At 38.8% G+C, this 144,179-nt stretch overlaps 1 protein-coding gene across 1 annotated transcript; it reads right to left on the minus strand.

Moving 5' to 3' along the window:
- Positions 1–2,918: 2,918 nt before the first annotated feature.
- L3MBTL3 (L3MBTL histone methyl-lysine binding protein 3) lies at positions 2,919–72,066 on the minus strand. The gene is given in 27 exon segments (XM_030448553.1): positions 2,919–3,031; positions 3,034–3,067; positions 3,069–3,139; positions 5,392–5,434; positions 6,365–6,382; positions 6,384–6,407; positions 6,409–6,474; positions 6,476–6,531; positions 10,942–11,033; positions 13,661–13,825; positions 15,230–15,376; positions 23,164–23,266; positions 24,945–25,059; positions 26,598–26,708; positions 29,265–29,350; positions 31,519–31,595; positions 36,136–36,287; positions 36,849–36,940; positions 38,738–38,873; positions 39,911–40,015; positions 43,921–44,012; positions 46,309–46,393; positions 47,664–47,802; positions 48,805–48,964; positions 51,284–51,395; positions 65,243–65,354; positions 71,978–72,066. Coding segments are annotated over 27 exon segments (2,451 nt in total). The 5' UTR covers positions 71,998–72,066; the 3' UTR covers positions 2,919–2,993.
- Between the last annotated feature and the right edge of the window lie 72,113 nt (positions 72,067–144,179).

The raw sequence follows: 144,179 nt of genomic DNA on the forward strand, positions 1-144,179 counted from the left end.
TATTTTCTTCATGCAGAAACATTTTTTTTAACAGTAATCCTGAGTTTGCTAAACAGGAATTTTGAGATGAGCAAAATAGCAAGTATCCCGAGTAGCAAGAATGACTTATTGGGATACTGCCATGAGTGTCTGTAGCCCACAGCTTTGGCACCAGGGTGAGAATGCTTCATTTTCTTTCTGAATTTGTTATGCAGAACAAATTGGCCATACCCACATGGTGACTCTTTTCTGTGCCCACACAAAGCAGAGGCACTCTCCTCAATTTTTCCCACAGCCTCCTCTGCTGCCTAACATGCTCCTCTTCACTCCTGCATGTCTGGAAATCCCAGCAGTTACTGCCTGAGAGTGCATGGCTTTGAAACAAGTGCTTAGTAATGGACAGTAAACAGCAGCCAGCAAACATGGAACCCATTGCATTAATGAAAAATTTTTTAATATTGCATTTAATATCAAGATTAATCTCCCATCAGTTCTAAAACTGTGTAGGCAAAGAGCTATTTGCAGCCACAGCAGTTCTTTAAACACTCAAACACACCAGCTTAGAAAACCACAGAAGTTTTGTTAAAGTGTGGCTGTGCAGGGGTGACTCCTGTTGCAGAGATTACAATGGGGACCCTTACAGTATCAGGGGAGACTGCTTCATTTAATGGCCAGACCTTTCTTGCTAAAGTCTTAGGATTTTTCGTTACTAGGGTTTTTCTATGATATCGGGTTCCATAGGAATCAGGGAACAATGATTACCTGTGTGACAGCTGGGCTTCCTCCAATACAACATACAAACCAATTTCAACTGCTGTTACAAGTTGACTCAGTAGGTCTGAGTGTTTTTATTTTTGACTGCACTTCTTGGATGTAGCTTTTTGTAACACAGGTGGCTACACCCTGATACCTCTTCACATGGGTCTTCATTGGTTCCCACTGCCAGCTACAGAGCTTGCACCGAGGGAGAGACAGAGGGTAAAGGAAAATAAACTACATGAAAGGGCAGAAGGAAAGAAAAGAGAAGAATCTGGGATTTTACTTATCTGCATTGGCAACTCCCACTGCTGCCAGTGACAAAATCCAGGTCCATAAGGGGATTCTGAGTGTGACAGCAAGTGGCCCAGGAGCCTTAGAATTAAGTGTTTAGGGAGTGGACAGAGCAGTAGCCAAGTTGCTCTTTTAAACTCATGGCCACATTATGCTGTAGTGAGGAATTACTGCACACTACTCTCAGAAACAGGGAGGTTCATCCCAGAATCCTGGACACACACAAATTATAACAGACTGCTCCAGTTCAGGTTTTATTTGTATTGTAGTACAGTACAAGTGCAATTTAATGTACAAATATTGAACAAAATGTAAAAATATTATTTATGCAATACTGTGGAAAGAAATTAGCAGAGCAATGCAACTTACTTGATACTGACCCTGTTTCACCTTGTATTATGGCAGGTACCAATAACCTTCATGATCTCCAAAGGGCAGAGTGCTTGAAATCTTAAGGAAATCCAGCCAAAGAACAGTCCAACAAAATCTGTGGGAAGATGTAAAATTTTCCTAGCTCTGTGCAACAGAAATGCTCTGCTTGTTCTCAGCTCTAAAGGCTGAGAAACTGCCCACTGCCAGCACTAAGAGGGCTGCCAAAAATCTCATCCAACTCTCCTTTCTCTTCTTGAAAAGATAACATTATGTTAACAATCCTCATTATACAGGTAGCTAGGCTTTCTCCCATTTAAAGTGCATCTGGTTTACATCTTATGTATATATACCAAGTGCAACGACCTTCCCTGACAAATCATTATAGTAATCCTCAAAATAGTTGCCTTATCTAAGTACCTGCTGGTGGTATCTGCTTTTTACACCTAAGATATGCCAATGCACCACATGTGTTTAAGCATCCTTTCCCTCTGTGCTTGGACTTTCCCCCTCTACTTTACTCATTTATTAATCAGACCTTTCAGCTAGGAAGTGCAGGGTGAAATATTTCTCCCACCACTGGAAAACAAATCTAAGTTGGATATGAAGCCAGAGTAGCAATCCTAGCTTTAGCACACTGTTGTTCTGCACTGATATGGTAACTATACTGGAGACTAGCATGGGCAGACATGAATGAATATGTTTTCTTTTTTTCCCAACATTCTTTCCTGAAAAATACACATATTTTCCTTCATGTGCTGGACAACTGTAGCAGGATGCCACGTAAAAGCCTGGGACTCCATTGTGCAGCATAAATAAAAAGTCTTCTATGAAGTCAAACTTTATTTTTCAGTTGCAGCCTTCTCTATACTGATCTTTTGGTAAAATACATTAAAGATGCTGGTGGGAAAAACTCACATAACATTTTTGAAATCGTGCAAAGTAAAAACATTCAGTTATCAAAAAAGCATAATAATTTCAACCCCGGCAAGGTTTTGTTTTCTTTTTTTACAAGCAAACAGACATTTTAATAATCTGTAAATTTATATGCTGTAGCATAAAGTGTCACATATGTAACATTAAGTGTTTCATTTTTAAACTATGGCACAAATATGTTTTAGCCATAACAGTCTCATGTGGCTACCTGTAGCCAAATTTTTGGCTAATCAGTTGTTATTTTGATAATATGAAGTAAAAGCTTCCAAAAAGTAAAATGGGTACATTAAGTAGAATTCAAGAATTCTTAGAAAACGTTCCCTTCTATAATACAGCATAAATAATAAATGAAGGGGGTTTTTTGATATCCAGAGAAAGTTAGAGATCCCAACTATCCATGGAGAATTAGCACTGTTAGTTTGGTACACAAGACTAGCTGACTCGGTTGTTACACAGTGCTCTCTCAAAACTTGAACATTTCCCAGAAGGATTCAGATGTGTACTGGCTCTAGGAGAATATAAATAGTCCACCAGTGCTGAACGTACGTTTTTTCCTTTCTGAGAGTCCTTACTCAACAGTTCTAGCAAGTCTTTGTGCTTTAAATAAAACATGAGCTCCAGTGGAGAAAGCTGGCTTTGTTACACATTCCCCATTATCTTCAAAGTTCATTGTGTGAGTTTTTCTCTGCAGCTTTGACATCAGGATGGAATTAAAGATTTTTAGGGCTGGTCCCCAGTTTAATGCTCATTATTTTGACGATGTCTGATTGGGTCATTAGCAGAAATGCTTCTCCATCAATTTGCTTTAAAAGAAAAAAAACCACAAAGCTATTAATACATCTGACAGTGCAGCAGTATAGATGATTCAGAAAACATGAAAAGAAAATTCCCAGCAATTTCAGGCAGCATAAAGGAATGGCTGAATACAAAGACTTTCTAAAGCTTCAGAACAACTTGGATTTCAACCTTCTAGACAGATCACCTGGTCCAAAAGTACAGGATAATGATCACCTTTCCTGCTTGAAAACAACTGTCTGGCTAATTTTTAGCTAGCCAGTTCTTATTGTGATAATTGACGCTATAAAGTAAAGCTACTGAAAGGAGAATGAGTAAATGAAGTAAAATTCAACTCTAAATGCAGCACAGAACACTTTTTAACATCTTAGCTACTCCTTTTATGCCAGCCTCCGTAAGAAAACTTCTGGATTTCGCTCCCAGCTACAGAACTGCAACCTCTTTTGGGCCACACTTTGCTGTTCATTAAGTAACAAATTAAAACAATTTTGGTCCCAGATGTAAACAGGGGCCATGCTACATAAAACTGCCTTTTTGACACAAAAACAACTTCTCAAAACAACTGAATTTTTTTTTCTGCCAGTTTTGTGGCATTGCTATTTTAATAAAATGTTACAATTGAATACTGCCCTGTAAGAAAATCACTGTCAGCAGGGTGCTAAATCCAAACACCAAGAGCCACAAGGCAAGGCCCTCATCCCCAAGGGCTTCAATGGGGCAAAGTCTTATGTAGACTTCAGGTCACTTAAGTATCTATATCAAGTTTCCAGTGCAACATAAGCAGGACAGCTACGCCTAAAAGCCAACTGCAGTTAAATCGAGAACATTGCTCAGGCTTAAGGATGCTAATTTGAGATTAAAAGTATGTATTTAGGTTTCTGTAGGACTAGACCAGCTTTCTGCTGCAAATGAAGACTGTAAGGTACACCCCAGCACTGTAAGTGGAGGAACACTGCAGTGAAAACAGCGTCATACAATTACCATAAATACTTTCTACTCATTTCCTGCACTAAGATTGGGTGGGCTCAGAAGCAAAAGTGTGCAAATGTGGGAGTGCCCAGCTTTTTGAAGCATCATCATATAAGCAGTAATAAAGGTTCATTTCAAGAACAGAAATTCAAACCAGCACCTTACACCTACTGGAAGACCTACTGAGGCAACCAGTACATGCCAGTTGGCTTCAATGGGAAAGGTTTAATATACTACCCAGCCTAAGAGGCTGAATCCTAAAAGAGGAGAAGCATTTTCTTACCACCGCTGAGATGGAAAGTGCTTAGGACTCATCCATCTCTGTGGCACTTCCCATAACAAAACACCAGCTTTTATTATCTTAAATTAATCAGCAAGCCGCCCTATGTGACATAGGGGTGATCTAGGCCTGCATACCTGTTGAACTGAAAAATGTCTAACATTTAAGAAGTACAAAATGTCCAGAGATGTAGCCTGTCAGTCTACAGATTTGCAGATATAAGTCATTACAATCACAAAACCAGCAGATTGAAAACTTGTTGCAGGAGATTAGCAGGGCCATCAGTACGTATTTTCCTCAGGAGGTGCCTTCTCAAGTCTAAATACCATAATTACTCTTCACTTGAAAGGCTGATTTGGAATATTACAGTATCAGACTCTGCCTACTCAGGTGGTCTGGCTGGGATAAGAACCTGAACTATTCACTTGAAGCAACAGTGAAACAGCCTTCTTGAAATAAAGCATTAACAGGGGTATCAAATATCTAAGTGGAAAAGAATAAACCCATATATCTTATAAAAGCCTATTGTACATAAAAGCACTATCACTTCCCAATGTCAACTTTGGCACAACAACCTTCACAGATACCAGAGATGCATGCCCAATATGCTCATGAAGCAAGCACACACTCCTTTGAACCTGATCAGAAGCCTTCAGATGATATTACTAATATGTTGCAGAACTAAAATAACAAATTTACTGAAATCAGATTAAGAGCGAACAGCAGAGAGAGAATCACAAAGTTCCTTCTCTTCTACCATTAGTTCTCAGGAATTTCAGTTGCAGTAACAAAATTAGAGAAGCATGAGAAGCCCAGCTGACACTTAGCTTGTTTTACCTGCTTTGCTTCCTTTCCACTCCATGACCTGCAAACCAACCTAATCTTCCATATTCATGTACCTGACTTTAAACATATAATCCATTCTACTACTTTATATTGTATTTTTATGATGACATTAATCTTTCTACCGAAGTTTTGTACTTGGGTCTTTGAAATAAATATTCACCCACCCTCATCTTTAAACACCTTGCCATGTTCTTCACATCCTGGGTTAAACTTCCGTTATTAACTTCAGAGACCTGCCACCAAAGCTATACAGGCAAAGATTTAGCAAGACCAGTGTTTGTCCCATAAATAGTCTTCAAGGTTGACAATCATAAAGTTAAACTTTATTTAGCCATTGTTTTTACCAGGCCCATATTAGAATGTTTCCAGCTTCTTTCTATAAGTTTGTGGAGTCATACAGTTAGGTATTTAAACTGCATTTATTTAACAAGGGATTCACAAATTGCAGACTAAAAAGAAACGATGTGCCTACTCTTGTCCACAGGACACCTAAGAAGGGGATATGACTACCCCTCAAAATTACTGAGGTTATTTTATCCAGAACCATTAATATTCTCTTGGTGAATCACATCTCACAAAACAAACTGCTGCTGCCTTCCTCTTTTTCTTTACAGCAGAAAACTGCCTTAGCCATAGGTAATTCTGAAGTAAAGCAGGGACCCTGTCTGTCCAAAACAGTGACGGGGTTCTAATCTGAAAATCAGATGTCATGGCCTGGCCATATGCATACCGTGCCTCCCTGCACTGTATGTCCTCCTAAACAAGTGTGCTACATCCAAACTATGCACCAACATCTGCAGTTCTTTGTCTATGCTGACCCTTAAATCTTTCCTTCAAAATGTTTGTGGGTAGCACTTGAGCATCTGATCTCCCGGGCCATACATTTAGTGCTTTCTTTCCTTTTTTAACCCCAATGAATATACAAAATACATATATATTTATATGTATACAAATATGAGTTAATACTGCAGCTAAATGGGCATTTTTGGGATCAGTAACATTAAGTCTGGTTGATTCCAAATACTATTGGTTTGAGTACTTATGCATTATTGTTAATTTTTGGGGGTTATTTTAAAGCTCTGAAATGAACCAAGACTTCAAGAGCAGTGGCAGTGGACAGAAGATACAGGGGAAACCTACCTCGTCTGTACTCCACTTTTGAAACTTTACTGGCTGGGATCCCAGGCTACATTTGGCAGGAGCTTGCTCTGCTGTTCCCAGCGCAAGGGTAGGCCAGGGATTTGCAACTTGGGAAGACACGATAAGTGGTTGAGAAAGAAGCCTCTGAGTGTTGGGTTCTTCAGTATCTGTAACAACAACAAAAGCAACAACAACAAGAAAAGCATTAAAACTCCCAGTCAGTGATTAGATCAGTCAGAGTAAAAGAATGTTAATTTCTATTGAACATATTTTGGGTCTCTCTAAACCAGCTGTAGTTTTTCTTACACTACAATTGGAGGAGTATCATGACTGTTTCTTCCATAAGTATGACTGTGATTATACTGTCTCTATAAATGTAACTACTCCTACAGGGAAAAAGCCTTTTCCAACACAACAAAATTCTATGCCAACAAAGCAGCAGGCACACCACACCACAGGTCAAATAATTTAAAATATTTTGATACAATAAATCACACCCACATTTAACAGTGGTACAATAGTACAAAGACTAACTTAATACCAGGGTTGAGCTGTTGTAACATAATCAAAAGCAGCACTGCTCTGCTACAGATTTCTTAGTGATTCAGTCCCAGCCCACACAACATTTATGCCTCATCCACAACAAACTATTTTTCAGTTCTTCTGAGGAAAAACCACGAATGTCTGCAAATTCCCTGCTCCCATTTTAACAGGATGTTTCATTTGGGAAAAACAACATTTAACTCCTCTGTGCTGCTATGGGTTTTTTCTGCAAGGTCATTCCATTTTGTATCCAACTTATCCAAAATGGAAGGAGTGAGCCCCCATGCCATCTACCCCCAAGGTAATATCCTAGTGAGAGGGTGGCTTCAAACACATGTAGCTGCTGCTGCTGTTATCTGGAGAGCAGCAGCAATTGCAGATGTGTGTAGGGGGAAAGACTGAAGAGCTACACCTCAAATGATGTCAAACCCATATGACATGTATGTTCATTTAGATCTAGATCCACTGCAAATGCAAAAAGCAACATCCCTGCTATGAATTTAGCCCTGGATGCTTCCCCATTGCCAAGTAAAATTGCGGAAAACCTCTGGAAACTCATTTCTGACTGAAACAGCCAACAAACAACCTATGACTAATATTGTTTACTAACATGGCTTCTTGCAGCTACTCACAAATCCCTGTGTTTATTTGGATATCTCACTTGTATTACAGATCCATTCTATTTCCAATTGTGGGAAGTTGCTACTATTCACAATTCTCCCTGTCCTTACTGTTGTAGTTTCCATATACTTGTGCCCACAGTTTGGGCACAAATTCCTGTTACAGGTTTTTGCCAGCACAGGGGGACTAGTCTAGAATATATAATGTGGCCAATATAGGATGGGATTACATTTGCTTGTGTTCTGCTCCTCCAGCTTAAATTTTGTTACTTTCAAGACTTACCCTTGTTTTATATCAATGCCCATTATTCAGAAATTGACTCTTAGGCCATTTAACCAGTATTGTTATCCTACTGACTGTATTTTTAAGTAGACTCCTTAATTTTTTCCTAACATCATACTCTTATTCTTGAAAGACATTTCCCTAAATGTCTGTTTATACTTCACTACTGCTTCAAATGTTCCTTATCACTTCTGCTGCTACTATAAGTCTCAGTGAGAAAGGAAGGTCTTGTTAAGCAGCAAGCATGCTGAATGTAGTCTATTTTACCAAACAGTACCAGTACCTTTATCACTGTTCCTTTGAATTCCCTCCCATCCTTACACCTGAATTTTTTCTTTCTAAAAAGGTCCTTAAGAGATGAAAATCTAAGTATTTTGCTTTTTTTTTTTGCTTTCCATTTGCAAAACAAATACAGATACAATAAAATAATTAGCAGGGCCTGAAAAAAATATATGATGTACTCCAATTTAAGTCTCAATTTGGAGGAAAACAGTAACTTGAGGTTAGTCAGTTTCATCACAGAGCCACAAAGATCTACTTGAACCATATAAGCAAAGAAATAAAATCTTGCCAGCTCCATGTGAGAGAGCAGAGCCAGAAGCAGCAAGTTCACTCTTTTAAGCCTGACCACTCTTCTCTGCTGACAGTTTCCTTCTACATTCTTCTTCACACTTAATGTTGCCTTGCTATCCTTCTCCCTGCACTGTATCTTCCTTAATTCATCTCTTATCTTCTTAGTTTGTTACTTTCCAACAAGATATAACCTAATGTTTCCAAGAAGCTCAATGGCAAACTCTTCCTGGCATTAACAAACAACCATTAACACTATTCATCCTTTTCTCCATATTCTAGCTTCAAAAGTGTATCAGGGTTTTAAGCACAGGATTTGTGTCTGTAAAAAAAAACCTTGTATGAAGGGGTTGTGATTTCTTCAGCTCCAAATAATCCTTTTCAAAAAAAGGCAAGATAGCAGTACATGTTTTATAAAGTATCAGTAGAGAACTGTCAAGTCAGTATGGCAAGAGAGGCTGAAGTACAATAATGTAAGTGACATGCAGGAAAAACAGGACAGCAAGCACAAGTACCAGTAGTCACGGTTCACAAAAGTCTGCACAAATGCAATTATTTTAGCTTGAGCTTTCCATGACTACGACAGGAAGAACTGAGTGATCCATTTCCATCTTGAAAAATAAGTATATGGCACATTTAAACAAATAATGGTACAAAATAATGTGTATAAAATGCATACTTTGTTAAACACAGTAAGAAAATGTTCTAATTTTACAAACGTAATTATGGATGACTCTACACAGAAATTCATCCTAAGTAGTAGAGCACAGCTTGTTGGTGAAACTTTATCCGAACAGCCTATTCTGCCAAACTCAAAAAGCTTCACAAAATCAAGCCAGTCTTCTTAGAATAAAAGAACTGCAGACAATCTAAAATGTTCTGAACTATTTGATATCTTTGGTATTGTGTTAGGTGATTCAAAGTCAACTTGAAAATGGTATGCTTCTATCCTGCTTAAACAAAATACTTCAGATGACCAAAACCTCTCTTTCATCTGCTTTAGAGAAATTCTTCTTGTAATGCTTCATTTTCTCCAGAATTCTGAACTACGTCATACTTCAAATCAATGTAGCAACTTGGAATTTTTTACATCTTTTGCACAGCTCTTGTAATAGACAGAATCTTTCATACTTCACACACTCTTCACACTGCCTTTAGATCTATCTGAAAAGTGCTGGCAGACAAATGATGTTTTAAGATTCAAAGAAATGTATTAGATATTATTAAAATTAAAACATCATCTTAATTTTGTCTCTATGTAATGCCCTATTAGTCTAGAATAATTTCCAGGGGTTTATGATGACCTCACTTAAAAGGTAAGAAATACATCCCTTGAAGAACTGCAGTTACTCAAGTCTAATGAAAACCTTGCAAATTTTGTGCTGTACAGCAAATTGCTGAAGAGAAAAAAATAAAATCTTGAATTATGATTATAAAGCAAAAGCTGCACTGAAATTATGCACTGACTCAGTCCAGTAATTAAAGAGACTGACATACTAAGTTTCACACATGCAAAATAATTATCAAATGTAAGACTGATGTTCTGTATTTGTGCTGTATTCTTTCTAAACAATGAAGATAAAAATGAATGCTGAACAGCTACCTCAATCTGTCTAACTGTATCAGTGAACATGCCAGAGTTTTGACACTGCATTACACATAATCTCGCAGTATGGAAGGGACTTTTGGAGACCACCTGATGCAATCTTCTGTTGAGAGTAGGCATTAGACAAAGTTATCCAGGACCCCCTCAAGCCATGCCCTAAATATTTCCAGTGAGAGAGGTTCCACCTCTTTTCTGAGCAGCCTATTCCAGTTGTTCTCATGGTGAGAAATTTCTTCCTTATGTTGAGACAGAATTTCCCCTGAAGCAAATTGTGTCCATTCCCTTTTTTGCCACCACCGTGCACCGAGAAGGAGAGGGTTACTTCCACCTTCTTTATAACTAACTTCTAGTTACTGGAGGACAGTGACCAGACTCCTCCAAGCCTTCCCTTCCCATATTCCTTTAATCCTTCTTGATATGTAAAATCCTTCAACCACATAATAAGCTTGGTTGACTCCAGTTTCTAGGCAAAGTAACAATTTTTGGCATCCCTCTGTAACACCCAAGAAGAAAGGACCCATTCTGCATAGCTGGAAAGCATCAGATTGCACAAGAGACTGAGGTTGGGCTGAATAAGTCACCATAACCTGTAATGTGTAAAAACTTTACTTTTCTTTCAATACACATTTGAAGTAGTAAGTGAATTTGTACCTTTACGATTCAGGCTGGTGTATCTATTTTTAAAAAATAGAAAATATTGGAAAAATATTGAAATGAATACCAGTATTCATTTTTCACTCATCTTAACAATTACAATAAAGTTCTTGGCAAAGTCTTTGATAATTACAAGGTAAAGAAAAACAAAGTGTTAAAGTGTTGCTTTAATGAAATTTTTGGACACAAATGGTGAATGTGGAATATATGTTGAGATGCAGTATCATGAATTTTGAGAAATGTCATGCTCCTTTAGTTCTGTGGCTTTTCATATGAAACAAATGAAGTACTGCCAATTTACCTTTAATTTCATTTGAAATGAGCAGCTTATTTTCTGTTTCCTCTTCTTTACACTCTTTGGCCTTTATGGAATCCTTTGTTTGTAGCACTCCACTATGGAAAATAAGATGTTAATATTTTATTAATACATTGTAAAAATCACTAAGCATGATGACATCTCTCGCTAACAATGCTATTAACAGACACCAGGATTCCCACACAAAGGATGTCATATCTTCATAAAATAGAAGGAGAGGATCTAATTTCTGACTTACACAGATGGCATGACTACTGAACATGAATTTTGCAACGAAGGCTCAAGAGTAAACTAAGATTACACAAATTGTATCGACACACTTGACTTCACAACTGAAACTGAAAAACATACAAATGAAGACAGTGGAAGTGGCCACAGCAGAGTAGGGGAAGAGTGAAGAACACACCTGCATCTCATACAAAGCCTTATTGGTTATACAGGTCATTTTCAGGGGCTCTCTAAAACATCTACTCCTTTTTCTTTCCCCCAACTTTCATCCACCCCAACTCCTGTACTACACTGACACACTGTTGTGCAGTTTTTAATCATCCCACTAAAAATATCTGTGTTCTTTTGTTAGTGTTTTTGCATTACTTTACAAAGGAGCCACTCTTTCCCTGCTGCCTGTGGCTGCTCCCTCAGCTCTGCCAGCCCAAAAATCTGCAAAGAGAGAACACCTTATCTCTATTCAGAAAAAATGGGCAAGAGAGGCAGAAATAAGAGAACTTCTAAAAGGGGGTTGTATTTGCATATTAAAGTCAGCCTGTGGAAGTTTCTTTTCAAACTTTGCCTTCAGGAAGTATTTCCAGTCTGTGTCTTACAGAAATGAAGCTTATATGAACTAGCTGACATTATCTGCGTATTTATTTCCTTCTGCTTTTAAGATCTTGAGAACACTTTGGCCAAATCCAAACCATCACAGATGCAGAGGTCTCAGAGATAAGGACATAAATAACATTTTCTAAAAATAGGCATCAGACAGAATGATCTAATGCCAGGACTACAAGAAAGCACACTGCATGAACTCATGTCTTACTCTCTACCAGAGAAGCAGCCAACAAGAACCCACATAAATGTACCACAGATAAAAAGCCAAACTAGAGCTAACACCTTGTTAGACATCAAGAGTGCCTAACTTCAGAACATAAATCCACAGAAGAAACAGACTTGTTAATTCAATTGTTAACATTTATAATATTAAATAAAATTTATATATTAAGTACTGTTTATACTATTAAAACCAAGTAAGCATTTGGGAATAAATCAGCTAGGAGCTGAAAGATCTGACATCAACAGAAATATTAACTAATTTGCAATTAATTCCAAAGCCACCACAAATGATTACTGTAAATTAAGAGAAGGAAGAGAGATCACCAAAACCTATAAGGAAACATGTATCTTAGTATTTTCTTGAGGACAATTTTTAGGGCAACTTATATCCAGAGATTTTACCTCATTAGTTAAATACAAGATAGTATCATGTATTGAAGGTTTTGGGGAAGGAGTTGGAAGATAAACCAGATTTTCTTTTAAGAGGTAGTACCATTTAATTCCCAAGCCTGTATTCACTCTCCTTAATCATAAATATTTCCAGAGTGTAATTCCTATTACAGTTAAAGTCTTTAGCTACTCTGAAGATAGTAAAAAGGTACTTTCAAATTAAAATTGAATACGCTGTAGGCATGCAATTTTCAGCTTGAATTTAATCTCGGGAACGTTCCAGAGGGACAGACTGAAGTTTTTACAGACATATTTTGCAAATCAAAATTTTTCAGTATAACTGTATGCACAGGTATCTCTGCTGGTTAAAAAAATTAGAAGAAAAAGCATAAGTAGGACTAGAAATTAGCTGGGTACCATTTAAGATTTAACACAACAAAATAAATCTCATGGTTGGCTTCATATATGGCTGGTTCCTCAAAGACTTCTATGAGATGTATTACCTGTAATATGAACATACATACAACTGTTCTGAGGTCAAACATAATTAAGTCCATGCTACAAGCTCAGCAGCTAAAAAGCACATAAGTGTATGTATCTGTATCTTCAATTATGCATGTGTACTTTGAATACACACCTAAAAAAGATCCACTGGGTAGAGCAATAAACCAAACGTTCAGTATTCTATAACTCTAGCAGTTTATATATATCTAATGCTGGGAGTACTATTTTTCATTCCTTTTTTTCAAATGATTCAACTAAAGTCCTCTCTCTAAGCCCACTGAATGTGAAAAGCTAGATGAATGTAGATAGTCATCAGCATATGCAAACTGTTCAAACACAAATTGCAAAACCTCTGAGTATTTCAAACTTGCCACAAGGCTGTTACTCTGAATGAAAATGACCCAATACAGTGAGCAGATAGCATATGAATTAGTTATTTTAGGTCTTCATAAAGGCAGTGTTTGTATGTACAAAATAACATTCATACACAGAAGTAGGGAAAGAGCATCTCAACTTCCAACAATTTCTCTGTCTTGTAGTATTTTCTCTCTCCTCTGATAAGCATTTCTTACTTCTAAAACACATTGTGACACTTCTTTCCCACTATTTCCAATATAAAGACAGATTAAGAACTTTGATCTCTTTCCTCATTGCTTCCAAGAGTTCCATTGACAAACCACTGGACTGCATTGCCTGGTAAACTGCATTTTAACCTGACTTTCTCCAAACAGCTCAGACTTTGAAAGGAAATTATAGTTACCCAGGTGACTTCTTTTCTTTCACATCGCATAACAAGGTCTTCTTGCAAGGAGATTTACTTTCTGCATCTTCCTGCTTAGCTGTTTCTGGTACAGTTTTCCCAGATGATCGATGGTGAGCTGAAGACTTCATACCTACGTGAGCAGGGCTGGGGCATTTTCTCTCACTGTTTAGAACAAATTAACAAAATGTTTAAAACTGAAAGCAGAAGAGTTGTTGTTCTACTTACTTTCTCTATAGGTAAACAGTCATTAGTGTAACAGAAGAAATAAAAGGTTTCTGTTTGTTTTAATGAATACACACAAGTTTCTTACTTGCCACCAACAAAACTGTATACCTGGAATTTTCAGAAATCACAACACAGAACTGTCTTCCCCACGGAATCAAAGGCAAAATGTTCAGCCAAACCAACAGGAGCAGAATTTGCCTAATGTTTTCATAATAAGCTATCCAATTCCAGTATCTCTAACCAGAAAACTCTGAAGTATCATCTTCCTCCTAGCCTTTCTTTCCCTTCCACAATATACTGTTAAGCATTTATGACCCTTTAAAAATATTATGCAGTCTCTCAATTGGGACAATGAAAAAAAATAGCACTTGACACAGTCCCTACCACAAAGAACACTGCACAAGTTCTGATTGGCTTTGCTGGGACAGTAACCAGGCTACCTGCCAGAGAGTATTTAGATTTCTCCAACTCTACACTTATAAAGAACAATCAAATCAGACAGCAATCTTTGACAGCTGAGTATTTTTGTTTTTAAAGTATGGAGCTGAAACTGTTTGAGTCTGTAATTTAAAGTACTATCTATTGAAAATACATGGTCATTATGAGGGGAACTAGAAAACATTACAAACATCCACATTTTCACATTTACACTACTGTATCCCTTGAAAAGAACAGAAATACTCTCTCCTTTTCCTTTCCTTCTTAAACCCTGTGTATGCCCACAGCCCAAAAAAGCCCAAGAGTCAGTGTCCACATTTCTGACAGAAAATCATCACGTGAGAATCCATCATCTTGATGTCACATCCCTTTGCTTTTTTCCAGTGCTCCTGCTAGAAGTTTCAGCTACAGACTTCAGCATTGTTCTCACAAAACTCACTCCCAGTCATTTGATTCCCCACTCCCACAAGAATGACAGAATTCAGAGTTTCTATTCTTCAAAAAACAACACTGATTTGCAATCAGGTGAATAAGGCCACCCCAGCAAAAAAAAACAACCAATCAAAACCAACAACACAAATCAATCATTTTCTTAAGTGAAACCAACTGGCAAACAATCCACTTAAAATTCCAATTAACCACTCAGTAGTCTACATAGTTACATAGAAAATGAAACCAAACTTTTGTTAAATCACACACAGTAAAATCAGCATCAGTCTTTGACAGCTCAGTGACCTTTTCAATATGCACTGATGAAATGACTTTTTCCCTGTTAATAAAAATGCAGATAAATAGGCAGGCCTTTATGTAATCATTCAGCTGTTATACAACTACAAAATACATTGCAGAGCACTGAAATAAAGTACTGTGGTAAGTCATGGACATTGCTTGAATTGTAATTACTTGATTATGGGAGAGGTGGATCTTTCACTTGCTTCCACTTTCCTGTTTCTGGGGACAGGACTGGCTGCAGGCATCTCCCCACTCAACCGGTCAGGTAAGAGGCTTTCCTTGTTCAGGTTCATCTCTGAATATGGGCAGGTGACTGCACTGTAAGTTGAAGAAGAGAAACATCTCCTTATTCTCATACACTTCACTGACTTCACTCAGTTTGAATGAAATTACATTGGAGACCTGTATTCCAGAAGCAGAAGCAATCAATTAACATGAAGATTAGAAAAAAATGCAATAAGTAGTCATATTAATCCACTGATTAATAACTGCAGCCTGTTTTTCATGTTTCATTTTGACAGTAACTTATGTAGCACAAATTGTATTAACTTATTTTACAGCACACGTTCTAGAAAGTGGCTTGATTGATGTTTAGCTTGCTCTCTCATTCTTTTAATGGTATTTTCTATATAATACACAGGGTGCTTTCACCTGTAACCACCTCTCTCAAGATAAAATTATATTCCCATAGTTATTTTTTCTGAAAAGGAAAGTGTTTTTATTATGCAATGTTGTCAGAAGCTGCATTGCAATGACACAGTAAGAGGAATAGCACACATACTCTTACTGTTGCAAATGCCCCACCTTTGCATATGTCATTTTATGATATTCCATTAAAAGACTGTGCTATTTTCAGTCTTTCCTATAGAAAGTCACATCACTATACTACAAATAGAGAGAGATTTTGACACTGTGCTTTGACAATAACTTGTAAATATTACTCTAACAAATGTGAAAGTCATGAGCAGTAGGAAAGGGAAAAAGAGCAACACAAACCACACAGAACTAGGATTTTATCTTTAGAAAATTCAGTGCAATATTCAGCTGATAAGTCAGGCTACATACTCACGCCTCAAAGACAATATCTCAAATTCTGAAAGGTATATATGCCATGAGAGTGAATAACAACATGAGCAGGTTTTAAAATCTCTAAGATACAGGAGATGCTGAACTACACATATTGCTCTATTTGTGGTTCATGAGCCATGACACTAACTATAATATAAAATTATACTTTCATTGTCATCAGTTTCATTACAAGGACCTCTACAATGATAAAATGTATCCTAGGATTTTATTTATTGACATGACTACCTGTCTTTCCATAAGCTACTGTAACGTTGTATTCATTTCCCTGATAGTTACCTGCATGATTCCCAAACAGAAATGTCTAATATAAACAAGTCTACCTTGACTTGTGCCCTGGTACCTCCAAATTACAAAAACCAAATAGAAAACCAACATATTTCATTATCATGTTCTTTTTACAAAGTACAAAATACAAGAAAGCCTTTTGTTCAAAATGTGACATATATTCTCCTCTTCCTATACCAATAAAGTTTTGACTCCCACTGTGTCTGAATCACCTCCTATCACCAGACTGGACCACTATTAGTAATCTCATCAAAAAGTTGGTGGAAACCTACATTTCTCTCAGCACTGGTATAAAAGGGGAAAATTCTTTATGGCTACACAGGCCAAGTCAGTCAGTCCTTCCTGGAGTTACCCACTCAGGTGTCCAGCAAAGTCTGATTTTGTCAATTGGTTAATCTGAAGACAAGACAGTATCAACCCTTTCTGGTTCCATAGCTGTGCTGAATATGAATTATGGAGGAAAACATGTCAGCTGATTATGATATCTGCATTTCTAATCAAGATGAAATCCCTGTTTGAGGTTATTCCAAGAAGATGGTATTCACAACAGCCTGTACAGTGTTTCCAAGGGACATAAAGCCCTTGATCCATTCCTAGATCTACACAGAATGGTTACCTTTGCCTTCTACTATGGACCTGAGTGGCAGTTCGAGCACCTCCACTGAGACACAGGCACTGAATTTTTTTGCAATGAGAACCTTCATACCAGAATTTTACAGAGCAGAATAAGATATAGGCAAATGAGTGACTGGACTTCAAAGCACTACATTTGTAATAGGGTATTTTCTGTTAATGAAAATGTTTTTAAAAGACAGGGAACAGAATACAGGACAAAAAAATTAAATTTGAGCATTTAACTTTTATTTCTAATTTCTCTTAGGAAGATTTTGGCATTTAAATTAATTTAGATTTATACACCTCTACTTATATTTTTCTGTCTACTGGGTTTTTCTCTGTCTTAGGACTAGTCTTTGCCAGATGTCTTAAAAGAATGAAAAAACCCCATGAACTAAAAGACAGGGAAGAAAAAAAGAACACTAGGAAAGAGGGGAAGTTGTTTTATATTTCCAATTCTTTATATTGCTGCATCTATCACAATGATGTCTTTTTTTCCTTTCAAGTGAACAAGATGTCAAGATGAAAGGCATGGGCTTCTATGCAGGAAAAGGTTTTAAGGAGCAAATGCTAGTGGGATTGAAGTTTTTTGTGTGACAAACTCATACTACTGTGATGAAACAGAGTTATCAGAAAGCCAGTAATGTGTTGGTTAATCTCACTTCTGCCATTGCTGTAAGGCAAAATGTCATCCTCTTTGGGCTTTCTATCTTCACAGGGGTGTTCTGAGGCTGAGTGTTTTTAAACAGTTAAAGCCTTGTCTCAGGGTAACACAAAACTCTCCCCATGTGGTATTTAACCTGAGTTGTGTATTATTAAGCAAACCTTACACAATGAAATAGATACAATACAACACAATATAATCTCAGCAGGTCTTCTGTTTACCAACACCATTAATATATTTTAAATTTAAAAAAAAAAAAAAGAAAACAAGAAAAACCCTCAAAGTACAGTATTTCATTAGAACTTGCCTGTTTATATACTGCTTCTTTCTTTAGTATCTTCTGGAAAAACAGAAGCTGAATGACAATTTCAGCTAACAAAAGTTGTAATTTCAATAGTGCTTTAGAACACTAGAATTAGATGAGGTGGTTTGTTTTTTTTTTTTTTTTAATTAATCATTCCATTTACTGTACCATTTTTTAGAAACTCCTTGCTAGTTGTTTGATGTTACTGTTACTTGAGGCAACAAAGGGTACCCTTGTGGTTTCCACTGTTGGCTTTGCTTCAACAAAACATGACATGAATGAACCTGTGTATGAGTTACAAAGCTTCAGATTAATCAGTAAGTCCTCCTGAATCTCAATGCCTCCAGGCTTCCATTCAGTTTAACTTCTCTACTACAAAGAATACAAAAATTAATCTTTTTATTCCCACGTAATAGAAATATTTAATTTACATAGGACTGCAAGTTTTAGGGACAACACATCTCAAAGGCTTAGAAGTCTTGGTGTTTAAGTTATTTAATATTAAATTAGGATTCTTAACTCTTCTGTCAACTTGAGCCTGGATTTCTGCTCCAGCTTGCAATTAGTCTTAGCACACTATTTTGAAAACACCAGAAGCTAACACAGCTTCTGAAACTATCAGATGTCCTTGACTTGGGGGTAACAAAGTCTGCCAGAGGTGCAAAAGGAGCATGGCAAAAAGTGGAAGCACCAATCTGAAAACCTCTGCTGTAGATCAGACAGGGTTGTACACTCTGCAGAGCTGCTTCCCAGCTTTGAAACCAGTTTAGCACAAAGATATTTCATTATCACCTGAGCTGCTTCAGTAGGCTCAACCAGTGTTTCAGTAAACAAATATTCACACTAACAATACCCAGCCCCTCTGCACATGAGAAAAATCAGCCATCTCTAAATGCTGAAGGATCAACATAGAGCAATTAGTTGCCTGCTGTACACTTTGCATCCTACTAAAATGACAGCAGCTTGGCTGGCAATACATGTGCCCATAACACAGTTTTTGAGGAAGTGAGCTGCTGTTCTCAGAGTCCTGCATGGGCTGAGTGAAAATTGAGCTTTTTATTCCTGATTTTATCACATCAGGAAAGATCAAAATAGGGAATACAAAGCATCAGTTTCTGCTTCTTACACAGCACTCTGAAGATTTCCTGTAATCACAGGTCTGGGATTTAAGTTAACAGAGGTTAACTTAATACAATCAGCCCTTTCCAGAACTGTCTGATGGAACAAAGATATCCAGATACCATATCCCATTTGTGGTTATTTTTCAACTGCTTTTCTGTCACTTTTAAGATCTCTCTCTAGGCAGGCTTACACAAATATCTTTTCCTTCTCTACAGTTCAAGGGTAGTTAAGATAAACCGGGCTACTGATGGGCAGTCATAGACCTCAGTCTTCTCCAAACATCTGGATGTGACGATCTAGCAGCATGCAAAGTTTCTGAAGTAGAGTCCAGCTGGATTACTCATCCTCAGCTACACCTGATATCAGAAGAGAACATAAGCCAGGATTGTCTCTTAGCCTGAAGATGAATAATTATGAAAGAAATTTACTACTAAAATATTTTTAATAGTCTATTAGTCTTTACAACTGCTGTGAATGTTTTCCAAACCTGTGTGAAGCCACAGACAAGTTTCTTGGATTAGCTATACTGGCTGGAAATGCTACCAACCCCAGCTCCTCATTGCCCTTCATGTGCAAGCACTGCCAAGGGATGAGGTTGCATGGCAGCTCCAGGAAAATTCACCCACATCTGCTCAAACTATCTGCCTTGATGGGCTAAACAAACAGATTGGACTAATTGATAGATTAGACTTAATCTAGAGCAACCTATGTCCAGATGACCACATTTACGGGTAGTGGTAGGTGATTAGGAAAAGCCTTCCAGCAAAATGGTCCTGGAAACATCTGGGGGAAGAATTATTTTTCCTGCTGGATTTTTGTCAAGCCATGTCTTTACTTCAGTTGACTTTATGAAAACATTTTTAACTAGTCTGGAAACAAGTGATACAAATGTTCTCTTTCACAATTTAGAATGCACATTTATCAAAGCTTTTTTTTTTTTTTTTTTGAGAAAGATGCTTTAACAGTCTAAGACTGACTTAAGAGCAACTTAGAACACCTGGCTAGGGCCTATAACCTTCTGTAAAAGATGAGAAACTTGAGACTGGCACTGAAATCAGATGACAATTACTTCAGCAGATCCTATAGGAATGGATGTGACATCCTGCTGAGCTGTTGCCCACATTTCTGCAGTGCAGAATCTGCAGTTCAACACAGCCTCTACCACACTATATTCAGTTCACTTCAACTTACACATAACACATGTAAAGTTTCTCACAAAAATCTTTACTCCTGGGGAGTTGACTGAAAACACTAATGACCTGTTGACAACTTGTCAATTTGCATTACTGCTTAAACTTGAAAATTACTGCATGCATTAAACATCAGAGAGCATACAATTCACCATCATAAATATACAGGTGATCTGCATAATGCTACCAACCAGCACATCAGATGCAGTTTCAACTGTGCAGCACAAAGCCCTACATTAACTGGTGAAAGATACCAAGTCCTTATTAACATCAACTTTTCCAAAAAGTAAACGCTTTCACCCCTCTACATAATTAATCACTGAGGCTTTCATCTAGTTCCTAAGGAACAAGCTCTCAAAATTACTGCAGAACTACTTAGCATTTTAAATTATCATCTTTCCTGCACACAGGCATTTTATGCTGTAGACAGACATTGTACCTCATCATGAAAAAAAAAAATAAGCATAGTTAAATAGATTTCAAGGTTGGTGAGATAAAAGAGCCAAGGTGCTACCTGATGTGGATAATTATATGAATTTCAAAATGTCTTCGTTAATTCAAGAGAAAAGTGATGATGCAATGCTAGAATTTTTGGTGTGACCTGTGTCTTCAATTCTGTAGACTCCAAATAAAAAATAAAATTATACACCTCAAAATGCTCGGAAAAAGCACATCACTACCAGCACAGAATAGCAGACTTAAAAATGTTATTTGCTATGGAACAGCAAATACCTGTCTTATGACAACAGAACCTCTTTGGTTTTATTTTTATCTCCTAGAACTATCACTTAATGTGCAAATGATAGGATTGCTAAGACTGCAGTATCAAGAAAACACAATAGACTGCCATGAGCTTATTTCATTTCTTAGTATTCAGGATGAGTAAGTATAACAACTTTAAATACCACGGAAAATCTAGTTACAAAAACAAAAAGCTACATGAACTAACTAGACAAACAGCTCTTACTCATCCCTTTCCTGTGAAATACTGTAAATTTTAGTGCCCAAGTTTACTTACAGAGAAAATGATAATTGAAAAACTTCCCTGACACATTCACTTGAGGGGCTTTTTTTTTTTGCTTTTTTTAACGTTTTAGCCTTGGGCTAAGGATGGGTATGTTCGCCCAATTCTAAGGAATTGAGATAGCACAGGTAAGGAAGACAATACTCTGAACTGGAAGTCATTGCTCTACAGATCAGATGCATTAATAAATCATACAAGACTCAAGTCTGCTGGAACATGAAATAAAATGGGTTTCAGCTGAGCAACCAGGGAGCTTTTTAGGCAAGGCTGACTTCATATTTGCAGCAGACTAAGTACAGGAATGAAGGAGGTTATCACATGCTAACTGAAGGATGGTAACATCTTAAGTACTAACTTGACTGTAAGGAGTTATCGTAGTGCCCGAGTTGAACAAAGCTTCTCAAAAGGGAAGGTAGAAAAACTGAAAACCCCAAAACCAACACAGAAGAACATGGATTGAAACAGGCAGAAGGAAAACGGTGAGAAGAATCTGAAAGCCAGCAATGTGGCATACTGTGTCATGCTAGACCACCACCACAGCTCATACCAAAACAGATTTTGTGACTGAAGGTATTGTAGCCACATGCTTTCCTGTACAAACATCATGAATTCTTCTGCTGCCTATCAACACAAACACAATGCCTCTGCTGCAGATAAGAAGTTCTTGCAGTGACAGATGCCTTTTGGACATTAAATACGTAACAACACAGTGAATTTTGCTGGTAGTTATCTTTTCTAGGGATGAGTCAAAGCTTCAACCAGTGCTAATATGCCATCAACATTTTGTGGCATAATTGTGGATGAAGGGACATAATTCTGCCACCAAAAATACAAAGAGATTGCAAAGCTAACTTTTGAATAATGGTAGTTCAATAATATGCTTAAAAAACACAAGTAGACAAGTAACAAAAGAGCAACCTTCTAGCCATACAAGAGCAGAAAGCACAAAGTGCTCTGAAGATCATATGATTCTATAAAAGAAAAACACCAGAAAACTTCTGGAAACCCTAGCGGGCAAAAAGGTTAGAGGATGATATTTATGATACTTAATGCTCAACATGTTACATTACTTGTAATTTGTTACTTAAGTAGTTATGATTCACATAATATTGTAAGTATATTTTTAAAAATACATTTTTTTCTTAATAAATGTTTCCCTTTTTTTCTGTCGTTTCACCACCCCGCATTTGATTCTCCCATGACTATGTCAACAGTCTTCCAGAAGAACCTGGGATATCCACATTTCTGTATTATATTTCAGAAGGTGTTACACAAAAGGATTTTTAGAAACACTAGGTACAAACAGCAAGCTGTTCTGGTTGTCACTTGGGAACATATGAACTGGAATTAACTTTTTAGCATTTTTCCAAAGCAACAACCAAATCCTCACCTCTACAAATCAAGCAGAACAAAAACATCCAAGCCATAATAAAATTAGTGCCCTCCTATTTCAAGAGGTTCCAAAGTTATTGCTGTATACCTATCGGTACATAGCATTTTGCAATCTGAACAGCAAGCTGGGGAATCCTCATAGGAACAAAATACAGAGTAGCTGCATCTATCAACTGTGACAAAAAAATATTTGACAAATCTTATCTCAGCATACCCTGGTGAAAATAAGTTACAGATTGCTAATGTTTATTTCAGCATGCTCACCATGGCAACTGAAACCATAGCATATTTAGGTTTACAAAATTTTGTATTTTTTTCCAGCTTGGATCTGTTTTCTTGTGAACAGCAGCAACTCAAAAAACCCACATGTGCATACATCTCTCAATTGGGAGAATAAAATTATAGTTTCATAGCACATACCTATGATGACCAATATGTCTTGCTCTTTTAATGTGCCCAACTCCTTTACATCCAGCTGTGGGACACCCTCCATGCTCTAAAGCTTCCACCAATTCCAAGGGACCTGCATGTCAGGAGAAATTGCATACGAGATTTTAAAAAATACCTGATCTTTACAAGTTATATAAATATGCAGGAATACTAGAGTCTCATAGTAAATATGAAGAAATACGTAAACAAAATCTAATTTTGAAGTACTTTAACTATGCATTATGCAAAAACATGCATTCAGAGTAATCCACTGGAGAAATAATTTTGTTCTGTGTGAGTACATCTTTAGAGGAGGGCTACCTCTAGATAGAGAATGCAAATTTTCAAGAACTGTATGACTTGAAGTTTCTCTTCTATTAACTACCTGCAGTTGGAAACTGGTTGTTTTGCAAGAGACAAACTAAGTTATCCTGCTGTTCCTGAAGACTAGGATCTCACCATAATGGATACTGACCTCCTCCACTTTTAGTTCAAGTTTTCCAATAAGCAAGATGCGAAAACAAAGGCTGAAAACACTACTAAAAAGAACAAGTCATCATGAGATATTACATATTTCCTAGTCTGAATTTATGTGTCTATCTGAATTTTATCAACCTGTAATGATGCCTATGGAGACATTAACATATGGAGCTGTCAAAATTAGCTTTGTCTCAAACAAATTTGTTCATCACCCATAGTTCCACAGCAAGTGAGAGAGACCTACTCCTGTAAATGAAACTGGAAACACCTGCTGCACACCTGGGAGCATGTACTGTCTCTCTAGTACTGGTTTTAGCTGGAAAGTACATGATTTTGTATCTCCCCCTACAGATAACAACACTGACATAAAAAGCTCTATTTAAATAAACATTCTGAATTGAAAGATGGAGAATTACTACCCATAATTAGGACAGTCAAAAAGCATTTTTAAACAAATGTTCCACCTACGCTAATGTTACAACACTATGACAAAACTGAAATTAAGAGACTTCTGTAGTCTTTAAAATGGTGCAATGGATAACAGATCTTCTCTTTTGTAACTTTATGCAAAATTGGTATCTGTAACACCAAAAGTTAGTGGACTCAGAGGAAGAGTAAACTTGATAGGGATGCTCTTGCAAAGGAAAGTCCTGCCTCACTGATGCTCTTGTTTTGCAAAAGCTATAACTCTCTACAAATATTCTCACTTAAAATATTCAAACTCTAAAAATATAATTTAAAAGAGCAGCAACTGACTGTCAATACTCTTGCAATAAGGAGCTGCTTGAATCACTATGATATATTAAAAATCACACCAAGATATGGCTCTTATCTCCCTAACTGCTATCAAGAAGGTCATAATCCATCATCATGACTTCACTAATTCTTAAAGAGAAACACCATGACTACATAAGTATTGGGATCATAAGACCATCACAATGACTGTTCTAGATTAATATTACTAACATCAGATAGCATTCACACAAAACTTCTGGTTTTAAAGGCAGTGATCTGGACCACATCATTAAAAGAACTATTTTAGTGACTGAAGAAAAAATATTGTAAATACAATAATAAAAAATATATATTTCAAGACGCATTATAGTCACTGTCAATAAAACTGTCTACTAAAGAGCAAATCAATACAGACTGTTGATTTTGCACTGTATGTCACATTTATAATATTTTGCATATCCTAGCTGCCACTCTTCCATGGACAGTGCTAGAAAGGAGTAAGATTGGCATGGTATGTGTGCCTTATAATGTCATTACATTATAATATGGGGGCTTACTAAGTGGGGGCTGAAGAGGGTGTCCAGTTTTTGTACACCAGCCTGCAGGATGAATATCAGGGCTATCTACATCAGTCCAATAATCATAAATACTATCCCAGCCATCAAAATGGACCTAAAATAAAAAAAAAGGAGAACATTACATTTTAGATCAGAGGAATTATCTGTAAAATCAGTTTCCCTAAATAATAACATTACATGTCCCTGGGAGAAGTCACTTTAAGAGAACTATCATTGTTACACAAAAAGCACATGTACATTAGATTCTGGACCCACACATAATCTCACTGAAGTAGAGAGAGCTGTAATTTGGTTGCTTACTATGTCTTGCATCACTAGGTTCAGATCCCAAGAATAAAGCATGACAACTTTAGTTCTCACATTAATATCGAAATTAAGCATGAATTACTGCCTTTCTTCTCCAGAATAAAAAAATTTTGGATTTCCTCCAAAGCATTAACAAAGGAATAAAAAATTGCATTTATCCATAAAAAAACAAGTAAAAAGCCCCCTGCAATTTTACTGAAGCACATTGTTAAAAGTAATAATTTTACTACAATCAGGCTATGCAGGATAAGGAGTTGAAACTGAAGAGAAAATAAAGTATGTGACTTCCCAGAAAACCACTGATATGGGCCATGCATGCATTTTTTTCAGATAAAAGCTAAATATCTTCAAATCTTACTTGACCCCTGTACTAGTAAATAGCTCAGATCTCTCATGTGCACATGTGTATGCACATTACATACATCCATACAAAGAGAGCTCTTTCAACACTAGCTACAGAATCAAATTCCCACCCTAGAAGTTAACATATCCTGTCCTTTTAATAAATGAAATCGGGGAGTGTGTTTTGATTTTGGTTTTTGCATGATTAACCTAAAGTTTGGATGGAAAATGTGTAGGTGTGAAGATACTAGTTCTGATAGCTTTCTACCACCAGTTAATTCTAATTCAAAATGAAATGTCAGCTGCATTTCCTGCTTGAAATACCAGGTATGCCTAATAAATCCGTACAAATAGCAAACACAAATTTCCTCCATATGTCAATCTAATTGGATAACTTGTACATGGTAGCCCTTCTAACAGTTCAGGGCTTCAGCAAGTAAACATTTTTGCACAATAAAATAAAAATAATTCAAGTATAAAACTTCTGGAAAATTGTTACTTCCTAAAATACAGTATGTGAGATCTAAAGCCTGTAATTAATATGAACTTCAAAAGCACAGCAGATCAAGGTTATTTTTTGGTATCTCACATCTCCCTCCTTGAAAGTTTATACAGACAGATCCAGTTAACACAGGTCAAATATTTTATGGGCCCTAGTATAAATACTATAACAGCATTTCTACATTTTATATGAAACCACTGCATTTCTTGATTAAAAACATATCAAATCTTCTCAAAGCAATTTTCCAATGTATTCAACTCTGCTCTCTAATTACCTACGTCAGCAAATTTCACCAAGAGTATAATAAAAAAAAACCCCTTCCAAAGGAATTATATGTCTATTATCAGTGAAAAGGATGAGCAAAAGCTTAGCATGAAACTCCAATGCGACTCATTTCTTCCTGTGCTTAATTTTACAACTAAAGGATTTTGGTTTTACAAAGTCACTCAAGCAGGAGAGTACAGTAAGGCAGAGAAACTTACTTTTACTCTATAGTCATCAGTATCTACAATAGTTGCTACTCTGATAAATACTGGATTTCTCTTGTCAACCACTTCAAGCTTCATGTTTTTCTGAAAACCATGAGAAGGTTTCTAGAAAAGAAGAATGGTATGTGAAACACAAGAAAATCTCAAAAATCTCACACAACAATTAAGTTTATTAAAACAATAGAAAACTTTTTGCTTCCCTTTTCTCAAATCTGAACATCCCCCCAGAAAATCAAAGTATAAAAAGACCATTTAAATCTGTATTATTAAACTAGAGAAATAAAGTAACTACTTTGGGATTCCAGGTTTTCCATTTAAGCCTTCAAAGTAAGTAGAGATCCTTAGTTTAAATCAGTTAGGTTTTTTCCTAAATTCTCTAGAAAAGTTATTCCAGAGATTTTAGCCAACAGTTTCAAGGCAGCATTGAATAAAATACTACATACCAGAAGTCTGAAATGTCTATAAAATTATCTACAGGGAAACATACTTATGTTTTTCAGTATGTATTTTCACTTTGTGGATCAAACATTCTTTTTCAGTCTCCTACTGAAAAGATAATTAATCCAGGATATAACAGTAAATATTCAGAATAAACAGGACCAAATATCTGTTTTGCAATATTATATTTGGAGTATCAGATTTAATCTTTGACATCTACAGTTGTGAAGTCTAAAGCAAAAATTATTTCCATTTTAAAGGAACATACGCAGATGATGTTATGTGATGTTGGGTTTTAATTTTAGATTTGTACGAAAATAACACACCTGTCCATTTAAGACTTTCCGTAATACTGGTGCTTTTTTCCTTAGCTGCAGCATAACAAATCTATTTTCTCCCAAAATACAATATAAAATACTGTGACTGTCTCAGGAAGACTTCACCCAAACTCAAACACTATCACCATTTTATACCCATTAAGTCTGCTTTCTTAGTCTTTATCACAATGGTTACCATTATTTTGTATATGTTTACCATTATATTAGTACAGGAATCATAAAATCACAGAATGGCTATGCTTGGAAAGGATCTTAAAGATCATCTATTTCCAACTCCCTTGCATGGAAAGGGACACCTTCCACTAGACCAGCGTAGTCAAAGCCCCATCCAACCTGGCCTGGGACATTTCCAGGGAGGGAGCAGCCACAACTTCTTTGGATGACCTGTTCCAATGTCTCACTACTCTCAAATTAAAGAACTTTTTCCTAATGTCTAACCCTAATGTCCTCTCTTCAAGTTTGAAACCATTTCCCCTTGTCCTCTCACTACACACCCATGTAAAAAGCCCTACCCCAGCTTTCTTGTAGATATTGGAAGGTTGCTATCAGATCACTTCAGAGCCTCCTTTCCTCCAGGATGAACAACCTCAAATTCAAATTCATAGGAATCAGGGAGGGGACTTCGTCCAAATATGAAACCAAAAGGTAGAACACAACTGGCCCTCAGTCATGCTCTCCCTTCTCTCCCCCTCCTCTCCTCCACGCTTAAAGCCAGATGGCCTTGTCTAAACTACCTTTTTGGACCTACACCATCCCCATGGTCTCTGGAACAGTATTGAGCTATGCCAGCTAGCACTCTCCCAGTTTAATGCTGTCAATGCCTGCACATTTGTGGCACATCCTGTTCAGTTTCCCAGTGCAGACAGAGTCAGATGGATTCTGCAGGCCATGAGTGGGACATTACCACTGCTACGCCCCACTGCTGTGGGGTGGTGTTCCCTGAACACCAGAGTGAGATATTTAAGCATGGATGCTCTGAGACAAAAAGAAAATGTTTGCTTTTAGCTGGATGTAGTCAAGGTCACCGACTTCCATTTTTTTCCCAGGGACTACAGCTCTCAGATATAACCAAATACCTTCCTAACCCCTGCACTGAGTATTCTTGCTCATAAGATTGAGACACAATTTAAACAATTTGGGCTGATAAGCTGCAGGCCAGTGATAAAAATCTAGTGATCTAACAACTCCAGCAACTGCTAGTAGCACCACAGTTCTGTGGTGCTAATCTGGGAAGTTGAGACAAACCAGCCCACTTTCTTCACTGAAATTTTAAGAGTTCAAGCAAGATGGGCATTCAAGCAAGATGGGTGTCACTGAAGAAAGCAGCAAGTAAAAAGGTGTCTGAAATGCCTGTTGTCAAGTAACACCATAGTTAAGCAGAGAAGTTGCCTGTGCCCTAGTGACAAGCTCACAGAAGAAAGTCTACTGAAAGATATGAAATACAAACTCTCTCCTGGCTACTACCAGAGACAATGGCAACAATCCTGACCTCCTACAATAATTTTCACATGCTCACTGTATTTTACTGCACCATTTAAAATATATTGATAGAAATACATATGGCCAAAATGTTATGATGAATCAATAGCTTCCTCATTATTTCTAATAACTAAGCAGTAATTTCCCATAGCAAATTACATTCATTAGTAATATTTTGCAACATTTAATCTCATCTATAATGATTAAAAATAAAGTAATAGTGACTTATAACAAGTCTGATTTTTTCAACAGTGAACTTCAAATTTGCATGAAAACAAACCACCTATCATGCAACTAATTAACTAGATACTCTTAATGACACAGGAACACCATCTATGTATTGTCTTCTTAAACTCATTGATTAGATGCACTTTAAAGCATGAAAAAAATCTAGGCATTTTCTCACCACTTTAAAAGCCCTCGCAGGTGCAGGTAATGAACTGGTCTCTTCCAAATACTTCTCCCAGGAAAAATGCTTAGCATGTGGATAATCTGGCACAGAAGAAATATAAGCAAAATTAAACATTCCAGTGCAAACACTCAAACTGATGTCTAATTTATAGAATGCCTAACACTTTTATAAAACTGTTACGATTTATGTTTTGGATTCATAACATAATTACAAGAAATGCTGTTCTAGATTGTTTCTGACACATTCACCATGTAGGTTAAAAAGCCCAATGATCTTCTTATACACAACAGTGAGTACTCAGCAGAAAAAAATCACAATCAAAATCACAATGATTCAAATATGAGAATGCAAGTAAGGTGGTCTGGAAAAATCTGTCCACCTAATTAAAGAAATTCATTCGAGTATTATAAGCCTAATCCTCTTGATCCTGTATTTTATAAACAGTAATGTACTGGCAAACAATTTAATTAGTGACAGCTTTGTACCACAGAGAGCACACCTGACTGCTTGCTATTCTTTTAATTATTTGTTTTAACCAAATTTCTGAAAAAAATACCCTGGACATTTACTAGAATAATAATTTACAGACATCATCAAAGATGATGTTGCTTCTCTCAGGAAGTGCCCCGTTTCCAAACACCTTATGCAAGAAACACAGCTTTGTTCTTAAAAGGCTGTCCTTCACCTTTAACCTGCTGTAGATGTTTAACTGAAGTTTAAACAGTATGGTTAACAACCTAGACAAGAACAAAACCAATTCTGATTGGATTTAAACAGGACTTCACTGAATAATAGGTTGTAATTAACCTCCCGACAGATTGCTTTCAACTTTTCAAGATTGCTGGCTATTAGAACTTCTGTCAAAGTTGGTTTTAAGTAATTAAATTTTCCCATATTCTCAGACCACATGAGATGATTCCAATTTCTGCAACAGGGCATTTAGATAATCCATCTATACACAACAGTCCTGAAAAACAGTGGCCTTATGTTTTGTATTAATTAACACAATTTCATTCTCCTGTATCATCTCTCTCATTGTATGTTTCTCCTTCCAAAGAGCTCTTACAAGAAGTTTGATCTCATGATAACCTAAGTGTGAGGAACCTATCCTCAGGATGTGTATTCTGGGAAGCAGTGTGAAACACCATTTACACCCCCCAACAAAACAAAAGGACTGCCAGGCACCAGGACTGCTGGTCCCTAAGGAAATGGCCTGCATATGGCCTAGGGGCTGCATATGGGAACAATGACAGAGATCAGGACTGAGGAGTGAAGTGGGGGAAAGTCTGCTCCAATTGTTCAATATGAAATATCTCAAACTCGAGGAGGACTTAGGGATTTTCATTGACACCAACCCTTCCCTGGCTGGCTGGATCCAGGACTGGTGATTTTCTGTTATCTCTCAAATTTCTTCGTCTGCTCTCTTGCTTTCTCTTTCCTAAAATCATTAAGTAACACAATGCTTACCACAGTTTTTTCCCAGGTTTCACAGCTTGGATGAATACGTATTGTGACTTTTGTGATCTAAACAATCAGCCTTTCAATGACTGTGCAACCTGAGCATCTATAATAATCAGCCTTTATGAGCTACTCCTTCCATAGTACTAATTAAATCTTACATTTAAATACAGATCTTGAGTGTTGTTTCACCTTAATCCAATCAAGGGGTATCAGAGAGTTGAACATTTCCTCTGACCATAACATTTAAGTCACTCTTCTTGGGAGGGACAGGTCTGACACAGTAAGGTTGGATCCCAGCCACACCTAGGCTCCTCTCTGAGGAGTTTAGAAAGCAAGGGGATCCAATTGGTGCCTCCCTGGGTACCCTTATCCAGGTCTTAACAGTAAGGCAATCTTCTTATCAACTTGCATATTAAGTTCACAGGTGTTTTTCTTATGCAACGTTCTCAGACACCTGGAATTTGTTTTATCACCATTTTTACAATGCGAGTCTTGGAATAAGTGAATACATTCAGCCCAAAATAGAAACTTGTTCAGATTCCAAGGGGTACCCTCATGGGCTGATGTCTCTTTAGTAAAGAAGCATATGTGAGCATACTTAATGCCCAACATCTATTGTACTTCTACTTTTACTATATTATGTCCTGTAGAAAAGTCTGTAACTGCCCTAATACTGATTCTTAATTACAGAAATAAACATTCAGAGGAGGTAATAATAAGCTTTTTGCAGTTCTCATGCTGCTAATGTACCTCCTTAAATCCTTCAGATATCTAATAAGATACAAACCTGGTGGGGTGATGAGAGTTCTTTTATGTTCTTTACACCATCCAACAGGATGAATGTGTGGGCTAGCAGCCTCACACCTGGAGGGGGAAAAACAGGAGGATTGGTAATGCAGGTCTTTAAATATCCAATTATGCTCAGAAAGCAAGACATACAAGAAGGATCTAACAAATTCCAAGCAACCTGACATCTTCAACTTAAACTGCAAATATAACCTGAAGACACAAATGCATTTAAAACAAACCTGTTATCACCTAAAGCAGCATAAGGATTTATTTAAAATTTAATTGGAATACTAAAAAAAAAAATCAAGCAAATGAAGTTAGTAGTAGATCTCCATTTAGAAGCTGTAATGCTGGGTCTGAAAAAAATCCCATACAGTCTCTTCATGTTGGCTGGTTTCAGAAGTAATGAACTCTGTTCATTACAAGAACACAGTAATCCCATTCAAGACAAATGGGATTTTGCATTGCCAAGACCTAAGACCGAAACTTTAAACCAAAAGCTTAAAGACACTGATTAATGATTGAAGTTGCACCTGGAGACAGATTAGAAAATCAAGCGTAACTGCAATGCACTGCAAATGACAAGTAAAAATTCAAAACCAGATTGAGTGGTCTGAATAGAGCTATCACCATGTTATGATAAACTCAGCAGCATATAAGCAAAGTACACCTGAGAAACAGTGCAAAGAATAAAATAGCATTTTAGACCCCAAACTGTCTGAAAGAATCCAGAACTAGGGATCCAAGACTGCTTTAAAAAAGATGAAGAAACTGTCTTCATCAGGACAGTAACACCTTCCCATATTTTCTGTCACATACATCTGATCTTGCACTAGTGCTACCGCCTGTGGCATGCCACAAAAACCACAGAAGACTAACAGAGGCTGTGTCCTTCTTCTTTACAGTTAATGAACAAGAGGGGAAGCACTTCTTTCTTCTATCCTAATAGTAGTTTCCCACACAAGAACTTTACGTGGATGAGGTATCCTTCTGCACTGGAAGGACAGAGCCTCTCACTTGTTGAGATGTTTTGAAACAAAGTCCACAAATTATTTCCAAAAGTTTGAGTCAAATTTGGGAATAAGACCCACATTCCTGAGTCACTATCATATTATCAGTATTAATATTTAAAATAATGAGATAGGTCAGTAAAACCAGTTATCAGGTCAAACCTAAATGCATTTGTTCTGTTTTAATTTTTGAAGCAGAGTCCAAACACACAAAAAGTAAATGCCACTGCATACAGTTCTTGCTTTGAAGATTCAAGAAGAAGCAAGTGACCATGGTTTGTTACAATATAAGATGCACTCCTGGAAGATGCTCTGACATTACAGCAATGAGAGTAAGCAGTCATGTAGCTGTGAGCACTACACAAAACAGCACGGCAAAACAGCACTATAAAACATCTACAGGGTTTTGATTTGCTTTAAAAGAAAAAAACCAAGACAGTACAGATGAGCCTATAAGAAATTTATGTAACCGTGGTGGCCTCAGGAAAAAAAACCACACAAAAATATCCATGTTCCAGCAAAACCATGTCACACAATCCATCTATACCTACTGATTTCACACAGGCTCTTAGCCTCTAACAGTCCATTTAACAATAAAATGTTGAGATCAGTAAAAGCCACACACAATTTCACATAAAACTATTACACTTTAATGTGTGTTATTTTATGGACTTGTTACCTAGTTTGGAAGAACAACAATAGTCTATCAGACTAAGTCCAAGACTTGTCAGATGGAATGCTAAAGGCTACTCTGACTTTTCATAAGCAATTTGCCATGTCCCAAAGCTTTTTATCTCCTTTGTTCCGAAACAGAAGGCAGATCACTCAGCTCATATGCTTCATGAAACAGAATGAAACATGAATTGTGAAGATGCTTGCTAGGTCAAAAAAGGTTACCGACACTAGCAGGAGCTGAAGAATTTTGCATCTCCAAACCTAACCACCCCTGGCCAGCAGCAGAGCACCACCACCTTCCACCATGCTATGAAGTCGTGACACTCGCATGCTCCACTTAGAAAGGCTATGACCATGATGCATGGCCCTTGTGACCCATTCTTTTTGTTGTGTGAAAACACAGAGAAAAAGACAATTTTCCATACTGAATAACAAGGCTAATCCGGGAAGCTGAAGCAGAGCCAAAAGCAGCAGAGTGGTCCAGGTGAACCCATAAGAGAACATGCAGAAGGACAGAATAAGCAGCTGCTCTGATAAGTTACAGACAGATCAACTGTATCTTAGTAAAGATGTCAAAGCAGGGAAAAGCTATATGATGCAGAACTTCTTCCTGGCCTTTTACAAGAAGGAAAGCCAAGCTGACAGTGTGAGCCCCTGGAGGGTGCATCACCCTGCGTGAAAGATGTGTGCAGTTCAACAATCCATAACTCACAGCAAGAGCATGAGACACAATGAGAGAACTGCCTATGGAAGATGACTTAGTGTTTTTCTATTGGTCACTTTCAGCTCTCTTGTTAAATACTCACAAAAATCTGTTTTGTATATATAGCTCATTAAATTCAGATCAAGAGAGATGGATAACAACACTGGCTGTGTTATGATCGAATGAATATTCGATTCTTCTGAAACATGTTTTACCAAATGGGTCTCCACCTGAAGGTGTGGACAGAGTTTATTAAGTAATCAGTATACTTTTAAAACTAAACTGTGTTATACTTTTGAAAAAAATTGAAAATACCTTTTGTTACTTGATTTTCACTTTATTAAATATCAATAAATATGTAATGAAAATGTTATCTATAAAAAACAATAATACACGTTTTATTCCCATGTATAATAATATGCTCTCAAGAATGCTACTTATACAACTTCTTCATTGTGAGATGTCAGTCATCTAACCATGCAAAAAAAAAAAAAGGAAAAAAAAGATAAACATAGAAACCATACTGCAGCCCCATCTAGTGCAGAAGTGAGAATACTTCATCACTGACAAGTAGTAATGCTGGTATTACTTTTGGTCAGGACTTCCCAAAACACAGCCCATAAGATTATGAGATGCAATCCAGAGGTAGTATAGCAAGTTGTATTACCCTATTTTCTTTTTAAAGTGTGGTAAGACAACTGCACCGTTGTTTGCATAAAACTGTAAAGCTTTAGGCTCAGATACTGGTCCATTAACAATTTAAATAGTTAAAAGCATGCACTGTGATTCATGGTTCTCTAAGACTGCTCTATCTTCTTTTTGGCATAATATAACCCCTTCAAAAAGATCCTTTTTGAAGGAGTGACGCAAAGTTAATTACCTCAAAAAGGAAACAAGCAGAGCACAACTTGTAAGGACTTGGCTGTTAGCAATGTAGCAGATTCTGAAGGAGAACAGAACTGGCCTCTTATATAGTTTCACACCAAAATCCAGTCTGTTCCAAAACTCACACAGGTTGGAAAATGGTTCAGAAAATAAAAAACTGATTTGCCTTCACATGGCACTTTAGAGGTTTTTCTATGCAAGACGGACAGGTGAGTGAAGCATGGGACACTACTTTCTCATACTCCTGGTAAACTGATGCCATGTGCTGCCTGTAGCACCACCTTCTCTGCAGTGGAGGTTCAGACCAAGCCATAGATGAGGGCAGCTTCATTCAAGCAGCATCATTCAGCTAAATTCAATAATCTAGTTCTCCTACAGCTTGTCATGTAGCCCATACCATTATTTCAAGACATGGACTCACCAAATTTTGAAGTTACACAGTAGTTTCATATTATTCTTACTTACACAGTGCCTAAGCAGTTATAAAATACAGATCAAGAAAACTGTATAGATTTATTTTTACAAACTCAGCTATACAATTAAGTTGCTACTGCCAAACTCAAGACATGGGATTACAATGCTCTACCTGTTCTGCAGTAACTTAGTCTTGAAAGAATGAACAATATGTAATTTTGCTGAAATGATCTCCCAAAAGAAGATGCAAGTGCAAAGAAACCTGCACTGTGACAGCCACAGCCTAGATTTCCTTCAGAATCTTTACTCTTGCAGTATGTCCTGCTCCATTCACTGACTTCTGTATAGCTACACAAAGCCCTTCCACCATGCAACACGCCAAAAGGTCATCTCTAACACAAGTCAGGATAACAGGATCCAAAGTTTTAGAGGAATGTAGAACACGAGACTAAACCCAGGTTTTGCCTCTATCCTGATGCCTCGAAGAAGATGGCCAAGGTTCAGTCTCAACAACATGAGTGAATCAACAACCTTCTGAAAACAATTAAGCCTTTCTTTCAATTTACAGGTACACATAAACCTAATTCCAAGTCCAACAGTGATATTTATCATGGTGAATATTCTTCACTAAAGATACTAACCTCAGAGATAACTACAAAATGAGAAACTGATCCACAACTGCACATGCAGCAGCACACAGGAACACTCATTTAGCACATTTCCTGGAAATTTTTTATGTGCCACCTGACATGGGAAATTTGATTCCTCCAGTCTACCACCAAGACATACTTTGATGGCCAGGATTACATATCTAGCAAAAGCTGGTATGGTAACTGTATTGACAGTCAGGAAAGAATCACAGAAAATAGTGCTTACAGCTAACATATTTTTGATATGTCTCACTTGGATACAAAACAAAATATCATACCAGTAATCGTAACTCTCATCCCAGTTGTCAAAATGAACCAGAAAACGATTGTCCACCATGTCTGTTACCGTAGCAACACAAATGAAAGTCGGGTTCTTCTTGTCTACAGCTTCCAGCTTCATCCCCACTCGAAATCCCGATGGAATCACTGTCTGCATAGAGAAAGACATTTAATTGAAGATAAATACTATAAATCCAGGAATTTCCCCAGTGTCCACAATCAATACATTCCTGTCATTTCTAAATTTCCCAATTAGCTGCCTCAACAGAGTGGCAGTAGTTGACTGCCACTAATTAGACTAATTAGTTGACATGAGAGATGTTCAAACACAGAGACTCATGGCTTATGAAATAAAAAAGGCCTAAACATGCTGCTAAAATTAAGTGTTTGGTTTAACTCTGTCTTAAATATTTTCCTTGAAAAACCATGGTTGTTCCACAACATTGTGGTGCAAGACACAGTACTATCGAGTCTTCATTTTCATCTAAGATACCATGTCTGAGTGTGCCATATCACATGTCGAAACAGATAAATAAAATGTTTATGCATCAGAACTGCAGAGGTAAACTGAAATGGAGATTGTTATTCAATTTTTTGTCAACATTGTTACCTTAAACTCCAGGTCTCAAGTCTCTCAAATGTGCTGAATCTCTACTATACACATGAGCATACTAGCAACTTTTCACACCACTAGTAACAAATGAGTACTTACTGCATTCTGGTTTTCAAACAGTGATTTAGGAGCAGCTTGAGCCTTGCATGCCTTTAGGTATGAGGGCCAGCTGAATTCTTCTTCCTTATATCCTAGATTAGGGTCATAAAAGAAGGGTAAGAAATGACAGGTGTGAGACACAAGGTACATATAGCTATCTATCATAATTGACGAAATCATTTATTCCATCCATTTCTGAACTGTTTGTTACAATTTCAAAACTGAAGATATTATGCTATAACTATTAACTATTTATTCTTATTTTATATAAACTATGCTGGGACAATTTACTTCAAAACTACTTACTGATTCTACCACAATATGAACCCAATGCATCTTTGAGGGAGTAAGGGTTTGGATTCTTAGAAATTTTAGCAGGACACTTTAGAGGAGCTCACAAAGTTCAAAAGAAAGTTGATGAAGCTTATCTTTATTTGGGCATCTGGTATTGCAAAGAGGAACTAACTTCTTTGGTAAAGAAGCTCACATAGCCCTTAACAAAATGGCAAACTTTCTTTACACTAATTGAGCTGCACATTATTCATTTTTTATAGTTGGCTACAACTGGCATTTGAACTGTTTCTCATCTTCATCTGGGAGGAGGAATAGTCATATAAATAAAGCACTTATAACTCAGGAGATTTCATCTCAGTTTCAATTTCATCTTCAAAACAAGCTCCCTTATCACTGCCTATCCCTCATCTCCAACCTCACAGTGCAGACTGTCAAGGGACCTGAAGGTCCTCAAAACAAAAATCTTTAAGGTATCAGAAATCAGTCTCAGTAAGATATCAGTTTATACACTACCACCTCCCTCCTTTCAGACAACTCTCTTGAAGTGGCATATGCTACAAATCACTTCTCTGTCCCTTCCCAAGGAAACCTCACCTTACCACCTCTCTGCCTCTCAGGTGCCAACTAAGTTCCCTTTGGTGGTCTGGCTGATGCACACACAACCAACAAGCTCCAGGCCAGTGCTCCCCAGCTGCTTTTCAGTTCTTTGCTTCTACTTTGGAAACAGCAAAAGGTCTACGGACCACAGTGTCAGTTTTTTTTATTCCCTATAATGCATCAATTCTGTACACTCATTATTTTGCAGCCTTTTGAAGCCACATTATACCACCCTTGCTGTGATTGTCAAAACACCAAATTCATTTACTCCTCATGCTCCCTTCATCCCCATATACTCACTTCCTACCACAAATGGGAGCCTATTTATCCCTTTTTTCAATCTACAGTTCAGTGCTTATGCCCTTCATCTACCGAAATACAGGAGTCTCATATTCTGAAACAGAATAATTAACCAAGCAAATTACACATATTTCAATATGTGTATACCATTTCCATAAGATAGGAACAATTTATGCTTCCAGCTTGTAATCTTATCCTTTTTTCTTCCTTCTTACCTTTTCATTCCTCTTTTTTTTCTGTTTTAAGCTTACACTTTTTGACAAAAGCACAGTATCTGTGCCAGCACATGTACAATAATGGTGAAAAATACCTAGCAATGAAAATGTCCTCAGACCTTCCACTTAAGGATTCTCAGCTGCCTGGGAGACCTCAGTTTGAACATAAATGTCACCAGTATACTACCATTTTATTTGCAATAGGCATTCATCTGGGTTCTAGGTATGTTGCCTTTCTTCTCTAATGCCTACTTTTATGACTCATTTTGTTTTCATGTTTTTGTTGGATTTCCAGAGGAAAAAAAAAAAAAAAGTAGGATTTCAACATTTTCGCAAGACTTAGAGTTTAATTTGCCATGTTCTAATTAATTCTCTGACTATATGAACAAAACTGTTTCTACCAGAAAGAATAACTACAGCATTACACAGACAGTCTCAACCTCAGAACTATGGAAAATACACACATTCCATACTAAACAATACCTTTAGGGGGATGAAGCTTGTGACCTGTTTTCTCACACCATCCAACAGGATGAATGTCTGAAGAATCAGCATTCACCCAGAAATCATAACAATCTGGGTATCCATCAAAATGGAGTCGTATCCTGTAGCCACAAACCTAAAAGCAAGAATGTACAACATATCACACTAAGTTTTGAGATGTTTGCCCTATGTATAACAGCTTCTGTTCAATATTATGTATATGAACAGCATGCTTACAGCTAGCCTTTTACTTCTGCTCAAGCCAACACTGGATGAATAAATTCATTTGGTAAAAAGGAAAGAATAAAAAAAAGTAAAGCTATTCTCAGTCTGAGTGCCTCCTCTTCTGGTGAAAAGAATTAACTTCAAAGTTGGATGTTGCCATCAGAGTTCAAAAACTTAAAAAATGTTCAATCCAACACCAGAATAAAACAGCAGCCCTACAGAAAAACACGAGCACATCTGATAGAATCGTGGATAAAGTGCAGCTAATGAGGTTCTCAAGCTATGCCAATTAATCAATATGCGAGACAGCACTCAACAGTAACTAAGTTCAACAGACTCTCCACAGAGACACTGAGAGCTGTTATTAAAGATGAGAAGTCAATGAAGGTATCCCCCAGAATGTTCTTATTACATGAAGTATGAAGTTAACCACACAGAGGAAGAGAAAAACAGGACATACAATCCCCTTCTCTTTATACAAGTCCTCCACATCTCCCTGAGTGCCAAATATCATAACTTTACCACAGTCATCAGTGAGAATCTCCTGACTTCAAAGGTCATCCTATGCTATATTTAATCTAAACTCTTATGTAACTTTCAGCTTGCCATCTCAGAATTCTGGGAAATTCAGGTCATCCTGCAGTAAAACACGACCTACCACTTAGTGCTGAACACACAGTACACAGGAAATTCTCAACCACTGACACACAATCCACAAGAAAATGGAAGAAATATCTATAGAAATGGTACGTGACTATGAGTCACAAAGAGATCCAGGAATCCAAAACCAGTAACTGTTACGTAGAGCAGAGTCCTTACTTAAAAAACTGTAGTAAAAATAAAAACTGAGTTTATATGCTATATTACTTTGCAGGAGTTGCCAATACATGCAATTTCTGAAAAAACTGTAGCCCAACTGCAAAACAGCTGCTCACATCTTGTACTTACCTCGGCCACTGTAAGAACACAGTATATTGACTGGTGCTCGGGATCCACACCCTCCAGCTTCATCCCTACTTTGAATCCATTTTTGTTGTATGGGAAGGATTGGTACTGCAATGGAAAAAGAATAGTTTCAATACTTCTGAAAGTACACCAGAGTATCTTCATAAGGAAAAGAACAATGACTCCTTACTGTTCATATTTCTGAAAGAACAAATTAATTACTTTTGAATGCATTTTGCATTTTTAAAAACATACTGTTGAAAAGTGAAGTTGATGATTGCTTGGAAAACCTGCTGATACTCGAATGACTTAAAGCTTGAGAGTACTTTATTAAAGAATTAGCAAAAAAGTTACCCAAGTGTTGCAAGATGAACCTCTCTTAGGGCACGGCGCTCTGAGGTCCAACAGGTGTTCCAGCAGAAGTGCACAGACAGTGCCCTGAGTCTGTTGCCCTCAGGACTGGCTAGCCTAGCTCAGATGCTACTGCTCTGGATTCAATTAACCTCTCTGCTGGCTTGCTCAGGACTAAGCTGAGCCTGTGCTTCAGGCCTCACCTTTTATTGGCCCCCTAATCCTGCTCATGTGCAGTTGGGGCCCACCCTAATCAGGCACAGGTGGGCTTAACACAAGCTCATGCCCACTCCCTGGTAATTAGTGGCACCTGGTTGCCTCATTTCACTACACCCAAGTGAAAGAAGACAGCCTGATTTGCCCTCAACTTTTTTTACTAATTGTCAATAAAACATTTTACCAATGTAATGATTTAATTTTCAGCCTGTACATTGACACACATAGTTGTCATCTTTCCTACAACAATCACAAACAATAATGCTCTATTTTGCCTTTTCATTACATCTCATGCTATCAAAGACAAACTGCAAAGCAGAAATACAGAACACTGTATGTATAGAGGGGTGGCCTCTTTCATGCCATTTTGTCCTTTGAATGTTCAGTCCCGATTATCTCATTTTCCATGAATAGTTTTGCTCCCTGACATCTGCTAAAAGAAGGAAGCAAGCTAGCAGATACTAAGGTTAAATTGGAGGGAATATCAGAAAAAAAAAATCTGAATAAAACAAGAGGGTTTTCCACAGTTTACCAAATTCACAACTAGACAGTTTTTGTGACCTACACAGTTACAGACAAAACACAGAAACAGCATCTTTATGATCCCCCTTCCTTCTTTTCCTGTCTAAAAGCTATACATGCTCTCTAGCCATCTGCGGTACCTCTGCAATCAATGGAAAGAGAAGGGTACCAAGGGAGGTACTTGGAGAGGTCTCACCCACTTGGAAGTAACAGGAAACTTCTCTTTGGTGGCTTTGGCTGCAACTGATAAAACTGAGTAATAAGCCCAGATGTAAAAAATAAAGAGCAAGGGGCAAGAGCAGCAGTCAAGGGGAAAGGAAGAATCTGACCAGTTTAAATCAGCTGGAAGTGGTCAGCTAATTGATTAGTTTGGTCAAGCTACAGGTCTAAGTCCCTATCTAAAACCATCTTAGATCATTTTGTAAATCTCAGTTAAGGGGTCAGAGTACCTGACTGTATTACATGCATTTGTAAAATTATTTTGTCCTATCCCTACACTTAGTATTTTTATATCCAATGAAAGTTTAATGAAATTACACTACTACAAAGGAGTCAGCAAATGAGCAGAAAAATGAGCAGAAATCAGATTGAGGATTAGAGATGTTTATGTATGGTGCAAGAACATATGGAAAACCCAAAAGATCACATCAGCAGAGTCAGAGATTAAAAAAGTTAAAATTCAAGGGTCCATAACTTTGTTTTACTGGAGCAATAACAGTTTGACAGTCACAGTTTAGAAATTACTCTAAACTTTAAGTACCAGGAAGTGCCAAGTACACTCTAATGTCCTGAACTTTCCTAGCTAAGGGTAAGAAAAGCACTGCGTCTGAACTCAAAAAAAAAAAAAAAAAAAAAAGGAGAAAAAAAGAGTAATTCTCAAAATCCAAGTGGAAATCAATGACTCAAAATTGGTGGTGATGTTTGTTTGTTTTTTAAATCCTGCTATTTCTGTGTCTTGCTTATCTATCTGTAAAATGAAGAAATATTACTTGGCTACTTCTAAGTGTTATTAACAATTCTCTCTCTGCTACAGGCTTTAAACCCTGCACACTAAATAAAATGCTAGACTTACACAGGAGCTAAAGATTTAGAAAGAAAATATTAAAAAGATGCACTGAGTGAGAAAAGTGCATGGTGAAAAAAAATAAAGGAAACAGAATCACAGAATGTTAGGGATTGGAAGGGACCTCTGAAGATTATCTAGTCCAAGCCCTCTGCCAGGGCAGGCTCACCTAAAGCAGGCTGCACAGCATGGCATCCAGGTGGGTTTTGAACATCTCCAAAGACAAGAGACTACATCATCTGTCCAGGCAGCCTGTCCCAGTGTTCTGCCACCTTCAAAGTAAGAACCTTCTCCTTAAGTTTAGATGGAACTTCCTAATTTCAAGTCGGTGCCCATTACCTGTTGTTCTATCACTGGGCACTACTGTGGCACTCAGTGCCATGGTCTAGCAACCGCAACGGTGGTTCAAGGGTTGGACTCGATGATCTCTGAGGTCCCTTCCAACCCAGCCAATTCTATGATTCTACGAAAAAAGACTGGCACCAACCCAACCTCCAGACACCGACCCTTTAAATATTTATAAGCATTGATAAAATCCCTCCTCCAGACAAAACGCCCAAGTCCTTCAGCCTTTCTTCATAAGAGAGATGCTGTAGTCCCCTAATCCTCTAGTCCTTTGCTGTACCCTCTCCAGCAGTTTCCTCTTTTTCTTAATCCAGGGAGCCCAGAACTGGGCACAGTACTCCAGATGCAGCCTCATCACAGGCAGAGTAGAGCAGGAGAGCAGCACATCTTTGTGTAATTCCAGACTTTACTACCATGTGCAGTGCCTAAAAAGGCTGATACAGCCCTGCATGCAGCAACAGCATTTCAGAGAATTTCTGACAGGCAGAGCAATGCTACCTTCCAGACAGAGACTTACATACCCTTTTTTTTTTTCTTGGTTGTTCTTTGACCAGTATATAGCACAGGGTGTATAACTAAGGATGGCCAGGTAACTGCTGTTCTTGTACCTACAAATCTATGGATTCTGTAAATTTCAGTCCTATTTTTTTACTTTTTACCTCAGTGATGTCTAAAAGCACCAATTAAAGGTCAGCATCACATGCCCAAGTATGCTGAAAAGCTAACTCCTGTGCAAAAGACTCCATAGTTAAGTATAAAGCTAAGAGAAAGAAATGGATGCAAGAAACAGACTACAAGAACAGAATTATAAAAAAAAAATAATACCAGATATACATAGACAAGTACAACAGCTAAGACATGTTCATATGTTTTGCCAGGTTTTGCAAGAGAAGAGAACAGCATGGAAGCTTTGTGGATTTACATATAGAGCTCTCTTCCAAGCAAGAGAGACAACACTAGAGAAAGCACTAAAATGACAAATGAAAAAGACTACCATAGCAGGCAAAGGACAAGCAAGACATGATGATGTGACATCCACTCAGCTGCCAGGCAAAATGGGAACAAGCCGAACTAGTATCTGATGTAGTAACAAAATATAATGCCAACAGGAGCTGGAAAAGGACTGGTAATATAATAAAAGCAACAAGCCAAAAGATAACCTTTGTACCAACATATTTAAAGAGAAATATATGGCATGAAAATACGATAGTATGTATCTGATTTTTAGCTCCTAAGATCAGAAATAACAACTAGAACTTGCAGATTTGGAAAAGAATCTGCTTTCTGTAGTCTCAGCTGACAGCATTCATCTACAACTACAGAATTCTTTGAAAAAGCAGTGAAAGACAACAAATTTCACATGTTCTGAGTATCCTGACAATCGTATAGTATTACATCAACCAAGTAGCTTTCCTTTCAGAGAACTGCATAATCTTCAAATTATTTTTTCAAATTTATTTCCAATAAATTTCATTATCTTAGATGTCTGACTGATTTCAACCTCAGAAGGTCATACCTCTTTAAAAAGTTTAGTAGGTACTGCAATGGCCTTTTCTTCCTCCAGATAGGATGCCCAACACCATGCTTGCCTTCCTTTAGAGGGTACAGCTGTAAAGAAGCACACAATAGCACAAGAATTCTCTAACTGTTAAATTCTCAAGGAAAAAACCCAAACACTTTGAAGTTTACAGCATACCTATTACAAATCTACATATTATTAAATGCATTCCTAGTATTTCTAGGACTTATTTCACGACAAGTAGCTAAAGCTACAGCTTTAATGGCACCAGGAACATGAAGGTTTCTGGTTTGTAAAGAAAGGCTTCCAGGAGTTCAAATCTTGATTAGTACCAACAAACTCTTTCAGGTGACAAGGTCAGCTTACAAGTCTTAACCTCAGTCTGTTTATCTTTATTGTTCATAAGAATCATAAAGAAAAAAAATTTGTAAATATGTAAAAGACCAGTTAAAATCATGTAGCTCAATTTTTCACTTTTTTTTTTCCCCTCAAGAATTTTTTTTCCTGGAAAGTATTTTCAACTGGATAGCAGTCATGGCATGTTTTTTTTTAATCACAGCTGAAATACTTTATTCTTTGACAGTATTCAGAATGTTTCTAACCTACTTCACCATTTCATAGTATGCATGATGGTTCTGGGGGGAGAGTCAGCGATTTAACAGCAAATTTTCCAAGCTGTCAAAACCACTATGAGGTTTTTTTTCTCCCATCATGTCATTAGTATATGACAATAACTTCCATTTTCAGGTTTGTTCATATAGTATGACACTTGCATACACTTGCATAGTAATTTTAATACTGGTTACAGTCATATCAGTGAGTAAGGTTTTAGGCCTTGAAAATAAGGTAATAACTAATATAGCAAACTAGGAACTTCAAAAACAGTTGGCTTGTGAGGCTGGCTATGTATGTATCTACTTTCATACACCTCCACTCTGGTTTACTGATCTCCATTTAAAATGCCTCCTCTGCACATATAGCTTAGCACTTCAGACCATAAGCTTTGATACCAGAAGGACTCCTCACAGTCCACAGTTATGATTCTGGCTTGATCCTGACTGTGGTCTGCTCAAAAGACCTTCAGAAGTAACAGTCTGGATAAACATTTCTATGATTAAAACATGAACCATAACAATATGGTTAGCAATGCCAAACTCCTGAAGAAAGCTGATAACATAACTGAAAAATAACAACTTTCAGAATCACAGCAATCGCTCAACACTATTAAAGCACATTCATTTTGTTTGTGATTTATCCAGTTTTATCTATTCCATTTAAGGGATGTGCTGCTCAGCACAATAATACACAGTTATGTGCTTGGTTCTGAATATAAATTGGTCTTCTACATCAAATCTCTTGTGCTAAACTGACATTTTCCCAAATAAGAAAACCCAGAAGAAATCTGTACAGATCATTCTGTCTGTGGAAAGCAGTCATTTCAGTACAGCATCAGCTTTGTGCTTGTATCTCACACACTTCTTATCACCTCAGCTTGGAAACAACTGTAGAAATAATATTTGTATTTCAGGAGTAATTCTATCTTGGGAAGGAGATCTTTCTCGGGAAGGGGATGTTCCATAACTTTTAGGTGTTGCATCTCCTATCACTGTATTGTCTGCCTAGTGTGTAGCAGATCTACTTGGAGCTGGGCTGATTAAGTGGCCCAGAAACATCTGGTAATGGCTCCTAGTCTACCATAAGAAGCACTTCAGAGAGCAAGATTTTTGTTTGTGGCTGGTGTACCACTCAGGTATAATAGCAGCTGATTCTCCAGTTCTTCGTAGAAGTAACTGTCATAGAAATGTCTTAAAAAAACAGCAGTCATTTAAAACATGTTTTATTATGCTGCTTGATGCAGTGTAGGTCCCTTTGGACTGATTACAGCAATTATACCTAAACTGTCCCATAAATGTGTCTATTTACAGCACATACAGTACATATAAAATTGATCCCCAAGGAAACAAAAGTAAACTTTCACTTCTGCTTAATAGATGTCTTTCAACATCTGGGGACTCAATGGGCCTGATTCCCTTTAATACCAGCACTCTTTACAGGGATGAAAAAAAACCCTAAAATGTGCACCAATTACATTTACACTCACTGTATCATCCTCCACACTGCCCGAGGTATATAAACTAACCCTTTGTAAAAGATAATCAATCTCCCAGTGACAGGGCTTTCTCCCAGTTTTCACTTGGCTTTCACAGCTCTTCAATCCTTAAAACTTAATTGCTATAGGTAATACTAGCACTCTCTTTTTAAAGAATTGACAAAAATGCATTCAATAGGAATTACAAATTCAGTGAAACAATGCTGGCAATTCACAGTAATAGGTGGATATTACCTTAAGAACTGATGAGATTTTTGCTTCACAACCTAACTTACTTTGTTTCAGAACTGTTATTTCCCCTTTTCTTTTTCTCCTGGCTCTCTGTGAGACTCTCAAGATTCTTCCTTCAGGTTTGTCCTCCTAAATTAAAAAGAAAATAGTAACCTCATTAGATTAAGAGTAGAGTAACCTCCAGAAGTCTAGTAAATCTGAGGTTTGACTGGAATTTCATTTAAATAGCTACTGATGTAGCTATCTCAAAGAAACCTGCATATGACTAATAAAAACAATGCAAGCCATCAGTGACAAATCGTGGCAAACACAGTGAAAACGACAGACAGAGAGACTCTCAACAGCTAACAAAAAGCCAGCCAGTCTTGTCTAAACTGGAGACAGATCATGAAGCCTTCAGCAGGCCTTGGCTGAGCTGGAGATAAATAACAGTATCTTTGGTATGTTTGTGCTTCTGAAATAATTTAAAGGAAAACATCTCACAGGACCCATCTGCTTTCTTCTAATGTCCAATTGTTTTACTAAATATAAAATGTCACTGATCCTTTCCATTTATTTCATTGTTAGCATATCAAGAGTTTTGTTAGCACTTGCACAGATGAAAAGAGTAAGTACTCATTTGGGAGAGCAAACGTACAGAGACGAAGAAGGTGCCCTTTGACTTTAGCCTAAGATGTTACTATACAGAGAGCTTTGAATTCCCTTCTGACAACTCAAGTGTCTTCTGCCCTTTGACAACCCTGCAGATGCAGAACTGTCCCCTTCTCCCTCCATACTGTGCTGATGCCAGCACTGTACAGGTATTGAGATGAAACCCAGTATTAAAAGAAAATGACCATGACAGGAAGGTACTGTGATAGGTTTATTAAAAAATGTAAAATAAATCCAAAAGGAAATAAAAAGGTGCCCTAAAGTACACTGAGCTGCAACACAGAACAAAACCAAATATTTAGCTATGGTTTTCTAAGGAAAAATACCTCAAGCAAAAGTATTCTCTTCTTAACTGTAATGATGCTTTCTTTACAAATAAATTATTGGTCTATAATAATTTATTCATGTTCAATAACAAATTAAGAGATGTTGGAAAATATGTACAATTTTTCTATGCTGAAGACATAGCAAGTCTAGTTTAATATAAATTTTCCTTTAAATTACTTTTGTTCTGTTCTTAAAAAACGAGAGAAAAGACACAAAAAGCAGCTCCCACCAGTTCACTGTCAATAATTACAATTTACTCATGAGGTCTAATTAATTGGTAAGTGAACCTAATTCTTATTGCAATTTTTGTACAGTAATGCAGTTGCTTCTCATTGCAGGGTGATCTAGCTACTGACATCACAACGTAAGGCAAAACTCCCACGGAAATACTTGCAGGAATGGGTTCATGATGCATACTAACAGGTTCATCAGGATTCTCTTTCTTCTCCCCATTATCCCTGGACTCTTCTTTGAGAGGTAACTTTGCTTTTCTTTTCCGAATGCCTTTGAAATCATCTTCCCCATTGCATTCCACACCGGGCTTTTCCTCCTTTGGTTCTCTATTTCAAAATAACACAATGACACGAAGTCAACACTATTTCACTTCTCATAGTCACAGGGCAAGTAAAAAGGGAGTAAATCTGGAGGTCAAGTGTTTATGAGACACAGGGTATACTGAATATATTCAAATACTACTGCAAATTACATCTGCCAAAAGAATTAATATGAAAGACTAACAACAGCAACTGCAAAAGGAAAGCTGTCAGCTTAGCTGAACAAGTTCTGCATGTTTTAAACAGTGTCTTTTTCCTGTGTGCCATCAAGTCTCACAGAGAAGCAGACTGTGAATTGTTTAGAACTGCAGGATAGTTTCAAAAAGGAAAACAAAGGTAATTGTTAAGACTGACAAATCCTATTGGAGAAAGCTGGTATGTGACTGTCCAAATTGCTAATCATGCAATCAGAACAGAAAACTTTGAAGCAATTAGATAAAAATAAAGGGGAGGGCACAAAATCAGAGATGTAAAAAACTGCAGAGATGTAAAAAACATTAATACACATTACAGAAGGGACATAGTAGCACAAACCTTTTACAAGATGAACTGCACTAGCTGAAAGACAAGGAACAGAGAAACTACAGTATGTTCATGTTTTCACTCATTGTCATCTATAACACTGCTCTTGCACTTAATTATAATTAACTTACCACACCAACCACCTCATTACTGATTATACTCATTCCAGTGAATATAAAACAAGGTGGGAGCCTGACATTGATTCATGCATCCCATAGACTGTTTTACCATTTGCCTCTGACAGCATAACACAGCACATTCTGAGCAAAAAAGACTGCCTTCAACATTGGTGCTAGCCAAGTCAAACCTGGTTAATGCACTTACATGAAAAACAGTGAAAGAACACTATAATCCAACAAAGACTCACCAAAACATGGCTTTTTAGTATCTCCCTTTGCCCCTCCATTAACATTGCAGCCCACCATCTTTATCTCATGCTGTATTTATGCCAAGTTCTTTGTTTCTATGCTTTATAATAGCACCTACTTGTTTTTCATTTGCTGGGCACATTTCTGGCTGCAAAATTTCCCTTCAGGAACAAATTCTTCAACAGTACCATAGCAGTAACAGTTTTCACAGAAAACAAGTCCATCCATTTTTACAGTTTCCTTCAACCTGGTGGGGATCCCCGACTTTTCTGAAAAGGCTGCACAATGAAAAAAGTAACTTAGTAACTTCACTTAGGGAGAGGTGATACATTTCTAACCATCCTCAGCAGGCCTTGTCAAGCAAACAGAAAAATGAAGTCACACCACTCTCATTAGAATTAAGAACTGGGAGTTAAGAGTCTGTATGGGGTCCATACTCCTGACAAGAAAGTTATGTTTTCATACTGCAATACTTGAGAGGAATCCTCCAATTTTAGGCTTCTGTCATCAGTGGTGCAGCAACATTTCTAGATGTGGCTACTCAGAGAAGATGTGAATTTTGTACCAGGCACCATGCTGACTGCCCACAGAACCATCCCTGCACAGAGTCCATCACCTCTTCTGACATGCCTCATTTTTGATCTATATAGGGTCATGGGAAAAAAACTTTGTGGGGAATTATTCCCCAATAACTGAATATATTTCTGGGAGTTAATCACTGACTACCTTCTGCAGTCTGCCACAGCAGTAGCTATTAATTGTTCAACCTGTCTGAGGTCTACTAGATGTAAAATCATCACATTTGTAACAAAGAAATTTTCAAACACTAAGTTACTCACTTAGTAACTCACTCATCCTAAGCTACAGTTTCCCCAGAAGAGGCATACAGCTTAGGAGAGGATGCCATAGGTTTCACTCACAGGCAACTATGAAGCACTGTGAAGTTGCCCAGCTTCTAGAGCATGTTAACTTCGCACCCCCTCAAAAAGTAGGTTTCTAGATTTCAAGTCTGAAACTATTTTCTTTTGCTTGAGCACTGTACAGCCTTTGAAAGCAGAGTCAAATGAACTCTTGTGTACAGAATAGCTATATTAGAAGAATAGATAATTTATGTGCTACATTTACATTTCAGCATAATTCATGGTTCAAAAAACCAATTTCACACAGAATCACACAGAATTGTCATGGCTGGAGAAAAACTCTTAAGATCACTAAGTCCAACCTCTCACAATGGAAAACTTTTAGCAATATTTTTATCTTACTAACACCAAATTAGTCAAGCACAGTTTAAGATGGCAGTAGGATGCCTACCTGGTACATTTATGTGTCCATAAACACACTTTAATTCAGTATCAATGTTATTTTTTTCACATTTTTTTTTTTTTTTTTAGATTTGCCAAACCATGGTGGATGAATCTGTATCTGTAGATAACCATGGTCCCAGGCAAGCCTCATGAAATAACCTGTTGAGCTATTACATTATCACACTGTTTCCACTCTCATCACAAATATTAATCTAAGATAACTGGCAGAGTCTTGGAGTCACACCTACAAGTATCTACATCTACAGAGTAGCTTGCATCTGAAGTTTCAGACCTCACAGATGAGGCCCAAACTGCTTTGCCACTAGTGTAAATATTTCACCTATTCAGAAAAGTCACAACGACAATTAAGAATTAATGGTGGGGGAGTGGCAAAGGAAAACCTTTAATCAACTTTGCTTATTGTGCTTATACTGATGAGTTTTAAACCAAAATTTTGAAGTCCACTTTTCAAAGGACTTACAAAATTACAATTTTAAAAAGAAAATTGACAGCATATAATAACAAGGAGGAAGAAAACCTAAGTAGTTGTAAGTAATCACAAAACCAGTCGTGATACTTTCTTTCACTGTACCATTGCTGGAGTCAGTGTATCAAAATTTTCAGAATTTATGACCATATGAACAACTTTCCTTGAACTATAAAACAGTGTTTCCTTACATCTGTATTTAAAATCCAGGAAACGTTTTTTTCTTAGACAGATGCTACAACTATTACAATTTTATCATTCAAAAGAAACATAAATGGTTACTACACCCTAATTTTAATACTGTAAGAATCATAGCAGCAGCAAAGCAACAGTATAGATATTTACTGATTTTGGCAGCAGCTGAGCAGTAAGTAGTATCATGTGAAGGCAGTTTGCAGAGCATCATTCTTTGGTCACAAATGAACTGGAGGCAGCTAATAAAGTCTGTGGGCAGTCAGCTCAACAAAAATAACATTTAAAGAATTCTCAATTTAAAGTAAGACATTTACTATTTTGCAAATTAAATCAAGGGAAAATACTGATTCTAAAATGAGAAAAAATTACTGTTAGAAAAATTTGTGGCTATAATTGGACTTCAGATATTTTACAGCAGAATTATTTCCTTCTAACTTCAAATATATTCATTTCATACTAATTTGTAATTGAAGAAACACATAGTATCAGCAGAGATACTTTGCATTACAGCAAGTAACTTTTTTATTGGGGGACACCAATCTTTAAGGAAAACTGATATATTAAACAAAATACAGTCTACCACAGAAAATATTTACCACCTCTTAACTGACCTTCTTGAGCAGTCGGAACCATCCAGGTTGTGGTAGCTGTTGCCTTTTTAACACTTTCCATTTCACTTTCATCTGTAATTACTTCCAGGGCTCCAAATTCATTCACTCTAAACTGCAATGCGAAACAAGTGGCACAGAGCATAGTAAAAATTTATTAATGCTCTCTTACAGTGTCTACTACTCACCAAGATAGCTTTTCCATAGTGTCTTCACAATATTACCTAATTTTTATGTGTTTCTGCTTATCCCCAAGGAACTGGAAGCAAGCTTTTCTTGCTTAGACAAATTAAACCTTATCATGTTATCATGTATAATAGATACTGATGCGTCCACATGCAGATTGATACCTAACTTACAAACAAAGATCAAAAAATCAGTAGCAAAAATTCAGGGGAAAATTCTCTAACCACACGCTTTTCATTGCCAGCAAAATAACGTGCTCCAGTGACTAAAATTCTTTTGTCATGGAAAAAAGGAACTGAACCTCAAAACATAAATGCTTTGCAGAGTATAGAAATTCCAGCATCCTCCAAAAACACAGTACTTCTCTGCTGTAAAGTGCACATAAACAACCATCTCAAGGCAGTTTATGAGCTGTTTAATTACACACTGAACGAGGTATTGCTGTCAGCCAGAAGCAAGGCTCAACAATACCCCACATGCTGTGCTCACACAGGAGCACTGGGAATTATATCCATCCTGCTGCCAGCAGAAAAGTTTCTTCCAAATGCAGCAACAGTTGCAGTGCTGCCAGATGAAAATAAACTTCAGCTTCCTGGTCACTACTTGGCCTGCAAGCCCAGCTGGTCATGGGTTGAACTCATGGCAGCATTTTGTTTGCGGTTAGTTTACTCTGAACAGCAAAGGGGCTGTTCTCTGGCCTTTGCCGCAGAGGGCAGGTCTCCAGCAGTGAGATGCTCTCCAACAGAGATTGACATGAAAAATTATGCCCAAGAGTCTTCCAAAACTCCCCAGCACCCACCTGTAAGATTGTTCCTTTAGGGCAGTAGCATCTGTTTCTGTTTCTCTGGTCAGGAAATTTATCCTTGGGAAAATGAAAAGGGGAACAATTTCCTGGCACTACACTGATCTCCTCTGTGCCTTCAGGGGCTGCAGGATGAATCTCTCCTACTCACTTTGGACCTTGCTATGGTATAGTACTGAAAATAAGCCATTCTGGCTGAAAGCAGAGGTAAGCCCCATGACATACACACCACAATGGTGTGCTTTTACTAACAAAGTCATTTGAGGATCAGCATTTGCCAAGAGCCACCAGGTCCTAAGGAATGGAAGCAGCTCAGAAATAACAAGCTGAGGGGAAGAGAGGAAGACCTCACACAGCCACACAATTTCTGGAGCCAAGATTTTTATTTGTGATGAACTATGCTTAGAAAAGATATTAAGTGGGGACAAACTGTTGATAAATCCATCTGGACTGAAAGACCAGGAGTGCAGCTTTGAAAGCAACCAAATGCACTAACACACATGCTCATACGTTAGTTTGTGGACAGACATTCATGCTGTTCCACCCAAGGAAAAGCAGTGGAGTTACCTTCCAGAAGAGAACCCTTGGGTGTTATGGCTGACTTACTCACCCAGTCTCGTTCCTATTTTGGTTAAGCTTGTTGTTGCTATTGGTACTTTGCTCCCTCTAAAGTAGGTGGATCCTAGAGGGAAAATCTTCCTTGCTTCCAAGAGCTCTCACTCTTTAAGAGCTGCCTCAGCAAAAAGGCTGCGATCACAGACTGAAATGCAGTGCTGCAGCCCACAAACCGACAGGTCACAGGGAGGTTACTAACCAACTTCTGGAAACACTCTCCTGCACCTTCATACAGCATCAGCCAGAAAGTATGCACACCAAAGGCATTTCTGAACAGTCCAAGTAACACCTGAGACATTTCTGCATGATCTGGCTGGTGTTCAGCTCCACAGATGTTCCTCCTCCACCGGGTCCTCCCGCAAGGAGGTCACCCCAGCCAAAGCAGAGACCTGCCAGCCCTTCTGCCTTCAGAGGGCTGACTGACAGCCATCAAACGATGAAAGACCAACAATAGCAGGGAAGTCTGCCACTAGCTACCCTGTCACTGGAGGCTCTTCGTGACAGCAAGAGCCAACCAATTACAGCAGCCACTTCAATGGTCAGGCCACGGCACCAGGATGGCCTCAGTGAAAGACAGGAACTACTTGCTACTGCTCAGCAGGCAGGACGGCATTAAAAAGCTCCTGGGCTGCCTTGCCTGATGCCTGTGCCTCCTGTTTTTGTCCACACTCTTGCCTCTGTCAGCACCCAAGGCCTCCAGCTCCTGTTTGGACTCAAACTTGAATCAGATACATCTGCTTTCATAGAATCATAGAATTGGCTGGGTTGGAAGGGACCTCACAGATCATCAAGTTCCAACCCTTGATCCACTACTGCTGCAGTTACCAGACCATGGCACTAAGTGCCACATCCAGTCTCTTTTTAAATATCTCCACGGATGGAGAATCCACTACTTCCCTGGGCAGCCCATTCCAATGCTTGATCACCCTCTCCGTAAAGAAATTCTTTCTAATGTCCAACCTAAACCTCCCCCAGCACAACTTAAGACCATGCCCTCTTGTCTTGCTGAGAGTTGCCTGGGAGAAGAGAGCAACCCCACCTCTGGCTCCAACCTCCTTTCAGGGAGCTGTAGAGATTGCACTGCTTCCCCCACTACACCCTCAGCATTACTGTGCACACTGAGCTCTCCTTAGCTGACCAGAAGAATGCCTCAGGCCTGGTAAGTTGTACTCTGATTTTAGCTGGGAAAGAAAAACATTGAAAAACTTGTGACAAAGGTTAATTGCTTAAAAATGGGATCAATAAATGTACAGATCAGCATGATGCACAAAGCCATCACAGGGTAAGTCCTGCCAGAACAACATGGCAACTAGTGCCTACTGTTGGAAGCATGACAAAAAGTATCTAGATTAATGGTGGTTTATGTGTCCAAGAAAAAAAAAATCAACACTTTTTAAAGCCTCTTCTATTTAGAAAGCAGGCAACAAAAGAAAACAAAATGACCTATAGGTAAAGCTTCTGTTATGTTTCCTCTACTCCTATTGATCCAAACTAAAATACAGTAAGAGCAGTCCTCCCATGTACTTCCCTAAATGTTGTAACAGTCTGGAAGTTGATACAGAGGGAAGGTGATACAGAGGTGTGAAGGAGGTTCCTTTCAGAAGAATTTCCTTTGCCTCAAACAACAATTGGCAAGCGCTGTGCTGGATATTGGACTCCTGATACACACAGAGACTGGACCTCCAAGTGAAGGGTCCTGCCAAAGCCAGCAGTGAGCTGACACCCCCAGCTGACTGCCCACTGGGAGGCTAACAACCACTGGGCTAAAAAACTTAAAAAGTTCAGAAGGCAAACAGGAAGAAAAAAAAGAAACCTCAACAGTTTTCATGACTGAACCCACAGTTTCACATGCAGGTGAGCAACAAAGACAAAAATACATATTTTCCAGTTACTGCAGCTCTTTAAACACAAATATTTCATCAACTAAGGTGGCAGGACAAGTCCAACTGTTAGTGGGTAAGCATATCACACAGAACTTACTTAGATGCCCTGTTTAGCAGTTTCCACAAGGATCAAAAGGAAATTAAATAGTGGCTTCCATTTAAACATTACCAGAGATTTCTTCCACTCAGAGATTGGGAAACCATGTCCTGATATACCAGGACTTCAGCTTCTATGACTGATAATTTAATCTCTAAGAACATTTTAATACAAATTCAACAAATAAAGAACACACTGAGGAAAATCAAGGCTTAAATAGACAACAATAAAACATTATAAACACTTTCTGAACCTTTTCCGTCTATCTACTTGCTTAGTTTTTCTACAGGGATCAAAATTACTATCAAGAAACATTTTTAAAACTTGAATAAAAAATTACACAGGACTGGAATAAGTATTAGTAGTCAGTATTTCATGTTTCATCTGAAATGCTGATGTGGCCAGACTTTCTGTTACCAGTGCTTCTACTCAAAGTCCATTCCTGAAATTCTTCCTCAACAAATCCATTCTAACTTTTCATTTACATCTATTAATAGCCAGTTTACATCCATCGGTTCTTAACCCAACATTACCCATTGGGCAGGGAGAAATTTAATGTATAACAACCAGGGTAAGCGTTAAGTCTTGCATCTGGGAAAGAACAACCCCAGGTACCAGTATAGGTTGGGGGCTGAGCTGTTGGAGAGCAGCACAGTGGAAAGGGAGCTGGGGGTGCTGGTGGATGGAAGGGTGAGCATGAGCCAGCAATGTGCCCTTGTGGCCAAGAAGGCCAATGGCATCCTGGGGTGCATTAGAAGGGGGGTGGTTAGTAGGTTGAGACAGGTTCTCCTTCCCCTCTCCTCCGTCCTGGTGAGGCTGCATCTGGAATATTGTGTCCAGTTCTGGGCTCAGTTCCAGAAGGCCCGGGAACTGCTTGCGAGAGTCCAGTGCAGAGTGACCAAGACGATGAAGGGAGTGGAACATCTCCCTTATGAGGAAAGGCTGAGGGAGCTGGGTCTCTTCAGCTTGGAGAAGAGGAGAATGAGGGGTGACCTCATTAATGTTTACAAATATGTAAGGGCTGAGTGCCAGGAGGATGGAGTCAAGCTCTTCTCAGAGTTAACTAACAATAGGACAAAGGGCAAGGGTTATAAACTCAAGCATAGGTGGTTCCGTATAAATATAAGGAAGAATTTTTTCACTGTGAGTGTGACAGGGCACTGGCACAGGCTGCCCAGGGAGGGTGTGGAGTCTCCTTCCCTGGAGACATTCAAAGCCCACCTGGATGTGTTCCTGTGTGACCTGTGCTGTAGGTGACCCTGCTCTGGCAGGAAGTTTTAGACACGATGACCTTTTGAGGTCCCTTCCAACCCCTCACTTTCTATGATTCTATGATTCTTTGATTACCCTATAGATTATACACCTGTAGTGCCTTACCAATGGGTCTCTGGATATGCATTTGAAGCCAGCAATTATATAGTTGTAGACTTAACTTTGTTAGGCTAAGCACAAGATCCTTTTTCCTTGTGAAAACAGTGCTCCACCTTTTTTATCAACCTGCCATTCTTTGCCCACCATATGCTGGGCTCAGATACCGAAAATAATTTTTTCTCAGTGACTGGGACTAAGTGTAACACCACAGATAGGCTCACACTGTCTCTCCTCAGGTGGCTTCAGATCTTCGCAATTCTAATGGAAGCTTTTTGCCTTACCATGCAGACCAGAAACCACTTTTAGTTTTATATGGGGGGACTTATGTTAGAAGAGCTTTCAGTTCTCTTTCTCCACATTTCATAAAAATTACTCTCTGTATGTGTCACTACATGGAATGAATTCACAAACAATGTGAAACATCTACCATAATGCAGATTAATTCTTAGAAACTCAAACCTATTGAAAAGAAATATACACAATCTGGTTCCATTTTAAGCCTTCATTGCATGCATCTAACTCAGACCAACAAAGACCAGACTATCTCTATGTGCTGTTACTTGTGCCCTTTGGAAGTGTACAAGATCCTACCAGTATACACACAGATCAAATCAGAGATAAAGCTACTATTATTTTCTACAAGGTAACACTGTTTGGGAGAACAGGCAGATGTAAAAAGGAAGAAAAAGGAAAAACACCTGAAGAGCAAAGGACAAAAAAAAAAAGAAGAAAAAGCCCCACACATCTTAATGCACAGCTTTAAATATATTAGAAAAAACAGCCAACACTACCATCTACTGGGCAAGATAAGGACAAAGAGTGCATTGCAATGAAGACAATTCATGCTGCATTCTGACTAACCTCAGGAATAAAATTCAGCTCGAACCCATAACAGTGTGATTGTGGACTAGCTCATAAGAAACCTGATAAACTTCTTTTATCCAAAAGAAAAATAAATTGAGTAAATACTCTTTATGCCTATGAAGTAACTAGTAAGTGACTAAAGTAGCAGAGTTATATAGCTGCTTGTTGAGAGAACTAACACCTGGGACTCCAGTGATACAAGGCGAAGAGATCTCTGGTTAGCTAATAGCTATCATCCTTCTTGATTTTAATTACCATTTAATCACACTTGTTTTAGTGGGACTTCTCAGATAAATTAGAGCCTTTCTGCCATCTTACAGCTCCTCTGCTCTTTAAAACATACCTTCAGACATTTGTACCTTCCAACCACATTCTGCTTCAGGCCTAACTATTTTTTACATACTATTTAAGTTGAAAAAGTTAGCAAATGACGGAACTTGTGCATTCAATCATTCTCTTCAGTATGTGTGTGATATCCTCTTTACATATACAACCACATACTTTTTTTACCACAAAACCCCACCCTGGACAGAGGCTGGATAGCATTCATAAAATGAGGCAGCTGTTGGATATTTTTATATTCTTTCTTCAAGCAGCAAAGACAGTCTTATTTACTCTACAAGGCTTGAAAGCAGAATGACTGTTTATTTTCTTTTTCAAAAAACCCACTGAAATAACAAAGAGCAAGTATCTGAACAAGCTTTAGGCACTCCAGCAATTACTGTTACAATGTAGCGCAAAATAATTCCTGAAACAAAACCTCTGTTCCCAGCCACTTACAAAAGAAAATAAAAATGCCTCTTCCTAGCTCTTTATCCTTGGAGTGCTCTGCTCCCACCTTATTTCAAAGCACTCAGAGTAAGCATGTGACCCCTGATGCTTGCCTGGTCACAAAATTTTTAGTCTTTCAGGGATGCAAAAGGTTAGGGGAATGTGTCCCTGCACCTGGCTATTCCTTTTCTTTAATGATGAGAAGAGATCCTCTCTGCATGCTCCTCCTCTCACAAGTACAGCAAACACCAACTTCAGTAGGAACCTCAGGCTATACATAGGACTCCCTAAATCATAAACATCAGAGATTAAATTCCACATCACAACCAAGAGGCAGGGCCAAACCCCCTCTCATTGGAATGATGCTGTCAGTAAGAAAGTAAAGCACTTTGAGCAATCTTTAAGATGCTTCAATACCACTGCAATAGCCTAATTCTGAAGTAATGAAGAAGAGAGAACACTTTCCATCGAAAAGGAAAGGTTTCTTACTATCTGGGCAAGTTCAAGCAGGAAAGGATTACTATCAAATTACATCCTTACAAAAAGAATTAATAATAGGAACATGCTCTCCTCAATTCCAAACTGAAAGTGTAGGTACCACAGATACGTCAGTCTTGTCTAAAGTATTATTTTTCTACTCTGTTCTTAAACACTTCTCAGGCTCTTCCAACCTCTCCCTTTGCCCCAAGTGCTCAAGACTTTTGTTGGTAACAGAGGAGTTCTCAATGATTTCTCTCCACTGTCAACTGAGTCTGACTTATGATCTCCACTTGAATAGGAAATTGCAGCAAAACAGACTTTCTTAAGATAACACATAAATCAGTGATGGAACTAGAAGTTAAGGTCTTCCAAGAGGAGGCTTACTGAAATTGACCTGAAAAGTAACACTGGCTTTGAATTATTTCATCCAGAATATTTCAAAATACCAAATGTTAATATCTCAAGGGGATTCCAACCAAGTGAAAAATAAAATATTAATTACTACCTGACAAGGATTTGGTTCCAGTGAGCTGTCTGGTACCACTGAGGAAGGCTGTGGCAGAAGCAAGGGCAGCTCTAAGCTTTACTGTGTCAGATTTACCTTCACTAATCACAAAATCCTTTTCCTTCCCAAAATTCTCCACCTAGTTATTTACAAGACTAACATCTATAGCAAACAACATGGCAGATTTTGTAGCAAAATAGCATGTGATCATGTAAGAGAAAAAAGGACCGTAACTACAAATGAGGAAGACCCATCCAAAGGCAAACTTAATTCTGACATTTCTTTGCTTTGGAGTTTCAGCAATTTTAACAGAGAAAATTCCTTTTTTTTTTTTTTCTTTAGCTTTTTCTTTTTTTAAAATAAGGTTAAAATGTTTTATGACAATGCAAAGTTTTAACTGGAAATCCATGGTGACGAGGCACAGCATGAGCTAATTAATTACATGAGATTACAAAAGAACAAAGTCATCTCCAGGTGGAAAACATAGGGCCACAAGGTACATCTGCTGAGGCTCACCTGTAGTCAGAGAAGTCTATTCTGCCTTTCTTCACCCTGCACTACCTGAAGGTAACCTATCTTCTCACTAGAGTAACACCTTCCCAGTGCTGACAGTGATTTAACTGGTTCCTGGTAGCTTATGTTGCCCATGGACATTCCTGAGGACTCTTCCACGGAGAAATGGATCCCCAGAGTCAGTGCAGCACATGCCACTGCATGAGGGCAGAACTCCACACTAAAAAGGTGCTGTAGTTAGCCATTGCCTGAGATCCTACCAGTATTTCTGCTGGGAAATATAAATCAACTGAGAAACTAAGTTGTTTTCAAAAAGTTAACTATCTCAAGCAAACCTGAATGCAATTTCAGAATGGGCAGCTGAAAGGAATCACTTTATTGCCTTGAGCTGTTGCACCTGTGCATCCAGAAACTCAACACTCTGAATCACTGTTACCTTCCTCACAGCAGAGCTAGAAATACCAATGACCATTATTGAACCAGTCATGTTCTACTATTATACTGGATTTATTATGATATCAGCTGCTCAACTTTATTTACAGGTTAATTCCTTCATCATCAATTTTTTATATATATATTTTTTCCATTCAAGCACAATTCACAATCTGGAAATACTAACCAAAATTCTGTCCATGCAGTATATAACAGCTCACTTTTCAAAGACAAGCACTAGAAAACTCATTACGAAATACTTCATAAACTTCTGTCGCTGCAGTAGGAAGTGACTATAAATTATTACAGCTTTTCTAATTTAATGAGTACATTTAAATCGTGAAGTGATGGTGTTACTGCCTGCACTCAGCACAAAGATTAAAAAAAAAAAAAAAAAAAAGGAAAGAAAAAAAGAGTATTTCACATTTACATTCACACCATGCAGGATAACTGGTAAGCACTGATGTTTTTCAGATGAGCATACATTACTTAGCCTACCACATGAAGGCATTCTGTAATTTGTAAACTATTTTAAACTCTACTGGAATTCAAGTTTCCTGTTTTGTTTACACATCTTGAAAGAACTAATATACAATGCTAAAATTTTTGTGCTCAGTCTTTGGTGCATCATACTGTACAATTTTAATTCTCCCCATACCCTGTATAATTTCAAATTCTATCACTTTCCACAACCACTCACTATCTGTCACATGGCATGTTCAAAGCAGTGTTCAAAAAGTATTTATTTAATGGCTATTTTTATAAGTTTTAACGAACTTTCTGTAAGAATGTACTTCCACAGCCTTCTCCAACTATGGGTGACAAAACTCCTAGCAATTAACAGTGCACAAAATCATAGGAATAGAACTATTTCAGCATTGTACCTGTGTGGAAACAGATGTAGTCATAAGAGACCATGGCATGCCTGAGAAAAGAGGCCTGGTATCTGATTCAACTCCAGTTGTTTTGATTAGACTGGAAAATGAACATCTGCTGTTGCAGTCTATCTCAGTCAAGTCTTGCAGGCATGAAATTGCCCACAGGATTTCATAACAAAAAGAAATAATACAGCTTCCTATTTCTAATGTATTTGTTCTTCTATCTTATAAGAAATGTTGAAATTTAGCAATTATAAGAAAACATTAAGAAAAGTTATTTGCAAGTGTTTCAAGCATTTTCAGTAATCTCTTATCAGCTTTTTTCATATAGAAACTCACATTCACAAAAATGAAGTGGTTCTTAAAAAGAATGGTTGCTTAGATATACTAGTCTGATAATCTGAGGTGGCTGAATATTAATATAACATGCAAGAAACGAGATGTCTTTAGAAGTGCACATGTAAAAATAAGCATGAAATGTCATCACACAAGCAGTAAAGACAAGCAAATGCCATATGACTTCCACGACTAAAAATAAGGACTTTGAGTAGGTAACTCCCTGAAACGTCTTTATTAAAAAGAAGCATTTCAATGTTTTGGTGTATGTTTAACTTAAAATATGCTCATACAATACAGTTTACCAAATCTGATTGTTCAAAGACAATTTTCCCCAACATTTTATGCAAAGAAAAAGACTAAATCTGAGAATGTGAGTAATACATTGTCTGCAATGAATAGTTCAGATACTGCTTATTATTTATTGTAAGAACGCAGGCACTCTAACCTATTATCATGCTGTAAAAACATAATCCTTGGATATGTGCATCCTGCCACTACAGTGTCTTCACAGGATTTTCCAATTGCATTTGAATGTAAATATATGGCAATGTTTTGGTATCTTTAGTAGAACAGGTCTATTACAATTTTTGAAAGACAGAGGCAAGCTTACAAGAAGTAACTGCTGTGTAAGGTGATTTTCTTTAGGTTCAGGACACAGTATTAAAATGCTCCATTATCAGGACAGTTTAGGTAAACCATCAACATTAACCCTATTCTAAGAATTTCACAACGAATGTACCTTCCACAATCACATTTAGAATTCCAAGTATTAGTCACCTTTTTAACCATCAGATTTAGAAGCAGTCCTGAAAAATGAGTTCATACAATTACCTCAAAAGCTTAAAAGTCCTTACTACTCAACAGCTCAAATTGTTTTGGTACCTATAGAAATGCTTAATCTTTCATTGAGTCTTGATGCTCCCTGGTTCAGTCAACTCCACAGGCTAATTGTGCATTGCTAGAAAATATTGCCCATTCAGTCTCTGATAAAATGGCTCTGTTTCACTTCCATACAGTAACTCCTTGATTTTGTATTTAAACAAACAGAATGAGCTGCCTGGCCAATTTTCTCTGTATCTTTCATCATCAGGGACAGGGAAGAACTTGAAAGAGTGCAGTGCAGAGCCATAAAGATGGTCGAGTGGAACATCTTCCTTATGAGGAAAGGCTGAGGGAGCTGGGCCTTTAGCTTGGAGGAGACTGAGGGGTAGCCTCATTAACATCTATAAATATGTAAAGGACAAGTGTCAAGAGGACAGAGCCAGGTTCTTCTCAGTGATGTCCAGTGACAGGACAAGGGGTGATGTGTGCAAGACGGAACACAGAAGGTTCCATGTAAACACAAAGAAAAGCATTTCCACTGTGAGGGTGACCAGTGAGGTTGTGAAGACTCCTTCCCTGGAGACATTAAAAACCTGCTCAGACACATTCCTGTGACCTACACTGGGTTATCCTGCTCTGGCAGGGGGGCTGGAACCTATGATTTTTCAAGGTCCCTTTCAATCCCCAACATTCTGTGATTCTGTGATTACCACTGCATCTCTGACTGTATTCCCTAATGCCTGGAACAAAGAAAGAATAGCTACCTAAAAAAAAATGAGACACTTGTTTGTTTTCAAATATAAAAAATTAAAAAGTAAAAAACCCAGTAAAAAAAACTTAAAATCAAGTTCATGCTTTCATGAATAGGACATAGTTAAGAAACTTTTTACCTGCTTTCTTCTAGCTACCCTCAGCTATATCTCCCAGTCCTTTCCCTCACTTTCTATGCAAGTTTTCCCATTCCTCTACTAATTAATGACCCCACCTTTGCATAAGTTTTGTTTCTCTTGGCACAGGGTAACTAGAACTGAACAAAGAACATACCAGTAATTTATATGACATTGTATTTTCCAGCATTTTTCCCTTCTGTATTTCTCAAGCATGTTTGCCTTTCACATAATGTTACTTACTAGAACTTAAAGGAATTTCAAAAGCCTGGACTTTTTAAAAAAACACAGAACTGGTCAGGGGTGTGGAGGCTGATGACAGCCTTGGAAACAGCAACCATATGACAGTGAAGTATAAAATCCTGAAAGAAGTGAGAAATCAAATAATGAAATAGTAGCACTGGACTTCAAAAGAGGCAGATTTCAGCTCACTCAGAGATCTGCTTGGCAGGATCATACAGGAGACTGCTTTAAAGGATAAATGGGCTCAGGAAGTCTGGGTATCTCCAGGGAACTTACACCAGGAGAATGATGCATGCCAGCGTGCAAGAAGTTAAGCAAATGTGGATGAAGGACATCATGAATGAACTAGGGGCTCCTGACTTAGTTCAAATGGAAAAGAAAGTAATCAGAAGGTGGAACAAAATGTTATATAGAGAAGGCATAAAGTTATATTGCTACAATGTACAGTTATAGAATTATAAAAAGCAAGCTCAGCTGGAGAAAAAAACATCAAATGGTAGAAGCAAAGGCTTCTATATGTGTACAGGCAGCAAAAGCAAGTTACCAAATTGGAGCTGCTATTCACAAAGACCTCAACATGCTGAAGAAATGGACTAACAATATCTCATGAAGGTCTACAAAATCATGTGCACAGCCCTGCACCTGGAATGGAACAGCTGCATGAACAGGGACAGCCCAAGGTGCTGACTGAAAACAGCTTTGCAGAAGACGACCTACAAGTTAAACATGAATCAGCAATTTGCCCCAATTTTGCTATTCAAAGGTGGCCCCAAACACCCAGGGATGCTTTAGCAAGAGGGCAGCCAGCAGGTCAAAGGAACTGATTATTCCCCTCTATTCAATACTTATGAGACCATGTGCAGACTACTGGGTCCAGTACAAGACAGACATTGCCATCCTGGAGCAAGTCCAACAGAACAAGTGGGGGCTGTAGCAGATGATGTTCATGGAAAAGCTGAGTTAATTTGTTTGCTCAGTCTTAAAAACAGGAGAAAGAACATTAACATACTGCTGTCTTCCAGTATGTAATCAGAGGATATAGACACAATGGAGCCAGGTTTCTTTCCAAGATGTGCACAGTGCAAGGTGAAGAGGCAACAGGCACAAGCTGCAAAAGGGGAAATTTCAACAAAGAATCCATAAAAGGAAAAAAATTACTATGAGGGCTGTCAAAAGCTGAAACAGGTTGTCCAGACAGATTTGGTTATCTCCAGCTTTGGAGATAACCAAATTCATAGGGAACAAGGCCCTGAGCAACCTGATCTAAGTCAGCCTGAGGTCTGAGATGCTCAGAGATGGTGTCCTGAGGTTCTTTCCACTTAAATTTATTCTGTGAATCTATTCCATGGTTCTGCAATTTTAAAGAACACAAAAAGACAACACAAAAACACCCACACTGAATGTATGTCCTGAATTTCAAACATTTTTGACTCTTAGCTTCAACAACAAAAATTCTACCAGGCATGTTCTACTGTGATGCCTTTTAAAAAATAAACTATGAGAAGATCTCATCACACTTAGTGTACATGGAATGTTCTGAAAATATCAATTATGTTCAACAGGTAATAGGTACAATTAGAACAATAAAGTCTCTAATATTGAAACTATGATTTGAGCTAATGCAGGAGAGGACATCTTCTGACAACATAGTAAAAAGTACCAGATTAAAAAAATTCATAAAATATTTTGGAAAAAATGCGTAAAATATTCTAAAATAGTTATTATGTATTTCTGTAAACACAATTGGTGTGAAAAATGTAATTAAATATACTACTACAAAATCGTTCAAATTTCCAAACCATACCAGGCTCAGAAGCACTCAATTTATTCATTTTTCTAGGCACCCACATGGCAAAAGCACAGCAAAAAAAACTTTTTAGAAATAAAAAGAATTACAAACATGAGACCGTGAGCATCAGTGACAGTACAAAGATACTTGGTGACACGGTAATGCAATGCTCTAAGTGGACTGAATTTTTGTGCTTAACTTTTGAGATTTGTTTTTGATTTTGTTCACTTGATTACTTCTGTCTACACAGAGAGGCAGTGCTAATTTATGCCTTCCTACAGGGATGACGGCTGTCTGTGCCAGCACCAGAAACTGAATCAAGAAACTCCAGAGCTAAAAGCTAACAGGCTACAGTCTCTTAACTCAGAGCTACAGATTCATGTTTTATTCATAAAAGCAGATACCTACACCCAAGCTTGTGAAATGTGTTCTTTTCACATTTACAATTTTTATTTAAATTACTGAAAAAAACCCACATATCTTACCTTTAGGTCACTTCCTGGCAAGGTACCTATGCCATCCTTCCAGTCCATAGCACTAAACACATCAAACTCTTGACCATTTCCACTAGAGGCAGATTCATTCATGATGCATGTACTACAACAAAGAAACAAACAAATTATCTGAAAATACTACAAGTGGTTTAATGCTTTTCAAATGCACTTTACAGATGAGTATCAAATGCTTGTCTCAGCACATTGGCAATGTAGACAACTGATGACAATGCTGATAGTATACACCAGTGTAATAAAAACAAGGAGAAATCTTTTGAAAATCTGAAAAAACAATACCTGCTTTGTACACTAGGAGGCTACAAATGAGGCTGCATTGCACATAATTGAACAATTTCAAAAGGCAAATAAAATGCCACAGACAAAACATACCTCAAGTACTCCTAAGAAAACAGCTGTCTGAGGAAGGCAAGATATGAGTGCATTCCTATAATAAATACATTAAGCACTGATTAACAGAACTGCTTTTCCTTAATATCCAACAACATGCTGATGTGAATGCTACACCCAGGTTCCCATTTAAATTTCAAAATTAATTTAAAACTCTCATTTTCAGTCTCTGACTCAAGACACCCAAATATTCCTTGTTGGCTTCCACTGAGTTTCACTGCATTTTGATTTGCATTTTAAAAATTTATTTACATGTTGAAAAGCACACACGCACCAGAGAAAACTACTCCTTTGCAAGACTTCTTTTTTTAATGGATCCTTCTGTTTCAAAACAGTGAAAGGAGAGGAAAGAGTATCTTCAAGTACAGTGGACTTGGACATGGTCTTCTGTGGTAAGAGTTAATCACTAATAATTTATACAAGCAATAGAAGTATACAACCCTTGACACTGACTCCTGGCTTTGGACCACCACCAGCTTCTTCCTTACCACTTCTTACAGACCTAATCATCTATAAAACTCTAGTCTGGTACTCAATTTACTATTTGTTCAATGTGAAATCTGACTCATTAATTTTCTTCTAAAGAACTTTTACACTATACCTAGTAACTGAAACAATTCAGGGCAAAATTAGCTGTCTGCCACTTGTGAACTATTAGAAAAGCTCATCCCTTATGAAATTGACACTTGCTGAACTTTTTAACAAACTCTAAGATTTGTATTACTCATATAAGCAAAAAGTTTCATACTCCACCTGCAGACTGCAAACCTTTGCTGCAAGTATCAGTATTTGAAAATTAAATAGGTAAAGCTTCCTCAGTGCTTGATCTTGCTTTCTGAAATCTAATTTCTAACCAGGGTCCCACTCACAAAATCTGTAGATATTTGTTAATACTCTCTGAAAATATGGAATGTGCCCAAAATCTGGAATTCCATCAAAAAAGAATGAGTGATACTTGTTCACTGACAAATAACAGAAAAATATGCACAGAAAAAAATCTACGGATCACTGTAACACCACCACTACTCACAGATACTACTCTGGTTTTGGGTCCACAATGTGACATCCCTGCATTTCTCCTTGGTTTCCTCCTTATTTCAAGCAGAATTCTTTAAAACCCCAAACAACACCTTACTCCATGACTACTTTTCTTACACTTAAGGCATTGCACAGAGTCAACAAGATGACAGCAGCCAGACCTCAGACAGTAACCACTGCTTAGGGTGAGAGCTTCTTTACTCCCCCTGACCTCTCAGCACAGTTACGGTTCGCAGAAGGCTCTTTGAGAGAACTTCACGTGTTTCACATGACAAGTTTGAAGTAAGAATCACCACATGATTCAAAGCTTATATTCTACCTCTAAGTTCAGTAATCCTCTGTCAGATGGTACTGAAAACCAGTGAAACATCAGTGCACAAAAATTCATTTTAAAATATATCAATAAATCTAAAGAAATTCAGTGCAAACTGGAAAACTCCCCAAAGCCACAGACCTTATAATTTAAAATTTCTTCCAGGCAAAATCCAATACCCTTCCTCAGGGCAACTTCTGCAATACAACTTGGACAATTTCTATTGGACCTAAGAGCTTGGAACATCACTGAGCTCAAGCTTACCACTCAGCCTTCCCCACCACAGTTGAGTAGCTCAAAGCAGCTTATATCAAACTGAGATGCAGGCCTCCTCTGAAGGACACAACACCCAAGCTGCTAAGGAGTCACTGAAAAACTGGACCTACCCAGAAACCCATGAAATTTTAAGGACATGAAATATGCTGGTTTAAACATATCAGTGTAGTAAGTTCCCTGTGATTAGCTCGGCTAAGCAAACACAAAGCTGTTTTGTACTAAATGAAGTTTCTAAGCAATCTTAAACTATCACCCTAGTTAGAGGACACTTTCCTCAACCCTCCTGTGGTTTATTTGTTGTAGGAAACATGTTCCAATGATTTCTGCCGAAGACACAACAGAAGACGGGCAGAGGGAGGCTACAGGGAAATGCTTTCTAGCAGTGGCTGCTGTCCCACCAAGTGAGGAGCAGTCACCACCCAGCCAGCTCCATCAGATGCTGCTGTCTCTGACAGTGCCATTCTCATTACAGACACATTCTGTAACAAACTAGTTGGAGAAAGCACTGTAGACCCTAGACTACTTAGATGGGATGTAAACTGTGCAAGGATAAAAAAAAGAAAACAAGTAACAGAAAGGTTCAGGGCATTTTTCTTTCAAGAAAACATACAATTTTTAACTTAATTGCACCTAACAAGGTTTTTTTCAGGCACAATCAGCAATAAGATACATTCCAGTGTTTGTTAAGGCATTAATTATTGTTTTCCTTTTACAATTAACTCAACATCAAAGGAATAATCTATTCTTTCACATTCTGCAGCCTTTAGAAATGTTCTTGGTGAGGATGAAAAGGTCAGAGAGCAATACAGATAGAAATTAATTTACCAAAAAAAATTACAGTTAAGAAAATATATTTACAGCTTTGCTGACTTTGAACAGATAAAAGATAGAGCTATATCCCTCAACTAATGATTGTAAGGAGGGAAATGGAGATCAATTAAATTGTTACTGCAATGAGGTACTAAAAAAGAATGAAATCACTGAAACATGGACATCTAAATCACAGAACAAAAAAACTTACAGAGTGCCTTACCTACTAATTTTCATTTTTAAAGCTGTGATGTAGTATAACTCCTTCTCTAATGATTTTATGTGCATTTATGTTGTAGTAATAAAAGAATAGCAAAAATATTAGATCAATATAGGGCAAAGTAACTACAGTACTGTGCCTGTCACTGGATGCTATCTGGCATGAAGGAAAGGATGTAATAGTAAGACTTTGGAACAGTCATCTTCCAAAACCATCTCCAAAACTTACTATTAGGGATGTAACTGTATCTCTAAGTCTTCACAGCTGTAAGATGTAACACTTACAGAGGAGTGCGCTGCATTTAATATTTCAATATTAACTTAGTTTTACATATATGTAATTAATTCATTAAAATAAGCAAGTATATAACATAGGATTAGATTCATCCTGTTAGAAAAACCTTCATTTTTACCAGCTGGTTCAATGATAAATGAGTACCTCACAGAGGAGACAATGAGAATAACATTACTAAAAATGAGAGTTTCGTCTTGGTGAAAGGCTCTCTAAAGATGTAAAGCAAAGAAAGAAGAGAGAATACACCAATTAAACTTACAAGTAGTTTTTGAAATAATTATAAGGTTTTGTACTGAATACCTCAGAAAGTAGTAAAAGAATTCTTTCTTTCAATCAGTGTTTAAAAAAGCTACCCGACACCTACCCAAATTTTAAAATCTAAGATGCCACCTGTGAAATGTCCACACAATTCCTAACCAGTGGGGTCAACTGAGTATCAAGTCACTGGGCAGGAGGGATTTCAGCAATAAAGACACAAGCCAGCACTACCAGATAGACATAACCTGTCTGTGATAGTCTGTGACTTCGTTTTATACATACCTGTGTATTTTTGTTTTTACTTTTGAGGATTTCTGTAGCCACTGTGACATGATAACCTAGCAGATTTGCCTCATGCTGGTGCTCTCCCCAGCCAACAGCTCCTGTGAGCAGAGGTAAAGCTGGGCACGTGGATCCAGAGGTCTCAGTAAGCAGCACCAAGTTTTATGTTCCAAGGACCAAACAGAAGTCCCAAGGGAGGCAATGACCTTATGGAGTCAAGCCATGGTCCCTCTTCTCCTCAGAGATGGATTACACCAGCACTGATAGATGTTCAGAAACAAAGGCAACAGGTTGAGTTTTCTGTCCTAATACTGTAGATGGTTATTGGTTATTTTGGGCCTCGCCAAGGAGGAAGCTACTTGGTGTAGCACCCATGGGCAGCTGGGACATTTTACCTACAGAGTTAATCAGGAAAATGAAGCCGATCAGAAGGGGACAACTCAGTGTGTCAGAGCTGCAAATACAGTAACTTCCAGACACCAGGGGAAAAGTGGATAATCAGTTTCTACTTTATTTGACATGTAAGAATGTGAGTATCACCAGGGATGATGTGTCACACCACCAAAGCCATGCAGAACAGCTACCCCTTCGTCCATTTCAGACAAACTTTGTATTAACCTGGCTTCATAATGACATCAAAAACAAAGCCAACTGACTTCAAACCCAGCTGGGTGTGCCCTGCTTTTCTCCTCTCGATCTTATCTTTGAGTTGGGTGAACTCCATGCTTGTCTCTTTCTCATCCTTCATCTTTTTGTAACTGACTGTTCACTTACAGAAAAACGACCACAACAGGCACACTGCAGGAAATGGTAAAATGCTTTGAGGCTATCCACCACATTTTAATATATCCTTTGGTTTGTATCTATTTAATGGTTCAATTATTTTATTGTTTCATTAAAAGAAGCATCTGCAGATTACCCATTTTCTTAAAAATCCAATTTTTTTTTTGTTTAGGAACTACTTTACTAGTACTGCCATGTTTCTATTCTGTGTACTGAAGAGCTGTTTTGAATAAACGTCACTATTTTGCCTGTTGCCCATGAAGTTTATTACAAGTAAGTTACTTTAAAAATGAGACCTCTAACTTACACATATATTCACAAAGGGATCATAGCTTAGAGATCTTTGTCATTCTTAACACTTGTAACAGAAAATGGGCCAGATTTCCTATTGATGATGTGCCTTTAGCATTATTTCCTCTTATTTTATCTATTGCTACTCTTCTGCCCTCTAGATCCTCCAGGGATACTGTGTTATGTTTGTTCTTACTTCCCAATACGTTGTCTTAAAATCTTTTTCCTCACAGAAAGAATCTGACCACAGACCACTGCACCAGCAATAGTTACCTAATACCATAGCTACCTCATCATGTAATAAAACTCACCAGTGACGACTTTCATCTTGTTTCTAAAGAACCTGTACTTCATGACAAAAAGGTATTTCCTCTGTAGTGTTTTCATTACTTTATTTCTCTTATATCTGTGCAATTCTGAGTGGAAGTTTAACCTACTCAGATAATAAGACAACTCTGAAATCCTATTTCTTAATTTATCTCAATTCCTTGAACTAGACACAGAAAGTTACAGAAAACTTCTGCCTTTATTTGTGCCTCCTTCCTTCTCCTGTGCAGATATGTCCTTGAAAAGAACTGTAACACACCTAATCTTCATCCTGAGCATCACTTGACCTATTTCAAATTGTTATTTCTTACCCCAAATTAATTCAATATACAACTGAACACTTCTTTTGTCTGACTCTTGCCTTCTTCTTCTGCTGGTTCTTAGCAGATTCCATGAGCTCTTCCATGAGGTGAATTAATTCACCTCTTTCTAGCTCCTATATTCCCTTCTTTCCAGTTCATAAAGAGCTCCTGTCTCCCAGTGTGACCAGCAGTCCTACTGATGGAGCAGAGCACTAAGCAGCTACTACTCACATGGGATCACTTTCTTCAGCAAGCCTATACCAGGTAATCACTTTTGCCTCACACCCATCACTCACAATCCATCTTCCCACTTACCAGTAGTATTAAGAAACCCAAAGAATAGATGAAATAATTCACAGAAAGTCAACCACCTCTTTTCACAGGACAGTCAATGCCCAATAAAGCTGAACAAGTCAGAGGAAACAGACTCATCACGTAACTATTTTCTTAAGTTCTTAGGACCTTTTAAAGCAAAAGTCTAGAAAAACTTATTGAACTCAAAGCGAAACACATAACACAATGAACAAAACCAGAGTCCAGTGCAACTGCCCAGATGACAACAAAAAAACATCCAAGAAGATTTCTTCAGCCACTTTCATTAGAGCACCACATTCATGACAAGACCAAATGGACCACAACCAAAGCCACTGAAGTCACACCAGGAAAAAAAATAGGTGTACCCAGCACCACCTGGACTCAGGTAGAGTGCTCTACTCCCTTCAGATGCTGGTTTGAGGAAGTTTGTCTCTTACAGATGTTCATCACCAACTTCTGGGAACATGGTAACGGTTTTGGTAAAAAGCACCCAAATTGAGACTGTTTCCTAAAACGATATACACCGTAGCTTTTGTATCTTGAGTTTCCTTTACACTCACTCACCACCTGAATTTTATCACCCGCAACTAAGCGTCCCACTATTTATGGGCAGAAACGAGTGAAAAACGGCCAACACAGTAACACTCAACTACACAAGGGAAATTTAAAAGTAAAATATAATACTGAATACATTGCATATTCAACAGCACTGAAAACACAACTCACGCTACTTTTCACTGTAAAGCTTACACAGCCCATGCCATTAAGCACAGGTAATGAAAAGAAATGGAAGGGGCTGTGGCCCTCACCGCCCAGGAGGCTGCCGCATCTCCTGGGCCTCTTTTCCGGCACAGCGTCTTTACTCGCTGGCGCTCACACCGCGCTCCGGGGTGGGACAAGTGACACGGCCGCGGGGAGCGCCCCGGCCGCTTCTCAGGCAGACCGTGGGCACGGCACCCCGTGCCAGCGGGGCTGGGAGCCGGTGGACCCCGGCAGCGGCCGTCCTCGGAGCCGCCCCTCACGCCTGCCCGGCGGAGCGAAGCAGCGCGGCGGCCAGAACGCGGCGGCGAGGGCCGGCGGGCGCGGCCGCCGCTCCCCGGAGTCGGCAGCCGGCGCGGGGCCTACCACCAGAGGTCCCTCCTTGGCCAGTTTTGCGGCGTGTTTTTGCTGCACTTGAAACTTTCTGGAGAAAACCCGGGCTCAGGTCCGCGTCTTCCCCAGGCTCGAGCAAAAACCACCGAGACAAAAGCGCCCGCCCGTCCCGACCGGCTCCACGGGAGGAAAGCTCAGTGAAAGCGGTTCTCAAGTTGCTCCGTTTCCCTCCTGAATTCGCCTCTTTTCTTTCCCTCCGCCCGGGGCAATTAAACCCAACGGGGAACGAGTGCCCCCCTGCCCCGACGCGGGGGCGAGCGCGGTGCGGGCGGGGGTGGGAGAGGAACTGGGTGTTAAAGTGTTCCTGAGGAAGTTGCACAACGAGAGGGACTCCGCTTGTTTACCGGGTCCTTTACTTTTTTTTGTTATTTTTCCCCCCACCCCCCCTCTAGCCCCCGAGACAGAGATCCGGGAAAAGGAGGCTGTCTACGAGTGGAAAGAAAAAAATAGGAAAAAAAATGTTACCTTCTCCTCCCTCCTCCCCTCCCCCAGCGCGGAGGAGGAGGAGGGAAGCGATCTTTCAGGTTTTTTTCTACGGAACTGCGGGGGTTTACTCCCTGTCCGCTCGCAACCGATCTCCGGGCATCCCTCGTCGAAGAAGTCACCCTTTCCCGCGGGAGGGGCCGGCACACGCCGCCTCCCCGGAGGGCTCGCCCCCGCCCGGCCCCGCAGCCTCCAGAGCCCAGCCCCGCGCTCTAACTTTTTCTCTCACGCTCTCGTGTGCGCCCGCTCCGACGGAGAAGGGGGGGGGGGGGGAAATAACATGGAGGTGGGCAGCGGGCTTCGCTGCGGCCCCGACGCGGCACCCCCCCGCCCCGGGCTCTGGCGCCCTGCCGGCCTCTCCCCAGCCTAGACCGCGGGCTGGCGGCCGCTCCGCGGGAGCGCCTTCCCGTCGTCCGCCGCTTCTCTTCTCTCCTCCCCCCCCCCCTCCCCCCCCCCCCAAATAATCGCTTCCCCCTCCCCCCGCCGAAAAAAATAGCTCCTCACAGACGTTAGCGAGAACAAGTGTGCCTATATCCTGTTGTTATATGCACCGGCTGCGGAGACGGGGAGGAGAGACGGGCGTGTGCGCGGGGGCCGCTCCCCCACCTCGGCCGCACTTGGGGCGAGAGCGCGCAACTTCACAGAAAAGCCGTGTCCTCTTCCCCACCCCCCTCTCGGCCCCGCCGCCCTCAGCAAAATATGCACTCACGTGTATGTGCACTCACATACACCGACAGCCGGGGGCCATCCTCCGGGAGACCCCCCCCAACCAGCCCGCGGAGCCGGCGGCGCTGACAGGCGCCGGCCCCCGCCGCCGCCGCCGCTCGCCGCCCGGAGCGGGCAGGGGCCGTTCTCCGCCGCCTCACATGTCTGCCGCAGCGAGCGCGGCGCACGCACCGCGCAGAGGCAGGAACTGAGCACTCGAGCAAAAGACTTTTTTTTTTTTTTTCCGCCTCTTTAAAAAAAAAAATTTGCTAGGAGTTTTTTTTTTTTTTTTTTTTGCTATGTGTATGTGTGTGCAAACTTTCCCCAAAATGGCGGAAATTGGGAGATGATTATATTTTAAATATCTCTCGCACACAATCACACAAAGTGCAGGAGCGACGGAAAATACAAACTCCGCTGCGCGCTGAAGAGGCCTTCGCACACAGGGACCCACGGCACATTCAACCGGTATATCCCGGCAGCCGCCACCTCTCGCCGCTTCCGACCAAAAAACCCGAGGCTTTTTCGCACCCCTCTCCGCTGCGCATTGCCCCCTCGCAGCCCGCACTTCTCCCCGTCCTTCAGCCTGTGTGAACAAAGAGCCGGGGCTAGGGATGGGGGGGGGGGGGGGGTCGGGTGGCAGGGAGCCGTCTCCCTCCCCTCCTCTCCCCCCCCCCCCTTCCCCTCTCTGTGCTCACACGCACACCCATGCACCCCCCCCCGACACCCCGACACCCCTCACCCGCCCGGCCGCTGTACCCGCATCACATTGTTCCCAACAGCGCGGCGGTGCCCCGTAAGTGTCATTAAATGGAGCCAACTGACAAGCTCATTGGTGGGGCAAGTCTGCAAAATGTCTCTCCCCTTCCCTTCCCCCTCCCTTCGGAACCCCCTCCCCCCGAAAAAAAGCCCCCCCCTCCCCCATTTCCACAGCTCCCTCCCCCGTATACATATATATGTACATACACATACGTGCGTGCGTGCCTGTGTATGTATATAAATACATAGCGCATATATTTACACACACATGTACTCCCTTCGTGTGTTTGGGAAGCGAAAAAGAAATACCAGGCACCTCTCTCTTTCTTTTGTTCCTCTTTCACACTCGTACACTTATGATTTAGTGAGATCCCCGGTGCCCCAGCCGCTCCCCAGCCACTTGCGAGTCACTTGCCCACTTTCCCCGGCATTAACTTCCATCCTTTCTGCTCGAGGTGGTGGGGGAGAAGCCCCCCTCCCCTTCCCCAGATACGTTTCGTAAGGGAGGGAGAGGAGGTGCGTCTCTCCCTTTATCTCTCGCGCTGTCCCCAACTTTCATCCTCACCTAAGGGGAAAATTAAAACCCATCACCAGCCTTTGCCATCGCACTTCCCTAAACGGCTTGCGGATTAGATCGGAACCCGCCGCTCCTTACCCCCCCAAAATTCTCTCTCTTTCTCCGTCTCTCGAGTAGTCCTGACAAATATGGTCCAGGGCTGCGGGCACCAGTGAGCATGCGCCCGCCGAGCCAGGGCTGGGGAAAGGGGAAACCGCCGCCGCCGCTGCTCCTCTTCCTCCTCGCTTCAGCTGCCGCTGCGCCCCAGCCGCCGGCCACCGGCAACCGGCGCCAACCTTGCCCTTGCCAACATCAACAACGACAAACACACACACACACAAAAAAAAAAAAAAAAAAAAAAAAAAGAAAAAAAAAAAAGAAAAAATAAGAATAAAAAGAAATAAAAACCCCAGAAAGCCGCCGACAACGGCTCGTCGGAGGTGCATCGTCTCGCCCTGATTTACTGCCGACGCTGGAGGAATATTAAGGAGACTTGTGCAAGCGGCCGCGCGCTATTTCGGGGCGTTTTCAAAAATAATGCCTTTTGAACTTTTTGGGGGAGGGGGACTGTCTAGTCCTCGGCGATCCCGCCAGGTGCTGGTGAGGCTGGGTGGTGGGCGCCGGGGAGAGCTCTCTCTGCGGCTCTTGCCCCCTCCCTCCGTCCTCCACAGCCAGGGGACCTGAGGCAGAGGTAGGACAGTTCGGCACCAGCAGTGGAAGTGCCTGTCCCGCAGGCTGCAGGCTGGGGGGAACAGCCCTCCAGCCACCCCCGGGCACCTGAGGGCAAGGTCTGACACTGGGCAACCCGGAGCCAGGACCCCCCTGCCTTCCAGAAACACGGGGTCTGCATCACGAAAATGCTCATCACGGGCCTCGTCTCATCTTAAACCTAGCCAGCTAAGAAATTAAAAGTAGTTTTAAATGTGCCACCTGCCTGAATTCCCTCCATCGTCACCCCGTGTTCACAAAGAGAAACACTATCTACAGCAGTTATTTTCTGTCACTTGTTCAGACAACAGTAAAAACCGAAGGCCCCTGTTCTGCTACAGGAGTGGCCATGCTGCAACTTCCTCACCTGCAAAGAGGTCTGTTAGACAAAAGAACACCAAGCAAAATAGACCTACACGAGGCCTAACTAATTTGGGGAAGAGGGAGGACGGACGATTGCCATCAACTGTATATATGGTACTTTTTAAAGTGTGTAGATATACATACATAGTTTCAGACACAGTTCTAAGCCAACACAGAACATAACCTTAACTATACCAAGCCTAAATATTTTTTTTTTTGGTCCACAGAATATTTCCTGTAGCTGGTCCTGTCCTTAGGGCAAAAACTGACAGTGTGAATTTTGAATTTTCAGTAGTTTGGCTTATTGTCTCTTAAAATAATTCCCAAATCTTGAGTTATCTTTTGTTAACCCAGTGATGATCAACGTCCAAACTTCATTGAATCTACATGCTTATATACACTTCCTTCTACAATTACAGTGACAAGTTTGACCCAAACTGCTTAGAGAAGATACACTAATTAATAATAAATATCTGGGAGTAAATATCACCATTAAATATCAATAGAAATAAATGCATGGAAAAAATGCTCACCTACAAAGTCAGAATAACTAAACAAAGTGGTCTGTATAAGAACAAAAAAACCCTTTTTGCTATTATGGATATGTACTGTGTTGCAGTTGAGATCCCCATGGTGGGGATAGCATTGCGCTGGCTACAGGATAGAGGTGGTCCTATGACAGAAGAACTTCTCAGTCTCAGCTTCCATTCATTAGAGTATTAACTTAAGAATGTGTATCCAATTTTAAAGAATCAAACTTGACAACTCTCCTCTCTTAAATTATGCCCATGCTCAAGCAATTCACATGCTACTTTACTTAGTTTTTCCATACTATCTTGAGAGTTTCTATTTATTTAAATTAATTTTTCTCACAGCAGTGCAATGGGACCCATGCCTAAGTGCTTGTAGGATTGGTGCTGAAACACAATACATGACATGTATTTCATGATGAACATTTCCCACACCCCTTCAGCTCAAATGGCATTGCATTTAGACTGCAGTTTTCATCAATGAACATATGTTCATTAGAAACTAATTACAGAAAACAGTATTAACCTAATTATAATAATTAGTGATAACATACATCTAAACTCATCTAAAACACAGTTGCAAAAAAATAGCAAAGGATGAGAAAACTCCTATTTTTAACCAGTGAATGCTTAGTTGAGGCAATTTATGGGTCAGAAACAAAGAATAAACAGTAACTGAAGTCATTCAGTGCTTTTCTGAAAATAATTTCCCAATGTTACTAAAATGCAGATAGTTGCCAAATAACTAGATTATTCTATTGCAGCATAAAATTAGCTGCAGAAGAATGATACAGTTTAGTGCTATTTAAAACTCTTTAGGACACTTGGCCTGTACTGATTGTATCTTCAGATGACATTGAGGTTTTGGGGGAGGGTCTACCATACCCAATTATGGAGATGCTTTTATAGGAATTCAAATAGCAACCTATAAGTTTATTTATGCTTGAAAGACTTTGCCCCATTTGAAAATTTTAAAGGGGAACACAGAACTTGTAAACCTCTGTTGTATACTAATCCATCTAATTCACTTGCAGAAGTCAGAGAGAGTGCAGCCCCTTACAGAATGACAACACAGGTGAAAAAGCTCCTTGAAGGACAGGTATTGAAAGCCAGAACTAAATCCAAGTATTTGAACAAGTGCATAGCTGCTTTATTTAAGCAGTGGTTTCAAACTGATATCTCTTTGATTAAAGTAAAAGGACCTGAGAGATTATTAAAGACACTTTCTATTCTCTCCCTTCTTCAATCCTTGCCCTAATCATGTTGTGACAGCTCATGATGTGTAATAATATAATAAACCCATTATTTTGTCAATAAAAAAATATTGACCAAAAAGAGATTAAACGTTATTCAAATATGCTCTTTAAGCATTAGTTTTGTTGCCATTTTATTTAACACTAGATTTCCATCTGTATTCCGAAAACAGAGCATTTTGCACACTTGTTTTCTGTATGTAAGTATGGCAGTTAATATGATTTTGGCAGTATGCTTAATGGCAGATTTTTGAGTAGCTAAATTTGGTCTCTCTCTCTCTGAGAATTCTTTTAACTCATTGAATAGGTGTTTGTGCTGTAGCCAAATACTGATTATTTTTCTAAAAGCATGTGCACGAACATCCATATACATGGCTTCCAAACCCTAACTCTTGGATACCATTTAAGGTGATGAGAGGAAACAAATGTACATTATTGACTCAGTTTGCATATTGGGTTTATACCATCAAGTGATTTAATGTCTTCTCATCAAATTTCTAAAAATAAACTAAGAAAAAAAGGATCAGTCTATATAATTCACCAAATTGCTTAGCACTTCTGGGGTCTTGGTTTCTGAAATACAGGCTAAGATAGCTCAAAGATGTCCTTATTTCTAAAAAATAGCATGTGACATTTTGTGACCCTTCTTCTAGAACCCTGTGCAGCTCGTGGTGTGACCTTTCTCACCAGTAATAGTCACCAATCAGCCCTGTGGTTTTTCTCCAAGCCAAACCAGGACATGAATGAGGGCTTGAGGGTGATCACTGGCTATAAGCAATGTTGTATATGATACTATGTAAAACTCCAAGCAATGAAAATAGAAACATAAAAGTGCTAAGGAGCTGGGGATGAGGGCAGTTGGTGTGTGTGCCTGTCTAGTAAGAAAGGCAAAGTGTAGCACATGGTGATCCAGTTCCCCCCAGCAGTTCTCTCTCCCCCTCCAGAGAACTTAATGTCCTCACAGATGTGAAGGCATAACAGTTGACTCATCAGAATATTGCTTCTAGAAGTTACAAGAATAAGCTGGTTGGGTTGTTGTTTTTTTTTTTTTTAATTTTGATTGGTTGGTTGGTTTGGGTTTTTTTTGGCTACAAATCCTAGAATAATTGTCAAGTCGATATAATTGTTTCAGATGCCATACTAGACTGGAGAGTCTGTAATACTTCCTAACTTTTGAATCTGATTGTATGCCCTGGCCACATCCCAACCTCTTACCACAGTGAGGCTTGGACATACAGCAGTCTATTTTCCTGGGACGGAAACTTGAGTGGAAGTATTTGAAAGAATCTGTAGCATTTTCCAGCCAAGTTTTAGCCCAGTACACACCTGGAGGCACTCACTCTATGTGCAGCCTTGGAAACCTTGTTTCTAGACTCGGGAGCTTCAAGACATTGTAAAGAAAGTGTATGCAAGATTTCATGAAAGTTTCAGGACTGCAAGATTTCCAGAAGCAGTTTTCACTCTGAAGGAATATATGGAAGCTATGGGACTGTCAGTGGAAAGTGAATCCAAAGCATTGTCCATAAAAACTTTGGGAAGTATTGGTCTGGATTAAGCAGATGTAAGAGCAGAAAAAGTAATTTGTAAGAGTGGATCAAATGCAACTTAGGACCTCTGATGGGAATATTGGTGAGGACTTGAGTCAGAAGGAGACTGAAGTTAGAAGCTTGAATATTTGGAGCATTAGGGAAGGGCTTGGAGCACTGGCAAAGCTTTAATCAGTTGAAAGAAGCAGGAGAGGACACCTTCTTCAGTGGTAGGGGAGGAGTGGTAAAAAGGTGCAGTAGAGATTGTGAGATCTGGAATGGATGATAGGCCAAAAGGAATCTGCAAGAATAAAGGTCTGTGGGATGGCAAAGGTGGGGAAGAAGTAAAAGAGAGTCACCACAGAGGAGGACAAGTGATATGAAAAGGGGCAAAGCAAGTGTGCAAAGGGAAAGGCAGGAAAGGGGGAAGATGGGAAGGAACCTGTGTCAAGCAAAGCTAGAACAGCAGGAGATTTGGTCTTTAAAATGGAATTTATGGTAGGTTTGAAGGCATAGTAATAAGCAATGTCTTGTATAGAGGTGGGGAAGAGGGCAACCACCACAGGGCTCTTTTTGACGTTGAGCTTTTTTCCTTCACACTCTTTTCTAAAGTGTGTGGGCCCATGCTGCGTATAAGGGCCACTGTCATTTCCCTTTGCAAAAGGCTTTGGCTCCAACCATGCGTAAGATTACAGCAGCCTTGCACCAGAGCATTACATTGGAAAGCATGTTCAAGCTGGATACTCCAGACATGTCATCCAAAAGCTAGTAGTCACCCTGAAAGCTAAGGCTGTATTTTTAAATTTGCATAAAGAAGACAAGTTGATGAGGCAGCACAGAAACAACATCACTCTTGGGAGCAGAAGCTGAATGAGAAAGGATTGCAGCCTGCACTGCTTATGTGGAAAACAATTCTGTTGAAATAGGCAACAAATGAAGGGGTTATTTTAATACTTGCTGTTAGAATTTCGAGAAGTGTAATGGTTGGTGAAAAGTATCTCTAAGTGAATAAAGAGTTCATCCTGTGGGTCTGATTGGAAGGCAAAGCCTGGCAGTATGGGGAAAGGAGGAGGAAGTCCCATCCAAGGTCCTTAGGACAGAATGGCAGGGTGAGAAGTTGCTCTAACTTGCTCTTCCTGGAGAGCAAGAGAACAGATTTTAGAGCTACATGTGTCAGACTTAGTGACTCATAACCACATGTGGACATTCCTAGTAAAATATAAATTGGTCCAGCAGTAGATGAAGAGGAAAGAATCCCAGATACTGCTTCAACTAAACATATGATCTGATGACTCAAAGTATGCACTCAGACTTTTCTTTCTTTAGTTTCACTCCTTTTTTTATCTAATAAGAGTGCTCCAACACTTTGTTTTAAAAAGGTATGGATGATGTAAGAGAGATTGTACATAACAAGCAATAAATGTTTGATGTAAATGGGATAATGCATGAGTTTACTCTGAGCGAACAGATTTCTCCTTGATGTGACTAATGCAAAAGTCTGACACCAATCATTAAAGGCAACAGAAGGAAAACAAATTAAGCTAAGCTGTAGCAAACACTGAACAAAGCTTTTCTGGACATTGCTAAGAGGTTTCCCTTACTTGATTATTCAGATTTAGGGTTGCAGCAGAACAGGTATCCACTGGGCCTGCCAAATGCGCCTGCAATTAAAGCAATAGACACAGCATCTCCTGTTAGCTGTTAAGCCCAACATCCCCTGCAGAACAAGAAGTGCATCCTTTATAACATTTTTCCAGTGCTGCTATGTCACATGGACACATAGCAATAGCATTGCCTCTTTGACAAGCAACAGAGAATATTAATGGAGCCTGTTTCTAAGACCAACAATAAATGGATTATTCAGAATCAGAGGAATTCATATTCCATTGTTGCCTATCCTGAGTCATCAGGCTCTGTGGAGGCCAACACAGTGGGCCTTGTTGGTTACATACCATATCATGAATTGATATATGTAAAGGTAAAGAGTGGCTTCTCTAAGGAAAAGGAAGTTTTCATTCTGGACTTTCAGGCTGCATGCTAAGCCCTCATGCTAGGAAATCAGTCTGCCAAAATCTCATTTATTATCTAGAAAATAACAACGAGTGGGAACTGGTATTCTTAGAAAAATAATTCTGCACAATAGTAACGGGTGGCAGTACCTGCTTGCTATAGATTCCAAGGTTCAACAAACACATTTTAATGGAGAAATTGGTCTCCTGGTTGCCAAAATAAATCAGGCAGGATACTCTTTTTGCTTTGAGTATGGAACTGTATACGTTAGTAGTCTGCACAGGTGGATGCCTGTTCATGGAAGGATCTACACGTGTTGGTTTACATTTACAGTTTGCCACAACATGATTTGATTTCAGTATGCAGTGATAGCAGAACTGATGCATGCTCATAAGTGCTCAAGAGGAAATAAACTGCAGAAAAGGTACATTTGCTGAAACTAGTTCATTTTCATATGTTCTAAGGCAAGTATCACATAACACTTCACATCAAGTCCTCTTAGCTTCTTACCCCCAGGGAACTCTTTGCAAACTGAAAATCTACTGTGGCTTAAATTTTAGAAAGAAGATGATGTGGCGTGGAAGCATTAGCCGTACAATCTTTATAATCATTATAGTACTGTACTGAGAAGCATATCTACCCTATTTTAGCTAAACTGCAAATTTTTAAACTGGAGAAACTAAGTTAAAATTGAAAGAGCTTTAGAATTTCAGTGCACAAATATTTCATTTAAGGATGCTGGCAAATTCCCAGGGAATATTTAAAATTTCTTAGCATTCAAGAAACCACAGAAGAACTTGAGGATTGTTGGCTAGAAACTGACAAGGTACTTTTCTGGCTACAAAGAGATAATTTCTTTCTCTCCCATCACTCATCTGGGCAAGCGTAGATGTAGCTAGTAATTTCATGAATATTTGATTGTCCTGAAAGCATCATGCATGTTCTTCACTTTATTCATAGAAGTAATCACAGTGATGATGATGTGGAAGGGTACTGTTTGTACAAAACCTCACCCAGGGGCTACTTTGAAATGCTAACTTCTGGCATCTCTCTTATCTGCTGAGTTAGGGTTTTCTATGAAGTCAGTGTAGTCAAAAGTGATCCTTACAGTGGCATTCAAACATATGCATTAAGAGTTTATTGCTCTTAATTAACTATACCATGCATTCAGGTATCTGACTATCACTATAGACTACATGAACAAATGTAGTAGAATTGAATTGCAGTTCTCAGTGCAGAAACTTTTGGCAAAAACTCTTCAACATGATGATGATCACTTTCCATTTGTAGGATTTGTGATGTCACCTGTCTCAGATGATGTAGCTACGAGCATCCTTCCAGTGAAAAAGAGGTGTTACCTAAAGATATCTGAGCGAGAAAGGAGAGTCTAAAATTATAGTAGACTATATTATTACAATTTGTTTATATATTTGTTTATGTTAAAACAATCTTTTTGCAAGTAACAGGGTTGATTTTGTATATGGAATGTAAGCCATCTTTCAGCTGGGTACAAATAATTGAGTTACATAACCACACATAAAAATAGACTGACCCACATCTATAACAATAGGATCACATTCTAATAAAATAGTATTTGTTGTATATTTTCCTGAAGGCATAAAGCACCTATATAAATGGACTTATACAAAGAAAGCCATGTGTGGAAGCATCTGTGGAGCTCTGCAGCATGGTGGTCTACATGCATGTGAGCCAAAACATGAACAGTTTGCCTTCCTAATGTAATGCCATTCATCAGGCAAGATGGATATCCAGTTGAGAGTATCGTGAACTGCATTTGTATCAGAAGGTGGATATAAGATGACATGGTGTGGGGAGAAGTGGCTGCATGCAGAAAATGTTAGGTAAAATTAAGATTTTTTTTGTTTCTGGAAGAGGCCGCAGTATGCACAATTTTGTGTTCATTACTACAACTGATCAGAATAGGGCTCTAGTGAGCACAGTTCTGCACACATCAGGGAATCTGCAGCTGCAGATTTGAATAGGATAGGAAGCATTATATAAACTTACTGCACATGCTGCTTCTCCTGCTGTAATAGATAATATGTCAAGGCATGGTTATAGGAACAGAAAAGTGCATATGAGTATCACAGACAAGGTAGGTGCTCAGCTGCAATTCAAAGTAATGTGTATTTACAACTACTGTTGCCATCCCTCTCTTGCACAGTCTGGAAATCTGCAAGCTGGCACAGTATATTCCAAATAATTTAAGTTATAGTTCTCTTCAAAGCTAAAAGCTAGAAGCATAACACAGTAATTGTGAATATTTAATACTTCACAATCCTCACAGACTTCTTTTAACAGACAAAATCTGTTCTTAAACCACTAGATTATATGTAATAAGAACACCTTTCTTTAACTACCATTACCAATGCTCAAAGTCAACTTGAGAGTCTGTAAAGCTTTGTTAACTCAGAATTAATTTTCCTGATGGTAAGAGGATGATGTACTCCAAAGTAATGGATATTTTCATGCCAATTTCTGTTTTAAGTTCTTAATTGTATCATCTAAACATTATTTTTAATTTTTTAATGTGGCAAGAATTCTTTCCTAACAGATACTGGTTTTCTTCCTGTTATTCTAGTAGAATAAGCATGGAAAATTTCACCCTAAAATATTTCTTTAAGTAATGAATAACTGAAAATAGGGGATTAAAACCAAACCCATTTCTAACCTTGTTGCATTTTTCTCCTTTTAGCCCTAATGTAGATTTTATCATATATGGGAGAGTGTTTCTAAAACATAAATCTGATTCCTTAACCAACAAGATATAAACCTAAATGATCAGGTACATCTTAGAAAGGGGCAATTTTATTTTTTTTTTTAACACTAGTTAGCAAATCTGCCCTGATAGATATGTAAAACTGGCCAGGCTCAAGCTGACTCTTGTCAAGACGAGGAAAAAGCATCTTCCAAGATGTATAGCCCAGTTCTCTGAAAACTAATCAAGACTACAAGGTCATCTAGCACTAGTTATTGAAGAAACATCAAAATATTTTTTCTCTGCTTCTATTCCAGCATGGACCAAATTTAAAAAGAAATCTGCAGCAGTAGAAATTTGCAGTAGATCGAGAAGATCAAACCTGCATAACAAGTGATGATTTCTCTAGGTAGCACCTATGATCAGATAGTCCCTGTATCCCAGGATATCATGTCAATATTTCAGGTGCGTGGTGTGTCAGATAGCAATGCTGATGTTTTGAGGTAAGGGCATCACTATAGACACCAGGGCACTGATCTCTCAAACAACATAACTGACTTATTCTCTATGTATCCCTGGGAGACTGCAACAGCGTGGTCATTCTGTAAGTCTCTGAAATGAGGCAAAATCAAAAGCTAGAAGAAAAAGTGTACTTCTGAACCCACTCGGTGACTGGTTGGCCAAAAGCCCACAAAAATCAATAGGACGTTAATTGTCAGTGAGAACAGCTCAAAAACATTTAGACCATTTTGAAAACTTTGCCCATGTCTAAAAGCAACCCAAGATTTCTGGAGTAAAACCCACATGAGTTTAGTGGATTTTGCATTTTTATACATTGGAACTTTAGAATGTAGAAATACTTCTAACATTATGAGTGTTCAGAGGAAAAAAAATTGCTGTGCTTCACATATACTTGGCACAGGAAAGACAGATCTCTGTGACCAAAAAGTAAGCTATGTAAATTAAAGCAAAGTGACTGAACTAAGTGATAGTAGTAATTATATCAAACTGTTGAGTACAGGTTCACCAACATACATCTTTTTCTATTGGACTCTGTGGCTTTGTGAAGTCTTAAACTTATAACTTTCTAGAAGGAAATCTTTCAAAAACTGACTTGTAAGCAAAATAAGAATTCTGTTGACAGGATACACCATTCACTGCACTGATTCAAAATTTACCTTCAATTATTCCTTAGATGGCAACAAGAAAAAATAGGAAATCTTGTTCTAAGTCATAGTTTTCAAATAGCTGGAGCGTAATTCTGTTTCTCAGACCTTAGTTCCTTTGAAAAATTGGGTTTTTTTTGTGGTGGTTTCTTTTTTTGTTTGTTTGTTTTAAGGATGGCTATTTAACAGCAGCGGTATTAAGTTGCAGACCACATAAAATAGATTTAATTTCTTTGGCCATACCTTTTCTCAGCTTCCAAATGTTATGAGGCTACATGTCAGCTCAAGTACTCCTTTACTTCTCATCTCTAAAAGCACACACAGTGTGATGTAGCATTATGCTGGCCCAGGGAACTGAGCCTGTAGTGACTTTGCACAACTGTGTATCATGTGAGAGCAGATGAGGCTCAACTGGGTCTGGGATGCACAGCTGGGAGATTTCCCCCTCTCCAGCAACAGCTCCCATCTCCACTTATCCACCCCAGTCACCCCAACCCCAGAATAATTGTAGAGATCCTCTAGACTTAGATGGCAAATTTAAGACTTCTCTGTCATCCATGTATAAAAACATCCATGGGCCACAAATAGCTCATTGGGGATGGTGAAAGATATAACTTGCTCAAAGATTTCCCTTTTTGACTTCCGAAACCATCTTTTGACTGCAGTTCATCTGCTAGGTAATTATTCCCAGCAAGCAGAGTCACAAGGAAGAAAGTAGTTTGTGATAAACCATTTGACAAGAATCACTGCTTCCTGACAAAACAAAACATCTCTCATGCCCCTTCAGCACTCAAAATTCATTCTGCATTGACAGAGAGGCTATGAATGTCTTTTATTAGCAAGAAAAAAGAGCACAGTCTTAGTGTCCAAGGCACAGAAAGGCTCAGTGCTCTTGGACTTAGCAGAGCCTGAGCAGTGAGCTCTTCCTGGTGAGCCTCCAGCCAGCTCTCCACTGCTGCCATAGGAAAAGGCATCACAGGAGTCACAGAGAACATTTTGCAGACATCCACTGGATGTGGGAGTTGTAAGATTGTTTGGAAATTTGGATTACATTGCTCAGGTACCTTGAGTTAAAAAACAAAAGTTATACTGAGGCTTGCCAACCAGCTTAAAATTGGCAGCTCCTCAAGGTGAGGAAACGTTTCTCTTTTTCAATATGATAGTTTTTCATTCTTATGTATAGAAGCTGAACTGAAAAAACCAGACTCTTCTGTGACCTTTGTTAAATGTGTAACTACTAAGTAACCTGGAACCAGGTGAGTGAGGAGAAATCTAAATTAAAACAGCTAGGAATACCACCTTATAATTATGCATGTAGCTACTATGTATATAAGACTATATAGGTTTCCTATATGCCATATACACCGTAATTTTGCAAACTTTTGGAAAGATGGACCTTAGGCTTAAGTAATTTTGTGAGGGTGGTAATATGTGTTCGGAAGAATATTTTTTATGCATACATTTTTGTTTGAATATTCTTCATCTTTATAAGCACAATGTTTGAGATTCCCTTGAGGTTTGGCATCTTGGAACTTATTCTACTAGAGACAATTAACACACAGTGTTTGTAACTGTGTACGTTATGATCGAATCTGACAGCACAGTCTGTAGCGAAGATGTCCAAAATTTCTCTCTTCAAGACACCTCTTTCCATTACTTTTAACTTTGCCAAATGGGTTTTAGACTGAAAAAAATTCCTACCAGATGCTTTTCCTAAGCCTGATTATTTTCTTATTTGTTTCTCAACTTGCAGAAAAAATAATGTAAGCCTTTATGAGAATAGGGCTAGACAAAAAGTCTATGCTGTCAGTGTTGAAAATGTGGGTTTTTACCTTAAAATTTTTACTCCACCCAGTTGTTGAGGAAAAAATAGTAAATTTGACATGAATGGAGGGGCCTTATGCTAGGGAAATATTCTCGCAGTTCTTCTGAAAATCTATCCACATTTCAAAAGTTCCATTTTGCAGGTGTTCAGAGAAGACTTGCCTAGCGATTTAGCTGAAAACTCTGAAGAGGTTGTCTGCTGTGGACCTACTCAGGGCTGCACAGAGAGAATTCTTACTGTGATTACAACCAAGCACAGCAAAATGTGTGCCTCTCAGGGACCTTTCTGTTGCCAGAGTACAAGAGGAAAAAAAACCAGAATGACTTGAGTGCAGTGTAGACAAAATTGGAATTTAGGATTTAGTGATTATTCTATAAATGGAGAAAAAAATGAAAGGAATATTATGGGTGGAAGGGTGGGATCATGTATATGTACTTATGTGTCATCGTATGTATATGCAAGAGAAGAGGACCAGGAACTTGTGTGGAAGATGAGGTTTAGAGGATGATGAATAACTAAGGTGGAAGAAAGAAGAGAATTCAGGTTAGCTGTGCAATGTGACCAGGACAAATATGTGAAGAGAATTAGATGAGAATTTCAGGGAATGGTGTGAAAAATAAACACCAGGGATTAGATGGTGCTAGAGGGCTAACTGGTAGTTAGGGAACTGGTGAGTGGTTAAACTGAATCATTTGGGTAGGTAAGAAGACAGGAATGTAAAAGGCATGAAGAAGACTCCAAATAACACCCAAATTAATTATAAGAACAGCATTTTAAAATTGCAATGCCAGGTTATATGCAAGCTTTTATCACATAGGAAAGACTAACATAGATACTGCTTTTGAAACTTTAATTTTAGCCCTCGGGCAGAAGCATGATGATACACTGTTATGGCATGATGATAGAATATTTTTTCTACAGAAATCCAGCCTTACTCAGGGAACCCCATTGTAAGAAACCTCCTCTGGGTTTCCACAAGGTTATAAACTGAGGATTACAAAACTTCTGCTCATTGGCTCTGGCAGTCAGAAGGTGTGAAATGCATTAAGCAGCGGAATGCTAGAAGAAAAGCCACCTTCATGGTGATGTTGAAAATTAGGTTCCTTCTTTGCCTCTGATATTTCTCATATGATAGAAACCAAATACTTTTAATTCAGCTTTTACAGATGTCACTAATTACACATTTTCAGAGAACCACCTGGAGATCCGAGATGTACTTTGAAATAGTGTTGGCTACTGATAGCTGAATTCTGCTGGAAGAAGGCTTCACATGTAAAGATTTGAAAAGCCAGGTCCTTGGCACCTTGGACACTGAGTATTACAGAACAGTTTTGACTTTAGGTTCTCACTTTCCCATTCCATGACAGTTAATGCTGCTCACCTTAAAATGATCCTGGAGTCCAGATGTAACCCGAAGTGGAGAAACATAGTTTAATTTAGTTATTTCACAATTAATTTCAAGTTGAATAACTCAATGAAAAAATCATTTATGCAAAAATAAATGGATTTTTTTGTTTTAGTTTGAACATTTTGTTCAGTTCTACAGATCTGATGGCTTTTGGTTAGCTTGTGATTCATCTCATGCAAGGGGTCAACAAGGTTCTTGAATTAAATACATAAGGAGAAAAACCAATAATTCTGCAATGAGAAAACCATTGTAGCTTGTATTTACTGAATAAAAACCTATGTGGTTGAGCTTTGTAACTAAAATAGAACCTGCACTTTTGGATAGAAACCAGAGAGCAGTTTGGAGTTACAGTAAAATATTACAGAGACAAATTAATTTCAATGGAACAATAGTCTGAAGTGTTGCATTCATTTTATTTTCAAACTCAGGAAACCCAGACTGTGATTCTCTCACACCCAAGTAGAGTTTAGTAAATGACAACTAATGTAGGAAGACACAGAGCTGGAAACTTGGGGTAGAAAAAGAACATTGCTTGTAGTAGTGTGGGAGGATGCAGCTCAGAAGAGTATTTTATATCTTTCAATGACTTAGGTGTTGCATACTCAGATGAGTGCCTAACAGCAGAGCAGCTTGCCAGATAGCTTCTCAGGGTAGAGGACTGAAAATAAAAGGCTACGCAATGGAAAAAATAAGTGTTCTTTGTTAGGATAATCCTAATCCTGGAATGATGTTTTCAGGTCATGATTTTGTCATTAGAAAAAAATTCAAAATCACTAACCTCAGAACTGGAGATTGGACAGAAAAACTTAAATATGTTTTCCTTTGGAGTATTGAATGGTAAAAGCTTAAGACTACAACCCGTCACTTACTAAATTTGGGCTAATCTTATTCTTCTCCCTGTCTTCCACTCCCCAGCCCCACCTGCATTATATATATATATATTTTTTTTGTCTATTTTGGACACATGCTCTTGGGGAACCTTGAATTACCAGGTCTAATATCACCAAATTGTAAAGGAACCAAATTGTAGGGGAACTATTATTCCCCCACGTAACTGTAGACTGCTTGCAGATGCACAGGAAGGCTCAGGCCTCCTAATTTCCACAGAGAAAGTCTACAGGAGAAAGAAGCAAGCTCCTGAGACCCTGTTCTATTTCTTAACTTTTAACACAACAGAGACAATTCTTTCCATCCCAGAAAGGTCACTCAAAAATAAGGATTTTTTTTTCTATTTTAAGCGTCTGTGAGTATGTATGCACACTTTTAAAAAAAATTTCCTTTTTCATAGGAAAAGTTAGCAATCTGTTATGGAAAAATTACTTCAACTTTCTAGGTTGTAAGAGAGTTCCTGTATTTGGATTACGCATCTAAAAGGTTGCAGTTTTCTCTTAGCACTATTCCTTTGAGTGAGACAATGTCTTGTATTGAAAACCAGTTCATAAGACTATAATGAGTACTTCTCAAACATTCATTTAATTTTATTTAAAAGAGCTCCTTGAACCTATAAAAGATGACAGATATAAGAACTGGATTCTCTTACCTTACATGTGAAAAAAAATCCTATGAAGGGGCCAAATTTTCACGGGTAGTTCATTTTGCAAGAAGATAAAAAGTCATATTCAGGTCAGTGGTCCAGCACTCTGGTCAAAAAACCTGAAAACTTTGTTTTTGGCACTGCAATAAGGTGACTTTTCAAGTTCCAGCAGGCATGATCTTTTTTTCACAGCCGACAGCCAGAAGGAGCCATTAGACCCTGTAGTCTTACCTCCTATGTAATACAAACTATGAGGTTTCAGCCAGATCTCTTGCCAGATCTCTTAAATCTCAGCCAGATCTCTTGAAGATTTGTTAGCCACAGTCAGAAAACAGGACACGTAAGGTGACACTTGTGCCCAAGGTCATGGCAAGAGCTGATGGCCTTATAGGTGATGTCATCTTAGAAGATGAACCATACTTCACACTACAGAGGAAGGAGGAAGCTTCTCAAGTACCTGGCAAATCTAATGTGGAGGTTATTACTTTCCACCTCCAAATCTGGTAATGTGTAAAAATCTGAATATTTGAGGAGTACCCATTAAAGAGGACTCTAAAAGCAAAAATCCTTGGCACAGCCTTAAAGGATGAATTCATTCTGTGTGAGTTCCCATATTCAGGTGTGATTGATCTCTGGTACTCCAGAGGAATATCAAAAAACCCTGGGATAAGTTGCTTACAGGTTGCTAATTGTTCAGGGGGGCGAAAACGCCATCCTGATTCTTGCTGGTGACTAACTAATGGCCCTATGCAGGAGATCCATTTTTAATGACTGCTTTACTGCACAGCTGTAATTTAACAAGCATGCTGAGGGCATTGCCTCCAGTATCCCTGAAGCCTGTGGAGGATGGAGATAAACATCACTTCACTAGTCACAGGTATAGTAAAACCAGGAGGTTTTACTACTCTGTTAGTCCTACTCTGTTAGTCCACTACACTTTTTGTCAAGAACTGGATCAAAGCAAATCTTTTTGAGTTGAATCTTCCTTGAGATTCTAAAGTGTATCCTAAACCCTCTGCACATTTTTAAATACCACCATTTTGTGGCACCAATAGAAGCTATGTCAGAACCCCAAATTTGTTTTTAATTATGTAGCACCAGTAAGATAAACTTATGGTAAAAATAAATCCCAAGTCAGGACTGACAGCCTATTTCCATAAGAAGATGACAGTACAACTACTGATCCTTTGCCTTTAAAAACTGTTAAGACTTAAACAAGCGAATTCATGAAATAACGTGGGTGAAAACTCAGATTTCAAATAGAAACTAGTCCAAGATGGATACCAACATCACTTAATGGCACAGCAAAGATGTGTCATTTAGATATACATTTTTTCGTATATACATCTGCTAATGTAAAAAAGTAAAATGCAGAAAGTAAGATAGTTTTTGGCTGACTGATGCTTCTAAAAGGGATCTCTTCTCTCTGACTGGTGTGTCAGACCAATGCACAATAGAAAAGTATACAAACAGACATAAGGCCTCTGCCAATTATTTTTAATGTAGGAACACAAAACAATTTCTTGCATTATGATAGCAACAGTAAAGTGGCACTGTTGTGAAAGTGATAAAAACAAGATCTTGAGTAGGTTAATGTGTTTTTATAAGTGACCGCAAATAGCACTTGTGAATGGAAATGTGCAGCATCTACATAGAAATGCCATCCATTATTGCAGTATGATGAGGCAAAAGGAAAGGATAACATCTTAAGAGGTCCTGACTCTAGCTGAGGCTCTGTGTGAACTGATGGATGCTAAACTCCCTGAGTCGGAGGTTCGTGGCACTTAAAGGATTGGGCACTGTAAAATGTAAGCATTAACATGGGTCCTGTACAACCAGGCACACACAAAAGGGGATTTTGCTTTTCAAGTCCCTTCTGTCTCCCTCAGGATGTGCCACTCACTGCCTCTTAAGTACCCGTGGAACACACCTGGTACCTAAAATTGAACGATGGGCCTGAACTGCATTTTTGCTGTGTGATGTGAAGTTAAAAGGTTTAGTACAACAGACTTGATTTAGACAAGGAAACAAAAACAAATATGATATTTACTTACTGTAGGCGCTTTCAGTACCTAAGGTTAAAGAGCCATCTGTTTCTCTGTTGTAATTCCAGGGGTTTCAACGGAATCAGGGCTGGATAAATTTGATGCAATACGTTCACCTGGTCACCTAGCACACAGCGGAGACGTTCCCTTTGTGTGGAAGTCTGCATACAATCAGTTTGCCATCTAGTGGCAACTATTTTGAACACAGACGGTAATTTAAAACAGTAGATGTGGTTTTAAACACCGGGGTGTATTAAATCATCTAAGGTGTATGAAAGCAAACATTTTTAGGGAAAAACTGTTTTGAAGTCTCAAAGGGTAACTGCATGTACACCCATCAGTGTACATATATACAGGAAAGATTTCCTGACTCAAGCTGACTCTTCAACACAAAAACATTTCCAATTGCATTAATACCTTCTGTATGATGTAGCTAGATGTCACCTGTGATGCTTTCTATGAAAGAAGATGAACCAAAATACTGATGGCTAGACACCTTCTAATTCGCCCACATCTCTCCCCTCCTGCCAGCGTCTCTGAGAATAAAAGCAATGTCATTACCGAACATTTTTACACAGCCAAACTGTTGCCCTACCTGAGTAGTTTTCAGAACTGGAACGGCAGCTCCTCATGTGGGAAAAGACAAAGCATGGCCCAGTCAGTTTGTTTGTATTAAGCTTATGAGTTACTAATAGAAAGAGTAGTCAGAGCTAGCAACCACATGCCATACCTCCTAACCCAAAGCAGCTTCCAAAATCTGCTCAGGAAATGCAAAAAAAGATGTACTTTTTCGTGGTGGATAGCCTGGTAGCACTTAAGCACTAGTGTAACTGAGTTTATTTTCCCCACTTTTACTGCTAATTTGGCTATTCTTGAGTGTAACTGGGCATTTATTTGTAGGACTTAAATGATCTTTGTTATTATATAATTCATTGTTTTATTATCGTTGCCATATGTATTGTTTCACAGGAAATATACCTGATACGAAGAAACATTGTTATCTCATTATACAGATATATGTCTCATTGCTTCACACTGCAAGTGGTAAAGACTTCTGCTCTTCTTTCTGCACAAGTAATTCCATAAATTTCCTAAGATTCTTGCAGAACCACGAAAGACAGTGTCAGAATACAGAGTCCCTAGGCTTATTTTAAGATAGTGAAAAAGATGGGAGTTTTGCATGTCTAAATTCTACTGGGAACCAATTCCATAATCTTGGAGTTTAAGTACTTTAGATCTAACTGATGTGAGTCAGTCTCGAAGGCACGGCAAATAGCAGTAGCTAACCCTGGTGAGTAACAGGAACAAAAGGGTGACAAAAGATCAGAGATGAATACGGTCCTACAGTTTTAGAGCAGAATCACAGAATCATGGAATCATTTTTGTTTGAAAAAGCCTTTAAGATCATCAAGTCCAACTGCTAACCTAGCACACTGCCAAGTGAACCACTAAACCACAACCCTAAGCACCACACAGAATCAGTTCTTAAACACCTCCAGGGATGGTGGCTCAACCATTTTCCTGGGCAGCCTGTTCCACTGCCTGATAACCCTTTCAGCAAAGGATTTTTTCCTAATATCCAATCTTAACTTCTCCTGGTACAACGCGAGGCCATTTACTCTTGTTGTATCACTTCTCACTTGGGAGAATACACCCACCTCCACTATGCTACAACCTCCTTTCAGGTAGGTGTAGAGAGTAATGAGGTCTCCTCTGATTCTCTTGGTCTCCAGACTAAACAACACCAGTTCCCTGAGCTGAACCTCATAAAACTTGTGTTCTAGACCCCTCACCAGGCCTTCTTTGGACACGCTTCAGCACCTCAATGTCCTTCTTGCAGCGAGGGGACCCAAAACTGAGCACAGTATTCAAGATGTGACCTCACCAGTGGCAAGTCCAGGGGGAAGATCACTTCCCAAGTCCTGCTGGCTACACTATTTCTGATGCAAGCCAGGGTGCTATTGTCCTTCTTCACCACCTGGGTACCCTGCTGGCTCATTTTCAATGAATATCCTGAATTGACAGGAGAATCCCCAAAACACTGGAAACCTGGACTATATGATGTGAAAAAGTTGCATGAAAGAAGATGTCGGCTGCTGAAATTCATATTTCACAAGTTGAAGCTTGTTTACCAACCATATTGGTTGCATTAGTTTTCCCTCACCGTTTTCCCCTGAGTTTGTTTTGTTTGTTTGTTTGTTTGTTTGTTTTTGATAAACAAGCTTTGACTTTATTGTGCAGTAACTTTTACTTATATAGTGTTTCTGTGACCACACCCCACCACCACACAACAATATAACATATTATTGGCCACCCAGTGTGTTTACTTGTAGCACAGCGAATCCCTGGTGCAGGTAGCACAGAATTATGGGCTGATCTAATTGGCCCCTCAAACATGGGGTTGGGCACGGCAAAGGGTCACACCCCCTACCTTTTCAGGAGCATTCGGGAACATTCTCCAACATTCTACAACAAATAATGAATTCTATTAAACTGGGGCTGTACTGAAAACCTGTTGAATTACATTTTGGAGATGTCGTAAACACGATTTTTTGTTTGTTTTCTGAAAAATATCAGCTTGATCTAATGTTAGAGAAGCAGTAAAATTGAGTAAAAATTCTTTAGATGGGAGAATTTATCAGGTTTCTGAGCTTAATGATAGATCTGCTTACGCTGTAGTAGTCAAAAATATAAATAAACATAGATGGTTCATTGAGTTGCTGATTGCATCTTTATTCCATCTCCTATTCAGTGATCACAGACAAATGCTCAATTCATTGAAAATACACTTTAGCCTCAATTGCCAACCTAGTTGCAATAAAGTGACTTGTGTTCTGTTCTGGGCCATGAAACATGGTCACAAAAGTTAATTAAAGTTCTAATGGCAGGGTCAACAAGGTCAAGTGAAGGAGCTTGTCTATATGTAATTAGGGTAGAAGGAAAGATAATTAAGTTCAACAGGTGTAAGAGAGAGTAGAAGCGGTCTGCTTGATTAAAGAGCTTGACTCGGAGATTCAAAATTGCTTTGGGAGTGAAAAGTTGGGAAAAATACCTTTTCACTTGTCAATGGAAGATATTTTTCTCTAGAAATGACAGGTCTGAAAATAGACAATATCCCAGAACCATCTTTACTCTCATTTTCAAACCTGCTGAACTCAAGAATGTGAATAACATGATTGTTTCAACAGCATTTCACATTTTTATTTTCTAGACAAATGCAGTCTATGACAGCAGAAAAAGAAAGATAAATGAGAAAAATTTGTAGATGGAAATTCAGCCTGGATGTGGTTTCTTTTACATCAAATCAGTGTTAGAATCTCTGTATTTTCCCATATTAAAGCAATAAACTCAAACTAAAATGGCAAATGACAAAAATCAAGAATTTGTGGCACTTTTCAATCTAATAATGAAAGACACACTTTATCCTGTCTCCTCTATATAGACATATCTTGCTCACAAGCCTGCTGTTTTTAAACCAATCACTTTCCTCAATACCAACAAACAGCAAAAGCCTACTTCATGAACAGGAAGAAATTAATGTAGAATAATTTACTCCATAATCCTAAGAACCCACTGTAAAAGCACCAAGGCAGGTTTATTTAAACTCCTTCTATGGAGAGGAAAGGGAAAGGTGTGAATGTGTAAGTGCCACAACTGTCCTTCCTTCCCAGTCCCCCAGACGAATATTAACACATTTATGATAGCTATTGGCAGTGTAAATTTCTTTCTACTGCCTCACCAGCACTCAAATCATCCCTTCAGCCAGAAAGCAGACTTCTGCAAATTAAAAAGAAGTTTAGTTTCCATGCCCAATCAATCCTGGTATCTCTCCTCAGAGTGCCAGAAAGGGATGGTTAATTAGTGCCATGTATTACTGAGCTGGGGACACCTGCCTGCAATGAACAAAAATGAGACCATTAGGTCATTTTGTGGAGACTCTACAGTTACATCTACCCCAGCAAATTAAAACAGTGACTGGGAACACTCTTGGGCACAGAAATGGCATTGAACATTAAACTAAATGGTAGTGGAAAAGGCTTTACTCATTCTGGCAAGCACAAGCTGGGACGCTGGGCAGGCCCAGGTCATGTCTCCTGTGAAGCTCGTGGGCAGCCACCCTGCCTGGTAGAGTACTGTTGCTAGTTAAGCTTTCATATAATGTATAAAATTGATAGTTGAATCAGTTATAAAATACATAATCTAATAAAATGCTCAACCATTCCAAAACCACCCATTGTATCCAGTCAGCTTGATTTCAGCTATTTTAAATTATGGAAAACCAGGCTTGGTAGATGTTAGGTTATGCCTACCTGCATAGAATCATAGAAAGTGAGGGGTTGGAAGGGACCTCAAAAGGTCATCGAGTCCAACCCTGCTGCCAGAGCAGGGTCACCTACAGCACAGATCACAGGAACACATCCAGGTGGGCTTTGAACGTCTCCAGGGAAGGAGACTCCACACCCTCCTTGGGCAGCTCTTCCAGTGCCCTGTCACCCTCACAGTGAAAAAATTCTTCCTTATATTTATACGGAACCTCCTATGCTCCAGTTTATAACCACTGCCCCTTGTCCTGTTGCTGGTTACCCCTGAGAAAAGCTTGACTCCATCCTCCTGGCACTCACCCCTTACATATTTATAAACATTGATGAGATCATCCCTCACTCTCCTCCAAGCTGAGGAGACCCAGCTCCCTCAGCCTTTCCTCATATTTAAGATGTTCCACTCCCTTCAGCATCTTGGTCGCTCCGTGCTCGACTTTCTCAAGCAGTTCCTGGTCCTTCTGGACATGAGAAGCCCAGAACTGGACACAATATTCCAGATGTGGTCTCACAAGGGCAGAGTAGAGGGGGAGGAGAACCTCTATCAACCTACTAACCCCCCCCCCCCTTCTAATGCACCCCAGGATGCCATTGGCCTTCTTGGCCACAAGGGCACATTGCTGGCTCATGCTCATCCTTCCATCCACCAGCACCCCCAGGTCCCTTTTCCCCTGTGCTGCTCTCCATGCCCTTGAAAAAATGCATTGAGACAAGGCTGGAGGTGGAGCTCAAATAATACTAAGATGGGCTGCTCCCAGGCCCATCCAAGTGAGGTACTGGGCCATCTCCACAAGCCCAGAGGAGCGTGGACACAATGTAGCGGGTGGAAACTCAATTTACAGCTCCCTGAGGAGCAAATACCTTGTCCAGTTTCTTTCCAGGTTTCTACCAGAAGAACTTCAGCCAAATTGCCCAGGTGTTGAAACCCATCAAGATGAGTCACTGGGAGCATCACTCTGCTGCTCAATTTTGATGCTGAGAGGATGGGACACATTATAGGATGCAGAGGAAAAGCATTTTTGTGATTGTCCAGTATTTGTTATGGGATGTTTAGGGGAGTAACCAAAGCGTGGAAAAGATGGGAGTCAGGTGATTTGGGGAGGAACAAGTGTGGAAAAGTGCATTTGTGTGTCAGAGTCCGGGCCAGTAACTGGAGTGGGGCTGCAGCCTCTGGGGATTTTATGTCCAGATCTCAGCAACTGGGAAGACTGGGATCCAGCAGCCAGCCACTGGGTAGGCTGACTATTTGACCCAGTTACTGCAGGGATCTATCTCATACACAAGTATAAGTGTATATTCTCACCAGTGGGCATCCAATCTACTCAGCCAGGCAGGGGAATAGGATGAGATCACTGTTATTGTATGTGTTCATGTGGCATACATGAATATATATATATGTATATATTCATGCATGTTATGCATATGTGTAGTGAAATGAGGCAACCAGGTGTGACTAATTCCCAGCAAGTGGCATGAGCTTGTGTTAAGCCCACCCATCCCTAATTAAGGCAGGCCCCCACTGCACATGAGCAGGATTAGTGGGCTCATCGCCCTTAAGGTGAGGCTTGAGTGGTGCAGCCGGCTAGCACGCTGTTGTACAGACAACCCGAGCAATGCTGAGGCCGCAGGTTCAAGACTCCTCAGAGCCTCACCCTAAGGGTAATGAGCGCTAGTGGCGCAATGAAGGTAGTGCAGTGCTCCAAGAGCAACTGACCTCTCTGCTGGCTTGCTCAGAACTGAGCTGAGCCTGTGACTCAGGCCTCACCTTTTATTGGCCCCCTAATCCTGCTCATGTGCAGTGGGGGCCCGCCCTAATCAGGCACAGGTGGGCTTAACACAAGCTCATCCCCACTGCCTGGTAATTAGTGGCACCTGGTTGCCTCATTTCACTACATTTAAGTATTCTGTGTGTGTGTGTGTGCTTACTGGGAGTACATTTCAGCCTTCCTGCTGTTTGGACCTGGGGTCAAGGAGCTGCAGAAGACTCAGACTGTTTGATTCAGCAGAATGTATTTTCCTCCTACAGTAGCAACAATTTTTGCAGCCCACTCCTCAGTTTTTCTTGGCCTAGTCCTAAGGAGATCTTTCAGTACTTCAGTGAACTCATAAAAAATCCCACTAACACAAGTGGAGATGCCAGAGAACCTTTGAAATGCAAGCATGTGGTAACCAGCACTTTAAGCTTCTCAGTAGAAAGACCAAATATTGGGTTTTCTTATTTTTTTTTTAAATACAGACAATTAAACTTGGTCCTTAGATATACAGTGAGGCCAGGTGGAAAGTTTACATTGCTGCAATTGTGTTATTGGTTCTCTTTGCATAAAAGGAAGACTTCATTTTCAGTTCTATCAATCTCACATCATTTACAAACACTAAAATTAATTTCTTGTTTGAATAAATAAAGCCTACTAAATTGGTTTGCCAATACTTTCAAGCTTTATATTGAACTTGTTCACAAAGCTAGCAGTGTCAGTTAACAAAACAAGATGTTGTTTACTATTTTTTCCTATTAATCAAGACAACTCTTTAGATAAAAGTAGCTCATTGGGGTTAATTGTCTCTAAAAGAATGCATTTCATTTGCAGTTTATAAATCAGAAAGAATTATACCATTTTTTTCAATTTCTAGAATTCGTGAACTTTTAAACTGAAATTAAAGGAGACATCATTTCAGTCCCTAATGTATATCTTTTATTTAATAATTTATATTGAAAGCTGCTTTATATGGTATTCTCAGGAATGAAGGTATTGTTAAAAGCAATCCAGCAAAATTTGGAACTAATAATAGACTGATACTTTCAAAGCAAATTCCCACTTCCATTTAATTCTCAGATTTCCCATCTCTCAAAATTTATCCATCTGCAGTGAAGTTTAAAGAAGGAAAAACCCTTATTACTTTAGTCCTCATGGAGGTAGAGCCTGGACCTCACACAATTCTAACTCATGTGGGAGCCAGGCTGTCCTATTAAGGCAGTATAATGCATATATAATCAACACCAAACTTGTGAATTTATAGGATACAATTAAGCTTTATCTGATGAAGTTGTACCATATTCTGAATCAAGGCTTTTACTTTTTAAAATGTGTTTTCATCAAGTTCCCTTCATGTCATTGACAGTCTTCCAGTCACTGCAGTAAAAAACCCCCCAAAACTGCTGGCTACTATTTATTTTGCCAAACTTTTCTATTGTCACACACAGTATAAGTATAGTTCCTCCCTATCAGTAGATGGAGACAAAGTACACATGTTTTGATGTCATCATCCAGGTAATTAAAAATTTCTTACCACACAACCCAGACAGCAACCCCTTGGGTGATATTTGTATTTTATTAAAGATTCCAGAAAATGAAAACATATACCCTGGGTTTTAGTAATTTCCCTGGTTTTAAAACTTTTGGAGGGGGGTGCTGGAATTACTTAAAAGATGTGATTCTGGGTCTAACTCTGCTTCTGAAGGCACAATGTTGTAGCACTAGCAATCACTATAGCAGCAAGACAAATCATTTGGTAACTTCCATGAGAGACATTCATGTAATATTGCTGTATGATATAGTTCTTCAAATTGTTCTTTATTATTTTTGCAATTCTATTTGACAACATCATAAGTTGTGGGTTTAAATGGGAACATTAAAAAAAAAACCAAACAACAAACTAACAACCCATAGGTAATAAGCTTAGGCAGCAAACTTAGCAGGAAGATTTTATAAAAATTTTCTCACAGCTCATTATTACAAATTGACTTTAGACCATGTATCAGGTAGGACCTAAGTATTGTCTGGGTAGTATTAACTGCTATTATCAGTTTCTTAAAAAGATACTGTTGTATAGAAGTAGCTTTAATTTAATTTAAAAGAAAGATGTCTTCAATTATTCTTTATAGCGACTCGATATGGCACTCAGTGCCATAGTCTAGTGACTGTGGCGGTAGTTGATCAAGGGTCGGACTCGATGATCTCTGAGGTCCCTTCCAACCCAGCCTATTCTATGATTCCATGATTCTATGATTATCTTGCAATTGTTTACAGTTACGATTTTGTCACTATCTTGTCCATTACATGTCACTACAAAGAAAGCACATGGGTACAGCCAAATGCCAAATAACAATACTTTTAACTGTGCTCTTACACATGAAGGTATTGATAAACTATCAAAGTAGTTGCTTCCTGGATGTTTCCATAAGGCAAACCAGCATAAACTCCAGGGGCTCAAAAGAATGGTGTACCATTTTTCCTCATAGACTTAATGATAAGCTGTAGTGTAACACTTCAAAAAAGAGTCTGTATTTAAAGGTAAGGCTTGTTGAAACAATAATAGATTATTTTAACGTCTGTTAAAATTTTTCTTCTGTCTCCCTCAGCTGAATAGGAGCTGTCATACTTCCTATAGCTGACCCAGTAAAAAAGAATTTGAACAAAATAAGAAATGCAAAAAGTAATTATTCCATTATTTTGACATTTTGCTAACAGCAACACAACTCTTAGGTTAGCATTCACTATTGAGTTATTTAGTCAGTACTTTGGGTCACAGAGAGTTTCTGCCACTTTCAACTTTGTTTTGCTTCTGTTCACTGGGCTACCACTATTCAGGTGCTTCCAGTCTTGAAACAAGGATAACAACAGAAATATTATCCTTTCTCCTGGAGTGTTTACTCATAGAATCATAGAATTGGCTGGGTTGGAAGGGACCTCAGAGATCATCAAGTCCAACCCTTGATACACTACGGCTGCAGTTACCAGACCATGGCACTGAGTGCCACATCCAGTCTCTTTTTAAATATCTCCAGGCACAGAGAATCCACTACTTCCCTGGGCAGCCCATTCCAATGCCTGATCACCCTCTCCGTAAAGAAATTCTTTCTAATATCTAACCTAAACCTCCCCTGGCACAACTTGAGACCGTGTCCTCTTGTCTTGCTGAGAGTTGCCTGGGAAAAGAGACCAACCCCCTCCTGGCTACACCCTCCTTTCAGGGAGTTGTAGAGAGTGATGAGGTCTCCCCTGAGCCTCCTCTTCTCCAGGCTGAACACCCCCAGTTCCCTCAGCCTCTCCTGTCTTCAATGGTACAACAGGAATGTGAGGAAACTCCCAGTCTCCTCAACAAATCCATGCTTACAACTTGCACTACATTTCAGTCAGACTTGGTGACCTTTGTTCTCAACATTTGTCTGCTTAAATTGACTCTTTGTGAAGAAATAAATTGGTGCATATAAATTTGTTCTGTTTAATAATGGTCCAAGATTAATTAAATCCATTACTTTTTCAATTATCTTGCTACTTAGAATGACTGGAAAAGTGTATGCAAATTAATTTTAAGTCATGGATGTTTTCAGCTGGTACTTTGGGGTAGATAGGTTGCCTTTTGTTCCTTTCAAAATATTTTTAAATTAGGAAAGCAAGCTTTTCTTCATTAACTTGCTACTTGTGACTTTTGCAACTGTTCAAGCAAATGAATGTAGGCTTTTTGATTTTTGTTCAGTCTGTTCCTTTGACATCACTTCTGCCCTGAAAATAGAACTTAACCCATGTAGAGATTTTTGCACTAGCATTTTGCACAGGAAGGAATTTCACAAAATACTACTGGTAATTTTCCAGACAGTATTCATAGCTTGGAGCTACTGAAACCATGAGTGAAAGCTCTTGTTTGCTGAGAACAGACTATATTTTAAAGCAGGTAACATTTTTTTTTTTATTATTAAAAAGCATTAAAAATGCCCCTAATGAAACGCGAACATATTGTGTTAATGCCAGAAAAAAAGAATTTAATTCTTGGTTCAGTTTCAGACATGTTCCCTTGTATGATCTCCTTTTTCCAAAGAACACAGCATACTGGATCATAATGTGTCTGTAAAAAGTAAAACTGGAATCTGTTAAAGAACCACTCAGTAGAAGTTGGATCTGCTGTAATGCACATTAAATTTAATTCTACTGAGGAAATAAAAAATGGTTCAGGATAAGAAGATTCAAAACATAAGTCTGGCATTTGTTAACCTAATTATACCTAATTTAATGAAATTATACTTGATATAACAAAGTGATAGAAGAAAAATGTTAGCAAAGAACATCATGCAGAATGCACCATTCTACATCTATACTCAATAGAATTAATGTTAGAAACTGTGAAATTAATTGAAAGTAGGAAGGCATAATAACTCCAAGGAACAGTGATCAAATGACTGCTAAAAAAAAGCAAATAGAAGGTAGAAAATAATATTAATAATCTTGTCTTCAAATAGCTACGTTATATTCTAGATATTTTTAAAGTAACTAGCTATGAAAGTACGAACATTAAATGAGCCAGCAGGATTTTCTCTCTGCTCTTCAGAGGCTTACAGTTCGCTCACAGATGGCTTCTGTCTCAATTCAGTTTAATCCAATCAACTCACCTCACTATGTCCTATAGTTATCTATAAGACTGTTCTGGGTTTTTTGGGGTGAAAACCAGCTGCTTCTTCCTGCTGATATTGGCATACGGAATATAGCAACAGCACATCCTTTCCCTCATCATGTGTCCATGGCTCTCAAGGTCAAAATTGCTGAAACGAAGGTAAAGGAAATTGAGTTTGTATCGTGCATAGTATTTAGAGAATCAGAAAGCTACCTCAGGGCTTGAAAGAGCTGTTGATTTCATTCTTACAGAGCGTTCTTCAATGTTTTCTTCCTAAAAAGCAAAATTAGAAGTACACTTTATACACTTTTTTAGTTGTGGTAGTAAGTACTGCAGCCTTAGAAACCTTTTAAAAATATTATAAAAAGGATTTCCAAATATGTGATGTAGTTCCATTTATGAGGCATGATTCTTGGAAATGTCTAATAAAATCCTACAGTGATTTCTTAATATTCTTTCCTTAAGTGGTTTCAACATACAGTTAATGACCCAGTAATTTTTAAGTTGTGTTTTTTGCTTTGAAAAACCCAAGGATTTAGAAAGCGGTTGGAAAATTCAGAGCATTCTGAGATTTAAAAAAAAAAAATGTTTGAATTTCAGTGGGAGTGTTAAATTAAAAAAATGAAATAGAATGTGATGCAACTGGAAAATTTTCAAAAGGTTTTCATTTTTATGTTATGTTTTATGTAACATTTTTATGTTACATGCATTTCCTTATCTCAACTGAGCAAAGCATTACTGTGTCTCTAAGACAGAGACTAAGAATATTCTGGGTACTAAGACAAAAATCCTGGCCTGCAATGGCAATGAAAGTTTGTTGCTGACTTCAAGAGACTCTAGGAATTAATCTACTATAATTAGAGATCAACAAGTCATTGGCTCACAGCCACTCTTCCGATCCAGGATTATCACTTTGGTCTTTTCTCACCACTTTTATTACACTTTTGTTATTATACCAATCTACATGTAGAGCAACTAAGGCTTCAAGGAGGCATTTTCTAGAGGAGGGACAGAGGATAAAGGAAAATTACTGGAAAATGTGCATCTACTCAGAGCAATGGAATGAAAATTATTCCCACTAGCAATGTGCCAAATATTAAACTTCCAGTGCTTAGAGATACTGAGGAGGGCAGGAGGTAGCATGGTTGCCAAACTTGCACATGTCATTATGCACCATGGAGAAACAAGGATCACATGGGTTATTTGGCCAATTTAATTTAGAATAAGACAAGAGAGTGGAAATGGGAAAACTGTATTTAGCTGTCAAACCAAACTACGTGAAGAGAGATTAATCATTCTCAGTTTTTGCTTGGCTTTATTTTTACAGAGGGAAGGTGAAAAAAAGAATAAGAAGACTGTCCTGGGCATTTAGTTATAAACATATATCTTTTGTACAGGAATGATGGATTTCACTCCTATTGCTTTAGAAGTTAAAGCTCCTTCATGTCTCTCCTTGTGGGAGACAGATGTACAATTCAGTATTTAGCACTTTACAATATTTAGCAATATAAAAATAAGTAGTTCGCTAAATTCATGGTATCCACACTTCTGTCAGTGTCATATGGTTCCATAAATATGTTACCTACCAGACAGCTATTCAGGGAACTAAGGCCAGATGATGTTGGAGATGTTTTAGTGAAGCTTCATCCAGAGATGCATCTGGTTTTGATTTGAAGGATTTGTTTTCTAAAGGCTGTTTGTTCCATTGGCTAATTGCCTTTACAGTTCAAAATGTTCTTCTCACATCTTTCAGATTTCTCTAGCTCCAACTTGCAGTTGTTTATTTCTTGTGGCTTTTCTCACAGATTAAAGAGCTCTTAAGTACCTGGTATTTTCTGCCTGCTTAGGTACTTATCCATCATCAGCCCTCAGTTTAGCAGATTGACCTCTTTAGGGCTGTAGCCCGAATGAGAAAAAAACCCTACAAATATTTCCAGCCATCACCTCCCTTTTGTGGCTCTTCTCTGCATGTTCTTAATTTCTTAACTAACTTACAAAACTACTTTCCAGTCTGTTTAGAGGTAATAATTCTTCTTCATTACAATTCACATTCTCCCACCTTAAACCACAAAGCCCGAAGGGTTTGTTTTGTGTAACAATGTTGCAAGAGAAGTTCATAAAAATAAACAGCTCTTCTCAGTGTCACTCCTTCCTTGAATAAAAGATCCTTTTACAAGCATATAACAAACTAAATCAAAATGGAAACTGTACTTTAGAGATGGCTTATGTTTTATATCTTTTACTGCAATCTTTCCTGCCAACCAAGTTTAATTCAGAAATGGGGACTGAAAAAAATATTCTATACCTTTCCTTTTTACTATTTTTTTCTTTATTAACTGTGAGTCGCTTGCCAAGAATATTATCCAACTTGATCCTCAAAATACACAGCAATGGTAAGGGCATTCAGTAACCAGTTTTGTTAAAAATTCTTGAATATAAGAAAAATAAGTAAAAAGAGCTTGTCTCTTTCAAACTGTAAAATGGAAAGGATTTCTGAAACTTTACAGGATCTTATACATTTCTTGTTTGTGGGTTTTTGTTTTTTTTTTTGTGGGTTTTTTTTTGTTTGTTTGTTTGTTTGTTTTGGCTTTTCTTTCTTTTATTATTTTTTGTCTAATTCCTTTAGTCTTAGTTGTTCTCCAAATAATTTCCCTTCCTTTTTAGTTATGAATATGCAATTATTATTTCCCCTACCTTGGTCCCTGTAACCAACCTACAGACATGTGATTCCTTTTACCTTTCCTCAGAACTGAGATGGAATTAGTTGCTACCTATTTTTTCTAAAATTTATTCCTCTTGTAAACACAGTATCATCATTCAAAGAGATAAATGCTGGCTTCTTTTGCACTAATATAATAATTCACCACCTGCAGTCCATAGTTTCTGTTTGGCATTCTGATAGCAAGAAAAATTGCATCCCATCCCCTGTATTTTACTACCTCATTTATGCAGGGCCACTTTTCATGGATTTACTTCTGAATGAATACCCATATTTGGAATATTTCATCATCTTAGCCTTCCTTTTTCCATTTTAAATTTATTTCTTATCAACTTGGACAAGGAGTCCTATAAAACATCAAAACTTCCAAACTCGCTTGCTGTCAGCCCAGTTCTATTCATCTCTGGAAATTCAGCATGGGATCTTGCAGGGCACACAAAAACGTGCAAGCTCAGGGTCCATTTTCACATGTCCACGTGTATTTCCTTAATAATGGAATCACAATAATAATTGTGTTTCCCTTAAATCATAATGGATCAGAGTTTGGAGAGATGTGCAGGCCTTGCCAAATGAGTTAGGTGAACACACATTGCTAGTGTCAAATATTTAATAACCAAGGAAAGGCAAGAAAATTCTCAACTCATTGCATGTGTTGCACTTGCACTAAGAATTATACAATAGTCTGCTCCTAAAATAGAAACTGGAATGCTTTAATAGCAAAAAGCAAAATGCTTCCATTGCGAAACATTGTGGGCAATATGGAACTGGTAGATTGGGTTACTTGGTTCTTATGACTGCTCTCTAAATTTTTTCAGAGGGAAGTAAAAAGTAGAAGATGTTGGAGGAAGGAGACAGGCAGAGAAGAAAATGAAACAATAAAGAGTTGGGAGTTTAAAAAATGACCACTGAAAGAGGAAAGGTACAAAGAAGTTAAGGAGAAATATGAGGTCATAAACCACTATCTACAGCGAGAAAATACAAGGTAGTCTGAAGTCTATAAAAAAGAAAAACTGATTTTACTGACCACTTTACTGACTGCAGTAAACATCTTCAGTTTTATGCTCTTAATCAAGCACACAGTATTTCCAAAACAGTTGCTGAAATTTGGCGCATAGAGATGTCTAGACCTGATGTCCCATGTTTCCCTTTAAATTTTTTATTTAAAAATAAAAGCAGAAATAAACATCTGGACTGTCATGGTATCACAGAAAAACAGGAATTAAATCGCTCTGTTAGAAAAGCTATTATTGTTATCAAAACATACTAACCTTCAACACATAATCTTACATTACACCTGTAGGAATAAAACAAGTCTCTAGTGTCTGCACTACTCAGAAAGCCAACAGAGAAGATCAGAGGTATGTGATCAGAGGTGTGCTCACTTGAAAGGATCTCAAGGGATTTTTATGAAATTTATCAGGCAAAAGCTATTAAGTTTTTCTCTGGCTTCATTGCTTCTCAAACTTCAGTTTAGAAATGAAGACACTGATATGGAATGAAATAAATAATAAAGTATCTTAGGAAACATACATTTTTTGTATAATTGTTTATATAGTGTTTCTGTTTTCTTAGAGACACAGTATATTGCAATAAAGTAGTGGTTGCTGTATGAAACAATTTTAAGAGTATTTTTTAAAATGTGGAGCTGAAAGTTATTTAGAATTAAGTGACAAACAATTGATATTTGAAAAATATTTAACAGATATGCCTCATTACTCATTGTTATCTACATCCTTACCTTTGAAAGGAAACTGGAGTGATGTGTTTTCTAGAGGCTGGGAAACTTAAAAGTTACTGCTTTACAGTTTTCTGCATTTTATTTGTACACAGTTTCAAATTGCTTACATGGATAGCATTTCTTTTAAGTTAAAAACGAGGTTAAAAACTCGTTAAGCTTCTGGATTATTTTACACTCTCAGTCTTTTGTGTAATAACTGGCAAGAAATGTGCTTCTCATTCTCTGAGCAATTATAAATTCAATAAGTAGTTGGTATACAATAATACAAGATAAAAACAAAGATCCATGCATTATAACAACACATTAGAAGCTGGAATGTACCAAAGAGTCTTTAACAGCTTTTATGTAATCAGCAACAGACAAAAATATTTTGTCTTCTGATTTTTTTTTTTTTTTCATATAATAATGGATAGAAATGTGGAATTATTCCCTGACGATTATGTACCTAATATAAACATGGCATGAGGTTTTTCTGTCTTTTCTCTTTTTACAGGTTGTTCTGGTGAACCTGTTTATATGCATCGTAGTTTTCTATGCAGTGTACTACGTGGTCCTATCTGTGTGCTTCGCAATATTCAAGTAAGACTTCCAGACTTCTTAGTCTTTAGTCTCATATAACAGCATAGTACAACAGGAAAGATATAATGGATAGAAATATGACCCTGTAGAGGAGGTGATCAGACTGGAGACATCCAGTCCCAGTTATCCTGTGAGCTCATTTTTCAGCCTTACTGACATGTTGTACATGAGCCTCTGCTCATGTCCACAAATCGGCAAATGCTGACCTGATAGAAATATATTGGTTCTAATCTACTTGCTTGCACTTGAACCATGTAAATACATGAACTTAAGAGCAATGATGACATTAAAAAAGGGAAAGAAAGATCTCATAATCGATAAAAAAGACAAATTATATCCCCTTAGGAAGCTGATTAGCATGTAGAGTGTCAGACATGTCTTAAAGAAAAGTAGAGATCCTCAACACTCTGCAAGACAGCAACAGACAAGGGAACATAAAGAGTTTGTAAAAGCCTGAGTATGTAATTTGAAATCATGTTTAAAAACACAAAAAATGTGTCATATAATGACTAAAACTTTATCAAAATCTATGCTGGTTAAATTTATTTTTTTTTTATTTCCACAGGATTAAAATGTTGGATGGTTTGGCACCCTTTGATTTTAAGACAAATCCCTCATGGATTAACCCATATTATTTAGGTAATTCAAGTTTGTTTCCCCCTTTTTTTTCTCAGACAAGAAAACAAATTGTATCTGGATATAAACTTGTCTTCCTTATGGACAGTGTTTTGAAACTGTTTCAGTAGTATTTCCGTGTTTTAACACCATTGCATTTAAATGTTTATTAATCTTTCCTGCACGTCTCATTTCAGTATCACTGCTTATTATTCAAGTGTATGTTAGGCTATTCCTTGAGTTGTTGTTCTGATCTTTCATCATCTGAAGAAAAGGTGCTGTATTTTCAATGCACAACAATTACCTACTTTCTGTAAAGCTCCAACACAAAGTTGTGAAATTTAATTTTCACACTACATTAAATTTCTTGGAACATACTGGATCCAGATCTGAGTAACAGGTCACATTCATCTAATGGAAATCTTGCCCTGGTAATGCCTGAATACAGTGTGCAGTTAAACTTCAGGGTCTGGTTGTAGCTCTATCCCTAAACATATGATATATCCTAATACAAATGTCTACATTTCTTTCTAAAGTTCTCAAAATATATTCTTTTTTTTTTTTAAGAAAAACCAAACCTCTCATTCCTAAAAAATCACTTGCATACATGAAATTTTAATAGATTTTCAATCTATTTTACAAAAACCAAACCACATAATCTGTCAGTAAATTAAGTAAAACTCAAAACCAAATTGGTTATTTCATCAGGTTAGAAAGAATAATTAAAATGCTTGCATATTTATATGGTGTCACTCCTGATTTCAGATGAAAAAAAAGGGCATTTCAGCTGTAGTAATGGGAAAGAACAATCATATTCCATTACAGTTACTTTTCAGGGACTTACTGTAGTTACTGTATCTCAATATGGTTTTTCTCCCCCAGATCAGCTAGTTTGATGCAGCATATTTATATGCCAAAGACAGCAGCTCTATCATGCAACTGGTTGGTAGTCCATCCTCTTCTCTGTCCAGCCTATGAAATAACATAGAATAGCAACTGTTTAAAGTCTGTGGACACAGAGACAAAATAAAGGTCCCTGAATGATGTTGCTAATGAGTCTTGTTCATGCCTGTTAAAAACAGCATTAAGTCTTTAAAAGATAACTTCAAAATAAAAATGGAAGGCAGCTCAGAACTGAGGTTTAATAACAGGCCCAATTTTGTAAAACAGTTTACAGAGCTTTGCCTACACTAAGCATACTTTCTAAATTATAAAATTATTGGCAAAATGTAAAGGTATGCTATTACAATAAAATGCAATAAACTAAAAAATAAAACCCATCTAAAGTGCATTCTCAAACATTAAATTTTTTGAAATGTTATTTCCTGCTTTTCTAATTACATGTTGTTTTCCAGTTATCTTCTTATTTTTAACTGTTTTTCAAAGCAGGGGTTGAAAGATCCATAATACAGTGGGAACTAATTGACTCTATAAAGAAAAGAATAGTAATAGAAAGTCACACAATTATTCCAAATGCATAAATTAAACAGAGTGGAAACATAGCAACGGACTCTACTCTCAGCACAGTAATTTTAGGTATTATGTTATATAGTAAAAGAATAAATAATGTCCTCAAAAATGTATGCTTATGAATGTAAAAAGAAGAAGAAAATGCATTTGGATGGAAAATTATATGAATTACAAATGCACAATTATGGCCTGTTAGATGGGAACTCAGAACTAAAAGGCATCTTGCATTTTCCACTCAGTCCCTGCTACCCTAGCTCCTCACTAAGCATAAGGTCAAACCTTGCCCTAACAAAACAAAGGTCCCTGAATGATGTTGTTAATGAGTCTTCCACTTGGAAAAGTTGTTTTGAAAAGTAGATTCACCCATTTTGGAAAGTTTGAAGCCTCAGCTTGACTGGGTGCTGAGACATCTCATATAAATTGTAATATTAGAGAGGCTGGATCAGATGATCCTTGAGGTCCCTTCCATCCAGACATTTCTATGCTTCTCTTAATCCCTATGGTTTCCCATAAAATATATAACGTTTTAAAGTCTTTAGGCAAATCAGGGTAACCCACACAGATGTCTGTGGCAAAATGAAAAATGAACTTTAGAATGAAAACATTAATATTGTATTTAATCCTGTAAAACAGAATTTGCATAAGAATCAGATATTTAAACTTCCTATTGCTAATTTTTTTAATATAAGAAAGGAGCCTTTCAAAACTGCATTTGGTCTAAGTGTTTGTTGCATTAAAAGAGAATGAAGAAAATTGACAAAAAATAAGCCCCCCCTCCAAGCCATCTGATCCTAAGATATTAAAGGAGCTGGGGGTGTGTGGGTTTAGATTCTGAGTGATAATCAATTTATCTTTAGTAGGCCAGAAAACAAGGGTCCAGATTCACTGTTACCACCACACTACCCATCCAATTGTGTTTATTAAATTTCTCACCACCAGATTAATGAACAGTGTGATTTACTAAACCATGAGTATATAAATTCTTTGGATTGCCAGTGATAAATTTACTGTCTGCAAAGCATAGGGAAAATGCCTAGCTTATGAGTTATACAGCCTAACCAGAAACTTTGTGAAGAAAGAGACTTTATAGAGATTTCCTGGGGGGGCAACCAGAGCAAAATACATTTGATTCCCAGGGAAGGGGATGGTGTGAGGGGAGGAGGCACTTAGACCAAAACTGCACGTGAGAGTGATCCTGTAGAGATTTACACTGTTAAAGAGACTTTACAGAGATTCATATAATTCTCTGGGAGACTGTTGATACAGTCAAGTGTTTAAATCTTACCCAGGAGCATCCAATGCAGGGGAAGAGAGCCTGTTAACTGGTCTTGGAAATCAGGGGTACCTCTGTGATGCTAACTTCCCTAACATCCTCTCCCCCGTCGGCTATTTTTATACTATTTTATTTGACAGGTGGAGCTTGAGTGAACCATAGGCTTGGTGAAGGGTGGTCACATTTTGGAGGTGGGTAGCTTTAGAGATAGATGGAGGTGTGTTTTTCGCCTTATAATGAAATTATAATGAGCAAAGTTCACTTTAGGGACATAATTTTGTCAAAGGGTGGCAGGCTGTTGGCCCAGGGTATCGAAGATGTAGTTGGTGGGTATTGTTGCCACAGAGCATGGCCACAGCATCTCCACCCCACTCTGACCTCCATGCAACTTCTCTTGGAGTAAGCACAGTGAGTACCTCTAATAATGCCAATGCCTAAGGTATTCATGGTAGTACACAGGTCTCAGCAGCTCCAAACACTGCACCTTTCCTTAAAAATACAAATATAACCTAAGTCGCTTCTAGCAATTAGTGCCACTATTCCACAGTGTCCTCTTTTCATTTGCAGTTCTTGTGATATCATTGGAAATAACTTTCTTCATCTGTGGTCTACTGTTTGCCCTGGTTGTGGAGGAATGGGTCTGGGATTATGCTGTTACAGTTACTATTATTCATATCATCATAACTTCAATTGGTAAGTAGGTTTACTGCCAGATATATCCACAGTATCACAAACCGAAGTACCAATCAACTAGAGTTCATCTGCTGCCTTACTGAATTAACTTTATGATTTTCTCTTAAAGCTAAATAATTACCTATCTCTAATTTCCTTCCATCTGACTGATGCATGCATTTAAACCTTGGTAGTTAAAACTCAATTCTGTTTTTGTTGCAGAATTTTAGAACACAATTTTTTAAATAAAAATTTCAGAGTTTTAGTTCATAATCTGGCAGTTAATATCAAACAGATCCAGCCTAGATACAATTTCAGCTTCCAGGAAATGTGTTTTTCTCTAAACCAAAGAATTAATAGTAGTTGTCCTGACACTCTTAGATCTAGTCATTAAAATTTTATCTCCAGTTCAGAGTAAAAATGAGTCTTGCTTCAGTAAAACCAATTCGAAGTTTTTGTTAGATCATTTGAACTAAATCTCACTGAGGAAAATAAAGTGTTTTACCATCAAAACATGGAAAGGAAAGGAAAATAATGTAAATGAGATTCACCATCACTTTTTGCCAGTCCTTGGTAACCTGTTGCCTCTTCTCATGTTGCTTAGAAAAATGCTGCTAGGATTATTTTTTTTTTCTATAGCAACAAGCTTAGTATTTTTATTTTAGAATTTTGAAATAGGAAAATGATCACTGGCAAATTAGGACTTTCTCCCTTCTAAATAATAATTCATCGTCCAATGTTTTGTCCATTAGCACTTTATACTGACAGGATTTCCACAGTTTCTTTGACAAGGTAAGGCAGAGACCAACGGAGATTTGATTTTAGGAACACAAGCATAATTTCTCATCTACTGATTTTGATTTCTGAAATTAAAACTACTGTTATCCTTTATTAATATCTTTTGTATTTAAATCAAGGAACTTACAAAATGTACAACAAAACCTGTTTTGATATGGGAAGGTATCTTCTATCATTATATTACATGATGCTGTGGTGTCCAAACACTCCCAGATTTGTTACTATTTCTTTCAGATGGCAAATCAAAGCTCTGATGGCTCTGAACTGCAGCGTGAGCAGTGTGCCTCTCATCTCCCTTTACTACCTCTACAGCCCTGTCAGCTTATTTTTGGGGTGAATAATACTCATATAATGGCCCTGTGGTTGATCATACAGTGGGGCTGTGGGTCAGTGTGCATGAGGCAAGGACAAGAGCCTGACACAGGACAGAGCCCACTGTGCAACAGTGCTGAATAGCATCCTGCAGACCCAATCTGTCTTTCATGCATGGCATCACCCATTAAACTGAAAATGTCAGGTAGCTTAATTTATTTGGATTGCAGCAATATGTAGACACTCTGCTAGGGGATCAGTGTCTCTGCTGTGCTAAATCACGTACAGATAAGTAATAAAAAAAAGGCATTTCTTCTGCAGAGTCTAAGAGGTTCGTTTAGCACACACTTACTGGGTTAAAGACTGGCCTTCCAGTGGGATTGTTTACCAGGCTAAGCTTAATGGTAGGGCCAGGTATCTGAATGATCAGGACCTAAATATGCATTTGCAGCTTTAATAAATGATAATTATTTATAATTATATAATATCTATTATATATAATATGATAATATATGTAATTGTTATATATGATGTATATAATATAATGTATAATATATAAAATATAATTTATAATATAATATATAATGTATATAATTATAGGGTATATAATTTATGAAACATAACTAACTTTGATAACATAAACTAGTGTTTGTGTTTCCCCATCCTGATTGTTTTAAAATTTCTCTTTCGCCTTTTCTTCTCCTTGCAGTTATGTCTGAATTTCCCCTGATGTTACACTGGTGGCTGGCATTAGGTAAAATTACATTCTTTCAAGTTTAAATTGTTAGACTGTGTAGAAAATAAGCATTTGCAGTATGATTTCTTTTTCTATTAACTGTCTGTTTTTACACTAATTTGAAATCTCTCAACATTTAAAGAAGAAATATGCTCTTGATTTATACTTCTTTTAATGACACAGGCAAGTAACGCTGAGCTAGTATTTGCCTTGCCTTAAAAAAAAATCTTCTGTTGTTAGATCAGAATGTACTCATGTTAATCTTGCTAACAAATAGCAAATGCACTCACATTCTTAAAATAATTTATTATTATGTCCTGACTAATTAAAAAGATTCAATATCAAAAAGATAGTTGTCCAAACTAGTCTTCCTTGGTACCCTTTATGGAAATAGAAAGAAACAAACACCTTCAGAGGCATTTTTTATCAACAGGCATTTATGATGAGATCAGTCCCAGATAACACAAATGAGCAAATGGCAAACCTACATTTCTGAATATAGAATTTTCTTGAAAATTAAATGTATAGCTTTGTACTGGAATATATGGTCTTGAAAAATAATTGAGGGAAAAGATCTGGCTTCTGTTCGTCTTTCTTATCTGATGGATAACAAGGATCAACAGCTGCAGCAAATTCCTAAACGATGGGGACAGGCAAAAAAACTCCCTGTCCTGCAACTGGTTTTGCATTAGCAGCTGTGGAGACTGATATCTTTTATGTGGTTAAAGTCTTCAGCAAAAAGCTGAAGTAGACAGAATATTTTTTAAAAATGGAGGATAAAAAGAATGTGTGCTTAAACATTTATCATAACATTTGTATTACTGTATAAAAATTATTATTAACCAGTCATATGTTTTCTTTCAGGATGTGGAGTAATTTCAATGATTTGTGGAGGACAGATTTTGGCATACTACTTGTTCAAAGACAACTTCATTTACCCGACTCTAGATGATTTTTGAAAATGAAATGTAGAACTTGTCTTTATATTTATATGAATTCTGTGGTTTCATTAACACCATGATTAAAACGAAGTTAGCAATTATCTTGTTGTAAGACAAATATTTAGCTTGATAGACCTCTTGTATCTTATATTTGTTTGCAACACCAGTCTCATCACTTTTAGCTGTTGTATGTAATCACTTTTAGCTTTGCTTATGTGTTTTCCATTAATCAAATAAACAAATAGATACACTGTATCTTTTTAAAAAAAAGAGAAATCATAGGGAGGGTAAGATCAATGATACAACATTATTGCAAACTCATAGCCAGAAAAGGAAAAAAACAGATTTGAATATAAAGTTTTCAGGGTGGTTGACATCTACTGTGTTTTATGAAGCACTGACTTAGGCTCTAGTCTGACTTCTCACAATCACTGCAAAACTTCAAAGTCACCCTGTCTGGGACAAATCACTGTTGCTTTACAGCAGCCTGTATTGGCAACCCCTTGGCAAAGAAGAGTCCATGTACAGCACACACCTCTGCATCTCTCCCCATCTTAAATCTATCAGCTAGATGCTGCCCAAGACACCTCCTGACTACAATCCCAAATGTTTGGTTGACTCCCTTGCTTCCAGGGATGCTACAGACAAATGTTTTCTACTGTAGCTTCAGGCTAATGATCCATTTATGGTCTAGCTGTGCTGGGATGAGGAAAGGCAAATGCTACCAAGCGTCATCTTTTTACAAATCCCTTTCTCTCTTCCCAATCTGCATGTGCCCAACGCCAAAGTGCCAGCCTATGCGAGGTGGTAATTTAAAACCAACAGACAAACCACAGCTATGGCTTCATGACTCCTTATCTCTTTAACTGTAATAAAGTTGCAACAGGAAAATTATTAGAAGGCAACTTCATCTTATATACAATACTAGGGATTTGATTTCAACTGCAGTTTGCTAAGACTGCAGTGCTGTCTGCATGGGAGTGCTAAAAATTGCATTCACCTTAATCTTATTCAACAGGTAACCTCTCCCCTGCTGATCTAATCACACATCTTAACATTTATTGCAAGTTTTACAGTTTTCAATTAAGTTTCAATACTTAAAGTACATATACACTAAGCAGCACTTTTTAGAAAGCTCTCAAAGGGATTGGTTTCTCTCAAGAATGATAGATGTGTAAGTTGTTATAAAGCAAAACCAGGTATGCAAATCCATAGCATCGAAAAGACTTTAGAAGTTGTTCAGCATAATATACTGCACACTGAAGCCCCCAGAGATAGCTCTGGAGAGGTAATTAACTGGCACACAGTGATCCCTTGTCTGAACCATGGACTGTTTTGTATCTCCATAAATATCAGTGGGCAGATAACTGAGTGGTATCATGTGCTTGAAAAACATTTGCACATTTCTTCTAGATTTCTTTCAGTTCAGAACTATAAAAACTGATGGAAAGGAAGTATTATCAAATGTAAAGTCATACCTCTGTCCTCATCCTCACACAGTTTTTGTGTGTAGGTAGTGTGCCATGTGGCAGAACATGAGTGGATTAGCTATAAAGTTAATCCATGGGTGGAACAAGTTTCTATTTTTAACCTGACAGGATTTTCCTCTTCATATGTCAGCCCAGCTGCAGCCTGGAGTAGGTCTGTTGCCTGGTCTTCAGATTTTCAACATTTGTTTTCCATTTAAAATCTTAAATCACTAGCAAGAGATACCTTCACACTGATACGAAGAGTGCATTTGTCCCAGGATTTTTCCAAAGCACGTGCAACTAGGGCAGAGCTAGATAAGCAGTCACAGCAAGAACTCCACTGAGGATTACAAGCACTAGAACAGCTACTAAAGAATCACTAGATTTTTATATTATTTTCAGGTATGGAATGAAAATTTCAGCATTATTTATTTAATGTTTTCTGTTACTTCTATGTTGAGCACCCTTGCTAAGTATTACACATAATGTGTAGTGTAGGCAAAGTTCATTTTGCAAAAATAAATTTTCATCGTGTAAGCAACATGAGCTACATCTGTGTGGGCATTACCTGATTTGAAGCCTTCAGATTTTATACTCAATACTATGTGATTTCTATTTGATACACCAGAACAGTACCTTTGAATATGAGAAACGTTCCTATTTCTGGAAAAAATGAAAAAGTGAGCAATTTCCATGTGAGTAATGGATAACAGTCAAGACAGGTGAGAAAGAAGAGCTTCTGGAGGTAAAGAAGGGCACTGTAAATGTTTCACAACAGACCTGCCAAAGACTACAAGAAAAGACCATCACAGACAGCAGAAGGGAAATGGGAAAACAACAACCAGGCCGTGTGTTTTGGAAAAGGCACAAGAAATGAGAAAACAAAACAGGCAAGATCAGTGAAAGAAGAAAAAAATCTGTAGACAAAACTTGTAGCACTAGAATCTCACATCATGAGGCTTGTATGCCATTTGTATGCCACAAACTGTTTTTCTGCTTATAGATTTAAGACTTACAATTTCCAAGTGAAGAGTTAGTTATTCAAACTAAGCCTGTCGTTTTTCCACCTCTGTAAACTGCATGATCAACATTGCCAGCTCTTTTGTATCCAAACTTACAAAAGCAAGCAAAACAACCCCCTACAGTATTCACTATATTTATATTCCTAAAAATACCAACTACTGCTGCACCAGTAAATATAGAAAATGGTATGAATAATACTAGACCATCAACAAGAGGAGACTGCAGACAGGTGTCTCATGTCTCATGTCTTCATGGACAAGATTCCTAAGGTCCAGAGTGTCTTGACTAGAAATAACCATGAGAGAGTGAAGTTTGTTGAACTGAGGAGATGTGAAAGGATTAGACATTCTTCATTCTATCATCTGGTATATACATATATATATATAGTCACACCAGACAGCTAGATCCCTGTTAAGCCCCATGGGTATTTAAAGCTTTATTTAAATATTTTCTGTCTTCCAAATGTGACTTATTGAGAATATTTACTTCTTGTCTTAAGATCCTGTGTAAGGATCCATCTGCTCAGTAATGGCTAATACTCTAATCTCTCCTTTTTGTGAGCTAATCACAGCCCCAGACAGCATGCACTCTCTCATTAGATGTCAGAGAGGATAAAGGTCTTAGGAATAGTTATAAAATTTGATTACATCATTAAAACCTTTTATTACTGGCTTTAAACCTTTTAGTGCTAGACTATGATTTTAAGAAAGACTTGTTTGCTCAAGGAGAATGATCCTTTAGATTGGTGAATCCCCTTTTAGACACACCAGGATAATTATGCCTGAGTTGTAGGGCAGTCTGTGATGGACTTAACATCCTACTCCATCCACTCTCCTATTCAGGGGACCAAATGAATACCTTGCTGTGGTCTCCCAGTTCATACACTCAGGTTTCCACTGCAAATAAGGGTAAAAAGAGGGAAAGATGTGTCCTTGGATGTCATCCTGACACACAGTTGTATCAAGGCATTGGCTTAGACCAGGGACATGGAAAGTGACACTGGAACTACAGCCAACCAAAATCTGAGGAAAGGCCTTGGCCACAATCTTTCAAGGTTGCCTGGCCCTAGAAAACAATCACAGCTGAATACAAGGATGGTGGTTGAAACTGGAGCCTGTAAGAAATACGCAAAGGTAGTTTCATTCACTTGTGGCCATTGTTCTAAATAAAGGATGGTCACAGACTGGCCATTACTATTTCATATTTTCTAACAACAAAAAAAATCCTAATATGAGATTATCTGCTGTGGAAGTACAAAATCATTTGTAAACAAAGGTTCCACTCCTGCTTCCAGCAGCAAAGATCCTATTAACTCATTTGGAACAATATAAAAGTATGACTCATATATATGTATCTCTCTCTCTATATATATATATATCTTCAGTCCTATCTCAGAGCAATCTTGTCACCAGATTTTCAGCAGCAAAAAGATAATTGTTTAAATAAAACATGGGTGATGGCAAAATGCTCAAATACATTAGGAATAACCAATTTCCTTGCAGACACCTTTGCTCTGAAATTACATCTACATCAGTAATTTTCAAAATACACTGAAAAAGTACTTTGATTTGCTTCATAAAACATGGGTCCCACATGAGGGCCCCACATGAGGGCCCCACATGAGGGCCCCACAGAGGGCCAGAGGCACAGAGGCACAGAGAAAAAAAAAAAAAAAAGACAAAAAGATCTGTATTTTTGATATCTGGTATGGTAGTAACTGAAAAAATTGTAGATATTAATCCAATTAAATGGGCAAATTCAACAGTAAATCATATGCATAGAAATTTGAATTTAGCATTTAAAATTAAACTGATTTCTAAAGTATTGTTTTAACAATGCTGGAAAATTAAAGTGTATCCTAAAAAAGTGGGGAACATTCCCAAGAGTAGTCTCAGGAGAGAGAAGGGCAGGATGCAAGAGGCAGTGGTGGAGGGAAGAGGATGTTTCGAGGATGTAGTTGCTTCAGTACACAGGGAGAACGAAAGAGAACCTGTAAGATACTTATGTAGCTGGTAATCTCTCTAATGGGAGATGTGCTGGTAACTAGGTCTTGGTAACATTTTTCAGTAAGTCATTCTAAGGCAGCCAAAACCATTTGTGAACACAGATAACTGAGTTTTGCTTGAAAAAGAAAAAAGATGGAGACCGTCAATGCCTGTTCATTTCAGTCCCATTAGATCTCAGTTACTCTGGTTAGACTCACAAGAGCACCAACAGGACAAGAATGAGAGGGCTGTAACAACAGTGGCTATGTTCATATCCAAAGCAGTAAACTCTCTAGATCAAATTAAGCAGTCATTTGACCCGGAAATATTTGCAAGTTGTAATTGAAATGCAAGTTGTACTTGAAAAGCAGCTACTGGTTTTCATTGTCAGTAAACAGCACTGGGTCTTCAAGTCTTGAGCAAATAAAATCAGTTTTGATTAAAATCAAACTTGTGTTAAACTGATTCTTTTTCCCTCAAAAATCTGCTTACACCAGACGGCATTTTCATTGGGGAAAAAAAAAATCCCAAATGACAATGTTTTGTACCTTATTTGTTGTATGTATTTTTAGAATGTGTTATGTATCACTAGATAACATTTGCAGCCTGTTCCAGTTGCCGAGGTAACTATGTTATTTTAATGATCAGTGGAGAGGATCATTATGTAAAACATTATGTTAATTTCAAACACAAAATTGATGTCTTGCTGTTACCTTGAAGCAGCATCTTTTTTTTCCCCTGCAAAAAGCCTTTTTCCATGAAAATTAATGGTATGGCTAAGTGCTTGAGTATCCTTTTTATACGGATTCTGGTGGGTTTTGGAGGCAAGTAGGGAAAAAATGACACCAACAAATGACAGACAAACAGATTTCAAACCATACTTTGTAGAAATAGTATAAGGAAAATTATTCCACATGTTCATTACTAATACACGTAGAAAGCTGGTGGGAATTTTAGAAAGGCACATTTTATTGTAATTTACTATTGAAATTTGAAATACATTAATGCTTAGCTAAGGAGAGCAAATTATAAGCCACACACAAGTATTGCTTATGATTAAGTATGCATAAGTATCGTGCACGATACAGACCAACAGATGAAGAAATTAAAAACCTGATATTTAACTTTTGCTGCTTTTACTAGATTATATATCTTCTAGATTGTATGAGCAATAAAAAAACCAAACGTGTGCATTTGTCTTTTTATTGCAATCATAAACACCCTGAGGCTTCAGTGAGAACCTTAATGATGTTGGTAGTTTGTGGTGTACTTTCATTCTCAAATCTGCTTTCTCTATTAAAAAACCAACCAATCACCCAAACCAACCAAACAAAAACCAAACACACACACACACAAACCCAAACAAAAACCAAACAAATCAAAACTGTACATTTCAAAAATATCAAAACTCAGTCAACACAAATTCTAGGGCTCACAATAGGAACTGCTGCTATAGAGCACCTGCATCACAAATGCAAATTGTCTCAGACTTCAAAATGCAACTCAGCTTTTGTCTTCTACCTCTTGTCTGGAATTCTGCCTTCAGATTGCATTAAATTATGAACCCTTAAACTGGTTGTTTTTATATATTGGAACATGATATGCTCAAGATGTATGACAGCTCCTATATTCTCCTGATGATTCATTGTAATCACCTGATCCATTTTAGAGTCAGCGAACTCTACTGACAATATTCAAAATACATTTTGAGGGAGACTCTGTTCAGACAGACTGCACCTCCTCACTCTGCAGAGCTTATTCAAATCCTTTTTCCAAGGATTTCCTCTGCAGAAAAACCTCTGACTTCAAAAGGCAGTAGCTCTTTCTCTAATTCTTTACTCATAATTGCACATACTACATTTCTGTTTCCACCTTACTACTGCAACACTTCTGACATGCTGAGGTTTGCTGAGTTGTACACATCCCAATTATGACTGCAAGCAGAAAATGTAAGGATGTGGGAAAACCAGAACTGTATTAAATCAACTAGATGCTGTGAAAAGAACATACAGCTGGGGAAAAGCCATCCAGTAACTAACAGGATTAGCAATTAATTTCCCCTTTCCAACAGTTTATGCCTCATTTGTCTGCTATCTGAGACGAAGAACCTTATCCTGAAAAGCTTTGCTTTAACCCTTAGCGTGGTGAAAACTGGCTAAATTTTCAATCCTTAGAATGATTTAAAGCTTTCTGATTGGCAGTCTTCTGCCAGATAATACTGAGTACACAAAATCTAAAAATTTCAAGGAAAAATATTCCTTTTGTTGAAATTTGTTGACAGAATCCAAACAAAATGCATTATGGTCTTAAGCACTGAATTACACCAGAATATGATGTTTAAAAAAACCAGTGGAACAAAGCAAAGCAATATTGAAACAAAACTCCAAAGTGTATGTTTTACTTCAAACATTTTGAAAGGTTCATTTAGAAATTGTAAAATAGACTTGTCAGAATTTTTGTTTCGTAGAAAGTTTAAGTTATTGCATGGAAAGTTTAAATTATTGCATGGGAAAAATAGGAAAAAAAATATGCTAGATCTATTTTTAGTCTAGCAAGATGATTCAAATGTTTTTGGGAACGAACCCTTTTAATTATAACTGTGTTGTTAGTGGCATCAGATTTATTAAATCTTCAAACAAATTTCAAAGAAATTTTTTATCTGAACAAATACAAGTACAGAATCAGTAAGTAAAGATTAATTAAGGAATGCCAGTAAGAAATAACAATGTTTAAGAATGCATATGAAAAGGTACAAAAAGTACAAAAAAAAGAAGCCAGATGTATTGAACTTGCTGGAAGTGGAGCACTCCAGAGTTGGAGCAGAGCTGCAAATGGCACGGGGAGCATTATAAAGACCATAGGAACAAGTTGGCAAGTCAGGGACAAGTATTTTGGAGCTCTAGTTGAGATGAGCTGAGAAATACAGGTAGTATAAGAAGAAATTACAGAGAGTGACATTAGTGAAAACAAGATTGAGGATAGGGTATATAAAGCCATACATAGAATGGGGGAAAAAAACCTATAAACAACAGTATTAACAACTAGCAACTTTCACATTAGTGAAAACAAGATTGAGGATAGGTATATAAAGCCATACGTAGAATTGGAACCCCCCCCCCTCTAAGTAACAGTAATAACAACTAAAAAAATACTTTATTTTAACTACCTACATAATTTCCTGCATATTTACAGATTCTCAGTATTCTCTCTGATTCATCAACAAAAACTAAACATATTTTCTCACAAGTCTGATACTGTCAAGAATATGCAGACAGAAGGGACTGGAGACTAAAGCAAATGGACTTGAGTTAAAATTCTCACTGTCAATGGGGACTTCCAATGCGTACTTTCTAGAAAAACTGAAATACAATTTACAGTAGCCAATTTATTTCAAAAGGGTTCAGTGACAGAACAGTAACTTCCAGGTACATTTTTCTAATCTATATCAAATATTTAAATTGTATCTATGTGGTTTTTGCTTACTTAGAAGCCACAGTCTCCAAACACTTCCTTGTGCACTAGAAATATTTCATGTACTCTGACTCCTCTCTTCAGTAATTTCAATGTTATCAACACAATTAAATGCTTCACTGAAGTAAGTCATTATTATAAATCAAGCATTTTGAGTTAGAAAATACAGAACAGATTTTTGTTTGCAACTTTATCTAGCTGAGGATGTCCCTGCTTACTACAGGGGCTTGGGCTAGATGATCTTTAAAGGTCCCTTCCAACCTAAACCATTATATGATTCCCTCATACCAGTTAACCGTGTGCATTATAGTTGTGTTCGAACTATCTGTAGTGCATACTACATTTTCAAGGGTCTTGGTTCAGTGCCCAGTGTGCAAAAGAAGGGAAGAATAAGGCTGGAGGGATATTCTCAAATTAGAGTGCACTAGAAATGAAGAGATCATGGCTCAGGGACTGGTGTCATTGGCAGGGCTTTGGGTTCTTTGACCATGAGCATCTGAGTCACTGAGCATCCTTGAGACTGCTGGCAAGAGATGGGGTACACCTATCTCAGTGTAGGAAAAGGATTTTCTCATAGGTGTTAGCAGCCCTCATTGAGAGGGCTTTAAACTAGGCTCGAAGGGGGAAGGGCATAAAACCAGGCTCTCTAAAGCTGAGCCTATGAGATGGCCTTCGGTCTGCTGTCTCCCTCAAGGTGAAAAATGGTGATAAACACTGGGACAGCAAAAACATAGGGCTTACTAATAGGTTAGCCATGAAAGTGCCTGGGAATGCTCAAATACCAGAAGTGAAAACTAATTGCCTGACTCCCTCTCTGAAATGCTTACATACCAATGCACGGAGTATGGGGAGTAAGCAGGAGGAGTTGGAGATCTTCATTAGGTTACATGGCTATGGTGTACTTGCAACCACTGAAACATGGTGGGACAGCTCCCGTGACTGGAATGGTGTCAGGGATGGCTGTGCACTACTTAGGAAGGACAGACTAAGAAGGTGAGGTGGTGGTGTTGCTCTTTGTGTCTGAGAGCAACTGGAATGTACTGAATTCCATCCAGAGGGAGAGGCAGAAGGGGCTGAAAACTTGTGGGTAAGAATTAAGGGTCATGCAAAGGGGGATGAAACTGTAGCGAGTGTTTACTATAGATCACTAAGTCAAGAAGAAGATGCTGATGAGGCCTTCTATAGCCAACTGGAAGTAGCCACTAGATCACACTCTTTAGTGCTCATAGGTGACTTCAATCACCCTGATAATTGTTGGAAAGCCCACACAGCCAGGCATATCCAATGCATCAATGATAACTTTCTGATGCAGCTAGTTGAAGAACCAACAAGCAGAGGTGCCCTGCTTGACTTTGTTTTAATGAATAAAGAAGGTCTGGTTGGGGATGTTAAGGTTTTAAACAGCCTTCTTGACAGAGACCATGACATGGGGGAGTTTAGTATTTTACAAGGAAGAAGAAGGGTTATAAGTAGCACTACAACCCTGGACTTCTGCAGGGCTGATTTTGGACTCTACTTGCAGGAATACCACGGGCTAAGGCTCTGGAAGGGAAAGTAGCCCAAGAAAGTTGGTCAGTTTTTAAATACCATTTCCTTGATGATGTTGTGACTGAATGGGTCAGCAGGGAGACCAGTGGATGTAGTCTATCTTGTCCTTAGCAAGGCTTTTGACACAGTCTCCGATAACATCCTCATGAGCAAGGTCAGGAAATGCAGGGTAGAAGAATCCACAGTGAGACAGATTAAGAACTGGCTACACAATAGAGCCCAGAGAGTGGTGATCAGTGGTGCAGGGTCCAGCTGCAGACCTGTGACTATTGGAGTCCCACAAAGATCAGTGCCAGGTCCAGCCCTGTTCAACATCTTTATCATTGACCTTGATAATGGGACAAAGTAACTTCTCAAGAGGAATTTAGGAATATAGTCAGGTCATGTAGAAAGAAAATCAGAGAGACAAAAGCACAACATGAACTGAATCTTGCTACCTCTGTGAAGGACAATAAGAAATCCTTCTACAGATACATCAATAGCAAAAGAAGAGGCAAGGAAAACATTCATTCTGTACTGGACATGGGTGGGAATATAGTTATCAAAGATGAGGAAAAGGCTGAGGTATTTAACACCTTCTTTACCTCAGTTTTCAACAGAAAGACTGTTATCCTGTTGACAGCCGGCTTGTGGAGACTATAGAAGGTGATAAAAATCTAAACAGCCCCCCTGGTAATATTGAAGGACACAGTCAGTGACCTCTTGAGCTGCTTGGACCCCCACAAGTCTATGGGACCGGATGGGATCCACCCAAGAGTGATGAGGGAGCTGGCAGAAGAGCTCGCCAAGCCTCTCTCTATCACCTACCACCAGTCCTGGCTCACTGGGGACATCCCAGATGATTGGAAGTTGGCGAATGTCACGCCAATCCACAAAAAAGGCCGGAAGGAGGAGCCGGGAAACTACAGGCCCGTCAGCCTGACCTCAGTGCCTGGCAGGGTCATGGAGCAAATCATCCTCAGTGCAATCACACAGCACCTGCAGGATGGGCAAGGGATCAGACCCAGCCAGCACGGGTTTAGGAAGGGCAGGTCCTGCTTGACCAACCTGATCTCCTTTTATGATTGGGTGACCTGACTGGTGGATGAGGGGAAGGCGGTGGATGTGGTCTACCTGGACTTCAGCAAGGCCTTTGACACCGTCCCCCATAGCATTCTCCTGAAAAAGCTGTCAGCCCACAGCTTGGACAGGAGCACCCTGTGCTGGGTTAGGAACTGGCTGGAGGGCTGGGCCCAGAGAATGGTGGTGAATGGGGCTGCATCCAGTTGGCGGCCGGTCACTAGTGGTGTCCCCCAGGGATCAGTATTGGGCCCAGTTCTGTTTAATATCTTTATCGATGACTTAGACGAAGGGATTGAGTCCATCATCAGCAAATTCGCAGATGACACCAAGCTGGGAGGAAGTGTGGACCAACTCGAAGGCAGGAGGGCTCTGCAGAGGGACCTGGACAGACTAGAGAGCTGGGCCGATTCCAATGGGATGAGGTTCAACAAGGCCAAGTGCCGGGTCCTGCACTTTGGCCACAACAACCCCATGCAGCGCTACAGGCTGGGCACAGAGTGGCTGGAGAGCAGCCAGGCAGAAAGGGACCTGGGAGTCTGCATTGACAGGAAGCTGAACATGAGCCAGCAGTGTGCCCAGGTGGCCAAGAAGGCCAATGGCATCCTGGCCTGTATCAGAAACAGCGTCACCAGCAGGTCCAGGGAGGTGATTCTTCCCCTGTACTCAGCACTGGTGAGGCCACACCGCGAGTACTGTGTCCAGTTCTGGGCCCCTCAGTTTAAGAAGGATGTAGAGGTCCTGGAACAGGTCCAAAGGAGGGCAACCAGGCTGGTGAAGGGACTCGAGCACAGGCCCTATGAGGAGAGGCTGAGGGAGCTGAGGCTGTTCAGCCTGAAGAAGAGGAGGCTCAGGGGAGACCTCATTGCTGTCTACAACTACCTGAAAGGAGGCTGTAGCGAGGTGGGAACTGGACTCTTTTCACAGACGACCTTCAACAAGACAAGAGGACACAGTCTTAAGTTGTGCCAGGGGAGGTTTAGGTTGGATATTAGAAAGAATTTCTTCACGGAGAGGGTGATTAGGCTATGGAATGGACTGCCCGGTGAGGTGGTAGATTCTCCGTCCCTGGAGACATTTAAAAAAAGACTGGATGTGGCACTCAGTGCCATGGTCTAGCAACGCTCTGGTGGGTCAAGGGTTGGACTAGATGATCTCTGAGGTCCCTTCCAACCCGGCTAATTCTATGATTCTATGATTCTCAGCAAGCTTGCTGGTGACAAAAAGCTGGGAGGACTGGATGACACCCCAAAAGGCTGTGCTGCCATTCAGAGCGATCTAGACAGGCTGGAGAGTTGGACAGGGAAAAACTTGATGAATTACAAGGGCAAGTGTTTCAATGTTTCACTACCCTTGCAGTAATACAAAAGCTGTTTCTCTGTTCCCAGCCTGTATTTGTCCAGCGTCTGCTTCAATCCTGCGGTTCTTCTTAGGTCTCTGGTAGATTAAAGATTTCTCTGATACAACAAATCCTTCTGCACAGGCTTGCATACACCTCAATCAAATCATTTCGTCTTTCCGTGTGCCTGCTGAGCCAAATAGGGTGAAGACATCAGTTTTGTAGGTCAAAGCAGGTTGCCCAGACCTACAGTTGTCACCCTTGCTCCTTATTGACCTCTTCCCAAACAAGCAGCCTTTGAAAGACCACACAGACCCTGTGCAGGTCTCAGCCACACCATATTTAGGGATGGGACAATCCTCCTACTCCTGTGGGCACTTCCACCCTCAAACTTTCCCACCTGCACTCAGTGCCCATGGCATTGGCCCATACATCAACCTACCCCAAGTGTTAACACACTCCATCACACTCAGGGTTCTCCCAGTCACCCTCAACTGGGAAGACTGGACTCAGCGTCTGGCTTTCATGGGAGAGGTGACTCCATCAAGACCCCACCAGCCTCTCCAGGCCTTCAGTGGCACGGTGGTGGAAGGAAGGGCAAAGCCAGACCCCTCATGGATGCCGCAGCCCCCGGCTGCAGCCCTCCTCCCTTGCGGGGTTTGGTGCCTCCCGTCCCGCCGTGTCAAGGCACCCCGGTAGAGGAGGCCGGGGCTGAGCGGAGAGAAACGGATTGGAGAAGACGGGAGGAGGCGCGCCCCGACGGCACCAGGCGAAGAGGTGTCGCGGACCATCCGCCCTCTGCCCCGCAGTAACTCCGCCGCCGTACTCCGGAGCGGGTGGCAGGAGGCGGGAGGCGGGGGAGCGGTGAGCCCGGGCAGCCCCGCAGGAGGGCGCCGGCCCCGCCCTCTGTCCGGGCGGGCTCTGTCTGCCCGGCGGCGGTGGCCGCAGGCAGGTGGGGGGGCGAGAAGCGAAGCCGCTGTCGCCCCGTGGGGACTAAGGTCGGCGAAGGAGCGGGGAAAGATCCACTGAGGAAGCAGACCCCCTCGACGTGTGTCCCTCCCACCTCCGAGGCAGCGGCGGGGAAAGTGACCCGGGAAGATGGTGACTGTGGTGACGAAGCTGGTGCACTACCTGCACCTGAGGTAAGGGCCGGGGGGACACAGCGGGGCTGCCGTCGCCCCGCCGGGCCCTGCTGCCGAGTCCCTGTTCCCCTCCCCGACGGAGCCCGCAATCGCCTGCAGCGATTGGGAGGGAAACTGCGGCGGCGGAGCGGTACGGACGGGAGTGACAGTGGGGGGCGAGGGGGCCCACGGGTGCCGCGGGTGGGAGGCTGTGCACCCCCGCAGCCGGCACAGAGCCGGCCCTGAGCTCCCGTGTGCGCTCCCTGAGGCTCCGGGTTTCTCCTCGATGCCGGCTGAAGAGCGTCTTGCAGCAGGGGCAGCTCAGGAAGGCGCTCAGCAGAAAATACGGGTTATTATTTTGTAGTCTGAAAAGTTGACGCCCCTACGGTACTTGTGCAGCATAATTACAGGGGCATGGACAGGAGAAATTGCGTATTCCGTCTTTCATTTTTTTTTTCATGCTACTTCGGGCAGGGTGCATTACTAAGCTGTTTTCCACAATATAATCTATTCTCATTAGAATTTAGCAGGGTTTTTTTTTTGATTGTTGGTGTTTTGTTGTTTTTTGTTTTTACTGAGTGGAAAGAGAAAAATCTTCAGCTTTTGTGATGTTACACTTGTGTTTTGTTGAATATCAATTTTTCTCCCGTATATGAATGGTTAATGTGCCTCAAAAGACTTGATTGAAAGTCCTACATGCACAAAGAAAATGCATCAAGAAGGAGCACACACTGAGCTAGAATGTTTCCAATTTAGACAAGGAATGAGTGGAAAAAAAGGCACTCAGTTTAGTGTGACTTTTTATTAGTGTGGTTTAAGTCTTGATTCCTATAATAACACAGTCTATAGATATTTAGTGATTATTAAAATACTAAGACTTTGGCATGAATTACATGAGACAAGTGCTTAATGTCATGAATTGAATCGAAAAGACTGTACTTAATAAGTTTATAAGGATACAGTTTGTGGCAAGATTAGACTATACCAATAAAATAGTACACTGCGCAGCCCAAACAATTACTATAATCAGATCTTTAGAGATTAATAATTATGGCTTTCATTCTTTACTTACTGAGAAACAGATAATTTATTCAAATCACTGCAGGACGTGTAGATAGTAGCAATGTGGACATCATACAGAACCCATCTTACTTTTGAATTTGATGCGTTGCAAAACACAGGATTCATAAGCTACAGGAATAACATGATCTTGGGCACTATATGCAGTGCCTTTCTGAAAATCTGTAAATAAGTAGAAATACAGCACTCATACTTGCTAGAAGAAATCTCGTACCAGTATTTGGTTGCTTACACTTACCTCTACTTTTGACTCATTTAAGTCAAATTCTGATTAGTTGCAGTCAGAGGGGAGCAGGCACACTGAACGGGAATGGTTCAGCCAAGAAAATAATTTTAAAAATACTAAATTGTTTTCTCAGCAAAGCAAGATGTTTTCATATAAATATAGTTTATGTGATTAGTTTTACGTAAATAACGATGGTAGCAAGTGGAATCAGAGCAGTATACAAAAAAACGGGATGAGCTGTGATTCTTGGGAACAACAGACAAAGGAGATGGCGGCAGATAGAGCAGCTCCTAACGACACCACCAGGCAGCACAAGCAAACTGAACACAAAGACATAGACTTATGAATGTAAGACATTCACAAGGGGAGTGAACATTTGATGCTACCAAGAAGATTTCCACAGTAAATTGTATTACAGAAATTCAAACTGAAGCACAGCTGTAGTAGTTCCTCATTTCAGGAAATAAAAATGATTAAGCTACATGAGTGGAAAAGAGCAGTCTCAGACTTGAAAGTGTTTTTTTGGAAGTGCACTATTGGTTAGGAATTGATTATCTGTCTTTATAACTTGCCTCTGAAGCTGGTCACATGAAATGCAAAATAAGATTGTTAGCTGAAGCAGCAACTAATAAGGGGTTTTTTTGGCATGCACAGGAGATTCCTGCTTTTATATATGAGATTTCTATATCTTTAAAAATTTGGCCAGCAAATAAAAATCTTCTGTTAATACTGTCAGCCACATTTGCCTTTTTCCTGATTACAATGTCTTCATATGCGCCAAAATGTCTCACATTGTGCAGGACTTCAGTATGACCATGGACTTTTTAAAAATACATGATCTAGGTCTTTGTGGTTCAAGATGTGTCCAATGGAATGAATCCTGCCTGAGGAATGTTTCTAGGTGGTCTGGCACATTTTTCTATGAAGCCTGGGACTAAAAAGTTTGGACAGGATGCTGTACCACTTCTCCAACACCTCAGCATGTGGATGGGCATGGTTATCTTGAGAAAGGAGGAGAGAGGAAAGAGGATGAGGTACCAGGGGAAGGAGCAAGAATTTCTTCCTACTTAGAGGTCCATCAGAAGTTGAAGCTGCTGGTGTTGCTGTTTCAAAGACGCACAGTCAGGACCTCTTGGTTCAGCATCCCTGGCTGCCATACTGGGACTGTTTTCCTGTAAAACTTCTTTTTCATAAGTTTCTTGCTCCTCTTAGTGCACCCCAGGAAACTGTCAGGATGCCTGAGCATCCTTGACTCTTCTTCTGGGGGGCTTGGCACCATCCTGGCCATCTCTGATGCACGAGTAAGGCATACAGGGTTCTGCCATGTGCTGCAAGTGAAGTTATACAGCAGAGGTATTATTTTGTAGTTCCTTATGTTCTAGCACTAGCAAACAAATACTCTGCAAGGACCACTGTGTGGTCTTTGGTTCTTAAAGAGAGGGAAAAAAAAGTACATAGTTTAATTTCATTCATGAAATTATAAATGAATTATAAATTAACATACTGGGACACATAGTCCTGAAGTTCCGTTGTTGACTTCTAAAGTTCTTGAGTTCAAGAACTTTTACAAGCTTAATATATCTTTAATATAAGGGTTTTTTATATACTAGATGTGGCTAGTCTCTGTTGCTTTTTCCACCCTAGTTTAGGAGCACAGCACAGGAGGATGCCAGGTTGGAAAGAACTTTGCAGTTCACCAAGTGTTATTCTGTGGCTTGTGACAAAGCTACCATCTCTAATGCATTTCATAAACATACTGAGCTTTTTTAATGCTTAGATTGTTTGAGCTTCTCAATGTGTGTGCTGCAACCGTGCTCCTCTTGATATTTAGAAATGGATTGTAATATCCAAGCTACAGTTGCCAGTGGAACATTTCTACACATTTATTTTCTATTGGCATTGTCCATTAACTTAAATAGATTTTCCCACCCGAGATACCAATGTTTATGAGTAGTCATAAACAGCAATTTTATCATTGCTTACTAGTTGCTCATGCTGAACAGATTCTGTTCTTGCCCTTGTGATCATCCGTGTTTGAACACAGCTTTCTTGACTGTGAGTGATCAGAAGTGACACTGTAATTTTAAGGAATAGCTGATCAAAGTTTGGTACTAGTACTTTGCTGTCCAGGCTGATATATTGTAGGATTCCATATGCCTTTTTTATTGCTGTACTACAATGTGTCTCACAGTTGTCTTATGTCCAATTAATATCTGTAATTCCAAGCTGATGAGTCCCCTGGCATAAAGCATAAAATCTAGTTGTTAAATACATACACCTGTGTCTCATTTTTCTTTTTCCAGTCCTTTTAGTCATCCATTTTTCCATATGAAATCCGTGACTTTCTCTAAACTGATACCCTTAATTTTCTACTATCACTAAATTTAGCATTTTTCTTTCTGTGCCAAATTTATGAATGGAAATACTAAATAATAATATTACTAGTAAGAGGGAACCTTGAGAAATTTTTATAGGAAGACTCCCTTTCTCCAAGTTTAAACAATTTGTTTTCCCACATAATGTGTTGCTATTTTCAGCTAAGTCTTACCCCAGTTAACTTGCACTGTTCCCACTGTCTCCTGCTTGTACAGATGTTTATGTAGTTACATTTCTTGTGTGGCACAGTATCATGTTGCAAGACAAACCTCTCTTAGGGCACAGCGCTCCAAGGTCCAACAGGCATTCCAGCAGAACTGCACAAAAAGTGCCCCAAGTCTGTTGTCCTCAGGACTGGCTAGCTTGGCTCGGTGCTACTGCTCTGGATTCAATTAACCTCTTTGCTGGCTTGCTCAGGACTGAGCCAAGCCCATGCTTCAAGCCTCACCTTTTATTGGCCCCCTAATCCTGCTCATGCGCAGTTGGGGCCCGCCCTAATCAGGCACAGGTGGGCTTAACACAAGCTCATGCCCACTGCCTGGTAATTAGTGGCACCTGGTTGCCTCAGTATCACATGCAATACTGAAGGCCATATAGGTTAGATCTTCTACAGCCTTTATTACAATAAGTTATTTTAATACCAAAATCTTTGCTTGTCTATCTTGTTAATGTCATGTTGTATTTTACCCAAGGTTTCCACTTGCTTCTGTCTCTCAGAATACCCTTTCCTTGGATGTTCTTTACAAGACCTGCAGGCTATTGAGCTCAGAGTAACAGGTGTGAAGTTGCCAGTTTTTCTGTTTTTGTGAATTATCTTTGTTATGTTGACATTTTCTGGTGGCATCACTTAAACTTACTATTGAATTAAAATTAATTGTTTCAACGTTTGGGGCAGGAGATTATCTATTCTGCCTGGTTTAATTTTAATCCTATCTTGAATATGATTATACACACATTTTGAGTAGTTGTCTGGGTTTTGCTATCATTTCCATTACAGAAGATTGAATCAGAAAATTTGGGGGTTACCATGCCAACATCTGAACTCCACTCTTACAGTGTAGCAACTTCACTGGAATTTAATTTCTCTTTTTTCTCTATAGTACCTAAGAATATTATACATTTAATTTATATTGGTATGTCTCAGGACCTGTAAGCTGTCAGACTCAGCTTGACTTTTGATAGTTCTCATTTCATTCCTATATTTTTTTGACCTGCAAGAGAGAGCTTTTTTCCCCACCCTGCCTTTCTTGTAGACTTTCTCCTCATATGTCATAGAATGTTTAGATAAACCCATTTATTTTTTCAAATAGTGATGCTGCACACTTCAAGTTTTCTTTATGGAGCTGCCCACTCTCTTTCTTTAGAGTATAGTGAGCATAGAGGAAGCTCATGGTAATGCTGTGGAGCACAGAACTCCAGGTTTTAGACCTAGGAACCGTCCATATGTAAGCTTGAACTGTTACTTTTGTTTAGAAGTGCCATAGGATTAAAATAAAAAGACAAAATGGTCTTAGTAAAGACATACTATTTAAAGTAGTTAATTTAGCTAATTTTGAATATAAAGGACTCCTGAATGATTATGTATCAACTCTGCAAAGATGTCACCCTCTTTCATTAGCACATTGGTCTCCAAAATAGAGTATTTGTTCATTGCTGCTTTGAAGCTCTTATACTACTTTCTGAGGAAAAGGAGATGAATGTGGAAATGCTGAGTCCAAGAATGGCGTTAGTAGCCTGGTGGATGGTGCTGTATCAGATAGTTAGTCATAAAAGGCAGAGTCAAAAAAACTCAGACATTTCAATAAAAGCTTCATTTTATCATTGTAAGCAAGGAACATTTAAATAAAAATTTTGTTCCTTTATCCCTCAAGTTTGACAGTCATATAGATTTTACTTTGATGCTAAGAAGTTGTAGTCATGTTCAACTTCAAACAAATATTAATTGCTAAAAATAGAGCATAGCTGAATGAACATGGCAAAAGAAGCATTTGTGGGAAAATGTCAGCTTCTGTGAAGGAACTCAGATTACTAGAACAATTTTTGGCACAGGAATAATGAATGCTGCAACTCAACATTCAACTCAGTGTGTGAGAGTCAAATACGAAGCTAAAAAAATAACAGTCTATACTTGCTATTAAATCAAGCAGAGAGCAATCATTTCATTACATGGGGTACAACTGACAGAGGAACTGCTGAATCAGAACTCTTGATTCCTGCCAAATATTTTGGTAGAAAAAATAGTAGGAGGAGTGGTTTTATAGTCCTTAGTTATCAGAAGACTACCATTTACTAGAGAATTTATAGGAAGTTCTTGTTATTATTTGAAATAAAACTGTGACACTTTATAATTTGTTATCATGATTTTACCATGAAAAGAGCCTTTCTATGGGAAGTTGTGCTAAGTGTGTTCATTGGATCCAGTTAAAATTTTTAATAAAGGACAGTGTAAGCATGGAGTAAAATGAAGTAGTGGCTCAGTTCATGCTTTGCAGAAATGTCATATTGAACTAAATGGCTGGGAATGGCTTCAATTGAGAATCAGGATCCTTTCTGGAAGTTTATGGTCATTCAAGTGAAGAAGGTGACAGTCAGCCGTCAGAAGGGCATAGTACTTTACCATTTCAGTAGAAGTTCTGTAATAGTTTTGTTTGGACACAAAAGAGAGCAAAGGTTGGAGACACAAATAATATTCAGTGGAAAGAAGACTAGACCACTCTACAGAAGAATTATAAACAAAGTTAAAGCTGTTACAGGAGTATATTGTATGTCCTCTGTCTTGGACCAAGTGGATTGAGCTTTATTCTGAATGGTGTTATGTGATACACATTTAGCAGCAGTTAGGAAATAACAGAAGTCTGTCAGTCTTCACTCTTTGTGATTGCTGTGACTAAGAGTTTAACATCCTGAAGAGAAAGTAATGTGCATTATTTTCGATCTCATGAGACTTACTCTTCCTCTGTGAGAAAAGGACTCCGTTAAAGTCTGTCATTCGATGACATCTCTGGGTGGAGGCAGACACTGGAGCCTGGGTTGCTCAGATGTGCAGGTGGATGTGTATACATGGAAAGACAATTGCAGTTGTAGTAACACCTAACAACTAGGGGAGGAATCTCCTCTAGAATTCCTCTCAGATCTTTGTCTCAGATGTCTCTCAATCAGTTCTTTGCTACAGAGGTGAGCTGTGGGACCTTCAACCTCACAGGTTGCTGGAGTGGGGTCACTACAGCAAAGGGTCCCATGTAGTTATCCGGTAGGAAATTTTAGTTCTATTAAAACAATTTTGGTTCTCTGGTCTTCACAGTAGAGAAACATATGATTCCACATTTGGTGGCCAGCACTAGCAACAGATTAACATTTTAGATAAATGCTACATTTTGTTATTATGACAGTAAATGCAATTAGACCTGGGCATAATGAGACAAAAGATTCCACAGCCAGAGAAAAGCACGTGTTCTCTACAAATTAGAGACCTGATATTGATTTATAATTATATATATGAGATAGAATGGTTTGTATCTCCAATAAGCTTGGAAGACTACCATCTGCCTCTAGACTAACTTAAGTAGGAAACAATTTGGATAAAAACCTGCTGTGGACAGCTAATTCAGTTAAAGGATCGATTTCTAATAAAACTGGAGGATTGAGCTGTGTGATAATCCTTTGACCTACCTGCAGTAACAAATTTGTCCTCAGCTTTTGTTCCCCAAAGTGGAAATTGGCTTTCTGGTAATCAGTATACCTAGTAGAGTCAATGAAACTGAAATAAAATAGAAAGAATTAAAAAATTACTGCTATCATCATACTAATGATAGCAGTACAACCCATAAATACATAGATGATAGTAATAAAAGTCCATTAAAATATATCTTTGTAAAATGTAGTGGTGATATGTTGTAATTAGATGTTTTTAAGATTAGTTCAAATATAAGAACTAGGAATCCATGCACATGTACCTACACTTGCCATCACGAATCAGCAGAGACCTCCAGGATTAAGGTGTAAGACAGACATGAAATGAGGTCAGAACAGAAGAAGTGTGAGTGTCATTTTGAAGTGTCTTCTCAGACTTTGAAGACTTCATTCTGTTCCTAAGCAAGAGCAGTTTGCACGCAGTGATCTCCCTGGTATATGCTGACTTCCCCTGCACGTTGTCCCCTCAGCAATTTTCTTTGAACTCTCTCACTCTGCAGAGTACACAGTTGAATGTGGTGAAGAGGAGATCATGATGACTTGTATATAATAGATTTAAGTGCAGTACAGGGTGTTATGTTTTCTTTCAAGATGTCCTTAGAGCTAATGCAGAGATACCATTTTAATGCTTGGGGTTTTGTGTTCCTATCCACTTAACAGTTTACATCAGATTTATAAATCCTTCATGACATTTTTGCTAGAGGAAACATTACTTCATCTATTACACTGCTAACAACAGCATATAGTTTTCTTAGGTAAGTCAGGAGTTCAGATGGGTGTCAGAGGTTAGCTACATTAGTCATTTGTGATGAAAGAAAAGCCTTTATTAATGCTTATGCACTAGGATTAAGATGACTTGAATGCAGTAATCCTTCCTGTTCGACTGCTGGCATTGTGCTGCCTCTGACAACATGTGTTTCCTCCTTAATCTGGTGGAAAAAATTGCGGTAGATTGTTGCTTGCACCTTTACAAACTCAGTCATGACAAGTAATGTCGCAGTAAATATGCATATTTATCACAATAAAAAACTCTTAAATGCATACATACATTACATATAGCATAGTCTTTTTTAATATTGATATCTGCTTTAGTAAGTACCCAAAGAACCAACATGTTATTTTTAGTACTGTTAGGAACATGCCACATGGGTCAGCAGGATCCAAAACTTGTAATGAGGTAAAAAACAGGCTTTTGAGGCACATGAAAAAACTGAGTAAGCATTGTATGTCATGACAGTTTGTAAATGTCACTCTTGGAAGAAGGCCAAGCATGAAGTTCACAGAATATTTGAAGCTACTGGAGCTGGAGGATCCTGCCTTGGAACTGGACATCAGGGTGACATCTGTTTCCTGCCAGCTGCTACTTTCAGGACATGAAATTACATTTGTGTCAAGTATTCCCCAAGCTTCAAATTGTAGGGGGACTTGGGTGAAGTTTGGAGTTCTGAAACTCTGTGAGATTTGGGTACTGTTGGATCATGATCCCAGTGACAGGCGCTGGTTTGACTTACAGATACCTATATGTTCACATACATTAAATACATTTGGTATTGCAGATGAAATAAAGGCTTGTTAAATGCAAAGTATACCTTGAAGGCAGAAGAATGAAAGAATGAATATTTTTTTCATTTCTTTTCTTGTTGGTTATGCACAGAAGAATGACTGCTGTTAGTTGTGAAGTGAGATAATTTAGCCCAAAAATCTTTTCTTCCTTCATGGATGTTTTCTGAGTTTAGCTTGGGAACGTAATGGAACACAGACACAAAGGGGAGGAAAAAAAAGGTCACACTGAAATTCAGGCATATCATAGAATCATAGAATCATAGAATTAGCCGGGTTGGAAGGGACCTCAGAGATCATCTAGTCCAACCCTTGACCCACCGGAGCAGTTGCTAGACCATGGCACTGAGTGCCACATCCAGTCTTTTTTTAAATGTCTCCAGGGACGGAGAATCTACCACCTCACCGGGCAGTCCATTCCATAGCCTAATCACCCTCTCCGTGAAGAAATTCTTTCTAATATCTAACCTAAACCTCCCCTGGCACAACTTAAGACTGTGTCCTCTTGTCTTGTTGAAGGTCGTCTGTGAAAAGAGTCCAGTTCCCACCTCGCTACAGCCTCCTTTCAGGTAGTTGTAGACAGCAATGAGGTCTCCCCTGAGCCTCCTCTTCTTCAGGCTGAACAGTCCCAGCTCTCTCAGCCTTTCCTCATAGGGCCTGTGCTCGAGTCCCTTCACCAGCCTGGTTGCCCTCCTTTGGACCTGCTCCAGGACCTCTACATCCTTCTTAAACTGAGGGGCCCAGAACTGGACACAGTACTCGCGGTGTGGCCTAACCAGCGCTGAGTACAGGGGAAGAATCACCTCCCTGGACCTGCTGGTGACGCTGTTTTTGATACAGGCCAGGATGCCATTGGCTTTCTTGGCCACCTGGGCACACTGCTGGCTCATGTTCAGTTTCTTGTCGATGCAGACTCCCAGGTCCCTTTCCGCCTGGCTGCTCTCCAGCCACTTTGTCCCCAGCCTGTAGCGCTGCATGGGGTTGTTGTGGCCAAAGTGCAGGACCCGGCACTTGGCCTTGTTGAACCTCATCCCGTTGGAATCGGCCCAGCTCTCTAGTCTGTCCAGGTCCCTCTGCAGAGCCCTCCTGCCTTCGAGTTGGTCCACACTTCCTCCCAGCTTGGTGTCATCTGCGAATTTGCTGATGATGGACTCAATCCCCTCATCTAAATCATCAATGAAGATGTTGAACAGAACTGGGCCCAACACTGATACCTGGGGGACACCACTAGTGACCGGCCGCCAACTGGATGCAGCCCCGTTCACCACCACTCTCTGGGCCCGGCCCTCCAGCCAGTTCCTAACCCAGCACAGGGTGCTCCTGTCCAAGCTGTGGGCTGACAGCTTTTTCAGGAGAATGCTATGGGGGACGGTGTCAAAGGCCTTGCTGAAGTCCAGGTAGACCACATCCACCGCCTTCCCCTCATCCACCAGACGGGTCACCTGATCATAAAAGGAGATCAGTTCTGTGATTCTCAGTTTGGGAACTATTATGGTCTAATCCAATCATGATAAACCTAGTTATTGACAGTAGAAACACTCAAAAGTCATCTTTTAACTTCAGACAGCAGAACTCCCACCTTCTGCTGGTGAAAATGGGCAATGTCTTCCAAAATCCACCCACACCAGCCAAGTGACTGTTGAGGGAAGAGATAATAATGAAACGGCTTGCTCTTTTTCAAAATACAGAATACTCCTAGTAGCAGGATAGAAGAATGGTCCTACTCTGCTGCCTGCTCCTCCTAGTAGATACGCACTGTGAGAAACAGAATTCCTTACTTCATGTTGAGGCTGATGGTTCCTCAGGCTAGAACACACTGTGGACTGGCTGCACAGAGACTGACCTCATTTACTTCTGGAGTCATACTCTGGAGTTTGTGCAGCCACTAATTTGTAATTAAGAGAATCTTTGAACATACTCTTGTGTTAGCTAAGATGGTTAGCTTAACAAGTCACTGGAGTATTCTCAAGAGGGTTTCCTTAGCACCATCTGCCTAGGTTTAGCCTGAACTAAATATAGGTTTTTAAAAACTCTTAGGTTTTAGCCCTACAGTCTCAAACATAACACCAAAAGCAAAAGGTCTGAAGGACAGTGTGTAGGCATCAGTATGAGCTGGATTATGAGCTCTGAGGCTGCACATGAATCTCATTTTTCTAAGGACATAGAACCTGGTAAATATACTGACATTTTATAGTGAGAACTGATCTCTTATTTTTTTAGAAAATCTTCAGTCCAGAGGTATTCTTAATATTTGTACTTTTTCCTGTAGCAAAATGTATTTGACAGTTCTTGAACTCAAAATGTCGGTCAGAAATCTGGAGTGACATAGAGGGTGTCTTTCTGTTTGTCCATTGACATTTTTGATGTTTACATTTCCAATCAGGGTATAAACACAACAGTTTCACTTGACTAAAATGCACCATTAAAATTTAAATGCATGTTTATTTTGCTAATGCATAATTCACTGCATTAAGATAACACTGAACATCCACTATGAGCTAAAAACTTGGCTTGCAGTTTAGAAGAGGGCCTGTGTTCTGCAGATAAGTACACTGTCAGTGTTATTCTATGTTTAAAATGTTCGAGCTACAGGGGTGAAAACTGAAGAATTGCTTCATTTCTGCAAGGGGAGAATAGGCCAACCTGTGCATCACAAGATTCAGGTTTAAGACTGAGTTCCTGAGGGTAATTTGTGAGCATAGCACATGAAATGTGATCCACATTACCTTGAATAATGATGCCTTTAAACCAAATCAGAAAACTGTATCCCCAGAAAGTTCAAGAAATTAAATCATAAAGTTGACAGGTTGTTTTAATTTTAAAAAAACTTTCTTTTTTTAAATAATGCAATATAATAAAAGCTTTTTGCTGCTGTCATCTATAATGAATCATAATTTGTATTTTTTTGCCATTCATGTGCATTTGCACTACTTTAATTGCTGCAAGGAACCAGAATTAATTTAAATTATGGCCTATTTGAACACAGAAGTAGCTCTACTGGATTGGACTCGAAAGCCCATCCATCTGGTAACCTACCCATATTTCAAAGGCTCCAAGGCCAACATTCCCCATGCTTTCAGCAGCTTACAGCCATATGCTGCCAGGCAATTCCTGAACCAGATGTTCTTTCTGTGTATTTAGTAATAGTCATGGGTGTTGTTTCTGTGAACATGTCTGGTCTTGCTGAGAACCTGGGTAAGATTTTTGGTTCTTCAGCATCCTGTGGCAAGCAGTTCCACTGTGCAATGACACATAACATGAAATGCCATCACTTTCTATTTTCTTTGAATCCATTTTTTGATTGTAGCTATTTTCCCTTAGTTCGGGTACTGGAAGAAATAGTGAATGATCCACTTATATAACTCTTTTTTTTCCCCTGCAAAGTTTGTATCTTTCTAATTTAGGTCCCAGTCTTGACCTGCAGACAACCTTTTCAGCCCTTTTTTTGGTGTTTAGCTTTTTTTGCTGTTTGTTTTTTTCTATTTTGTTTTGTTTGGTTGGTTGGTTTTGTTTTGTGGTTTTTGTTTGTTTGTTTGTTTGTTGTTGTTGTTTTTTTTTTAGTATATCCTGTAATTATAGTAGCCAGCAGCAAAATCTCTAGGACTAATTGTGTGAGCATGGTGTACCCAGCTAAGCCTTGAACCAGGTGTAGGGTTTAACATAGTTTAAATCTGAATATTGTTTTCTGAATACTGGTTAAACATAAAGATAGATTCCATTGTATTTTGTTTGGAAGTTGGGGGTGATCATCCCAGTAACAGAAAACCTGATCTGACTGTAATTCAGGCCAATACTTACTTGGTTATTAATGCACTTTGTTTACTTCAGTAAGAGTTATGTTATGGCAAAAGATGTTACCATGTAATTTTATGGTTTAAAACACTTTCTGACACACCAAGTATAACACAGAAAATGCTACTGGTAGATTTGTAGGTATATTTCTAATATTATTCTAAAATTAGTATTTTGCCATATGCCTTTAAATTAAGAATGGTTCATAATAATCTCTTCCCACACTTCTGTGCTTTCTGTCCTTAAATGTGTATAACAGAAAATACGGTACACATACCATGTCCTTATGCTTTGAAATTTGGGTCCTTTCAAAGCAACTGTGATGAAGCTTTTAATGAAAATATTAGCCTCACTTTTCATTGAAGTCTTCATCTGTAGTAAAACAATGAGAAATAAAGTTGACTAAAATATTCTGAACTGAATGGTTGAAGTAGGGAATACTGCTGTTTAAAGCAGAATATTGAAGCTGTTGGAGGCTGTTGTTCATGGTGATGGGATATGGCAACACCCTAAAGTTACCACCATTTCACAGCTTCTTGGCAGCTAATGTAATTGCTTCATGGGGAAAAACACCATTCCACTTTTGGCCATGTGACAGGTACTTCAGGCAACACTTAAGACATTTAAAACTAATATGGTTTTATATTGTAATATATATTTCTACATAAGATTAGAGCACACATTCTACGTTGTGCTGATTCTTTGTGAAAGTATCTTCCTGTGATTACTGTAGTGAAATGCACTTTGCATAGAGAGTGCTTCAGAACCTGATGCTTCCACAAATCAGTAACTCTGAGACTAAGGCTAGGAAAGAGTAAAATCTCCTATAAGCATCCACTTTTATTGTAACAATAATCTTTTATAGCAATCTTGTCTTAATTTTTAGTGGTGCCCCAAAGCAACTGAAGGGAAGAAACTAATAGACTAAGGGAAGAAAAAATAATTATTTTGCCAGCTTTTTTCCCCTTGACTCTTCATTTGTGGTCAGGAACCCCAGAAACAGTACACAGACACATGGCCTCTCTGCTGCTTCTTCAGTAAAACTAAAACTAATAGATATCTGAAGGTTCAAAGGCTGAAGATTAACTTCCTTATTTTTTGTGAGGGATTTGTGGGCTTCTGCTCTCTTGAAAACCAGCGTGTGTCAATTAGAAATAATGATTTTTAAAGTAAACAATATACTAGGAAAAGCCCTACTGCAGCTATAGTGGAAAAGCATTTTATTCTGCTACAGCCACAATAATACCTGAACATGCACTAAATGTTACAAGCACTCTTATATTGATTAAATTTATCTACACTAGAGTCCTGAAGAGTCTAACTGGCAAAATTAAAGTGTAGGAGGCCCTACTGAGAAAGCCCCATTTCATGATTCTTTGGGGAAGTGCTCCAAAATTGAGTATTGTTGACAGGAGCCTGGCCTAAGCTGTAAATGTCTTCTTGAATGTGAAGGGAGAAGGAGCTGACCACTGATAATACCATCATTTTTGTGGGAAGCACTAGGAAAATTTACTGGTACATGAATCTTTGGGGAGTTTGACATTGCTGTTCCCTTCTCCCACCTCTACTTTTTACACAAAATAAACGATGGTCTAAATTTTTTACTGTACTGCTATTTAATAAAAGACCTGTGTAGAACAAAGAATGATGTTGAAATAAGTCAAATGGTCATCAAATATGGATAATATTTGAGTCTTGCTTGTTTGCAGCCTGTGTGCTGGTTTTGCCATGCTCCTGATTTGTCCTTCACCTTGTATCTTGTCCTCTTAAAGCCAGATTATATGTGATAGCATAGAAAGAAGCCAAACACAGACAATATAATTTTCATATGACTTCTGCTTAATTACCCCCCAACCAACTAAGCTATCAGAAATACAATTTAATTATATTTGTTAATGTCACTGTTATAAGTCTGGGAAAATTGTAGACTATTCCGGAGCAGAGGTACTTGTGTGTAGCTGAAGCATTTGTACATCAGCCAGCAGGTGATGAAAGCTCCTAGAGATGATTATCCCTACATGCACTTCTGTAATATGTTCCAAAACGAAGTTAAATTAAATAGGTGTTAAATTCCCTTAAGAGCAGCAAGGCTTGTAGTAGAGGAAGGATCTTCTTTGTAATATTTTCTACCAAGTTTCATTGTCTGCCATGCTCACACACATGATGAGTTTCATTTCAGTGAGATTTTGTGAAATACCCTAAATTACAGAAAGTGCTTAGTTCTTATATTTCAGTTGTAGAGATGGTAGAAAATGAGATTGGAAAAAAGGTAAGCCCAAAAGTTTATGCAGCCTACTTACTGTACAGGGACTGTTAAAATGCAGAATTACTGACAAAGAGATGGCATTCAGGCTGAAAACAATGTACCCCTTCAAAAATGTTACTTTTCCTTAATGCAAAATGTGGTCCTCAGCTTTTGGTCTCTGTCTCTCATTTACACAAGTTCACAGTATGCATAGTAATACAGCACTTTATTTTATGGTCAAGGAAGGATAGAAAAGAGAAGCTGTTGATTCCTTCATACTTTGTGTAATTTGTCCTATTATAAGAGATGGATAGACTTATGTAAATTTTAAGATAGAAATTTTACTGACTGAATTATAGCCCCTTCTGGCAATTTAATTTTGTATTTAGTAAAACAGAATGTAAATGCATGAGGGATAGTGTTCCCCCATCCTGGAAATAGCTCTCTGTCCCTGAGGAAAATGCATGCTCCCACTGATGTAAGTTAGTAGCACCATTGCCATTAATTTTCAAGTACCAAGGTGTAATCATCCCATGATTTGAGAGCACTGGCCAAGAGATCCAAATACCTCCTTGTCAAAGACCATATCCCAGTCCAGCTTCACGTTGTGACTGCTCACTCAGAACCCCACTTCCCTGTTGCACACATGTGGCTTAGAGCCATTCCTTGGGTGCTTCTGCCTCTTACTGAGTACACACGTACATCTTCCTCCCACTTCCCTGGCCTCTTTTATGCCCTGCCACACTTTGTTCTTATTTGTCTGTAACCATTTTAATTTCTCGCGGTGATTGCATGTAACAAGACTGAAATTTCAGGAGACTTTCATCATACATGCCCCTAGTCATATTTATATGTTATGTATATGTTTATGACATTGTATTGCTTTTCCCCATCTGCATGTGTAATTAACGATATTTCAGCTTCAGTCTTTTTTTTTTTTTTTTTTTTTTTTCTGGACATATGGTAAAAAGTAATTTGCATAGCATGAGTTATTAAATAGTAAGATACTATACGAAATCAAAGTAAATCTAACCTCTATAACATAAATAACTTTGTTTTGTTTTGTTTTGTTTGAGCATCTTCCAAGAGAACTGCAAACGTTACGTTTTTCCTCCAGAAACTACACAGATGATATCCTGATGTAGGCAGACCTTCAAGTTTAGCCTTCTGCAACGCCAGAGTTTGCTTCCAAAATACACAGCAGGGGTAGTATATTCTTGCCTTGTATTTCTGCAGCTCTGGATGAACTTTGCTCTATAAACCTGTCTATCATGATTTCTCTGTAGTTAGAGATGAACAAATTAGCTGCAACAAGTGAGTTATTAAATTTAGTCATTTGTGACTGTCAAAAGTGTACTCCTAGAGGACTAAGGCCTTAGAGGGTACAAATTTGATGCTTTCTTTAAAAATTATTTATGACTAGTGTGTGTGACTATGCATCAGTCTAGAAATGGTTATGAACTTTCTATTTATTGTTTGATACAGAGTATTATAGTGAAGCTATAATAGTGCTTTAAGTTTTTATTATTATTGCTGGATGTACTGCCTGCTTTCAATCACAAAGAAACAAAACCTCAAATATTTATTTTTTGTACAATTTTTTTTTCCAAGTACTTATGATCATTTTCCTTGGAGTTATTATTCATGAGAGTTACATGACAGTTACTTCTGTTTCTGCTATTAGAAACAAATAGTTTTTTCCCTGCAGTTTTTGCTTGTGAATTTCTTT

The sequence above is a fragment of the Calypte anna genome, chromosome 3 (genome assembly GCF_003957555.1).
Source record: "Calypte anna isolate BGI_N300 chromosome 3, bCalAnn1_v1.p, whole genome shotgun sequence".
In the NCBI taxonomy this organism is placed as follows: Eukaryota; Metazoa; Chordata; class Aves; order Apodiformes; family Trochilidae; genus Calypte; species Calypte anna.